Here is a 144,179-nt window from a genome sequence, read left to right on the forward strand (position 1 = left end):
CTGGGTAGCATGCCCTTGCAGTAGTGTGGTTCTCGCCTTCCATCTTGTTCGTCTCTGCAGTGAAGCAGCTGCTCCGAGCGGAGTACAAAAGACAAGGGAGCTGTGGGGGGGAATCTTGCTCGGAGCGTTCAGAGCTGCAGGAGAGTGCAGTTCAACGAGAGTGAAGATTTAGATATGTGTGGTGAAGAGTTCATTGAGAAAGAAGATTTAGATACGTGTGGTGAAGAGTTCATTGAGAAAGAAGATTTAGATACATGTGGTGAAGAGTTCATTGAGAAAGAAGAAAGATCAGAGGCTTGAAGATGAGGATGAATGAGACAAGTCTTTTAAACGCCAACGGTTGCTTTTTTAACATTTCAGTTGTAACTGATTTCTAACTTTGACGAAAGAAGACAAGTCCCTACCTTACATGTTGTATGCCAGCCTTTAATTGGCTTTTCTTGAGTGATTTACAGATGAACAAAAATACATTTGAACTTTAGGAGGACTTTTAAATGTTATTTTAAATAATATATATCCTTTTCATATTAGCGTTTGGTTCAGTTGACATGTAACATGTAAAATCAAAGAGCCATTCATAGTGATGAACTCATGAACAATTATGCCTCTATTCTTTTTGACGCTTATTAGCATCTCTAAGACATTTTTGTTGTTGTTGAAAATACATTTATTTAATGTTAAAGCTAATAAAATGAAAATAAAATATACAAAAAAAACATGCTTAACCACAAGATGCTACCTGCCTATCATCAACATGTAGTTAGCAACTAGCTCGTAGCAGAGCATTTAACAGCTCAAGAGACAAATATTCCTCTCAGAAGTTGATAAAAAAAAAAAAAAAATCAGAGGTTATCCAAATTAAACTCACCAGTTAGACTTAAACACAACGTTAAATGATTAATGATGCTGCTAGATGTCATGTTAGTATATTTTACTAGATGGCATCTTAAGTGTCTGTGACCATTAAGGGGGCTTCTTATGTTGGAAGCTCATTTTCAGAGTGCTTCTAACCAGCGCTTTTTGTTGCTAGTAAATGAAAGTTGACTTCCACTTCCCTTTGTAGTGACCGTTAGGTCTGTTTTCAATAGCTCTGTATGCTCAATATGTGTCTCACAGAGTAAAGATAGAAACACTGTAGAGGAATCCTGTACTTGCATTAGCAGCAGCTCTACACTTTGAAATTTTACTCTCTCTGCAATAGAAAGATTTATCAGATTTATTTCTCCTGTGCCATTGTCGTTGACAAAGTTGATTTTAAAAGTCCCACCCGTTCTTAATATTTAATTGGCCAGTGAGCGAGAATTGCTGTTGACAAGCGTAGCAGAGTTGCAAAAGTTGAAATATTTTGAACTGAGAGCACAGACATCAAATAGATAATGCCAAGGGCATCTTTGAGCTTAGGGCGCTATGCATTGAGAACTCACAACTGCATTGGCATTGGGTAGAAAATGAACGCTGTAACAAACTGTGTTAGTGCTATTGACACAGGAACTAAGTCAGGGTTGTGATGTTAGCTTGCAGTGTGGCTTCTAATGGCAAAAATCAAGGTGGATTAAAAGCATTGTCATAAGTGAACATTTGATGTGTGTTCATGTTACGGGTGACCAGTATTCTTTTCTTTAGTCCAACCTGCACAAGTGAACTCATCATAAACATTGTCCACCATTGTCAAGTAGTCTGTATATCAAAGAAAAAAGAAGGTAACAAACTCTAACATAGCCAATTTAGAGAGATCCACACATCGAGCAGGTGAGTATGAAACATCTATCCATCCATCCATTATCGATATCACTTACCCCATGTGGTGTGAAAGGGGGCTGAAGCCTCCAGGCTGTCATTGGGCCAGAGGCTGAGTATGAAGCACTAAAATACAAAAGATTCCTTTCAGAGGGATGACTAATAAACACTTCCTTTTATAGCTTTCTCTTATGTCCTTGTCCTGAGTAATCAATACTGTTTGTTATCTTTGACAATAATATCCAAATGATGTCTTTGCTTGCAGTAATGAGTGTGACAGAATCTGTTGCCCTCAACTAAAAAAGGATCAAAAGAAAGAATGCAATAATTGCATGTGCTCTGCTGGGGGTCAATTATCCTTAAAAAGTTAACACTAAAGAAGGCATTACAAAAGAAAGATTTTTAGGTGAGTCTAATGGTGTATTAACCTTTCACCTTCATGCAATTATGACTTCCCGGCCATGTTTAATCAATGTTATCGATCGCTGTCGTTAGGTCTGTATTAATTAGACTTGTCAAAAGGTATAATCCTGGCCACCGTCTGCCCAGGAGAGGTTATCAGCAGGCATCAGAGCTGAATGGTAATGAGGCTGCATGGGCACGAGAGATAATGCTAGACAAGTGTGTGTGTGCGCATGTGTGTGTGCGTGTGTGTGTGTGTGTGTGTGTGTGTGTGTGTGTGTGTATATGTGTGTGTGCGTGTGTGTATGTGGAATTCAAATGAAGTCACCACCGACGGCAGATTGCACTATTGTCCACAAACCCTACATTTCCTCTTCACAGTCTCTATTTACTCATCTTGAGTGTGGCACTTGTGTTAATCACTTTGGGACAGAAATGTGTTCATTCAGTCAAATTAAGAGGCCTTATCTTTTTTCTTTATTAAGCTTTTTTATAGGAGCCACTATTAACTCTAATTTAGAGGAAAGCTGGCCCCCTTAAGATGTAAGGGGTCAACATTTGGAGTTTAGTCGTAGCTGCTAAGATCAGTATTTTTATTAATACAGTGGAAAATCATTAAACCCACAGAGAGGAGCGTTTCTGCATCTTTCATTTCATTTATTAGATTTTGTGACATGGGGTATTTGTTCATTCTCACCATTCTTACCTGTGTCATCTTTAGCATCAAGGCAGCTTCTTTCAGAAAGAAAAAAAGCTGATATTAACCACTGTGTGTTTCCCCGCATCAATGACAGACAGATACAGTAGTAGTAAAGCAGCTAAAGAGCCAGATATTTTACTCAAGGTAAAAAAGAGGGAGACTGTCAAAGCTAAAGTAAAGTGTGTATTGGACTTTTATTCATGAGGTGGACACAAACACATATCCACTTGATGCTAATCTTGCTCCATGGCAGTTGCTCGCTGACAAGTTTGGCAAATCAACTTTAAAAGTCAGTGTTGTGTATACAGTTGATTTTTGCGTCCTCAAGCTTCACATCAGTTAAGTGGTAACTTCAGGGTGCAAATCAGGGTTGAAGTGTTCAGTCGGCGGATAAGTTTAACAGTTATGGTTAAGGGATTGTGTGTTTATTATAGTGTTTATCTCACGTATCTCTAAGTGTTCAGAACAAATGTATGTGTCTGTGTGAGTATCAGACAATGCTGTATAGTAGAACACAGCCATACATCTACTGAACAAGTGGATTCTTGACTGAGTGAGCCTGTGACATCAGCAGGGTTGCAATATTGACTCTGCATTCACAGACAATAAGGTATAAAAGGGGCAAAAGAGAGAAAACAAGCTCACACATTGATTTTCTTTTTCAGTTGTTTGTGTACATGGATTGATTTCACTTAATGAAAAAAGCCGCCTCTTGCTGTTATCTGCTATTCTCTGAAATTATTTAATTCTTTCCTTTGTGTCTAAGAATATTGCTGATATTTTGTAATTAAAGCTTTAAGATTATTCACAGGTTGAGACAAATATGATATTCATACTTTTCTGTCATTTTATTGAATAAACTGTCTTGGGTAAAATTTCACCTTCAGGCTTTACAGCTGCAAAAGTGTCTTTTTTCTTAGAACAGACTCATCTCTCTCCCTTTTTCTCTGTCTCTCTTTTTGCTGCTTTAGTTGACTCATACACACATGCACCGCTGCATATACATACACAAGAGCGCACAAAACAGGATTTCATGACTGAAATTTGATCAGGTGTCCTCAAACCCCAGCTGCAGCTGCGGAGCCCTAAAATCATCTCTAACCATCCATCATGCTTTATAGCACATCACACATTACAGCCTGACAACAGTCAGAGAGAAGGAAGGAAACTGAGGCAGCTACAGAAGGAGGGCGACTATTAAAAAGAGCAAAACAGCAAAGGAGAGGAGGAGGGATAGGGAAAAAAAAGAAATGTGGGAGAGGGGAAAAAAGCATCTACTTTTTCTAATCAATATCCATTTCCCAGGGCTGTCGTGTTGTTGCGAGAGTGGCTGTTGCATTACCAAACAGAGAGCGTCTGATCCTAAATAAAATATCACCTTCAGTCCAAACCATCCCATTCATCTTCATTTAACAAACGCTCAGCTTTTGGCAATACCTTTTATGCACCCTCTTTGCTGGAGTCAGGATGAATATGTCAGAATGACAGAGCTGGCACCTGCGTACAGGCACATTTCTTCCCAGAAGACACTTTATTGTTGCAGGCATTGTTACACTGCACGATTCAGAAGGGGAATGCCAACATTTTACAGTTCACGACTTGTTAGTTTGTGAAACATGCAGTAAAATGAAAAAAAGAACTAGACAAGAGATGGTTTGTAAAATGACTTTATGTTGAGCTTCATAGAGTGGGAGTATGGTGTCGACACTTTTATTGAAATGAAAAATGTGTGTAAGAAAAAATCAGCTTCAGAAATCAGTTTGTAGCGGTGGATGTGTCCGTTTGTGCATATAGCCACTCCTTAAAAGAAGCTGAGACTGACAGCTGACCTTATCAGCACAAAGCAGGACCTAATTTGCGTGATGATAAGTCTGAGAAAAACATGTGAACGCACAAATTGGCTCTCCTCTATCTCAGTCTGTTCAACCCTCCTTCCTTTTCCGCTGTGCTCTCTATTTCTCCTCCTCTTTGTCTGTCATGAGTCTGCGTATGGCATTAAGTAAATCATCTGACTGCGTATCAAATGATAGAAGAACAGTGTAATGTCATTACCGACGTAATGCTCGTTCCCCTGATTCTCACGGCTCTCTATCAATGGACTCTTAGTTCCTGAGTATGTGAGAGAGGCAAAGGACTGACTCTTCTACATTGCTTTGCTTTCTTGAACATTATGCCCACAGTTCAGAAAAATTTCGGCTTGTTTTGGTCTGGATTTGATGAATGATAAAATACCAGCCTTGCATTGTAGTGTAGTAGACGGGGAAAATTTGGCTTAAGGTAAACGATGAGCCTGTTTTTATTGTCTCCAATCCTTCCTCTGATCACTCATTCTAAGTGTCAGTTCAAAGCATAGAAGCCAGCTGTTGACATGTTCTGTAAGACCATATCTTAATGGAGACACAGTCGTCATTTAAATGTGCTCTTTAACATATTTTTCAGATTCTGTTGTCAATCCATTAAACAAGCATAACGAAATGATTGGATTTAGGCTCACAATTGCTAACCATTACACAGTGTTGTTATTTTATATGCTGAAGCAAAGAGATATGAATCACATCCCTGCCAAATCAGTATTCTATGCATGTTATGTTACCTGACAACAGAAACACTACAAAAGAACAAAAAGAACACTTGTATTGTTTAACCATAGAAGAGGTCAAAAAGCTCCAACAACACTTGTGGTACGAAGATCAACTTCATTAACAAATTAGACCGACGCGTTTCGGCTTGTGACCTTTATCAGGGTCGTCCACTGTATAAAACATGGACGTTGTGTCAGTGACATCACCCAATGGTTTCTGAGGAGGCGTTGAGCCGAACAATGGCAGTTGCCATTTGAAAAATTATATCTCCTCCTAACTTTCAATCTGACCAACAAGCACTTGTGGAGTTGAGGCCTTCTGGCAATCAGAAACAACAAGCAAACATGTTCGTCAAATTAGCCCTTTCCCTTTGTATTCAAATGTATGCAAAACTCTCACCCTAATTTTATAAAACACATGCATTGAAAAGATGTCCCATAGTTTCCAGCAGAGAAATGAGCTTTAGAGGAGACCAAAACCGTTTCTTCTACTATTGGTATTTTACGTGGGACAAAATGAGGATTTCTTGGCTACTGGAGCCAGTTTCAAGTGGACACTTCTGTATTGGCTTCATTTTCATCACTGTAGATCAGGGGTGCCCAAACAGTTGATCGCGATCGACAGGTAGATCGCTGACTGATTCTCAGTCGATCGCGAGATGTTTAGTCAATATAAAATACAACTGTAAAATAGAAAAGTGATTTCAATTTCATCTCATTGCACTGTTTCCCACACACGATACCTGTGTGGGGAGCCCAAGTATACTTCCGACCTGTGTGTATTTAATTTTTCATTTATTCATGAAATTGCTGCGTGCATGAGAGCAAGCGAGAGTGCAGACATGCGCAAGGACGTGCAGGTAAAACCGGGGGGGTAAATGTTTTACCAAAAAGTCATATATAGAAACTATGCTATGAGTATTAAACACATTTGATGAAGCTGCAGCTACTTTTCTCTGCTCCTCTCTGCTGTCATGACTGTGAGCATCGCGGGGCACGAGCCACACCAACATACAGCGCAAACGCGCACACATACACACACACACACACACACACACACACACACACACACACACACACACACACACACACACACACACACACACACACTTGCACTGGAGCGCCAGCCACCACGCAAACCTTTTTACTTTTTACTTTTAGTGCTACAGCACACAGTTGATCCCTGATCTTTACGGACCGAGGCGGGAACACACGTGACCCGGTCAAACGGTCGGTTGGACTTTACTCCGTTCACTCTCACTGTGTCTGCAGCTAATTTAACAAAAGCAACATCATCTCACAGCAGCCTGCTGTAGTCTGTGAACATCTCCACACAGATTAAAGTTGTTTGTTGTAAAATAAATTAAGGGAAAAACATATGTGATATAAATACAAACATAATATTAAAATGTAGCCTACCCTAAAATAAGAGTTTAAAAAAAAGTATGTCGATATTGCATTATAACTCTCATTTATTATATCTGAAATTATTTTCTGTTTGTTGTTTGAGTATTAAATGCGTTTGTAGGCTGTCGGTAAAGGCTATGGCTCACTATGTGGACTGGTAGATCTCGGCTGACTGGCAACTTTAAAAGTAGATCTTGGTTCAAAAAAGGTTGGGCACCCCTGATGTAGATTGTTTATTGTGTTAAACCTATCAGGGGTTCCTTAAGGAACAGAATGAAGTTTGAACCTGCTGAGATTTCCCAAAGTCAAAGGACTATGAGAAAGTGTTTGTCTTTTTTCACATTGTCTAATGTCTTCTTTCAATCTTAGCTCTGCTGTTTCTTTGTAGTCACTAATCACTTGCAAATAGACATGAAAACACTCAGATGGTTACGCAGTTTTTCACAAAAAGAAAGGCAAAAGAAAATCTTGTACGTGGAAAGGTCTCATGTCATCTCATTTGCCTGTCTTTACCCTCTCCTCCTCCTCGTCCATCCTCCTCCTCCTCCTCTCATGGCATCCTGTTGCTCTGTGCTCTGATCTGTGCAGCCGTGACAGTAGCCTGATCCTCAGAGCTGCTTCTTCACTTCAAACACCGAGGCAAATGACCCGCTGCTGCACGGGGTTGGTAGCACACAGGATTATATGCATGCAGAAACACACACACATCTACACACAGATATATATGAGTGCTTGGGATGTCTTAACTCGTCCTTTGGGGTCCGCCTGAGATGTCATCTCCTCCAGCTGCTGCTAACAGTCCATTTCAGCCTCTAACCCTGCCTGGGGCCACAGCCCTACAGCTGAGTACTAATGATCTCTCGCCTTCAGTCTGTCCCTCCTTCTCTATCTGTCCATCTCTTATATATTTCTCACGGTCTCCTCATTTTTACTTGTGCTCATCAGTACCTGCACTTATTTAGTATTCCTGCATGTGAGTATGCTCGTAATTGTACACAAGGCTTCGCTTCTGCAGCTGAGCACATCTTTGTAAACCCACTGCCCATTAACACAGTGTTTACTGTCTGTGTATCATTAAGAACCAGGGACGTGTGTCCTAGTAAAAGGCTAGGACATAAACTGAAGTGATGTAGTGTCGGTCAGACTCACATTATTCTCTGTTCTATTTCAATTGCTGCCTGCGAGCCTAAAAGCCTTCATAAATTACTCTGTTATTTGGGTCAAACCTCTGTTAGTGCGCACGTGGCTGATTTAAAGCCTCAACTGCCTCCCCCCTTAGCTCAGTGTTTGTGCGCACCCATACACGGACACACATATATTCGTTCACATCACACAGAGTTTGTGAAGGATATTGACGGAGAGAAGGGCTTGAACTTTATTTTGTTTTTTTTTCTGAACAGACCACAAGTAGAGTTTGAGTCAGCACATGCACACTGTTTTAGGAACACGTCTTGTGTGGTCAAACATCAACTATCACAGCATGTGCGCTTACTCCATGCGGTTATGGATTGTGTCAGTGCATGTGCGCTTAGGTTGGTGTGCCTCTCAAGTTGCTGTTAGGTTTCCATGACTTTCTCAAACCATGGGACTGTGGTTTTACACAACAAAAACCAACCAACTGGTTTTTCTCTTCTGCTTGTAATTTAGCTGTCCTGCTGGTTAGCTCTGTTTATTCTCTGCACAATGACACAGCAGTACTGTGTTATTGCGTTCAGTTTGTTGACAAGTTGAATCAGTTTCAATTCAATTCAATTAGCAAACAATTTACATACAGTTTAGAAAACTTTATCTCCTGTTAAACTCCTTATTTTATGTTCAACTTTAAGTTTTAATACTACTTTAGTTATTGGACAACATCATCTTTATAACTAGTGCATGCATTAGGACAGTGTGAAAATAAAACATGGGACATGCTTGCTCTCTTTGATGCCGTTGCTATAGTAACAGTGTGCCTCATGCAATAGTCAACCTGCTTTCCTAATCAAAATGAGAAAGCTACGATCCTGATATCTACCTACAATAGTTTTTAACTTTTTTATTGTGTTAGCAGCGTGCTAACATTAGCGGTAAGGAAAGGGAACAGTAACTAACATAAACCATATCAAAAACTGACTTTGGTTTAAAAAGACTCATTCGGTTAAACTTCAGTAAGAATTCATTAACATCTAATGATTCTGCTGCCCTTGAGTTCTTAAATCCAACAGCATACCCACAGGTGAAATGCAATGATGTGTGCTTGTTATGCATAAAAAAACATTTTTCTTTGACAGATTTTTTTCCAAAAGAAAATATAACTGCTGATCAAAGCATGACCAAAAACTGAAGCAATATGCAAATTGGCATCCTTTCTAAGATCCAAATGAATAATTACAAGATTAGATGGTGCAATATAAAAGCACATTAACAGCCAACAGCCTTGGTTTGGTTATTGACCCATGACCAACAAAATCTCTCTCATTAACTTCAACTCATCGACCAAACTGTCACGCCTGCTGGTCGATCCCTCAGTGTGAGAGGAGTCAGCTCTGGCGTATCTACACACGTGTCTGTTGTTACATCATTCATTGTCCTTTGGTAGTGTTCATTTTTTCCTCAATGGGAATCTTTTTTTCTGGCACCTTTAAATTTTCCAAACACATCATCACAGATTGAGCTCTGATAGTGCCTCTCAGACATGCTCTGTTTTCTCTTCTGTCACAAGTCAAATCCCCAACTGGACACCACTAATCAATGACAAGTAGACATGCCCACTTGTCAATAGTTACCACAACTTAAATCAGAGGTACCCAAACTAAGCTACCCAAATGAGAATTTTTCGCTCTCCTGCTAACCCAAAGTTACAGAAAAACATCATGTTTTGCCGTAACATCTATATACACACGCACACGCACACGAGCACACACACACACACACACACACACACACACACACGCCTACTTACCCACAGTCTCTTTGCTGTCCTCTCTCTCTGATACTTCTTCTGTCCAAACGATGTTTTTAATCAATCAGCTGCACACACACAGAATCAGACAGGTGTGAGCAGCAAACAGGGTTCAAACATTTCTTTCTGAATTACATTACATCTGTTTGTAAATTCCATCGAGGTGGACAGTAAAAACGTTAAAATAGTTAAACTTTTGACGGCCTTGCCATCCTTCTCTGATCCAGCCAAATGACTTAACGTTACTTTGAGCTACTTTCCCGCTGTTTCTTGAAAGCCTCTTCTTTCCACAATAAAAAATATTTTGACTTTCCTAGAAGCTGCAGATGCTACATTTGAGCGTCAGCTTTAATTTCTGAGCATCTCCCCACATAAAACACACTGAGGCATCTCCTCTCCTCTGCATTTTGAAAGGCATTGGTAAAGCTAATCTTTATGAACTCTTCTTTATATTTTTGCTTTGACATCATAAACACACTATACCACTTACTCACAGTCCAGCCAGAGGGAGCATGCAAAATCACTGACCAGGGTCACGTGAGGAGGGGGAAGGGAGGGGGGGAGATAACTCCTCACAGCATGTGTAGCAAAAAATAACACCAATTCTAATTTAATAAGGAAAATAATAGTTAATTTTACTTTGTCAATCGACAACCCAGTAAAACAGGCTTGGGTTGCTATCCTAGGTTTGGGGAAAGTTGACTAAAATGACAAAGAGGCTGAAGGAGAAAGGTGGTCTTCAAAAGATTTACGAAAGACCAGAATATAAGTGTATGTTGCAGTATTTTGTAGCAATCAACAGTATGTAAACAGCCAGAATAAAAATAATTTTAGCAGTTGGTTACATAGTTCTCCTAAACTTGTAATATTTGCTGGAGACATTTGTCTTCAAGCCATTTTTTTTTTTTTTTTTACAATTCTACAACCTATTTAACCGACGATTTTATCCAAAGCCTCGTACATCAGAGCGTAATCACAATACAAGCAAGGATCTAGAGACGCAACAACGTCAGTAAGTACAAACAAACAGCTTCAAATCTGACCGGACACACAGGTGCTGACAGACAGTGCACAGAGGCAGTTAATGTAGTTAACATATAGTTAAAAGTGAATGTATTTTTTTTACTACAGTTTATATTGATCTTTAAAGGGCAGTGCCTTAAAATGTGCACAAACACCGTGTTTTTCTTTTCCCCTCAGCAGGTAAAGAGGGTTGTACATTAAAAGGAAAGATGCTGGTAGGACTTAAATCTTCTCCTGGCCAAATGGTTCAGTGTCCTTGAGCAAGATCCTACACCCCATTTTCTTCTGATGGTTAGGCAAGGTCATTTCAAGGTATCTGTGTTACCAACAATATGTGGAGTGTGTGCGGGTGAATGAGTTTTCCCTTTTTTATAGCACTATACAAAAATGGTGCATTTAGCCTGAGACACTTTATCAACTTAACTACAAATATGTCTTCTAACCTCTATTGGTGCCAATATCCTACTATCTAACAAAATTTATATTTTATGTGATTAGTTATCTCTGCATCAGTGAGGTGAGGCGTATGCCTGTAAGCTATCTCATTGGTTAATGCTGACTCTCCTGATGAGAAAAAAAGACAAAAGTAGTTGATGATGAAGAGACAGAAAAAGATGATGAAAGGAGTAAGAATATGCAGGCCGATGCTCCGATTAGAACCACATTGTTTTAATGCTTTGATGTTACAGAAACCTTTCTCAATAGGGACTTATTGTTTCACCAGCCAAGACATAAAACAGAACGCTGAAGTAATACCTGCTGGGCTACATAAAGCAGAAGGTTAGCAGTAGACCCCTGAGCTTCTACACCTTAGAAAACATTTCCTATGCATCCACCAACACTACGCCAGCTTCCCCCCCCCCTCTGGCTCTGCCTCGGCTCATAGAGACGGGTGCTGTGGTTTCTGGGCTCTTCTTTGTAACATCAAAGCTTGATTGATGGCAATTGAAGAGCTGTGTTTGATTATAAAGGATAGGAAACACACGTAAACACATGGTGTGTACAGAGGAGCACTCTTGTCTTTCCTCGTCACATAGACATTTACACACACAGGCAACATTGTGTTGTGCAGGAAATCATGCAACATACTGCAATCATTTGTCACAAACAGGGTTCATAATGGGATCTTACAGAGAGGCAGAGCTAGGCTTTTACATTTTTGAGCAGGAAGACATTAGCATTGTGTTTACCCTTGAGTCATAGAGGCTTCGAATTCACACTGCCACCTTGTATGAGTTACTTCACTGAGATCATATACATGCTGTTTGTATGTGTTTGTGTAATGTGAAGACTATGAGATGTGGCCTTGTTACACTCACCCTTGATTTAGATTTTTTTTATCATCTTCCCCCCGTCAGAGCACAGTCTGAACAAAGAGTGAGAGAGTTTGTCTTTATTCAGAGTCCCTCTTGACTCATCCAAGAGCAGTTCAGCGTGTCAGGTCTTCCAGGCATTAAACAGTGACTTCCACATCTGTGAGGGATTATGTGGTCAATATTATCTCAGACTCCACAAACCGCTCCAAATTTTTCTTTACCTTTTTTTTTTTTTTTTCTCCGCTTAAACTCAAACACAGTTCATTCTCCTCTCCGTCCCCTGTTCATCCTCTTAATGCTTCTGCTCCAATTCAAAACCTGTAACAGTTCACAGGCCGTGGCAGCTGTTTAACACAGGCAGTATTGTTGCTGACTCTCTCTCTTTTTTAAGGGGGGGTTGGGGGGGGGCTTACTATTTTATTTGTCTCGTAAAATATTTGTGAATGAATGAATACAGTTTTCAACTTATGCCAACAACCTCAGGCAAACTATGTGACAATGGGCCCCTGTGCAAAGACTCTTTTGAGGGGTTTTGTTCCTTTATTTTCTTGCTAAGAATCATTTTGCAGCCAGTTTGTCCATCTACAGTCATTCTGCATCTGTTTGTATTTTGTACTGTTTGTCTTCTATCTGTGCACGTTTTGTTTGATCATGACCTCTTTGTAGCATTGCTTCTATGCTTCACTCTTCATCCCTTTGCAGTTGTTTGGTTTGGTTTTGTCGTTGATTTGCTCACCTTTGTAGTTGTTTTATGTGGGGTTTTTTTTACGCTTCCCTCTATCGTTTAGTGTCTCTGTCTTTGTTTTGCTTCTCTTTGTAGTTATATTTGTACAGTATCTTTGTGGTTGTATTCTTATCTTTGAACTTGTGTTTCGTCATCACAGGTACCTTTGTATCTTGTGACATAGTGCAGGTGCAGGTCCCAATCTTTTCAGGTGCTGCTGTCAGCTGCTCATGAGTAAAAAAGTTAACACTGAAGATGAAGAGCATCTGACAAATTGAATGGCCATAATGACTTTCTTCTGCATTGTTAAAATGCATGATATGTCCCCGGTCTAGGGGATCCTAGACACAACACGATCCTGACGGCCCACTCTATTCTGCTACCCAGAAAGACAGCAACACAAGTTAAATTCAGATTCAAGCAGCAGTATCATAATCTTCAGAGATGAGTAAAGGGCCAAAATAGCAAACAAAAGTGATCTAATCATATCAGGAGCACACAAGGGGTTTCTCACTCCTACACTTCTGCTGCTGAAGTGCTCAATGTGAAGAATGCTTTAGAATTTGTGTGTTTAAAAAGATATTTACAAGGTAACTGTTCTAAATCTATCAAAATCTAACAGAGATACCTACAGTACAGTACAGACAGAAACACACACACTGCAGGGGAGGAGTATGGCGTTATAATCCTGTCAATAAAATTGTGATGAGATCCGTGCGCGAATGTAAAGGAGCAGGCGTGCAACTCAAACAGCATATTATTTTTGCGAGCGCTTTCACAGCAGCCACGCACAGAAATGATATGCTTGCAGGAGCAATATTGTATCCTGCGAGGAGAAACCATCTTTTGAGCGTGAGCAGAATCTCACCCTGAGCGTGCAACAACAACACGCTCTCTCCTGTAACCTGCTCGCGAGTGAATAGGGGGGCGGACCCAGTCGCCATTGTAAGCTTACATATAATTGGTTGCAAATCTCCTCATTTATGATTGGCCGTTGTCATGGCACTGAAGTGAACATGAAAAGACGAATAAGAGCTGTTAAATGTCATTGTTAATTTTATTTGAGGAAAAAGTTGATGTGCACTATGTGAATTAATGAAACAAAAATTGTTTGCCTGTCCCCCATGTGATGTCGATTCTGACGTCAAGTCGGGAAGTCTAATTCTTTTCCGAGTTCCGAGTTGTTGTTCCGACTTGGAAACTTGTTTTTACGATGTGTCCAACACCACATGAATGCAACAAAACACCACAGAAGAAGTACCGGTAAGTATGTGACGTTATATGAAAACAAGCTATTCAGTAAGCCAATCATAAATGAGGAGATTTGTAACCAATTATAGGAGACACAATAAACATGATCAATAAAACTAATATCACCCAGGTCCGTAACATACATAAAAGATCATATTTTTGTTATAATATAAGATAAGCTAAAACTTTATTAATCCCCAAGGAAATGATTAAGCCAGGTTGCTCCAAATGTCTTTTTCTATTTGCCAATGTGTTGGAAGAAATGGAGCCCCCGCTGGCTGCAGCCAGGACCAGGATCCGGCACCATGAGGTAACTTCAAGCACAAGAAAAACAGAAAAACACATTTGCAGGATCATACATCAGTTTATCTTAGTTAAGAAAAAACTGAGTAAGAAAAAGAAAGTTAGTCAGTGAGCAAACAACGCAATTTATCAAAGAAAGTAAAAAAGAAAAGACTAAGAATAACACGGAGCCTAAGAGAACAAATGGAGGTTGGAGAGAAACATAAAAATGTATTTGATTTGGTTGGGCCCCTTGAACACTTGGACTCCTGTGCTTATTCAGCAGTTTATTAATGTCAACACAAAAGCCATTTTCACTTACACTCACTCAACTGATTTTATAAGGATTAGAGCTGATGCAATGAAATCCACCTATCATCCAATTTTACACATAAACAAAAGTCAAGAATTGTTTCCACATGCAGTCAGACCCTGGTGTGTTATCTTTATTGTCCTTTCATCATTTTTATCTCCATTTTTTGTATTATCTGCTCCAGCAAAAAAAAAAAAAAAAAAAAATTGCAAGGATCAAATCTCAGCTCTATCAACATCCATTTTTCTGTTCCACTCTGTGCATGAGAACACACACATACACACAGGCCATGTAGCAGACGTGCACCCAGGGTGGCGTCTCATTCCTGTGGCTGATGAAAGCAGGCATGATGGGAGTGAGGCATGTAATGTGATTTATAGAGCCGGGCTCACTTTTCAAATTCAATCAGGAACTTTGATTACTGATGAAAATTTGAGACAGGAAATCGCTTTGATAGCAAACTAAAACCTCATGAGACAAGAAAAAGCACTGATGTGTGCATTTGTGTGTGCGTGTTTGTGGACACAAAAACCCTGAGCCTGTCTGAAGTTGGCCATGTTTGATTAGAGAGGATAAACACGATGCAATCAAGAGGGACAAAAAAACAGGAACATTAACCAACGACTGATAAAAATCTTTCCTCTGGTTTGGAGTTTATCTCTTCTCCATTTTTGATACCCGAACTACCTCCTTGCTCACAGACGAGGATCTGGCATGGGCTCACAATGCATTATGCAATGCACACACACACACACACACACACACATATGGCTGACCCTGCAGAGGTCACAGTGGATCTATGGCTGGTTTGGTCTCCTGTGTTATTTTAATGTCTGCTGTTGCACATAAGGGGACACTCAAACCATCACCTGACAGCATGACAGAGGGGCCCAATTACCATTCCCGTAGGACATTGTGTGTGTTTATGTGTGTGTGTGTGTGTGTCTCATAGAGACAATGTCCTGGGATAAGGAACATATAGAAAGGCAGACAAAAAGGATGCGATCAGAGTGCTTGTGCATGTATGTGATACAAACATGACAGCCTCATCAGTCACCAATGGCCTTTTAAAGTGTTTTCCATAGGGACACCTGACCTTTTCACATGATGCCAATAGCAGCTGCATGATGAATCAATTGCCTGAGCCTTTGACTCCAAGTAGCCTCCATGTTAGCCAAAGCAAATACGTGAGCTGACATTCTCCCCACGGTGACACCCGGAGACAAAAGCCTGAAGATATGGGTCGGCCTTTAATGGTGAAGAGAAACCAGTAAAGACAGAATAATGGGCCAAGAGAAGACAATGTCTGTGCAAAAAATCTTTTTGGAGGGAAGGATTTATTGACAGGAGGGAAGTCAGTAGATGAAGGTGTAGTTGAGGTTGAGGTTGAGGTTAAAAAAAAAAAAAAAAAAAAAACTAGCTACAACTATTCTGTCCGTCTTCAAAGGACGGATGGGTAACAGGATACATGCTCAAGACCAGCAGAAAGACTAAGAGGAGCACAGTAGAAGGAGATAGATACTGAGGAAATGGAGAACAGGGCTTGAATATTTTGTACGTCCCGGGTTGTGTATGTGTGTGTGTGGGAAAGAGAGACAAAGTGAGCAAGCGATGGGGGAATATGGACCCTAATATGATGGGCTAAATGAGGTGTAATGGCAGTAACATAGAGTGACAGCAACTGGGCCAGTGCATTAAGGGGTTAACCAAGGCCAGGAGTCGCTGACCTTCTCCCTCCCACGGGACAGAATTATCCCTCAGTGAGGAACACACACACACACACACACACACACACACACACACACACACACACACACACACACACACAAACTGATAATGAAGATGTGGTTGCAGGAATGGCCATTTTTTACCATTCAAGAATGTTATGATGGGAATTTCACCACCGCTATCACCATTAGAGCAGAGCTGGGGACAAATGAGACTCCTTGTATTTCCCAGTCATGCACTGATTTTCTGCAACAGTGGTCAGACTCTCTCACCAAAACAAAATTTGATACCTTCAGGCTTTGTTACACAGCAAAGAAAATAATTAAGCAAGAGGGCTTCATAACACTTTCATGGAAAGACTCTTTGAAATTTTATTCTGTCCTATTCTTCCTCTCCTAAAGTAATTTCACTGTGGAATTGAGCAAATGAATAATTTTTGTGTGCGTGTGTGTGTGTCTGTATGTTTGTGTGTGTACACGTGTAAAAGAAAAAGGCAGAGAATGTGTGAAAGAAAAATACACCGCAGGCTTCAGGTGAGAAATTAGAAATATTAGCATATTTATTACAGCAACATGAAAGACATTAGAATGCCTACACCCTTTACAACAAGCAACGCAGAGGAAACTGGCATGGGGACAAATAAGCATTGTACGGTGGCCAAAGAAAGAGGAGAGAGAGAAAGAGAGATCCTCCACGGAGAATCACTCGCACATTTACAACACAGATCTCTGGTGGGGAATGGAGGACAAACACTGGAATTTTGAATCAAGCAAACCAACCCACATAACTGACCTTTAAAGGGTGATTAGTGACACAAATCGTTGAAAGTGTGGGTATGATTTCTTCTTAAAATTTCTTAAGTGGGAGTGTTTCATAAGCTTTCGTTAGAAGAGGACATTGTCATTTTTCTAATCCAGACAGACCATGAGGAACCTTGCACGTGAAATTTGCCACCGCAAATCGTTTTAAAATCATAAGCTAACCACCACACCGTATTCCGCATATCATTCTGATCAACGAATATCTTCCAAGACAAATAAATAAGAACAATTCTGTTAATTTCTATAACCACTACTTCAAATCATGAGCTTCATCACACATTTTCAGAACAAAATGTCTCTTCAGTTCAGAGAAATCAAAGTGAAAGTGCTGTTGGATGGGGTCTCTAGGATGTAACAAAACCAGGGTGTCATTGTGAGATCATCTTAAGAACACAGATAAATACTACCTGTACATACACTTTACTCTTAATATCGCCTCTATAGGGCAACAGAAAATAACAATAGCTCAGTAAATAAGGCATCTAAAAGGCCAGCGGTCAAAGGTTGTCCGCTAGAGTGAAGACATAGAGTTAGCATGAGTAGAACGTACCGACAATACCAGACACTAAGGATCGCTTTTGTATTTTTATGTGTTGCATATCTAACAAAACAGCAGTGGTTTAGAAACTGTTTTTAATCTCTTGTTTTGTTGTTGTTGTACAAAGGTGTATTGCTGTTTAACATATCTTTATATTTGACGCCAGTATTTTACAAACTTTGAAACAATAGGACGGACAAACCATAAATTAAAAGCCTCGTTCTTCTTCCCCAAGTGACAGAACACTAAACCCAGCAGTGACTGATGCTATGCTTGTCGAGCTCTCTATCCCAGAGGTTCCTATAATATTCAATGAATGTCAATATTTGTGTACTAATCAAAACCCCTTGAGTCACATAAACCCTATTTAATGGTACGCCGCACATGGGGGCGAGTAGCATGAAAGGACAAGACGGCTTTTGTTTCAGCTACAGCAAAGGAAGGGTGTTAGCTGCTGACTCACTGTCAAGCATTAAGGCTTGACAGTCATTGATATGATTTTTAATTAATGTTAGCTTTATTTAAGAGAGGCTGTGATTCTATAATCACTGCCTGTGGTTTTAAAGCATTACTGCTGGGCAGTTGATGTTGATAATAAAGGGCTGAGGATTGTTGTAAAAGTAGTTCAATAGGCGGTGAGATGTTGTTGCTTGGGAGATGAGGTCGGTCACAAAATCAAGCAGCAACACAGTTCATAAAGCTAGCAAAGCAGAAACGTAAGATGTACGCTGAAGCGTTGAGTGTTTTCCTGTATGTCTTTCAACATTTCAGTCAATTTCACCAAGTGTTAAGGTTTAGTGTAAGGTCAACTTCTTCTTTCCAGTCCTTTATCCAGTTTTACAGTTTGTGTTGTAGCCTGACGCAGGATTAGAAAGTGCACGTAACCACTGGTCTGGAGAGGTTTGCAAATGACTCGAGAGTATCTGTAACAAAGGTCCATTCCACTCATTCTAACCCTATGGTTTAAACTGCAGTCACTGTCACCTGCCAATCAAAGCCAAAGCTTTGCACCATGCTACATTCCTTTGTTTAGACCAAATCACCTCTCTTCACTTTTCTCCTGTTCGACCCGCCCCTAAACGAGTACTTCAGAAATTACTTTCCACAAAAAAAGTACATCATAGTCATCATCGTTATCATTACAAACATTCTAACATTGGAAATCAACACTGTACATATTTTACACTATAATACAATCATATATACTGTACTATATGCCACGTTGGTCCTATAGAGTACCACATATATTAAAACTGAGTTTGAGAAAAACACTAAAGCAGGTTCAGTGCCATTGATGCAGTGCTTACAGAGAGGGTTTCATCATTTCGACCTCTGTAATTAATGTGAAAAGCAGCGAGTGAATACAAACAAACCAATGGATTTGCTTTTTGCTGTAAACATTTCTTCTAAATATCTCATGGGTACCTGTTTGAAAGTAAGGATGCTTGAAATAGGTTTGCATGACTGATAAAAAGAAGGTGAGACAGTACAATACACATAAGTTATCTTTTAAAAGTGAAATTTAACCATCTGAAAATCAACCCTGTATATTTCATCTTGGCAAAAAGGGTCCATTCCGATGCTCCTTTTCATGAAGCAGACTATTTGGGAAAAATACTGTGATCACTACAACTGGTCTTGTGTTACATCCAAGCCTTAGGAATGGATAAAAGGAAAGAGCATAGTAAGACTTTTAATACTGCCCAACATGTCAAGGTAATTGTACATGGCACAACACTGGAAAACCAATTTACATGTTCTTAATAGTACCTCTCTGGCACCGCCTTTGCTCTGCGCAAAACACCTGAACTTTCTTAACACACCTGAAACATAGGAAGGCAAACTCTAGGGTTTTAAAATCCCCAACAACATCATACTGCAACAGCTGATTTAGTAAATGCTGCTTTGTAAAGACAGTCAGTTATGGAAGATTAAAAGTCTATTGTGCTGTTTCTGTGCACTCTGTTAAAACTGAAGTGCAAGCAGACTAGCATAACGTGCACTAGGGTTGCTGTGGAAGTGTGTCTGACTGTAGTGGCTCAGGAAGCCCTTGTCCTGGTCAAATATAGCAAGCAAAGCTAGCAAAATCTACATCCCTGTCTATCTCTAAAGGTCCATTTTCCTGTTCCCCTCACCCCACACATTCATGTCAACCAGACTCTGGCTCGTTCATTGGCTCTCTGTATCTAGAGAGCATCTAAAGGGGCCACATGTACTGGGTAATGACTCCTTTTTAGGTTGAGCGTTAAACAAACCTCACCAACAATACAAACGTTAGGTCCATCTCTACGGTTGTGGGACACACAGCCCATATAAACATATATCTACACATATACATATCCTCTGACCCTTTTTAAACTCTTCAAGGTGAAAATTAGAAATGGAAACAAAATGACAGTAAAAACCAACTGTACACTTCACAGACAGTGATGATAATTATATTCTTATTACTTTTTTGTCATTTCATTAGTTAAAAATCTTCTTTTTTTTTTCTTGAGCTCATATGATGTGAAATGGTCGGGGCTTTGTTGCGTCGTAATGGTGGCTGTGTTGCTGGGATTCTGAGTGCTGAAGCCGGTAGTGCCCATCGAATCAAGGATGGGAAGAATGGTGAAACTGCGAGAAAGTAGTGAAGGAGTCAAGCGTCTGTGTTGTCTCCATCTGAGTGTGTGTCAAAATCAAAGTCAGGCCAGAGTACAGAGTATCCATTAAAACTCCATTTCAGAGCGGAAACTCTTCACAGGAGCATCCATTTTGGCTCTGTCCCACTGTGTGTTTATGTGGAAACTGTTATACTTGGATGTGCGTCCCCTGGGTCTGCAGGCTCTGCACACTGGACAAAATCTTCTTCTGATGGCCGGCCAGATTTACACCCATTTTAGCCAATTCACTGCAAGAAAAAAAAGAGAAAGATAATTTTCAATGACACTTTTAGAAAGAGAAAATCTTCTTTGTCCTTTAAATGCCAAGCAGCTGCTGAGTTCTCTGGTCTAAGATACTTTAAATCCCCTTCTTTAATTTCAAATGACACTCAAGCGGAGGAAAATTCTCCTCTACTGACTGTGTTGACCTTTTGAGTGTTTGATTTAGCCGGGATGAGTCACCAGCATTTTGTACCTGACACTGATGTAGAGGATTGAGTCCAAGCTGACATATCCAGCACTGGCAAAATTCTCCTTATACTGGCCCATCTTGATGGCCTCCAACCACTCGTCCACTGTGCTCACACTGAACTCTGGGGTGGACGGGTCCTCCCTGCTGAGATATAAAGCACACTCACAACTCAGTGAAAGGTTGTCCTGCTGAGTGGCTAAAAAAACTATCCCTGAAGGTCAGTTATTTTAACTTGGGAAAACATTTCTAAGTCTCACTCTTGTTAAGGCATTCGAATTAATTAAAACTGTTAGCAGCACACTTAAAGAGCTACTTGATACTCTTTCATGGTGATGCTTCTGCATTCAGTCGGAAATAAATTGTTCAGCAAAAACCCCGACCTGACATCTCAAATCCACTGTGAACTTAAACTCTCAGCTTGAAAACTAGCCATTAGTGGATAAGTATGATTAATGACTGCTCCTCTCACTGCACCCTTGTACACAGACTCACAGCTTTACTTATGAAACCCTTTTGACTTGTTTTCTTGCTTCCTAACATAATAAACAGCTTTGTGTTTATTAATTTGCATGCTCAGACTCACTAAAACCCTGCATGCAGCAGGATTAATTAAATCTGCACTTGCATACAATTTACACAAATTGTACAGTCATGTGCTGTTTCTGCATCCATTCAAGCCTTCGTCAATAATGCATAATGTTTAACACTCTTCTTTTGGTATACAATGTGTAGGCACTCATTAGTGGCTCTTTTTAAGCTTCTGCTTCTTTTTTTTTTCTCTGGTAAGAATGTTTTCTGTCAGCTTAAAGAGGGGCAACAAATTAATCGGTTCCACACACGTTCACAATGTGTATCTATACTAGTCTCCCTGTAAACATCAGCTAGCTGCTTCAAAATGAAATAGTACATGTAAAAATGAGGATATTTCAAGGACAATACAATGAAAGTGAATGGGGGACAACAGATAAGCCAGCTCACAACCTTACATTCATATCTGTTCAGTGACAAATATTACTTTGCTGAAAAAAAGATAAGAAATGATGTGACTGCTGGGGAAAAAAACCTTTCCAACTTTTCTTTTTCAAACTTGCAAAGTTTTGGAAAATGGAGATCTTAAGCAGTGATTATGTCTTCGATGCATGCAACTTCCTATAATCTACTCCAGGTATCTTTAGACTTTCGGATGTGAAAAGTGTTGAAATCACAGCTTTGTTTTCTAACTTTCTCTCACTGACCATGCTGAGCTGTTAGCCAGCTCTCTGAGGCTGGCTGGGTTTCTGATGAGCTTGTCCAGGATTCCGACAATCTGTCCAAACTTTGGCCTCTCGCTGCGTCCCTTTTCCCAGCAGTCCAGCATGAGCTGATGCAACACCACGGGACAGTCCATCGGCGCGGGCAGACGGTAGCCCTCATCTATTGCTTTGATGACCTGCAGTGAGAGAGGGCCAAATATCAAGTTCTGAAATTGATACAAGAAGGAAACATTTCATTTTGTAACTAAAAAAATTGAAAAAAATTACACCCTTGGCCTTTTTTGCAGTAAATGAATCATAATGTTCTTGTGACTCACATCCTGGTTGGACATCTCCCAGTAAGGTCTCTCTCCGTATGAAATCACCTCCCACATGACGATACCGTAGCTCCACACATCGCTGGCTGAGGTGAACTTCCTGTAGGCTATTGCCTCTGGAGCTGTCCATCTGATGGGGATCTTTCCTCCCTAGAGATGGTTCAGAACACAGTCAACACATTTTAGATGTACTAAACATATATCAGCCTGAACTACATGTTTACCCCGTCAAATGATGTAAATATTTAAGGATTTTATAATATGTTTGCAGCTATGCGCTGTATAAATTTAGGCTGAAAAAAAGAAATTAGAAGCTGGCAGCTGCAGACAACTCAGCCTCTGAGAACAGCAGTTGAGATTATACAACTTCTCACAACAGCACTCCTCTCTAATGTGCTCACAACATACTTTGGCACCAGTGTTTGTTCTTACATTGACTTTCTTTTGCCTTCAATTTCATCTTCCATGCTGCTCCTGCCTTTGTTGTGATGCACAGATCAAAAGGATTCAATAAAGCTCACTGTATGGGTGCAAAAGGATGTAAGACACCCCGCCCCTACTCTCTCTCTCTCTCTCTCTCTTTGTCTTCCACACACACTGTACCTCTATAGGGCTTGCTTGAGCTTTTTAACATGCGGGAGCCGCCTCTGCACCACCTAGCATTCCCCATCTCTGCTTGGTCAAAGTCAAATAAAAGACAAAGCTGCCAAGTGACTCTGTACTTTTGTTCCTGCAGCCCCCTGTCCACCCCATCCCTCCTTTTTTTTCTCTTAACTGCTCTCACTGGATCCTCCCCCTGCCTTCCCTTATTCTCTCTCCCCCGTCTCCCTGCCTCCCTCGATCAGACGTATTTGATACCCACTCTTCTTTGCTATCTCCGCCTCGCCCTCCTGCACCCCCCCTTCCTCCATGCCTGCAGCTCTCCATCTACGTCTCCTGACATCAGTGGAAGTGTGTGTGTGATTGCAATAGAGCAGTCAGCGGCTGATACACTCCTCCCAGGGCAATGCTAATGCCATATTAAAAATAACATCCCCAACACTTCCTATGAATATGAATAATGCCGTCTCCTTGTGGGCATTTCAGTCGAGTTACTCGGCAGTGGTTTAACTCACTGATGTTTGAGTTTCTTCATTCTCTCTGAGCTCTGTGGGGGAATGGTTTGCGAGTAAAACGAAGATTAGAATTTATATAGTCAAAAATATAAAGACGAGGGAGTTTGTATGCATTAATACCATGTGCACATCTCACTTTGTGAATTTTATGGCCATTTTATGACACCGTTCTGCAACTTTATACAAAACTTTAAAAGCAGACAAAACTAAAAGTTGATGTAATTCAGTTTTAGAATCTTGTCTTTGTCATTAGAGAGTCAATTTAAAGATATTGAGAGGAGGTAATTACTGGCCTATTCAGTGTCTGTAGCAGCAAATAAGACTAGATGCTCCATCAGGCAACTGATAAAAGCATAGGTTTTACATTTCTGTTTGTTCTTTTCATGAGCAAGGTGTTTTATACATTCATTTTGATTCTAGGTGTTTTTTTAAAGGTCGAATATTATGCAAAATACACTTTCCCATGTTTTACGCACACTTAAACGATATGTATCCCTAGCCTGTCTGCACCCCACAATAATGAGTAGAGTTCATCCACCCTCTCTTGCCTGCTCCACTTTTCAGAAAATGTGTGCTCAAACAGGCGGTTTGGAGATTTTCCCTTTGTGACATCAGTGGAGTGTATTTTAAGCAAGAAATGTTTTAGGAGCTATTAGACTTTTTTAAACTGGTTGAAAAGGAGTATAATAAGCAACCTTGTAGGTTGGATTTTACAACATTCATTGTAATGCTATTTTAATTCTCGCACTTCTCACTCATTGCAGATGTCATGACTTTACAGAGGATGTTTTTAATTGACGATGATTGCTATATGTGTCAAATGTCGCACATAGTTCCTTTAACTGATCAATGTTGCACCGCTTTCTTTGTGTCAGTATTTAGGTCTTGAATTGAAGATTTTTAGGCTATTTGAGTGTTTTGGTTTTGTGTGAATGGTTGTAAAATCTTAAACAAAAACAAATTGACTCAAGTATTGGGGAGTTAGGATAAAAACATGTTTTTAAAGGGGTAAAATAACTTGTTTACCAATCTTCAGCTGCTACTTAGCTTTCTGTGCAGAGGGTCTGTCTGTCTGTCAGATCAGGTCCACATTTAGGATGTGCTCTTTTTATGCTCAAGTTGATTTGGAACTTGTTTCCAATTGCCTTAACAGCCTTTTCAAATCAATACTGTTTTTTTGAAAGTTATTTAATGTACGTTGGTTTCACTGTTGGACTGAGTTTATAATGTAGAGAAGTCAGTGATTGAATGAACTGTAGCATCAGTAACATTTATTTTACACAGCTGCATCCTGGGAGAGTTTGTCTTACCCTCGTAGTGTACGCAGCCTCTGGGTCGTCTTCCAGAACACGACTCAGGCCAAAGTCCGACACCTTACACACCAGGTTGCTGTTGACCAGGATGTTTCGAGCTGCCAGGTCTCTGTGAACGTAGCTCATGTCCGACAAGTACTTCATCCCTGAGGCGATGCCACGCAGCATGCCGACCAGCTGGATCACTGTGAACTGGCCGTCATGTTTCTGGAGAAGAGAGACAAGGAGAAAGATGAATTAATACACGGAAGAGAGTGTAAAAGCTGCAGCAGGGAGGTAGAGTGATTACAGCAGGTTCATTCAACGACCTCAGCTGGAAGCAACGGTTCAATCCAGGATTCAAGAAGCTGTAATGTCAGCGTTCTGCACATATGAAGTCCCTGATCAAGCCTGAACCCCTTCCGGCTTGTGCTAACCCTGCGTATTGACCTCTCTCTGGAGGGCCGGCAAGCTAAAAGATGAATTTCTTCACCCCTGGATCAATAGAGGCTCAGAAAAAAAAAACTATTTGCAGAGGATTGGATCTGACAGAGAAGACAAAACTTTACTCTCTAACACTGACCGTGTGCCCGAGCAGAGCTCACTGGATTTCAGATTTGAGCTGCGTTTGGCACAGACAAAGCCTGTTGATCGATGACAGTCCAGCTCACCTTACTTTGCCAATTATTTCTGCCCTGGGCCAATGGTCCCCGTTAAAAAGCCATCCATGTTATCAGTCAACCTCTCCCCTTTATATCATCTCTCCTTCCCTCTGTCTCTTTGTTCTGTCCATCTATCTCAGTCTCTGTCTCAGGGAGAGAGAGAGAGAGAGAGAGAGAGAGAGAGAGAGAGAGAGAGAGAGAGAACTGTGTGTGTTACTTTGTTCCAGTCTCTATCTATCCATCTTCCTTCATCTTTCTGCGTCTGTGAGCCGTTTCTCGTTCGTCCCTTCTCTCCCTCTCTCTCTCTCTCTCTCTCTCTCTCTCCCTCGGCAGCTGTGGAGTAAGTTAATTAGCCGGTGGTTTTGTGAGATGCTGATTGATTGGACTGTCTAACAAACCTACAGACTTCCTCTATCAATCTGCCCACCACACCGCATTGCCAGGAAGAAGGGAGGAAGGCTGGGCAGGGCAGGGAAAGAGAGAGAGGAGACCACTGCAGGGCAGAGGTTCGACAAGGAGATGAAGGAGACGGATGAGGAAGGTGAAGATGGAAAACTAGACTATTTTGCAAAACCAAGATGTATTTAAGGTTTTCTCTTGAAAACTGAAAGGAGAAATGGAATCTAGGGAAAGAAGAGCGTCTCCAACTGAGCAGTGGTTTTGTCATTTCTGAGGGACGGTTGCTTAATAAATGGTCGGCATAATTAAAGACACATGGATGCCAGGAGCACGGCGAGCTGTAAAAACCCATAAAAGAGATCCTGTAATTATATTGGGCTGGGGTTTACGAGCCTCATTGCAATACATACTGTAACACACAGAAGTGTGGCTTTTTATATTTGTGTTCCGGGACTTTATGCCATTTTTTTTATGTCGGATTTCATTTCAGTTTGCGTCAGTGTTGCTGATGGGATTGGTGTCTGTTTAGTGACGGGCCTATCATCACAGGCTTAATGGCTTAGGAGCAGTGCAGTGATTTTACTGGCTGACAAACAACTCTGAATATGAATCAGGGGGACTTTAAAATGAGAGGCTCACCACAGCTGCAACAAGCTATTCATCTGGCTCTATGCATGAATCCTAATCTCACATGTTCGCGACTTCTGGCATGCAGTTTGAATGAAGAGAAATTAATCAAATTGTACAGCATTGTCAGCTTTTCTTCAATCATACTTCTGATTGAAATTACTTTCAAACCTTCTGTCAGTTTTGAACAAAAAGATTCAGTTTTCCTTAATAAGCTTGATGTTTCTGTTTGGTTCTGATATGTTGCAGAAGATGTCACAAAGGACTCTTTAAATAACATGAATTTGTGAAATGACAAACTGAGTGACCCTTCAATAACAAAAGCAAATCCTCCACAGGCTTGAATCAATTTTTAAAACCTGTTCACTGATAAGATATTTTTTCTTGAGTAATATCTGCTTTTCAGGACTTATTTTAGTAGTTCTCTGTCATCGGCCTAAACTCTTAGTTCCATCAACGCTTTACAAACAGTAATTTGTTCAACCATTCCCTCGCCACAATAAAGGTTTCTTTGAACAACCTTACTACATTTGTCTCTGTTAGTCTAGGTAAAGCTTATTTCCTTTGAATCCCTTTGGCATTTTGGAGGGGATTTTCTATGTTTGTCTTTGTCGCAGTCTTGACATTTAAATGGTAAATGGATTTGAGCTTCTAAAGTGCTTTTCTAGTTATTGCAGATTTTCTAGACTACTCACAGCACTGTTACACCGCAGGTCACACCTACCCATTCACACCCTGATGGCAGAGGCTACTATGTAAAGTGTCCATCAGTATTAACTTATCCTATTTATACAAATTAATACGCCGCAGCTGAAGTAGCGGGAGCAACTTGGGATTCAGCGTCTTGCCCAAGGACACATCGGACATGTGGCTGCAGGAGCTAGGGCTCGAAACCCTGACCTTCCGGTTGGGACACATCCGACTTTACCACTGAGCCACCGCTGCCCACAATCGTTTTTTTCTTTTAGCGATCATAAACCTTTCATATATTTTTACATTACATTTAAAGTGAAGCACTTATTTTTAACCCCAGACAGAACAAATGTTGCACTGAAGCAATACACTTTCTTTGTTTTATTGTCCATTTGTCAGCAGTCTTTACTGATCCAGCTCTGGGTTATGGACACTAAGTGCATTTCATAAAGCCAGTATCAAAAGATCATGTTAAAAAGTGTGTTTGTAAGTGTGTGTCCATATTTGGTCCATTACAAGGACTGTTTGGGGCTCAAAAATGTCATCCTGCTGTCTTGTTACAGTCATATATATTACTCTCTGTGAATCCTGGAAATGGAAACAAAGACTGCGTGTGTGCCAACTATCCTGCTTCAGTGTTTTCAAGCATTTAAGACTACTATAAAAAGAATCGATTGTGCTGCTGAGAGTCGATCTTATCAGTATGAATTTCAGTCTGTTTAATAACCAGCTAAAACGGTTGTGTCGTTTTATCTATTTCCTTTTTTTTGCCAATTTTTAAAGGATGCAAACAATGTGTCTGCTACTGATGAAAACACTTTGACTACTTTCATTGTGTTTCAAATCGTGTTACTATATATTGTGCTATATAATTTCACCAGATGAAGGGGTTTTTGTTAGATAATGAATTATAGTTAACTGCAGCAAAGTTCCTAGCTCCGAAAAGCTACGCCAGATTAAACAGACAGTTTTTTATTATAAAATTTGTCAATGTTTCTTGGATTGATTGTATTTAAGATAATAAAATAGCCTCTGATAAAAAAACATTCTTGAAAGATAAACACTGAAGAAATCTTCAAAAAAGAAGAAACTAGTGGCAGCTCAGCTGGCAGCCCCTCCTGACACTTACAGTAGGCTTCTAGGAGAACATATATTTGAATGTAAAAACAATGTAAAATTGACAGCTTGGCATGTGTTGCTCTTGACTTGATCCAGGCACAACAAAGAACCTACAGCACAAATATTCCACTGACAGAATTTGCACCGACTTAGGGTTCTCTAAACCCTAACTCTAACCCTCTTGAGTGGGGGGCTGCCCCTGTGCTAACTAAGGGAAAGTTACATTTGATTGCCGGATGCAGCTGAGCAAGTTTCTTTTCTTTCTTTTTTGTCTTTGTTCATCACTTACACTCAATAGTTTGGGGCACCAGTTTAATTAATTTGATTAAAGGGGCTGTATGTACATTTTTACATGTATAAATCGTTTTTTATCTCCCATTAATGTTCACTGTCTGTCTGTGTTGCCTGTATAAAAAGTTTCCCCGGGTCGTATTTTCTGAGAAAGCTCCAGGAAGTGACATCTTATGCACGTTCTCAATGTCCTCCTCACTCCGCTCCACTTACAGAGATCAACAGTACACATTTATCTGTTCTATTCTCCTTTAGATCGTGTAACGCTGTATCTGTTTCATTCTTAATGTGGTGATTGGGTTTAAAAATGTGGCTCAGAACGGGTTCCTGAAGTCTAACCAGCTGTTTTTGAAGGATACTTTTAATCAAAGTCAGCGATTGGATCCTTTTGTCCACTTTGTTAAACTTGAAAAACAAAAATCACATTTTACAGTTTTGAAGGCTGCGAGATCATTTCTGGGACTTGGCTTCTATATATTTTATTTTAAGATTGTTTCTTACAAGAACAGCAATTTTGGGGAATGAAGTCCTCAATTTCAAACACTTTAAAGCTGGAACATCATTTCCCACACGGCCTTCTCGTAGCCCTGACCTTGGAAGTTAATTGTGAGCGCTGTATTCCTTCAAACTGTGACTCACCTTGAGGAAAGTGTCCAGAGATCCGTTTTCCATGAACTCGGTTATGATCATCACCGGCTTACCTACGGAGGCACATAACAAGGCAGCTGTTAGTGGGTCAGAATGACAAGGAAGAAAGACACCAACTATAAAAAAAGCGGAGGACAGAAGAGAGACGGAGTCCACAGCTGTGACCAGCCTTCCTCTCTGTCTCTCCGCCTCTCTCTGGGGGATAACATGGCATGTCGTCATCAGTCACACTGACAGCCTCTAATCAGCCCTCTCCATAAACGCCAGGAGATAATTAGAATGGACCAATCCACCACAATGTGTGTGTGTGCGTGTGTTTAAGGGGGCCTCCTGAGATCTCATGAATACTAATCAGCCTCAGGAGGGACGGAGGGGGGGAGGGGGGACGGAGGGGGTTGTGGTTTGGTCGCTGTGCACCTGCACCTGCATGAGTGTGTGTTTGTGTGCACGCTTGTGGGATGAGCGGTTGGTTGACTGACAAGCCCTTGCTCTCTGGTCCCCTGCATGGCATCTGGTCGGGCTTACAAATGATTAACAAAGTACCTGCAACCCCACAAAAAACACAAACATGTACACACACTCAGTAGCAGCAGTGGTGTACTGTTATACAGGGGTCCCTTTCCGCAGAGACCCCCACAGCCAGGCATTTCCAATCACAAACAAACATGAATGTGTGTGTGTGTGGGTGTGTGAGTGTGTATGTGCATGGCTTGTAAATACAGCCTTATGTCATCTGTGATGAATAGGTCACATTTTCCCAATCAGACCTCAGGGAGGCTGGGAAAAAAACCCGGGGGAGAGATAAAAAGAAATCAAAAGAAACTGAAGGGGTGGAGACGAATAAAGTCTTCTTGTAGATTTGTTCTAGGGGAAAACAGCCAATATGAAAAACGCAAAGGATGTTGCTTTCTTTCGTTCTTTCACAGAATATCACTACCATGATGTCAATAAAGCTGTCTTAAATTAAGCATCAAATTAAAAGTGAAATAGGGAACAGAAAAGAGGAAATTAAAGATTAAGGGGTGTGGAGGAAAACATCAATTTAATTTTAAAAAAAGGCAAATGTTTGAAAGATAAAGAAGAAAAATGAAAAGTAGGAGGTGGAGAAGTCAATGTAAAGAAGACAGAAAGGAGGAAAAAAGAAAGACAGAAGTGAAAGAGAGGAGGAAAGGAGGAGGAGGAGGGTTCAGAAGCTTGTCAAGGAAAGGCAGGAACAACACCACAGAGGCCTACAGTGAGATTGTAGGTAAAGACAGCAATACATCACCTTAAATGAATTCACTATCTAGCTGCAGCAAACGCACGCACACACACACACACACGCACACACACGCACACACACGCACACACATGCACACACACACACACACACACACACACACACACACACACACACACACACACACACACACACACTCACACACACACAAAAACGGAGTGGCCTGGTCTCTGGCGGTGGTGTCTTCTTTGACAGTAACATTAGTCTCAGGGATAAAAGTGAAAGAGAATTGGATTTTCTTCTGCTGGGGGTGAGGACTGCTGGTCACATTTATCTCCACACGGGGCCTGGGTTGGATGCACTGTGGTGCTGTGTGTGTGTGTGTGTGTGTGTGTGTGTGTGTGTGTGTGTGTGGGTGTGGAAGACAGAGAGCAAGCGAGCTTGTTTCAGGGCACAGCAAGTTGAAGTGACGGCACGATGATGACCTCCTGATTTAAGCTCAGATTAGAGGAGAGGACGCGTGTGTTTGCTCTTGTGTGTTGTTCACAAAGACAGATAGACCACTTGCTGCGATTGATGCAGTCTAACGGGAGGTCCGACTTTCTAGGGCTATAAACAAATCTATGAAAACCAATTATATGTTTGAGTGACATGTGTGTGTTTGTGTGGTGGTAAAGCCAATATATGTTACCAGTGAAGGAGAATATTACCTACAGCCTCACAGTGTAAGACACGGTCAAGAGAAATACACAATGAAACACCTTCATCCTGTTGTGTCGGCTTAGACGAGCATGTGAGCCTGGCATGAGCTCACACACACACACACACACACACACACACACAAACAAACAAACACACACACACACACACACTCTGATATCACTAGCCATCATCTGGACACCTGCCATACAGAATTATCCCTGCGACTCTAAAAGATAACAGAGGTTACCAATAAACCCGACTACATGCGCTCAGACTGTACATTACCTCATTTCATCTCTTTTTGCCAGGTTCTGGTGCAAACACACACACACACACACACACACACACACACACACACACACACACACACACACACACACACACACACACACACACACACACACACACACACACACACACACACACACACACACACACTCAACGTATAATTGAATCCTTTTCACTCCTTGTTGCGACATCACCTCCGAGTACAGAACACACACACACACACACAAAGCAGGACGGAGCCTCTCCAACTCATCATGAAGCGCCTCTTTGCCAAACATTCACGAGCGCTCCTCAATTTCCCCCTGAAAGCACATAATTAACTAATCACGGTCATATTCAGTCGGATTTATTTCCTTTCATCGCCTTCGGAAAATAACACAGCCTCTTGCAGAGTGTATGGATTAGTGTGTGTGTGTGCAGATTGGGTATTGATGTTCTGCCAGGTGGAGTGTGTTTTGGAATGGATCAGAGAGGATTCTGCTCTTTTTTTTGCAGCTCTTCATTAAGTAAAAAGAGAAAATGTTGTTTCAGATCTCCTCAGCATAAAGCGTGGTTCTTTCTGCCCTTTATTGTGTGTGTGTGTGTGTGTGTGTGTGTGTGTGTGTGTAGGAAAGTGAAAGAGATGTCTGTATGTCTGGTAGATTACATTATGAGGGACTGTTTCTGTGTGTGTAGGTAAGTGTAAAACGTACATGATAAGAGTCTGTATACATCCACACAATTGCATTATGAGCCGCTATCGGTGTGCCTGCGCGAGAAGGCCGCATTACCGCCTTATTGAATGAGACGACCCAAAGTACAAACGAGAAAATGAAATAACTGCTGTATTGATTAATGTTAAAGCTTCGAACTAAGTGATACAATCCTTTTAACACACTGGACGGATCTGTGTTCTGGGAAGCTCCGTGATGCAGAGGGGGTGGAGCCACAAACTCAATAACCTTATCTCCACTCTTCTCTTCTCTTCACCTCTACACCCCTCTCCTTGCTTTCTCATCTCCTCTCATTTCCTCACGTTTGTCTCCCCTCCATCTCTCCTCTCCTCTCCACACATCCATCCGGCCATCTTTCCTCAAATCTCCTCACACGTCTCCACCCCCCTTCAGCTGCCCTCATTTGTTTTCAAGCCTCATCTTCTCTCATTTCCCAGCTCTTGTTTCCTATCTGATCCGTCCTTCCCTCCGTCCTGTGCCCATCATCACCTTTTTCTTTGCATTCCCCTCTGGTTTCATTTGTCTATTGGGTCCAATCTTCCAAATCTGCATACATATTCAAAACCCTGAATAATTTCAAACAGTCTGACAGGAAACATTGAAATACTTATTGTGCAGCGCACAAAGACGCACAGTTTAAACTAATCACCAGTTTCTTTAAAAAGAAGACAGCAGGGGAAGATGTGTGGCTTTTCCAGTTTCAACAGCACCTTTGTACAGCTGCCTTTATAAGTGTGTGTGTGTGTGTGTGTGTGTGTGTGTGTGTGTGTGTGTGTGTGTGTGTGTGTGTGTGTGTGTGTGTGTGTGTGTGTGTGTGTGTGTGTGTGTGTGTGTGTGTGTGTGTGCGCAATGTGGGCAGATGAGATGGAGCTCGGTAATTGAGGGTTTTCCAAATGAGCCGATTGTTGCAGCGATTGTAAAACACATAAAAGACGGATGGATAAAATGAGGGACGGGGGAGATGAATGGGAGATAAGGAGATGGAGGGGGGGGGGAAGGGGGGGAGACGGTGGTGCAGACAGATTGCTGCACTTTTCTGATGTGTAGGGAGACAGAGGGAAGAAAAACAATTTTTCCTGCTTTTCTGCATGTAGCTCTCTAATTAGCATGACAATAGCAACAATAAGGTGACAGGCAGCAGAGTAGGTTATTAGAGTGGCACACAGCAGGGACAGGGGGGCTTATGAGGTTTTAAGCGACGTGAACACACACACACACACACACACACACACACACACACACACACACTCACCCATTTAAAAGTGAATGAAAAAGGAAAATGCAGACAGAGCACAAAATAGGCGCTTGTGCACAGACATTGCAAAAATAAAATGGATTTCAATACAGCCATTAGTACTCAAACAACCATCGCTGCCCCCACTACTTAAACTGCTAGGTTGCTTTAGATCAATACTATGGCTACTAGAAAGGCTATGAATATTATGCTGACCATATACCTACAAATATGTCAATGATTCAAACAACTAATACAAAGTCTAATCTTACATTTTCTTCTACATATATAAGGACACCATCAAGTTAGCCTTGTATTGAGAATTTTGAAAGTCTTATAGTCTCGAAAAGAGTCAAATTTGAACCATGAGGGCCACCAACGTAAAATGTACTTGTAGACAAGCATCCAAGCATCTTTTTTTTGTTGTTATGAAAACCTTTAGGCAAATGTGAAAGGTACTTAAAATATCCTGCCCCCCCAACGCTCCCTTCCTGTTTCACTAGAACGTTTCTGTGAGGCAGAGACGGCAGCAGATGAGTGCAAATATACTTATAGATAGATATAGATATATAGATTCTGCATCAATTTCAAGGTTGGTTCTTTTGGTTCTTGTTTGTCTTTTAAGGCCAAAGAAAATCTTTAATCCAGTTTGTAAAGTCTGCTGATTCTGCTTCAGTTGTTCTCTTGCGACCACACCAAGTTATTGTGTCCCCCGGGCAGAGCCTCCCTGAGTGGGCGACGATGATTCACATAGTTTGTCAATTTGGACACGCGTACATTTTTGCAGTTGGATGTCCCAGAATCTTGAGAAGAAATCCAATACGCACATTAGAAGCCAACAGATTCTTGTCTTTTTCTGTCACACTAACTTTGGGTATTGATAAAGTATTATTATATTGCTAACTGTTGTTGATATTGTTGCTACTAGAACTGTTGTTTTGTACCATCCAATCTTTTTTAACCACTACTGACATTTCTCCACGTCAGATCTGTGACGACAGCAATTACTTCTCGTGCTCCAACTAATCGCACTGCTCCAGCTGCCAATTCTACTTGTGCCTACACCTACACAAACCAATCCAACACACCTGAGCCCTGAGCAGTCAGGGTCAGCCAGCCTGATTAGACTGAGGTTGGTGTGAAGGGACCAGCTGGTGTTTGAGAAAATGGCCTGGAGGAATTATTGACCCATCTCAACTCTCACCCCCTCGCTCGCACATACACACACGCACTCACACACACACACACACGCCACCCTGGGCTGTGACCTGTGAAATTACTGCTTCACTGGTGTGATTTGTTTCTGAGGGGCTCTATCAACTCCTCAATGTGCCGTGAAGGCAGGTGAGAAGAGAGACACAAAGACACGCATGTAAAAGTACACAGTCATTACAGGCATGCAACACAAACATCATTTCATATTCATGGAGCACAGAAAAGTTTTACACCTACTTATTATGTTTAAGTAAGTTGCTTGTCGAGCCAATTTTCTGCTTTTTAGCTATTTCACTGTCAGCTCTTTTGTCCTCTGAAACTAAATTTCAAGGATTTGGCAGTAATTCTTGAATTTATTACGGTACTTTAAACCAGAAAAAATTTGCCTGCCACCAAAAAGAAAGTGCCATAATTACACGTCTGCCTGTCACAGTGAAAAAACAAAAACAAAAAAAAATAATAATTTACTGTGTTGCTTTAGCACTTCTACAAACTGCCTCAATCCTGCTAACTAAAGGTCACAGCTAACATCCAGCATTTAAAGACAATGAGAGAGAGAGAGAGAGAGAGAGAGAGGGAGTCGTCACAATGAATAAGAAATGCACTGCGGTTTAATTCTTAATATGCACGCCACTGAATATTCATGAAGCTAAAAACATCCAATTAACTTTATGAATTATTAATATTCATGATAAAAGCCTATGCATATGCATTTGCTCTTTTATTGTTGGCCTAAGTGCCACCAAACACCAGTGTGTGATGGATTTAAGATCTGTGTGTGTGTGTGTGTGTGTGTGTGTGAGAGACAGGAGGATGGGGAGGGGGTGAGATCTGGGGGGGGGAATGGAGATCTATTTGTCCGCCTGCATGTTTACAATTTAGTTTCTTTGTTGCGACTCTCTCCACTTCCTCCTCCTTGTCAGTAGATTGCTAACAAACGTCTGCATAACAAGGTGTCAGGCCAGCAGAGGAACAGTTACCTCAGAGGGAAAAGAAAGAAACAAATGGTTTCATGGCTTTTCATGGTGATTAAACACCACATGCTTTGTTGTATAAAAAAGGATGTGAGTTCAAGCCGTGTTTCTATTTGGCAAAGATTTCCTCATTTAAACTCCTAAACAAAAGATAAAAGTTTGTATCTGTAACTTTCTTAGACCAATACAAAAGTAAGCTTTATAACAGCTTTAGTAAGAATTTAGAAGCCATAAATGATTTTCATTTTTATTTTTTAAAGTTCCTGTTGTTCGCCACTCTGCACCAGTGTTTAGTCGTAGGTGATAGAGAGTTGTAAACTTTATTAGTGCACAGCTCAGTCAGTCATACATTATGTTTCTTTTCAAAGCCCTTCAATATCATTCAACAAAACCTAAAAGCCTTATTTTCTGAGTATTAATAAAGCCCGCTTCAGTACATGCCCAACATCAGCAGTTGGATTAGCCGAGATCAAAGACCATTTATTCCAGAGGAGGCTGAATGAAACCTGCACCATCAGTCCACACACAAAAAAGTAGGAAAAGGACAACGTCACAAATAGAGTCCTTTTCTTTAGTATGGCAAAAGACACCACTTAACCACTTTTCTGCATTTCAAAGTTGAATTGTGGTTTACTCTTGTGTAACTTATACAATTGCCGAATGTAAAATCTCATATCTGTTAGCACTGATACTTTTGACCACTTAGATGGCTACACACAGACACAGACATGTAGAAAAATAATATCTTGTTATAAACATCTTGTTGAAGAAAAAAAAGCTTGGCATTTAAGTCATGAGAACTGTCGGATCAAAAAGGCTACAGTTTCCAGATATATCGAGGACTAATATAGCAAGGACTCGTCTTTCCTCCATGTTTCTTTTCAAATCTATCAAACAAAAAGCTCCAGTGGATTGCATCAACAGAAATTGTCCTCCGAAATTGCAGAGCTACTTCAGTCTGCTATTTTAGCGCGGTGTTGGGACCAAAACTGAGAAAGAAAGAGAAAATGTTTTATCCGGCTGACTGAGGGATGTAAAGAAAGAGAAAGTACTTGAGGGACAGAAGAAGGGAGACTGTGTTTGACTGAGCGCATGTAGAAAAGAGAGAGAAAGGTGGAGTGATTGAATGAGAAGATAAGAGGAGACCCTGACAGAGAGAGAAAGCAGGAGCGTGAGATAAGCACATGAGACGAGAGATGGACACAGAGAGAGTGCGCGATGGAGAGAGCGAGGCTCTGCGATAACAAATCAGCCATCTTGTTGAACCAGACCTTTGTCCATGAACACACACACACACTCACACACTCGCTCTAATTGCCTCACACAATCACATGAAGTAAACAAGTGGCCGTTCGAGAGGCAGACAGCTGAGCACTGCTCACATGCAGGCCGCCATCAGTGTGTTGTCATGGTAATGGAGCTTTAATCTGACCCAGGATCAACTCCTCTCTACCAACAAGCCTACTGTGTACGTGACACACACAAACACATCCACACAGACACACAGTAGGAGGAAAGGTTTTTGTTCAACACTCACATCTTGTGACAACTCCCTCCAACCGGATGATGTTGGGGTGATCAAACTGTCCCATGATGGAGGCCTCAGACAGGAAGTCCCGCCTTTGCTTGTCCGAGTATCCCGCCTTCAGACTTTTGATGGCCACGTATATCTCCCTCTTTCCCTGAACACGCAGTCGACCACTGCACACCTCCCCAAACTCTCCTACACACAAGCAAACAGACAAAATAAGACTGATTACAACTTAATAAAACATTGTACAATAAATACATGTCTGCCCTTTCTATCTGTTTATTTAAATACAGATTTTCTTTATGCCATGGGGAAAAAAATCAGTTTAACACGTGCTTCAGTGTCAGTGATGAAGAACATGGCTGGACACTGAACTCAAAGAAATCAATACAACTCCAACAAATGTTTTATGTACTTTTCATTTCATCAAGTTTTACAGTTTTTGATTTATTAATAAAATAGTCCACTGCTGCTTTTACTGCCAACTCACCAGCTCCGATGACTCTCTCTATGCGAATATTGGAAGCATCGATCTCTTTGGCAAAGTCCCTGACAGCCTGGTTGGGGTCTTCGTAGGTGTGAGGATGGATGTAGGTCCTGCTGCCTGGAAGCTTCACTGGAGGAGAGGAAAAGTGGAGACATAGGGCGCAATAAATAAAGGAGATAAATGTTCAAAGTCACATGTTGAAATATAGTCAGCTTTTTCCGAGTGAATGCTTTTCCATTTCTTAAAAAAAAAAAAAAAAAGTTCTCGTGTTGATAGCTTATTGATGCCTCTAATAGAACTGTTGCTGATTTCTACCTGGACATTTAAAGCTTGAGCGTGGGTGCCATGTTTGAGTGACATTACCAATAATTACATAATTGCACACATATCTACTTCTTAAGATGGGGTGTTAAAATGAGTCATTATTTTCACAGGAACCCATAAGGAGCTTTACTCTGCCAGCAAACATTCATGCAAGAAAGTGTGAAATAATGGGCTTTGATGCAGTTTTTTATGGAGATAGCTACGAGGTTTGAGACGTATATATAATGGACACATACTGTTCTTTAGTTCAAGCTGTTTCTGTTACATGGATTATTTCAAGATGTGAGGTGTGAGAATGAATATTGTTTATGAACAAATAGAAATCTTCAGGCACTGGAGTTATTTTTGAAAACCATAGAATTTTATGCCTTCTGTTTGTTTGTTTTGTGGGTGTAACGTTTAGTTTGAAGACAAGTTATATGTGTGTGTGTGTGGGTGCATGAGATGAACATAAACCTTAGATTTACACAACACATCATTCAGTTTGACATATGTGTGTTCTTACCTCGTCCATGTTGGAACTGCATCTTCTCTTCATCAGGGTCCTGCTTGGCTTTAATGTATCCACAGTGCCTGAAAAAGAAATACACAATTGGATCATGGAGCTGTATAAAGTTATATATTTTCCACCACACCTCAACAATGTAGCTTCATAGCACATCTGAGATGTGAGAGCACACATCCTAAATTTCTCGAGTGTGTTCGTGAAATTGCACTCAGGTGTTTTTGTGTTATATTCAATCTGAGTATTTCCAGGAAATGCTGTGCTGCACTGATCACAGCCCTCAGCTGTGTGTATGAACAACGACATATTTCCTTTTTTTCACCCCTACACATCCTCTCCTCTGTATTAGACAAGCCTGGAGGAAGGAAATACTTCTATTCTTCTTCTTTTTCTCAGATTCTATTTGCCAATTCAACGCTTTCCTCCAAGCTTTAATGCCTGAGGTGTAGCGAGTGTGCGTTTGTGTCACAGATGTTCCTATACAGGCAGATCAATGCACAAAAACACCCCTTTCTTTACGCATGTATGGCCCCTCTGGCTGTCAACTGCTACCTTCAATATCATCATGAGTCCAACACACAAACACACACATGCCCTTTTCCCCAACCCCCTGCCTATACACACCCTGGGGCGTGGGTCAGACCCACGATCGAGACACAATATTGACAAATTGATCAACCTGATCCTGCCGTCCAGCTGTGAGGAAGTGTTAAACTTATTCTGTCTTACAGGCCTCCCAGGGGACGGAGCTAGGGTGTGTGTGTCCGTGTGTGTCAGTGTTTGTGTGTATGCGTTATTGTGTTTCACATAGTTGTGCTTTGGCATCATACAATGTTTAACAGCTGTAATCAGCCGTAACTCAGTCCATGAGATTTATTGCACAAACATTTTGGGACAAAAACATAAAATATAAAAGCTGTTTGGTTTAGTGAGCTACTGAGCATGACATAAATAATACACAGCCTTCAATTTTTCGCCTTTTATCCCATCCCCAGCCAGTTTTTAACAGGTAAAACAGTTACCTGTCAGTTTGTCCATCCATCATGAGGATACACTGATTTGGGCATGAACCCAGGCGTTACGCGGATAGACTGTATGTAGGTTTAAAAACTGGAGTGAGACCAATCAAGCTTTATTGATGTAACCCCAAATCACTGCTAAAGTTATCTCATGACACTTAATATGTAGAGCATGTCTAGACCATACTCTGTGTAATATTAGTTGAGACCTGCCTTATTCAACCATGAGTAAGCTGTGTCAAGGAAAAACTTCCCTTTTAAAAGAGAGAAACCTCAAGCAGACTCATTGGTGAACAGCCCTCTGCCAAAACCAGCCAGGAACTCAAAGAAAGAGATGGACATTCAGAGAGGGAGACACACACACACTAACATATAATACAGACTTACAGTATATGCTCAGAATAATAGTAGAAATATAACTAATAGGAGTAACAAAAACTATGAAAATGATAAAAAGTATGGCTGATGATAAATATTTTACAGGAATAAAGAAAAGACAAAGGAAAAATTTGAAAAAAGACAGAGCAGACTAAATAATGACAGAAGAATAAAGAGTGAAAAAGAAACTCAGTAAATGAGCTTGATGAATAAGAGAGAAAGATTGGGTCCCGGCAGGCTCAGTAAATCTAAGTCATTTGGTGTTTAATCCTTGTGTTGATTTTACACAGCTGAATGCATGGCAAAACCCAGACATCAATAGGCTGTCTTGGGAACACACACACACACACACACACACACACACACACACACACACACACACACACACTCACACACAAGGGTAGAGACTGGTTGCTGGTATTTGTGGATAAAGAGGAGGGGGGCTTAATGTTCCTATAAAGGGGAAGTTAGGCCCCACCTGGTTATCAGCTGGGCTCAAGCCAGTCAAACACCAAGGGACTATCATTACCCCCTTGATACACACACACACACACACACACACACACACACACACACACACACACACACACACACACACACACACACACACACACACACACACACACACACACACACACACACACACACACACACACACACACACACACAGACAGTGCTCTGGGGCATGTGTTTAGAACATATGGGGAATGGGGACATGGGTCACACCTCTGCTCCAACTGTGATAATCCCATGGGAGTGCGCGCACACACACACACACACACACACACACACACACACACACACACACACACACATACACACACACACACACACACACACACACAACCACCCACAAACACATGTTATGCAAAACACTATGTTTGAAACCCTTTCCCCCTCACTGCTGGGTGTGTATCTGCCTTATAGTGTGTGTGTGTGTGTGTGTGTATGTGTGTGTCTCCATGGGTGCATGGCAGCATATGCGGGAGTGTGTCTGATGGGAAATGAACACATTTCCATAGTAATTACAGAGCGACTCATTTCTCCTCTCCAGTTAGAAGTGTCATGAATCATTAGCGCTGCAGTCTTAAACATGGTACCAAACCTGACATGGCTATGGCTTTTGTTTCCCCCTGACAGCTGTGTCTGTGTCTGTGTGTGAGTTTGAAACAGATATAGTATATAATATCTTCAACTTAATGCAGCTGACCTGTAATCCATCTAGTAAGGACTCTGGGGCTGGAGTCAGGGGGACAAAATGTTAGCCTTTTTCTGAACACATCTGTTCTGTTTTCAAAACTTTAAAATGTGTATATTTCCCACATCTAAAAGCAGTAACATGTTGGTATTGGTGCAAAAGCAACAGATCGCCATAAATAGTCATGGGGAAATCATGCATTAACATGTGTTTTTCTAATTTGCAGTTATTCCATGTTTAATGATTCAGCTGCTGTTTTCAAAAATCATTACAGAACACATGCTGAGAGTCAACCTTGTTTTCCAAAGAAAATGTTAATTAAGAACTAATGTGCATTCGCAAGTATGTGTTTGCAAATTATGCTGCTTTGATTAACACACAATCACTTATTGTTCCTAACATATCCACTAATGTCATCTAAAGCATTTGTTACATTTTAAGAGTTCTGTTTAGGCACTCAAAGCTGAGCATTATGACTAGAGAATGATAGATGATGGTAGTGTTATGTAAATCATATTTAAGAACATGAATGTTCTTTAACCGTGACCAGATATGTTCTCTAAAGTGCGACTCCCTGTCCGCTGCCTGCTGCTAGTGTATGCGTGTGTGGTTTGGCAACTTGATTCTGAAGCCAACAAACAGAATAGGACTTTGAAACTCCTGAGTACCTCAGTGGCTTCACACTTGCACAATTCTTGTTCCCACTTTGTCTCCAAAAGTTTGGTTTAAGTTTAATTCAAAATCTGTACTCACTTCCATTTTTCATCACTTACTTTCTGTTGGTTTATTAGGCCTTCATCCAAGCCCCCCAAAACAATTATTTCACGATGTAACAAACATCACCTGTTTTGTTGCCAGCAGAGAGTGTAATGTAAGTCAGAGCTAATAAATAAGTTTGTCAGCAGTATCAGCGGAGTACTTGGTAGCTCAAGTCAGAAACTGTCTTGGGGAGGAAAACTGAGCAGAACATTCACTCGTTTTTTGCAACTAGTCACATCCAGTCTTGTTGAGTTGTTAGTTGCGATCGATTCGGTTGCCACATGAGCATTCACAGGCTGTTTTGCTGGAGCAGACTTCATAATGAGATACAGTTGTACTCCTGCATTGCCACTGGCTGCTTCTTTCTGCAGCTGTACTGCAGTGTGAAGTTAGCACTATCTGTCACAGAGGGAGGAATCATTGTTCCATTTAGCTGCCATCAAATCGCACTACACTCTGCAGTTTCATCCCCCCCCCACACACACACACACACACACACACACACACACACACACACACACACACACACACACAGCTATAGAGTCATGCAGATTTTAAGCACACACACCTGGAACAATCACGCAAAAACACACGCTTTAATGGAGTACGATATCACTATCAGGCCGGGGCTCTCACCTTTCTCTCTACCTCTCTCTGTTCCACTTCAGTGAGGACAACAGGCTATCCCTGTCCTCCAAAGCCACACATTCCACATTTGCATATCAATTTACTTTTTAATATAATACTCTGTCACTTGAGACCCATTTTTCATTCTGCTAGCGAGCTTCCACCTTCACACAACTCCATCCATATATTACCATCGCTGTAGCCCCTCCTCCACACTTTCCTCTCTCTTGCTGCCCTTTATCTCTCCAAGGTGTTATATTCTTTCTTAATGCCTCCTTTAAGTAAAAACATTCCCTTGTCCAATAACCCATATCCCCTTTTTCTGTTCCTCATGTTTCCATCCATTTTATCCTCGTTCCCAAAAGGCCCCGTGCTCTGCTTGCTTTTTTCTTTGCACTGTTTTTTGTACAGAAAAGGATGGATACTTAGAGGTGGAAAGAGGGGGAAAAAAAGAAGAGAGGTGGAGAGGGAGATGGCTGAAGAGAGTGCTGACAGGCAAGAACACACAATGGGGGTCCAAGCCTGCATACCAACTAACAAGCAATCAGATGGAGGGGGAGAGCACGGGGAGAAGGGGGAGGCACTCATGGGGAGAGTAACTCGAAGGTTAACATAGAGAAAGCAAAGAGGAATAAAAGGAAGTCGTACTACGTGGAAAAAGAGCTTAAAAGAAAGGGAGTAACGAATGGAAAGAAAGAGATTTAAAATCTGAACAATATGAACGCTGGCTTGCGAAAAGAAACACGGAGGAATGGAGATATTGAATATTGGCTGCATAGATCAAGGATTAAATACGATGGTGGAACAACAAAGTGTTCCCAACAATTGGCTCATTGCTCCACCCTGAAGGGGAGTTCGAGAAAAGGAAAAGAGAGTTGATGGACAGATTAAGAGCAGATGACAAAGAGGAAAGTGTCAGTCAGCGGTATGGCTGCAGGACTTGTCCTGATTAATCGTGAAGAGAGACAAAAGGAACAGCCTGTCAGTGCTTCAGTTAAAGTGGTCTGAGTGAGGCAGTATACTTGAAATAAACCGTTTAGAAACTTTAAGTCTTAATACCCTTTAGTCTCTTAGTTATTCAGACGAAATCAAGCAAGCTGGATTCTTTCCCAGTTTGCATTTCAAAGGAAAACAACTCAGGGGCAGGTCGCCAAGGCATCACAAGGCGAACTCAAGACAAGTAAAACCACAACACAAGACAAACACTCAGATTTAGATAGTTTGCTGATGGCTGCAGAGCACATGGAAGTCAACTCACATGAACAGGATGAAAACTGAACTTTAGACTGCATTCCTGTCAGGTGAGAGCTAGATGTGCAATGACTAGAGTCCAACATTACACAACAGTAGATAAAGAAGACGTGTCATTCACTAAAACCTCGTCCTTGTTTTTTTAGGGAGAAATTTCGCAAAACATATTTCCTTCAGGTCATCAGGATGATTTACTCTGTCCTCTGTATTACCTCAGCCTTGACTTCCACATTACACATCCTTTGCACTCCCTACATATTTCTCATCACATTAACACAATCATCACTCACTTGTATACACCATGTTACTGGTTACCGGTTTGAATTTGCATATAAGCAGGAACAGAAGCCCTACAACGACACTTACACGGTCTTTAAACACATGCAGCCTCAAGAGAATGGCATCCTGTATTTTAAAGCACATGTTGTGTAGCAATGTGGCAAATTGAGCTTTGAACACAGATTACCGGTATAATCTTAAAGGTTTTACAAAATTGTAGACAAGGAAGTTTACCACGTTTTTCTAAAATTGTCTCCATTATGCCTAAAGTTTTTGATGGTCTATTAGCCTCGAGCTCTGTTTCTGCTTTATTTTCCACCTCACCCTAACTTTAGGCTTTAAAGACTGTGAGACAACTTGCTCTGTGCGGAGTCTCATTTGCTTTGATTATTGAAGCAATACTCAGTGAATCTGATGTTGCTTTACAGTGCTGCGTGGAATCCAGAAAATGGTTCTGCACTCGCTAATTCAAGCATTGACTGTATTAGAATAGCAACTCTGATGTCGCCCTTTTGTATCAGTACTATATATTTATCTGTAAATGATGATGATTTTAATTGCTCTGTTATCAAACATTTAACATTAAAAATTAATTTGAATAAAGACATTATAGACATTTTTTTTCCCCTTTGCAACATGCTGCCAACACATCTGTTTATACAGTAAGTTGGGCATTTCAGTATGGGGGATTCTTGAGTCTTGCAGTAAGCCTCAAGTGACCATTCTTGGAACTGCAGTTTGTGGCACTTCAGTGGTGGCTTCTTTTTTTCTGCCCTGGAGGATGTTACTTAATAAAGTGCCATTAAAACCTACAGTTCCCAAAAAGTTATTCTATAAACAGTGACTGCTGGGCCACTGGAGACAAGAAGGGAAGAATTGAGGGGGTGTAGCTTACTTAAGCCAAGAAAAAAGAGGGGGGAATGAAAACAAAAAGATTAGCTTGATTATGCACTACAGGAGAGGAGAGAGAAGTAAATATTGATGGTGCAATAACCTTGAAACAAAGTGGGAATAGGAAAGTGACCAAACAAAGCTGTTTGTGGACGATGATGTGCTGGTGACAAGAGGAGATATAATGAAGCGATGGAGTGAATAACCTTGGATTAATGTTTACCTGAGATGTGAAGAAAGCTAATAAAGTGTGCGGAGCTCTCTTAGCTCCGTGGTTGTTTTATATGACCAGCCACCTTTTATTGGATTAGAGGCCGGCTGCCGGCTGAGAGACGAGAGCAGAAATTGATACACTTAGAGACATGGAAAAGTCAGCGCGGTTCATTCATACATTAACATACCATGTTTACTCTCCTTTTACTCCATTCTTTCCTTTCACGTTCACTTCCTTTCTTTCCTCTGCTCTTTCATTTCCTACCGCTCCACCTCATTTTCCCTCTGCTAATCAGAACTACTGAAAATGAAATCAGTAAATCATTAGTCACCCCTCCGGCATGACACAATGAAATGACATCTATCTTTTTTCTCCTCTGCAACCCCACCTCGCTCTCTCTCTCTCTCTCTCTCTCTCTCTCTCTCTCTCTCTCTCTCTCTCAGACACAACACACACACCCTGCTGTGGGTATCTGCTCCCATCATTACTCATGATAATGGTGATTCCATTTAATATCAAGCTATTAAATGCAAATAATTACTTTGGAAAAGAAATCAATGGATTAAATTCACTCATTATTTCACAGCAACATTAGGCCTCGTTCACCAACCTGGAGAGCAAAACACATTCACTCATAAACTATGAGGTTCATCAAATCTGGATAATTAATTAAGAGTCAAAACAGCATGACAAAACAACAAACTGGCAAACAGAATTGTCTGGGTGATGTAATGGAGAGCGTTCAGGAACAGAAGTGAGTAAAAGCTCTCATTCTTGGCCCCTCTCTCTCTCTCTCTCTCTCTCTCTCTCTCTCTCTCTCCCGTCTTGGCCGAGTCTGGCACCGGCTCAGCACTCTCTGACCACACTGCAAAAAGATTTACTCAGCTCGGGCTAATTATTAGGAAGGGGAAATGATTAGCCGAAGAGTTATGACTAATAAATCTGTCCATGTTTCATTAACACCCCTGTTTGGAAACATTTCATTTAGCTCCTGCTCATTAAAGAGAGTGGTAATGAAAGGAAAGGAGAGAAGAGCAGAGGAAAGGACAGGAAGGAAAGGAAATGAAGACGCTTGTCTGTGGTAATTGGTATAATGTAGCAATTTTTTTAAACAGCCTGGTAAAAAGGTCAAATAGGAGAAGATTGAAAAGCGGAAAAGAAGACGCAAAGGAGCGTGTCATGTGTTTCGTTATGTAAAGTGTATCTTTATATTTGCAAACAGATCAGTGTGAAGCTCATTCCCTTAATGATGCTACATTACTGACACGACCTGATTAGGTCAGGATCGTAAATGGTTGCACCTGAGTGTGTGTATCCTACAAATCTGTTCTAATGTGCTAAAAACTTGAATTAGTCTAATGTTTTCGGGACATTTCTGCAACATCTGCTCATCTGCATAAAGCCTGTGTGCGATATAGCTTTGCACCTGCGGCAACAAGCTCTTATTATTGCACTTGTTTGCAGGCTTCTTTCTAGGTTTTTTTTGCAGACGAAGCTGTATTTTAGCAACATCCTTCAGCTCTGCCGCATTAATTGAATGCACAGGCATCCGAGGAACACATACAAATCTGTCTAATGATATTAAACACACATCATTTCGTCGAATGCGTGCACACACACACCTTCTCAATCTGGCAGATTGGTGTACACAGAATCTCCTTGCAGCCAAATCATTATTAGCACTATCATCAAGTAAAACAGACCAACACCACCCACAGGGAATGGGCTAGATCGGATTATTTTTACCCCCACCAAATTCACCATGAGAAGCATTTGGCAAACATTGCTCTATCATTTGTGTCTAAGTTAGTGAATTTTCCCTATTTCTGTTATTTTGCTGTGCATAACGAAGCTAAAAAGCCCTTACTGTTAGTCTTTGGTTTTTTTTAAATTTCAACTTCTTACAGCTTCTTTGAAATCCAAACAAGCACGCACACACACAAATATTCTCCCGCTTTTTTACCCTCAATTAGTGCTCTACAATTTCTTCGCAAGCCTCTTTTCCTCGCTAGCTCTTAACTCCACTCCAGCATGTTTTCATGAGCACATGCTTCCCTCCCACCCTCCCTCCCCCCCCCTTTTTTTTTTTCATCCTTCCTCTCCTCATTTGTGTCATTAAGTTTTTAAGAATAACCCTGGGCTGCATAACAGATGCTGCGGAGGTAAAAGAGCTTACGTGCACAAACACACACACATCAACAGGACATGCTATTGTGTTAGAAAGGCAGAGCTGTTACCGCTAGCTATTAGCGACACCGAGGCGTCTTTCTGCTAGAATTAGCCATGTTAATGACATCTCACTCTCCTGCATTGCGTTTTCTTTCTGCCTTTAACTCTTTATAGTTAAAAATTCCCTTCAGAAAAAAAGGTTGTTTTTATCCTTTAGAAAAGTAGGAACGTCTCTTGAAAGTTTAGAGAAAGTGAACCATCAAAGGTTTCTGTTGCTGTTAATATTAACCTTGTTCAAAGACAAACTGAAAAGCCGTACATCTTATTTTGCAATAAGCATCAAATGAATCACTTATTATTTTCAGGTTTTCAAACATTTTCCTTAACAGATTGCGGCTCTTGACTCCCTGCTGAATATCTCCAGCTCTGACAACAGATATGAAGTCAGACTTTGAGATACATAACAGATGAGACGGCTAAAAAAAACAACAACAACAAAAACAGGCCTCACATGGATTAAACAACTTCCCGCTGACTTCTCAACAAAACTCCCACATTAAAAACATAGAAAGACACACGGGATCTGGCACATAACCAAAGCCTGCAGCTACAGGGAGAAGAAGATAGTTGTAAGACTGGAGAATCATTAGACTGCAGACAAAAGAGAGAGACACACACACACACACAGAGGCTGGGAGGCAGAAGCTGTTTAACAAGGAGTGAGAGAACTCAAGGACCAAAAGGGGAGGACGCATTTTTGAGTGAAAGGCCATCTGCTGAATCCACGGCTATGCCAGTCGCTCGCTAGCTTCCCATTGCTCGCACCTGCCAGCCTGCCAAAGCACCCTCATGAGAACAAAAGCACCAACTTCACACACACTCTCGCACACATGCACTTGCGGAGCAAGTATTGCAGTAATGGCACGCACACAGCAATAACTGGTGTGATTTGTCAGCGGCGTTCTGCGTCTGAGGACATTTTTTCATGTTTTCCCTCCTGCGGTAACAATAGCATAACAGCACTTTGTTAAACGAGAACAGGACAGAACAGAATGGCCTGCAAATCAGCCCGTTTATGAGGCGTAGCTGCTCAGCATCCTGCCAGCAAAGGCTGCTGGGAGAGTGTGTGTGCCACTGTTATAGTGTGTGTGATTGAGGAGGAGGGAGACTGTATGGGCATGCAGTTATTTCATATTTCGGTGATAAAAGAAAATCTCAAAATATGGTCATGATTGTAGATTCGGGAGGTTGAGCTTGGTTGTAAGACACGTATAAATTCCCAGCAGCACTTCACTCCTGTGATTATTGGGGGAAATGATTTAAACAGCTGGCATTTAGGGAGAAAAAAAAAGAACCTCACATCCATCTGGTGGGAAGCCATCGAACCAGGGCATACTCTCAGGTTCACTCTCAATCCCAATTTAATCTCTGTCCACTGAACTGGTCGCTTTCAGCAACGACATCTGATTCTCGATACAATTTAGGCTTTCATACGAATGTAAAGAACAGGACAGGAAATTAAAGCAGGAGAGGCAAAAACAGGAAAAAAGAGGAGAATGCAGAAGCCGAGAGGAAGCTGAAAAGAATGAATGATTGACAGATGAGATGGATGAAAAGAAGTAGGAGGTATGGACCAATCTTTTTTTTCTTTAGATTTCCCCAGTTCCTCCAAAACCTGAAGTATGACTCTCCTATTGCACCTTACAGTGCAATCGCCCACACATCATCTTTCCTTGTAATCTACCTTTTCATCTTTTTGTACCCTGCACCGCTCCCTTTTTCTCTCTTCTCCTCCTCCTCTCTTTCAATCTTCCTTTATCTTCACCTCTTCCAAGCCCTCCTCTTCCTCTTCCTCCTCCTCCTCTTCTCTATCACTTCCTCTTTCACACCATCCTGAAGTGTAGCTCTCTAGTGGCACTAGCATATTTCAGATGAAACCCCCCCCCACCACAAATACCTTTTCACTTCAGTCTATCATTCTCGCTGCCTATTTAATGTGATCTCATTTTATCCTCCACTCGTGTCTCTCTTATACCTCGCGTCTGTCCATCTTTCTCCCCCCTGAGCGCCCTCTTTCTCTCTCCTTCTCCTCCTCCTTTATCTCCTGTGATGCAGCTTTGATCCTTGCCTCGTTCCCCAGTTACAAGCACTCTCCACCTTTGTGCACACATGCACACATTTGACAGATGCACAGATGCTGTTTAATAGAAAGCAGCAATCAGTGCTGCTTCCTCCCGAGTGTCCCCAACTCTAAAGGTAAGAGAGATAGATAGAGACACACTGAGAGGAAGAGGAAGAGAGAGACGTGGAATTGATGGCGGCACATCGACCCCTCTGTAGAACCTAGTTAACACCTCTCCAGCCTGTGAAACTTGATTAGTTGAGTGTGTTTCATGTGTTCATCACGCGCCACACTTAACAAGTTGTTTTGTTTTGCCTCTTACACTCACAACCTCATAATTCCCCTCTGATCCAAATAAGGTTGATGTGTTCCTGTGTGTGTGTGTGTGTGTGTGTGTGTGTGCATGCGTGGGTGTGTGTGTGTGTAACAAAGGACCGTCTCTGCTGATTACATCTCCTAGTCAATAGTGAATAGAGCACTCAGCCTGATAAGCAATCACCTGAATCAATACTAATGTTTTCAGTGTGTGTACATCAGTGTGTGTATGTTAGCATGCATGTGGGTGTGTAGTTTTTTTTTAAACATGTGCCTAATCTACTCTGAGCTTATAGAGTACAAACATATAGTCACAGGCACGCTAAATCACAGATACCTGTCATCCCCTTCTCTCCTCTGTACTCTCATTTCCTTTCCTTTCTTCTAATCTTGCGATCACTCCTTTCCTCCTTCCTCTCTTTTCCTCTCCTCTCGTCTCCTCTTATTTCCTTTGCTCTCCTCTTTTCCCCATTGTTGTCTCTCTTTCTTCTTCGTCCGGAGAGCCCTCTCCTAACTTCTATCCTTTCATCTTCTCACCCTCTCACAAATCCGCAATCTTTTATTTTCCTTCCTCCCTCTCATCTTCTTCCTCTCTTCTTCTGGCCTTCTTTGAGACGAAGCATTAACAGCAGCCTAACCTTCAAAGCAAGTGATCATAGGGAGTCTGTGCTCTTCACACACAGAATAACACAGCCTTTAGTTCAACTCTGGCTGTAGTAGAAATGTCAGAGTCGCAGGGCCCTGTGTGTGGCACGCTAACGCACACGTATCCTTCAGAGAGACATGAAGTGGGAGGTTCGGCTCTGTGTTCTTATGCATGTTTACCCTTGTGTTTATGCAGAGTTGCACATGTACGGCATATTTAACACACCCTCCAAGAAGTGGGGATTGTGACACACACACACACACACACACACACACACACACACAAATTCAACCAATGCAAATGCATTCCTTGCAAAATGGCAATTTAGTCAAATCAGAGTAACCTTTCGGGATATTTAACCCATCACCCTTTTCCCTGCTAGCATCTTCATACAAGAAACCGAACGTTCCTCCGTGTTATCAAAACTTAAACGCCCGTAGTTTGACAAAGTTGTATGAACATCTGACGTTCTGATTCTATCCTTTACTCTAAGATTGAAAAGTTAATGCTGTAGACATCATTTGTTTTGGCTGTGATGCAGACAGTTGTGTCATTCTGCTGAGACTTGTCAGAGTATTTTCAGATCCTCTTTACAGTGAGTTTATAGTAATACATCCAATACTTGATCTCTTCTTGTTTATATTAATCCACTTTTCCATGGTGAAAACAATAGGCAATCAATTTAACAACTTTGTGTGGCCTCAGGTTGAGTCTTTTGACCAATCAGAGGCTGTGTTTGTCAGCACCGATCTCAAAAAGGAGAAAGTACACCAAGGTATGGAATCAACTAAATGTAATGTAACTTGTAGATTCTCCTTTTATATGGAAAGCATTGTGATGCACAGTATTCTATGGCTTTTTACTGTAGCTGTATGCACCTTTTCTTTTTTTTTTTACTAATGTTTTGGCCTTCTGTTTGGTGTCATGACAATAAGACACCCACCCTAGTATTATCAGGAGACCACCCACTGGCTCAGTAAAAAGATAGCTTTATCGGAGCTGTGTATATGGAAATTGTTAAAGGGGAAAAAGCCTCATAAAATCACAGCATGCGTTTACATCTTTATAAAAAAAAATAGCTACCCCAAAATCAGGCATTTTAGTCAGCAACAATCACAAAGAAACCCCTGTGGGGACTGATTAACCTGAGTGAAACTTCACCTGTGCTCTGCCTCATACTGTGGTGCATACAGCTTCTACTGATTATGTAAACAAGAAGTTTGTGTGTCTTTACCTTCCGCTGACAACGAAGCAAGTCACAAGGAAGACTAGGAGAACGATTCCCCCAGCGATGGACACAGCCAGAATGGTGGACTGGTTTGGGTCCCCGATAGCAAAAACATCTATAGAGAGAAAAAAAAGGGGAAAAGATTAATTTACAAACACAAAGGAGGACAGAAAGAAGCCAAGTGGGCTTTCTGCAGTAGAGGAAAGAAGAGTAAATGAGGAAAGGAGTAAAAAAGACAGCAAGGTGAATGTGGCGGGGGGAAGAGGGAGAGAGAATGAAATATGATGGCGATAGAAAAGAAGATAAAAGACAGAGGTTGAAGGAGAGGGAAAAAGAGCGGGCAGCAAATGAGTAAAAGAGAGAGAGGGAGGTGGATTGAATAGTAAGTGAGGTCTTTGATGAAAAGCGCTCTCCCTCTCTGCATCGTCTATGAGGCTATGAGAGTGGACGTGAAAGCAATTCCCATTCGGCCACGCTGTCCAAATGGATATGTTAACATTGCATATAACAAGGCTGCCGCCGAGAACTTTCTGCAAAGATGCATCGATTTTTACGCCACACCAATCAAGCCATTACTCAAAACAAATGCCCCATTTATCTGGCTTAGTTAAGCACGAGTGGACGCGTGTGTCTGAGCTTGTGTATGCGTATATGTGTGGGTCGAGGAGGCAAACGAATGCCCCCAGGCGGGCTCAGATACACATTGATCTCTTATTACATTTACAGGCACACACGTAGCCACCCTTCTTTCACGATCAATATGATTGATCTGATTGGATAACCTTGATATGATGGCTACCGGATCCTGTATTTTACAGCATTGAACTTGAATTTGAAACTGCTGTTTGAAGACTTGGAAAAAAGCTCTATATACACAAGTCATAGTCAACATGGGTCCATAAGTTGCAAGCAGATATCTAAAGGTTTTCAACAGATATGATACATTAAAAGGAAACCCATCTGTCTAATAAGGGCTCGACATTATAACTGGCCCGCCGGCCCGGAGGAATGATTGACAGAGTCCGGGCTAGTTGATTGCACGTTCAGCTGGCCCCCTCGGGCCAGTTAAAATTCTGCCTGAAAAAACATAAACTGTAACATGTTCTCATTTTCACAGCGCTTTCCTGTCATACCAGTGTTTTGTCAGTAAATATTTTTAAACGTTGCGCTAATAACTGCTACAGCATCAATGTATCATAAGCGCTCGTGCGTGCGCTTGTGTGTCACAGTTGAAAGGCAGCCGACTGCTTCACTGCTGTCCCGCCCTCGAGCGTTCATCACTATTCTCGAATTGTGCACTCGCACACAGATTTTAGAACAGGTTTTCTCTAATAAAAAACATGTTTGGTAAAACGGTTTTAAAACCATCAGATCCCGACAAAAGCCGAGCTTGAATCAGCATTCAAAGGAAAAAAAATCACCGGAAGAGTCGAGAGTGACAGCAGGGCATGACGTAAACAGAAGGGAGAAAAGTTTCAGCCACAGTGACAGACAGCTGAAGCTGGAACACGCTGCAGCTAAATTTCCCCTTAAAGTTAAAGACTAGATCCTGTTAAAGGTAAAAGTTATTCACAAAGCATCTTAGCCCTTAAGAGAGCTCCTAAAGTAAAGATCTAAGGATGAAGAGTTTCTCACAGAGAAGAAAGAAGGAGAGAAAGGTGATCATAACAATACCAGCTCTATCACATCCTCATATTAATATCAATCAGATTAAGTAGACTCTTACAGTTACCAGCATGGTGAATAAACAAGAGCACATGAATATAATAATTTTACAATTAGAGCTCAACTAATTAAATCAAAGTTATAATTTACTTATGCATCAGAATGGTTCAAGAGTAAATTAGTGACTGTTATTTTTAGAATCAAAAGTAATGTTCCTGGGCCAGCGGTTACAATGGTTGGGCCAGCGATCCTTGCGCCACTGGCAAACTTTAAATAATTTCAACCCCTGCTAATACTTTTGATTACTGAATGATTAGAAGGCTGATGTGTTCCTGTTGTATGCTGCACAGATAATCTATAACGCAGTGCTTTACATTTACTGATTTATCCCCCTCCGCCTGCCTGTCTGGGAATCAATGTTCTCTTTGAAGAGCACATTACGGGGCCTCTAAAGCAGAAAGTCCCCGAGCACATAATGAAGTGATAATGAAAGTGGGTGACAGCAAACTTAAGGAAGGGGACGCGTAACAGGGAGTTTAAAAAACATCATGACAGTGATACAGAACAGTCTGAAAACATGAAATGAGATATTGGAGATATCTTTGTTTTAATGATGCTTTGTGGAAGGTTTCGTGAGGTTCAAACCATGCAGATATTCACTAGTGATATACCCAGTCGGAACATCAGTCCCCGAAGTGCAGTTCTGTATCTTGTTATAGTTCCTTCATTAGGCGCAGAGAGTGTAGGTGGGGTGAGTGAAGCAGTAAACAGTATTCTCTCTCTCATTTGATGCGTGCTTCTGTATTATGTAACTACTCAGGAATACAATGACTGTGTAAAGTGGCAGCTTGGGTCTTACTAATGTTTGAACTTCATACAGAAAGATTCATATTTTTTATTTAAACTGATACATTATCTCACCTTGTGTTTTCCTTTACACAAATAAAGACATTTCTACCACAAATTGGTGCATAAAAATACTCAAAAATACAGGAAATACAGGTTTTGATATGTCCCGACTAATGATGGATGAAACAAATGCACCCCCTGATTTTGGCAGTGGGATTGCTGTTCGAAAAAACGAAGAAAAGAAGAATCCAGATAGTCAATCTGTGTTTTTTCATTCTACTCATGGGTGTGTTTCATTATTTTGCCAGGTACATATTTCTTGTACTCTGCAGATTTTGCTCCGCTCATTTGTGTAAATCAAAAACGGCACAATCCAGGAATGCTAATCTTGTTTTGTCATTGTGGAATTGGGGTGTCTCCTCTGGCAGTCAATGACAATTTCAAATCTCTGATTCAGATACGTTCATGACAACTCGTGAGGCTGTGAGCTTTTTTCTGTCTGACAACAGAACTGATGTGAGCTATTTTATAAGCAATGCCGTGGATTGATTGAACCCACAGGAGGGATGAATCAGGCTCTCACTTATCTATGTTATGATATCCTTCTCCTTCTTTCTCTGCAGTCTTTTTTTCGCTTCTTGTTAGCGTTCACCTCTAATTAAGATAAGTAGTGGCAACACGGGGGGGGATTGCTTTTAAAGAACTAGCTTGTCACCATTTCTGTACAGCTACTGCCAACTATTCTAATTTTGTGCTGAAAACAAAACAGATGGAACAGAAAATAGCAATCCAATTACACAGAATGAAGAGAAAAGACTGAAAAGAAAGCAGCTCATTGGGACATTATTTTTAATTCTTGCCCTAACCTTCGTGGCTGGTTTCCAGTTCGATCTCTCCTCCGTAGCTCCCGTAGCCCCCATCTGTTCGAGCCCTGACCCGGAACACGTAGGTGGTCCCCGGCTTCAGCCCGTCCACTGTCATCATGTTGGAGCGAGTCTTCAACACGGTGTAGTTCTGCTCCCGCTGATTCTGAACGGAAGGAGAAAATGAGAGAACTCAATTCTGAGTTCGCTGGATAAGAGTAAAAGTCAGAGGGATAAAGTGGTTGAGGATAAGAAGGCTGAAGTAATAGATTTATTCTAAAGGCTATATAAGGAGCAATGAACTTTGGTATTGAAAGCAACAGGAAATAAAAAAAAAAGGAAGTCTGAGAATAATAGAAAGCTCAAACGGTTTAATTTAAATGTCTCCAGGGGCCGTGTCTGCCTCGCTACATTTTCATTTGTTCATTGCTGGAACATTTGGTCGCATTTATACATGAGCATCTGTCAAGAACCAAATCTTATCCTCTTTACACTTGGGGGCAATATGTGGTTACTCCAGTCCCACTTTGCCTCTTTGCTTGACTACCTTGTAGGTGTGTGCGCTAACAAATAAGTAGGAGGATGAATAAAGAATAAGTGTTTCTGTCAGTGAGCTGATTCCCAGCAGAGAGAGGCTGAGACCCTACCTAATAGAAGACACTCTACAACGTGGATTAACACTATTTTACTGCTAATTCCCACCATCATGCACACACACGCACGGAGGCTTAATTTCATCACCTTGTTTTACAAGGTTTGTTCAACAGATGTGTGCTTAATTGGCTTGGTGTGAGCAGTAGGGGAGAGGTTTGGGATGATGGAGAGGCAGGCAGATTGGAAGACAGAGAGAGAGAGAGAGAGAGATGTTTGTGATGAGCAAGTCATTACAGACGTGCCCTAAGGCTAAACTCACATCCTACAGTCCCAGACAACACGTAGAGTAAGAGAGAGGAGAGAGACATGTTGCATTTAGAGCGATGCCCCAGAAATAAAAAGAAATTGTGGTTAAAAGAATAGTGCGCTTTTGAAGGAAATTCTGTATACTTTTCAATCCTTGGAAAGACGTGGACAGGAAGGCTGGATTCAGATGGAAACAACTAGCATGGCTTCTCTAAAGGTCAGAAGTCCCTCCTACCAGCGCCTCCACTGCTCACTTAACATTTTTGTTTTGCTCTTTTACGAGTTAAAAAGTTACAATTTCATTTTGTCCAAAGCAACGTACATCTAAGAGTAAGTTCAACCCAAGTGAGGATCTAAAGAGGGGGAAACAACGTTAGTCAGCGCTAACAAACAGCTTTGAGTTTAATGGTGCTGACAGGCTTTGTCACTAATTTTTACATTGAGAAACATTGATAGGATACAAAGGGTGTTTATTAATCTGAGATTCATTTTAAACACACTAATGTAGAAACTGTATCTATTCATGATTACTATTTTAAATGTGTAGCTCTCTCTTTTGTCTCAACCGTTGTTTTCATGCGATGGTATCATCAATACAGCAATTATTGAAACAATGATTTGAGATCATTTTTAACCTTTGCACAAGCAAATTGATAATTTTATCAACTGGCTTAGTGGCTACTATACATGTGCTTAAACTGATGTTACTGTACATTTTTACTTCATTTTAGCTTGCAAAAACACAATCTTCATAGGTTATAAGTCTGGATATAAGTCTAAATCAGGTTTCTGTATCCCCTGTGTGACCTTTTTGATATCCTGGCAAATCCGTCCCATCAGCCCATGTGTTGATTTGAAGGAAAATGCTGCAGCTAAAGTAAGCTTTCTTGTCCGTCTAAAAATGTTCACACGTTCTTCCCAAGACACTGCTCAGAACTTCCCGACTGTGACGTCACCTTAATGTGAAACTATTCCTCTGAAAGTTGTACCACGGTGTCACTTTTTTTCTTAATAGTTAGACTTGACAGCTGAACTGATCTTTAAGCACAACAATTGTTGGACAGGCCCTTTAAACATGACTGTGCGTCTTTGTCACCTTCTCGTAGTAGATGACCTCATACTCCACGATCACTCCGTTGGGTCTCTCTGGACCCTGCCAGGCCAAGGTCACGCTGTCCTTGCTCCGCCTCTCCTTCAACACCACGCTCACTGTAGCACACAAAGAAAAGGACGGGGAAATGATGAGAAACAAAGACACAGTCAAGTTCAACCACATGAAAAAAAGTCACAAAGAGAGAAGGCTGTGAGGGCAGAAAGAAAGAGTGTGGATAGATCCCCTCTGTGCTATAATGAGAACACTTGTGACAACTTGCTAATTAGAGAGCTTACGAGGTGATTTATACATGTGTGGTCACAGCGTTCGATGTGTGACCTGTGTGTACGATCTGTGTGATCTGATTAGGATTCAAATGTTAAAACTTCCGAACCCTGCAACTGATCCCCAGCTCCCTGCACACTGGAGCACATAATTGTGTCGTACTGCTTCTGCATGTAAAAATGTGTGACATGTGACGCTAGTTAAGTGTAGCACATGTCACATCTTAATGAGATGAACAGCCTTCTGCACCCTCCTCTGTCACACACACACACACACACACACACACACATAGAACAAGAAGTGTTAGTCACCACCCTGTCATATGCACTTGTTCTGCACAGATTTCCCCCAAATCGCACACCATGAGAGAGGCACACATGATCATGTGTGTAGGCAGACGTGCCGGGGCGTCGTCAGAGTGATGCAGTCCAGGCGTGATTCTGCAGTGATATTATGATTTACAGTGATACAGATTTGTTTTCCTCCACAGAGGATTTTGTTTTCTTATTAGTATTTAAATGTTGATACAAGTAAAATCCTGTAGAATCATTTTGATGGCCACAATTCAAATCCTTAAACACCGTGCCTCACATAAAAATAATACTCTACAAGAAGCTTTTGAGTCTAGATGTCAGATACCTTTTTTTTTTCATTCCCATACTGAATATGGTTACCTGAATATGCTTAACAGCCAATACCAAGAAACAGATATCAGCGTAAGAGTTTAAAAGAGGTGGATCATACTGGCGATATGTGATATGACTGATATCTTTGTTGTATGTTGGCTCAGAGAATGCATGACAGACGACTTTTTATTTGATGGTTTTACGGTCATTCAAAGCAAAGAAAGGAATAATTACACTTTAAATATGGTGTTTATTGTTAAACTACTTTACGTCGTGAAATTTGCACGAACGTAACGTTCTCCACGAGTGCTGCACTGTTGTTGTTTGCTTTCGTCACAAGATAAATTACCAGTCAGTTTTTTTTCATGGTTTAGCAATAAGTGGCAGCAACAATACATCAGCTGTGGAAGCTACTGTTTGAGTCTTAAAGAAAGAAGTCTTTCCAGTGGAACAAGTTGATTTTCTTCAGGGCTAAGAAGTTAGTGTCAGATCGTTGCACAATTCCACATCTTGTGTTTTAAGCTTTATTGTTAGCTTTTTAGATACTGGTATTTAAGTTTGCACAACTATATCTGTGTCTACAAATGCTAAACTTGTAAATGAAGACTGTTCTTCAAGCGCTGACTTTACCTACTGTAAGTGTGTACGCTCTCACCTGTCTGTGATGTCGTGATATTGATGACGACAGTTCCTCTTGGTGTGGGACTTAGGTCCGACACGCCGTTTTGGCTCTCGACAGTGAAGCTGTAGTTTGAATCCGGCTGCAGGTCGGTGACCAGCACCGAGGCCGACATGAGACCAAATTGTCTGGGAACAAAATGAACGCTGCTGCCACAGGGCGTGCACTTCCTGCCGTCTCCGGAGCACTTCCTGCAGTGGAGGCTGTAGGTGATGTCTCCTCGGCCTCCTGTGTCTCTGGGTGGGGACCACTCCAACATGACGCAGGTCTCGTTCACAGTGGAGATCGGGTTCTCTGGAGCAGACGGAGGACCTAAAGGAAGATAGATTTATTTATTTCACTTTGTTATACGTATTGAAAAAAATTGATTTTTGGATGGTCCCTTCCTGAGATTGGAATGTGGAAACACAGTCATCAACTATCAGTTACAGCCTTATACCATATGGCATACCATACATCCTAAATGAGTTTGTGTTTTGTCAATTAATAAAGACAATGAATCTTACATTTACTCCAATCTGCTATTTTCATTTTTTTTTTTTAAAGATTTATTTTTGGGCTTTTTGGGCCTTTATTGTTAGAGATAGGACAGTGGATATAGTTGGAAATCAGGGAGAGAGAGAGGGGATTGACATGCAGGAAAAGGAGCCACAGGTTAGATTCGAACCTGGGCCGACCGCGTTGAGGACTATAGCCTCCATATATCGGACGCGCGCACTAACCACTGTGCCACCAGCGCCCCAAGTCTGCTATTTTCTGAGTGATACGTCAGCTCAGCAAGTCATGGACCAAAATATCGACGACTTTCTAAGTAGCTTAACTTGAGGGAGTCGTAGTGTGAATCTTCCCAGGAGGTTACCTCTGTTCAGACTATTCCAACATCAAACAAATGTAGTGTGAGAGTCTTAACCAACCTCCTGGGAGAAGACTGGAATTGAACAAGACTTGTTTTCAGGTTTTTATTTCTAAGAAATTTGAAACCTACATTGTGAATAAAAACTTTGCCATCTACAGTGCTTCTTCCTTTCTGTTATTTTTCTTTTGTTGCTACATTTCTTGCTGTATTCCTTCAGCTGATTGTTGATCATTGTGATGGAATAAAACCATCCGTAGGAAGATAGGAGGGCACAAGATTTTTGAAAAAGGCTAACCTACTTCTGAAAGCATTGCTCCATAGCAGCTCTAGAGCTCAATGACTCTACAGAGCATATTCAATGATGGGAAGCAAAACAAAATCTTTGCTCTTTTGAAATGAAATATTACACTATATTTTGCACCGTACTCACTAAAACATGCTTTCTCAGCATGCACTGGGTGAGCTGTAAATCCAGCCACAGCTTAGCTTTTGCACCAACTCAAACCAGTATCAACTAATTAAAAACACTGAATGATAATATTGTTTATCTTCCCAGTCATACTTTCTCTCAATGTCCATTGACTTCATGTTCAATAAAAAACTGATTGCAGTTTCTATTGGAGAGAATTCAAATTGATTAAATTAAATTAAAAATGAATTTACAGAGTCCATCCATTAATTAATAGCTAGAATAGTAATAGCTGAATGAAATGGACAGTGATTAAAAGAGTTGGCTGGTTGTAAATGTGATGAGTACACGTCCAAGGTTTAGATCCATCTTTTAAGAGAAATCACACCATGTTAAATATTTGCAGCTCGTCTGTAGGGAGGTTATTTACCATGTGAATTTAACTAATACTCGCTCTACTGTGGATAATAAATTGTAAGTGGACAATGATCTATAAAAAGTGCCAGGAGTCATTTTCTCATGAGTCAGGTAGACTTTATGATTTAGATGATCAGTTAATATTACTCTGAGCTTCAGCTGGAATGATTAGTGTTTCACTGAGACCAAAAGTGTCACTAATCATTTTAGAGGAAGGAGAGACACACAAACGGCCATTATTATACCTTTAGTTGAAGATTTATGTATTCATTCATTCATTTTATGCATACACTTCTCATCGCCACATAGTCAACATAATATATTGAAGCCGGACAAAATAAAATTCCACATTCCCTCCCTGTCTGCATGCACGGGTGAACATGCATCAAGGAGCAGAGTCAAACTAGGCCGAACAGAACTAATGAGCAGCTTAGGGGCATGAAAATGAACATTTCCTCTGCACAAATATCAGCTAAATTCTTTGAAAACTTGTTGACGGCCCCAGAAATGTTGACGTTGGTCAGTGTATTTCTGACTTGATGTGCTCCTAAAATCATTGTTTTCCTCTCGCCTCTCTGTATAACATACTCTGTACAGCATGGATGGCCTATATAAAATAAAAACCTGACTGATTAATTTTGCCAACCATAATGTCGACCGATATTAGCATATCCAGTGACTATCGGTATCGGCTAATTTTATTGCAGAAAAATGCAGCTATCACAAGATTCATTTACCAGTCAAACAGCATTTCATTTGAGTTTCATTTTATAACACTTGTCAAGCAGTGATCTACGTGTGCAGTTACTTTCCAGTTGTGTGACCGTCTTCGTTATACTGTTTATCTTTTCCAAAAGTGTTTGATAACCGCATTTGAGGGATCAACGCAATAAATGTGCATACCTATATCTATTTATCTCTACAGATTAAAGAAAGATATCGGCCGATATATCGGTATCCCATTTCTTTCTTATTGGCATCTGCCCACCAAAAAAATCCAGCCACATTTCTGGGTTTTCTGTACTTTTTTGACATATAATATTTAAACATAATCAGGAAAGTCAATGTGATGAATAAAGATCAAACGTCTAACACGTCATCAATGTAGGCCTTGATAACTGTTGCCTGTATGAGACCCACTCTAATGGAAACCGCTGATTATGGCTGCGTACAGCATCATGCAGGTATCTCAGCCATACGTAGATTTGTCAGTGGATGCCCATTAAGCCTGACATCTCATCAGGACCTGGCTGAGCAGTGAGCCCCAGGGGGCCGCCTGCAGAGCCTGGGACTTTCCTGATTAGCCCCCCCAGTGGTGAGCCTCTCTGAAGAGCTGGAAGGATGAGGGTAAAGCTAGGTGCAGGGGGGTTGGAGGCCATGCTGGGGATAATTGCGGCTGTCTGTCATAGATCTCCTGAAAGGGTGTGCTGTCTGATCTTTCTAATTCAGTCTTTGTCTTTTACCCGCCCCCCTGCTCCTCACGGGCCACACTCCACTGTCCATCATCATGGCTGCTGATCAGCCTTTTATGACATTTAGATTATATGCCTCTGATGGTCCACAATTTCCTCCCGCTGTTCTATTCTTTGCCTGTGTCTTTAAGCATCATTCTCCATCCCTCTCCATATCTAATCCTTTCACCTTTTCACCTTATTTCCTCACTTTAGCCCCCTTCATCCTCCTCCATGCTCTTCACCAGCATGTGTGTGTGCGCATACAAATTAGAACCAACCGTTACTCATTTCCCGCTGATAACACCAACCGTTACACATCTCACCTGCTCCAACGATTAATGAGCGTAATCTACCATAACCTGATAATGGGTTTTGGTATGTCCATGTGTGTGTATGGGTGTGTATTTGGCCCATTTTTCTCTTGTTCATAATCCCTCTCCCGCCGTGTCACTGTCCTTTCCCACCCCCACATCCTTGCGTCTATCACGATCCATCTTTCTGTCCCCTTCTTTCTCTCAATCCTCTCTCCTTATCTTTTTCTATTCTCCTCCATCTCTGTTCATGAGGATGTGGTCTGACACTGCTCGATCTGGGTGTGTGTTTGTGTGTCTGAGAAGCACACAAAGAATAAGAAACATCATCAAATTTCCACCAGAGTATCCCCAGTATCGGTGTTCTCATCGGTGATATCTGTGGATCATAACACAGCTTCACATATTACTGTGTGTGTCTGTTTTTGTGTATGTATCGAGTGTTGTTGTGTAAACCAACAGCAGAGGAGGACAAGGAAAATGCATTGGGGGATTATAGATATAAAAATGAATAAAATGGAAAGCAGCCATGCAAGATAAATTGTTACAGGAATAGACTGGCAACAAGTTAAATACCATGTAATCCAATCATTGTTACCTAATACCATTTTATGACATAACCAGAACAGCTAAATGCTAATATCTGACTACAGTAAATGCACTGATTACACAATATGGTATGAAAGGAGCATCCAATTGTCTGACTGTGTTTGCAGCTGAAGAGAAGAGCATGTGTTGAATTTTCTTGACTCACGTGTGCAGGCCATGGAGCGTGGGTCGGTCTCAGCTCGGTAGAAAGCTTTCTCACAGACACATTCGACGGCTTGTTCCTGCGAGGACGAGCTGTGAGGAGGACATTTGGTGCAGTACGCATCTGTGGCCGAAGCTTTGTAGGTACCCGGTCTGCAGGCTGGAGTGAGGAGACAGAGGAACAGGGTTAGAGACTAGGCCAATTCAACCACACATGAGAGGGATCATTTCAATGTTCTTTCAGAAGTTGGTTATTTTTTACATTTTTTCGTTGGCTCCTTTTAATGGTTTGAAGAGTCCAAGATCCCTTTCAAAATGTCTTTAAAGTGTGGTGTGATTAAAAAAACAACTTATTAAGTGTTCTTTGTTTCTTTGTATTATGACAATGCTGAAGGCAAACAGCCAGACTAGTTGGGGTTCAAAATAAGTTATGACCCTTCTCAGACTGTTTCCCTTGACTTTATGCCACAGATCTTTGGTCTCCAGAAATGTTTTCACAAGATAATTTATAGTTAAATGGGACTTGGGTCTTTTTTTTCAGAGATAATTTCAGTCAGTAACCATAATATTAGACTATCAACAGTAACTGTAGAGCTTTGGGAACATGGTGACATTGCTTCAAGTAGACAAAAGGCAACACGATGACCAGACAGGTATTTAAAAACAGCTTAAGGTCCCAAACCTTGTACAAGGTAAAATGCTTCCAACATCCACACTAGGAAACTGACCAAGAATGTTTTATTTATTTATTGTTGGTTTCTCTTTTAATGCCCTCTTAGTAATGGAAAACATATCAACATATCCAAAACTGTGAGAAGAAAACTGAGGTTGTTTACAATGAAACCTAATCTACAGTTTAAGCTCTTAAGTAAACCGGTATCCCAAAAGGTAAAAAAATGCTTCACAGAACTCAAAATGACAAGAGAAGGCGACTACAACAGAGCTACTACAGATCCTGATCGGTCATATGATGTTCCGTGCAGCACCCATGGCAAAGAAGAAGAAAACAAAGTCTGAGTTAATATATTGTGACATTAGGTCTACGTGAGATCCTTTTACATCAGGCTGAGGGCCCGCATGACCACAGGGCCTTACAGTACAATAACACAATGCAACAACAGATCCACCGTCAGTCCTGTTATATAAGCTTTAGATCTCAGGCAACCAGGGGAACGAACAATACACAGGCACAGTCACAGCAATAATCACAATAACATAATATGACTATTGCTACTGCTGTTTCAGTGGCTGCATATTAGTCATTATGTGAAGTCATAAAACTGGGGAATGGAGAACCGTGCTACCGCTCAACAGGAGCAGCTCGCTGAAATAGATTGGGGATTTGAATTATTTCCCTTTTGCATCCAAGGCGGTAAAATGGAATTCCTGATTTACCCTTTGGTAATCTGAATATAGATCACGCATGTATTTATTTATACATTCATAGGCCTGGTATTCCCATCCTCGCACGCCTTTCCTGCCTCTGTGGTAAACAGCATTACAGAGTACAAAACCTCATGCAAGGAAATTGAAGGTGCCTCAAATACAAATGGTAAATTCTTTGTGTGTATGCACATATATGTGTGTGTGTGTGTGTGTGTGTGTGTGTGTATAGGTTGGATCAATGATGCGATAGAACTCGCCAGGTGCTGATTGCATGTTGGTGTGCCTCGGGCCTGTGTGGGAGAAGGTGTTAAGTATGCGGCGAGTGTGTGTGAGCGCCTGTGTTCACGTGCTGATTGCTTGTGCTGGTGGTGAAGGTCACGGATTTAATCAAGCTACACGTCACTCGCCCCAGAAAGGCTGTAAATTACCACGCTAACACACACCGTTCACAGGCAAACACACACACACACACACGTATGTTCAGCACCATAGTTAACCTGCAGATAGAGGAATGGAAAAGTGGCCTAAAAGGAGTGCGATTTCTCACTGTGGAGGTAAGTTCTTCCACCTGGACGCTGTGCTTGCTCGCATACAGACAGTATTTTTAGGCAAATCATTCATCATAGGGGAGCAAAGTCCACTAGCACAATCCCCAAAAGACCTGAAAGAACACTGGAAAAGAGATGTGTGTGTGTGTGTGTGTGTGTGTGTGTGTGTGTATAGCGAGAAAAGAAAATAGAGAACGAAAGAAAGTAGAGGGAGTGATAATTCTCAAAGGATTTCTGCTCTCTTTCCCCCTACTTGTCAGCTTCCTAGGTAATGGGTGCCTATGTGCTGTGATGGAGAATGTGTGTGTTTGTGTGTGTGTGTGTTCCCGTTGGCTGGGCTGGAGGAGCAGGGTGGAAAAGCAGCTTTTCTCTGGGGACGTTTCATCCGGAGAGTCTTGGCTCCGGCCACAGAGGCACAAAGGACCCCGCTGCTAGAGGACAGACAGGGCGACCCATGCCAGGCCTGCTGGCGTCCCAACAACTGCCTAATCAAAAAAACGTTCTGCAAGAATGGCGGCTTAAAGTGGCGCTTCCTTCTCCTGATCTGCTGTTTTCTACTCTGCTTTTCCACCTCGCTCTCGCTCTCACTCTTTTTTTTTTTTTCTTTCTCTCTTTTTCTCAGAGTCCCTCTTTTTTTCTTTTCTTCATCCTACTCCTAGTGTCAGCCCCATGGGAAATGTGTGACTTGACTTGGTTCCCTTATGATAAATGATTTGCCATGAATATGAAAAAGGGACAAGAAGGCTGGAGCAGTAAGACGATGCTCGCATAAACATACACACGCAGAAAAATAGTCAGAAAGGAGCACAAAAGTTAAGTCATAAAAACTACGCTGTACAACTCTAAACAAACTACATCATTTGCAGCATCTTTAAAGAAACAGAGGACATTGCTGATCAGTACACAGGGTAATGTGTGTGAGAGTGTGTGTTGTGTGTGTTTCTTCAAAAGACAAAGAGTGGCCTCAGATCATGTGTCTCATTAAAAATTCATCCGGTCACCAGAGAGACTTAGTGTATTTATGCCAATCGATAGCTCTTAGATATGATATAGTACTGCTACTCAAGACACACCCTCAGTCACCACGCACTGATTGAGATAGGAACAGCTCAACTGTTTTCTCTGTGACAACAACAAGTAAGAGCTGGTTTAGTTTAGCTTCATGCTAATTAGACACTATTTTAAGGGCTTAACATTCAACTACTTTTTAAATCAAAATAATAGAACATCAAACATTTCATAAATGAGCTTGTCACAGGATGTTTCTGCAGGAGGAAATCTTTCTTTTTTCCAAGGGTGAAATGATAAGTGGTCTCTTAAATGGTGCCACTCAAAGTGATACATTCAGAAAGACGTGCATCTTAAGTTCCCACTAAACACAGGAAGATTTTTGTGTCTCTTAATGCATTTAATTGGTTTAACTTCTAAACATGTCGGGTTCGTTCCGACCACATATCCATCCTGAGTCTGGCCACAGCAGCAGACAGCTGTTTTCAGCGGCTTTGTAGAAAAAGTAAGTTCGCTTAACATGTAAACTATACAAACTATAAGAGACAGATGGGTCAAACAAGTCTTCACATTTTAGAAAGCTGTTACCTGTCACTGTTAAACATTAAAGAAAAAATGATATTGATGATCTGAAAAAACATCCAGTGGACTTTTGTTGTCTTTTCCCCTACTTTCAAAAGTTTAAATTTACTCTGTAGCTTCAGTAAATTTGATCTAAACAAAGGAGGCTAGATGAACTGCATGGGGAACAGGTTTAAAGTACTTTTTTCACATGCAGACTTTACAGTTAAATAAAGTTATACTGTTAATGGGTCATGTAAGTAAGAAGCTGAGGCAGAGCTGGAAAGCTACTTAAAGCTTGAAAACATAAACCTGAGTGAAGGTAGTCTTTGCTTCTCATGGTATGACACATGACATTCAGAAAGACTTCAGCTTTGGACCTTCCCTGCATGTGTGAATGATTATATATTACTTAAATGAGTTTGAGGGGCTGAATGTTTGAAACGCAGACGCTTTTGACTGTGCCTGAGAGTTTTCAAAAGTTGAGAAGTGTCTGTACTGATTCAACAGACATGAAAAACCTGAAATCTGTAAGTCTAAATCATTACATGCAAATTGCGTGTCACTCGGCCTATTTGTACATTTTCAAAATCCCATCAGCTGCACTTTTCTGAAACAAACACTTCCTCTGCATGACTGGGGGCCTTCTCCTCTCCCCCTCTTTTGCTTTTTGTTGCTCTTGCTAGTTTAACTGTTAATTGCTCTCTTCTTTTGCTTTCTCGTGCACTCGCTTCAAGTCAAACATTGGCTCCCCGCCGGCGTCACAATAAAGGGCCGAAAGACGAGAGAACTCTGTGTGTGTTTGTTGACGGGTTGGGGGGTATAGTGAGTGTGTGTGAGTGTGTTCTTTTCAGAGGGGAAGTTGTGTAAAGCTTGCTGGCCCACAGGAGATGAGCTCCATAATAGTCACCATGGCAACAGGCTTTCAAGATAGAAACCTTCTAGTACCCCTCGAGTGCCACAGATCCTGGCGCACAGCGCAGCCTGTGTGTGTGTGTGTGTGTGTGTGTGTGTGTGTGGTGTGTGTGTGTGTGTGTGTGTGTGTGTGTGTTAGTGTGGTGTGTGGAGGCTGCCCCGGCGTTAGTTGAGGTGAGCTACTTAAAAATTGATACATCAAGCATCAGTGGAGAAATCTGATGAGATTGAATCTGACGTCCTTTACGGCCGCCAGGGTCGTGTCTGTACGTGTGTTTGTTTGTGTGTGTTTGTGCTAATGTGTACACTCCCGTGAAACATGTTGTCGCTTGACTTGACATGTTTTCATGCTTAGCTAACTTAGTGAAAATATACAAAAAAAATACACTATTGTACTATATAAAAGTACAGAGTTTGTTTGGCTGACATGTTAAGTGTCATCTCGTTAGTAACTTCAGTTTGAGGTGTAGGGATTGTGGAGCCAATTTATCAAAACAAATGACGATTGATATTTTGACTGTAAAGATTTACCTGTTAAAAATCATTATATGCCCATGGATATTTCAGTATATGAATTATTTTTAAATGAGAACACAAACTTTAATCAATTGATCTTCTGTGTAAGCATCTTTTAAATGTTTGACACTTGGGGCTTTATTTGATTAGTCTGTGATTTCAACAATTTCAGCCTGTTGATAAGTGTCAGTAATGTGTGTGTGTGTGTGTGTGTGTGTGTGTGTGTGTGTGTGTGTGTGTTTGTGTGTGTGTGTTTGTGTGCTTTCATGACGAGATTTGGTTCAAATAGAGATGTCAGCATCAGAGTCCGCCCCCCTGCTGAGAACCTCTAATCCCTAATCGGAGTTCATACAACCTTTAACACCGTAATGTTCCCCATTACTACTAATCCTGTGAAACACACACACACAGACACACACACACACACACACACACACACACACACACACACATAGACATGAGTATTCACATTTCAGTCAGAGATTGTTTAACTGTTTAATCAAACATCTGCTCTTCCTTTTTCTGATATGAGGATTTGTTTAATTCATATTAAACTCATATTTTTCACTCAGAAGGAACAACAACCCTGCACTGCAATGATTATTCCCACAACACTACATATAAATACTAAAGCCATCAGTCTGTAACTGCAAAATATAGCCATCATTTACTTACTCACTATCTACACACAATACACATGTAACCCTTACAGAAGGGATTTATTGGAGAAGCCTCATTTGCTGTAATAACACCAACTAAAGTATCATCAAGCTTTCTCTGTTAAATCATTAACTTCACTGCTCATGGATTATTTTGAGAAACTTAAAAAAACATCATTAATTACTCAGCTGGCAGAGAATGAGCTCTTTAAAGATTATAAAGTTATCTGTGCTGGCCAAACTCTGGAAGTTATTCTTTGTAATGGAATCATAAAAAACAGTTCAGAAAAGTTATTTTCAAAACCATAAAACACTTTATGTATGGACTTATGAACATAACAGGGTCCCATAAGAAATACTAATTAGTGCTTTTAAATTGAAACACTTAAATTATCTCCAAAACGGTCTGCAGCATACTTCATTTTTACTACAGTTCTACTTAGCGTAGCTGTGCGGATTTATGCAGGTTTGTCATTTAAATAAGACATTTAGAATAAAAGGACATGGTGTGTTTTTTAAAGAGCTGGTTAAGGTCATGTTGATATTTTTCTACCCTCAAACAGACGGCAATGGAAGGCAAGCCGACCTGAACTAGCTTTGTGATGCTAGTATTTAAGACTCATGGTATTATCGGTATGCTTCATCCTTTTCTAGTCCACAAATCAAAAGATTGAATATTTCCCTTCTTGAATTCTACAACTGGCAGGAAGAAAAAGGCTCTAAAACTGTTTTCAACACATTTTAAACTAATTGGTTTTCCTGATCCCCAGCAAAAGAAATGCTTTTATAAGGAGAACTTTAATATTTTCAGTAAATTTACAAGACACTAGCGAACATAATCAACATTTCTCTTCTTTTGTCAAAAAAAACAGCAGGTCAGACTTATTAAAGGTGATTTTCTAAAATGTCAATCCATTTCAGATCCTATTGTTTGCCCAGGAAGGTAACCAGTCAGGGGAAAGAAAAGAGCCCCCGAATGATGCATAACCTGAAGATTTTTAATAGTCATGCTTTATTTCTTACATAGTTTTGTGTTTAAACTATGATGTATGGCTCTATATACAGCAGAAGCAATTATTTTCGTCTGTAAGACTTTTGTTAGAGGAAGAGGAGGTGGAATCCCATGGATGCAGCGCTGATGTGAGAGATATGAGGCATGTCCGGGCAAACTGAGGACACAGGCCTCCATGACTGACACCTCAGGACAGACCCTTACTGTGTTTACAGCATCTTATTACTTCTCTGACCCATACAAACACAATCACACGCACACACACACACACACACACACAGAGCGGATATGAAATGGTTTGTGATGTTCAGTACATGAAGCACATGAGTACACTCAGGCTTCCTGATCTACTCTCTGTCCTCTGGATACCAGCCAATTACAGTGAGCGGCCAAGAGGAACTCCAGGATGAAGCTCGTCCTTCTCCTCATTCTGTCCATCTCTGTCTTTTCTCCGTTTGTCTCTATCTCTCTCCGTCTGTCTGTCTCTATATAACTCTCTGTTTATCATCATGTCTCTCTATTTCCACATATCTGTCTCTGTCCTATCTGTATTTTCTGGCTTCCATTCTGGCCATCTCTTGTTTGTGTTCACAACTACTTTGTGTGTGCGTGTGTGTATGCGCGCGTGTGTGTGTGTGTGTCTGCCTTTTGTATGTGTGTCTTATTTCCCAGTGGGCTGTCTGTCATACGTTGACCCTGACCTTCTCTAAAGCTCCTGCAAAAATATTTACTCTCTGGCTGACAGACACATACACACATACACACACAAATCCTTAAAAAAAATCAGAGTGAAGGAGGGAGAGCGAGAGAGCTCAATTTCAGTACAATTAAAGCAAACACACATCCACACACACACTTTTTCTGGTGGTAACCCAAGTTGATAGCTCACTAATTTTGAACCGGGATGATTATCCTTCAAGTCTAAAAACAGATTAAATAGATACCAGGTGCATGTGTGTTTCTGAGGGACATGGACAAGGAACAGAGCAAGGAGGGGGGGGGGGGGGGGAGACACAGAGAGAGAGAGAGAGAGAGAGAGAGAGAGAGATAGAGAGAGAGAGAGAGAGAGGGGCATGACAGGCCTATAGAACATGTCTGTTGGGAGTTTGGCTCGCAGTCTGAATAACTTATTCTGTGTCTGCCTGTTTTGTTATCAGGATAAAAAGCCAGAGAGACACATCGATTCACTTTCTGCTTTTACACAAATTCACACAAATTCAAAGCCCCACACACATATATACACACACACACACACACACACACACACACACACACACACACGTGCACACAAGCTCAGATCAGTCTACATACACAGCTTTAAGCCTTTCTTATAACCACACACATGACCTCCCCTGACACACAGGTAACTTTAAACATACATACTTACATAAAACCAACAACACACTTTACACAAACACACACATCTTATTTCCCAGGATACACACACACACACACACACACACACACTTACACTCACGTATATGCTACAGCAATAAACGTGCTGGCATGGTCCGGCCCCGTGACGGGCAGAGTGTGTGTGGGAGGAGTGTTCCTCCTTTCCTCACCAACGTTATTTTCAGTTCATCACTCTCAATAATTCATTCTCAGGCTGAGGAGAGAAGGAGAGCCCCGTGCCTTTTACTCTGTGTCACTCACTCATACAAACACACACACACACACACACACACACACACACACACACACACATTTACATACTCGTACCCATAGACTGTAAATAGTGAATACTGTAAATAAACTGGATGAAGTCTGAGTGGCATCACCCATCTGTTACTGCAGAGGGCTTTGGAAGGCAGTCGCCATGCTGGAAATGCTGTCTCAGCCTAACTTTCAGTCAACCTAACCACAGGCTGAGAGCTGTAGCTGAGGCGGGTCTTACGCCCCCTAAGAAACAACTACACTGCGCCCGGCTGTCAGTCAGGTCAGCTACACACCTTATTGTAAATAACTCTTATCCTTCATAAAGTCAAAACACATGGGTGTGTAAGTGACTTCCAGGGTTTCTGCAGCCAGCCTCTAGGGGACACTTGATGAACTGCAGGATTTTGCACTTCCCAGAACAGCTTCATTTTGTATCTCCAGAGGTTGCAGCTGGATGTACTCCACAAATGTTTCTCTTATCTTTAAACTTTAGACAGGCAGAGTTGGACTTTGTCGTACTGATGATAGCAGGAAACATCTGCGTTTCTATGATTCTGATTCACAGGAGATGATACGCACTTCAGACAAACACAAAAGCAGATGAGATGCCAAGAAAAAGAACATCTGATTGTTGTCTATAGATGGTGTGTGTATATGTGTGTGTGTGTGTGTGTGTGTGTGTGTATGCTTTGATGAGAGCTAATGTATATCTGTACATCAAAATTGTGTGTGTGTGTCATTAAGTGCCATCTTCCACCTTACAGAGACAGTATATGAATAAAGTTGTGCTCTTCTTACACACTTCCTTGACACCACGGCATCCATTCAGGAAGTCAAGGGTGTCACACACAAAAGCGTCCACTTTGGGAATATTGCTTCTCTGTGTACCTTTTGTGCTGTCACGCAGTAATAAAAAAAACCTGCACCATTCAGGACTGCAGGAGCTTTATATGACAATTAAATATTGACAGCAGCATCAGATCTATGAGCATATCTGCTTTGGAAGCAGCCTTGAAAGGTAATGACACTCACAGACATCAGGGATGATGACAGCATTCTGATGAATGAAACCAGCTGGTTAATCACGCTGCAGAGAGAGAGAGGGTCATGAATGTATGATATCTGACACTTTTTTTTGGGGTGGGCTCATGTTTGTTCAGCTTCTCTTAAAATGATGAACGCTTCTACTTTTTATGGTCAAATAAATGTGTAAAATACAGCTTCAATCACCCATCGATAGGTAGGATTTACAATTTACATCTTCTGGTTTCACAACGGTCATGTTTTTGAGTTTTTTTTTAAAAGTAAATCCTTTTTTTTTCCAGGCACAAAAATAACATTTAAAGTCATTGGTAATACAATAAAATGTTCATGCAATAACAGTCTGATACACAAGACATAAATGAGTGCATCGTACTATCTATCTATAAATGTAATCTATAATTTGTGTGTATCTTTATATACACATTTGTTATAGTTAAATAATATTAATTACTATTATTTTGTAGCCATGTATAGACTGATGGTGAATAAATAATGTGGAATTTTGCTAAATTATGGATATAAAGGAGCGTGATTTTGTACAAGAAGTGAGCAAATAAAAGTTGTATGCTTAAATGGCTTGTAAACTGTTGGTTTAATTAATATGTGTGACAATATTAATAGAAGCAATGTGAGCTATGCAGGTATAATACACAGAAATTTGTATGTCAACAGAAAGTAAGAAACCAGTGCGAGTAAACGTGGGAAAAAGTTTGCATTAGGTTGCCCCTCGGACGAAATGAAGACAACAACTTGTGGTCAACTTGACATCATTTCAAGCATGCTGAATAAGTTATGAGCTTTCTCTTCTGTACAGCTGCAGCTCCTTTAACAAAGACGACGGTCAAAGGATAATATTGAAGAAAACGTGACACTTCCCTTGTAAGTTCTTTGGGAGGTTATTGGGAGCATTTTGTTTCTCTGATTTCTAGGCAATTTTTTCTCACAGACATCGGTTAATGATTTATACAGTACAGGAAATGCAAGTCATACTGAAGGTAAACTTCTGTGCATTTAGTCAGTTGGATATTACTGAGTTATAATAAATCAGTTACAGAGTAGGATTTTCAATACAAGTGTCAGTCAAACACCAAGGGTTTTAAATTCTCTTAATAGCCTCCATGAGCTGAGACGGCCTCTGCTGCAGCTCCGGCTGCTGACAGCCGGCAAAAAAAATGCAATAACTAACTTCCTGTTGTTTTCAGGACACTGGCACCTGTCCCTTCTTACTCATGCATTCTCTTCTGCACATGTACAAATCACTTTAATTACAAGAAGATATCTTCTTGCAGGTGTGTTAAGCTTCATATCCAAAGTGTTTCCATCTACAACTTCATCACGGCTGTATAGTCGCTTGTCTAATTGGCTGTAATCTGTCATATCTTTCATCCCAGTCTCTGTAGTCATCCTTCGTTCTGGCCGACTGGAGCTCAGACGTCCATTTGAATTTTCTGAATGTTTTTTTTTTTTTGGGGAGGATGTATAACAATAGTGCAGCTGTACTGCAAACAAAAGCAGCAATAAATTGGACAAATTTGAGTGCTGCTACATCTGCACATAGTGTTTTCGGGGCTGTGCAATAATGCCTGTGCATCGGTGGGCCCAATCAGTGTGACAGGGTGATCGTACATCTGGAAGCTATCCATAAAGTAGAAAGAAAGGGGGTGGGGGGGGGGGGGCGGATGAGGAGGGAAGGGGTCAACGGCTGCCTTCCTGTTCCTGTGTTTCCTGTTCTGCGGAGCCGCTGGCTGCCTGCACGCCTCTCAAACACATGCACCTTTCTCAGAAGCGTCAGATCTTAAGTGGAGCAAACTCAACACTCATTCAACACTATGGCATTATGAAAATGATGAACTTTCCCATGAGTGCACATGTGTTTATCCCTGAGCATATGGAACACAGCCAATTAATAGCAACTGTACCCAAAGGAGACAAACTCTCCCTCCTACACCTCTTTTCTCTCTCTCTTTCTGCGCTGCCTGTGGGGAATCGTGCTATATAAGGACATGAGGAGCTGAAACATGCATTAACTGTTTCTCAGTCCTTGGCCTGCTTTTTGCTGCTTTTCTCTGAGGGTTTGTTCTCACAGCTCAACCCACTGCACTAGACTCTGCTGAGCCATACGAGGTCCTACTCCAAGTCCCCGAGTTTTTCGCTGTGGCTAATACTTACTGGGGCTAAGGTGGCTTTTGGCTACAGCGTACGTCTGGCGAGCAATCGGCCATGGCGAGAGAGCTGAGCTGAGCTGGGAGGCTCCGTGTGAAAAGACATTATCTGGGTCAGCGCTGTGTGGGTATGTAAATGGGGACTATGGTGTGTAGAAGGTATAAGCTTTTTGTGATTGTGTGTGTCATTTATTCGAACACAAAAGCGAGGAGATGAGAGAGAGGGAAAGGGAATAGGGATGGAGTTTAGGAGGGACATGTGAGGGGGAAGTGATAGAGGTTAGAAATGGAATAAAAACATGGCGACCATTAACCACTAAATGAGAAGACGACAAAGCGTGTGGCAGCAGGACAGGTAAGAGGCAGAGATGACCGGCCTTTACTGAGCCCATATATCTATTGGTCCTTTAAGAACATCTGGTTAGTAATGACACCCCACTGCCTGACACTTCAACAGCTTAACGTTCTAATGCCTGACCTGAACAGTGTACGTACACACACATGCATGGACTGTACACACACTAAAATCTCTTGACATGTTGTCCAAATCCGTCTGTTAGCCACCCACTCCGTTCCTACTTGCACTTTCACACACTCGAGCTCCCTGAGCTGCCACTAAGAGAAGAGCAAAGAAATTAAAATGTGTGTGTGTGTGCGTATGTGTGAACATACCCCATGCAGGAGGGAGCTCTTGACCTTCAAAAGTCTGTGTGTGATCAACATTAAAATGCTCACTTTACAGACTAGACACACACACACACACACACACACACACACACACACACACACACACACACACACACACACACACACCACGCACGCACACACACACACACACACGAGAACACACCTCTGCTGCAAGGCTAGAGGCAGAGATCGACCTCTGTGTTGGAGATGCAATAAAGAAAAGCAGATTCCCAACTGAGCTTTCAACACACACGCGCACACGCACTATACTCACACACGCACACTCACTCACACACACACACACACACACACACACACACACACACACATGCAGAACCCTCTGTAAGTGAGCTCAATCTCTTTCACAGGTGTGAAGATTAGCATTTCCCTACATCTGTTCACTGCTCAAACCTTTCATTATGAACACAGGCTGCAATCCTCTTATGAGATATAAAAGTCTATTGTGTGTGTCTCTGTGTGTTTTAGAGAGTGTTTCTGTCGTACTTTTACACATGAGTGGTCATAGACTTGAGTTCATCCTGATTGAGCCCCTACCGGAGGATATGCATGGCATAACTTTCATTTTTCTGCACAAAGTGTAAGTTTTCTAGCAGAGAACAAACACAACCTATAAAAATAAATGGTCTCCTGCTGTGCGGTGGTCACAGTCGGGTCTGATCGTCTGAATGGCTGAGCACAAGCCTTTGATCGCGTCGCTGGGCAGACAGAAAGCCAAATTCCCCTTCATCAGTTCAGCACCATTTCCAAAAAAAAACTCCTTTTTTTTTTCCCGCTCCTGAAAATGACATTGAACAGCACTCTGTTATCCCGCCCAAAAGTTATGATCTCATAGTTGTGGTCAAATGGGGTTTGGAGTGAGTAAGGAGCTAAAGCTGTGTGATGTTTTCCTGGCTTTAAGGGTTACATGGCTATGCCTTAAAGGAATAACTCAACATTCATCATCTGGCCCATAGTTCACTCCTTTGCACTGAAGTTGCCAGATACAGTCAGTGAGCACAGATTTTGGGTTTTGATCTCTGTACAGGTACAGTGCTGCAAAATCTGGCAACCCAACTGTAAAAACATGACTTCAGTATACGACTGCACATGGCCAAGAAATGTTCCAAAAGAATTGGTAACATTGAAACAGGTTGTTTTACACTGAATTATTGCAAGTGTAATGGAATATATGGTTTTATTTAGTCAGCTTTGGAGGGGCATCAAGGTTCATTTTCTTTACTGTGAATAGAGCCAGGCTGACAGTTTCTTCCACTTTTGAGTGTCAGCAATCTAGTCGTCAAAGTCTTAACTAAATTAACAAATAAGCACATGGTGATCTGTCCTTTAAAGGCTTTGCTTTCTTACTCACCCTTGAAACCGTCCTAACCGCAATGAAAAACATTTGCATACTTTCATTTGAATCGCTTTCAAGCTTATTTAAGACAAACCTGGCAGCGGTCCAAAATTCACAAATGTGTACACAACGACTGCAACAATCTCTTCATGCACACACATTTTCTATATTCGATGGCTGCTTTAAAGTTGAGCATTTTCATTTAACGAGCAATGATACATACAAATGGAAATGACCCATAATAAAACAGATTTTTTTTTATGAGCTTAAAGGAAACTGTTATTCATTCAATTATGCACAAAACTGTAAAAATGGGCTTTACTATAACAGTGTCTATGTAATTGTGGAACTATTCCTGTAATGCAGTCATCTCACTGTCATACCAAGCAAGTAAGAACATAATCTGAATTAACGTGATGTACTATTCCCAATTTGTAGCTGTCCAAAATTCTATTGTCTCTGTCTTTACACGTTCCAAACAAAACACATAGTTGACGAGACAATTCATAGTGGATGGGATGCAGGTTGGACTCGTTCCTCAGTGATTCACACTCTGGTTTCTGTCCAATTTGAGAAGTGAAAAGAACAGCAGGAGAGCTAAGTGGAGTCAGTATGAGGAGCCGGGTGTGACTGAAAAGTCCCTCTTGTAAGCTAAGATCTTTTTATTGTCTGTATCAAACAGACAAATGAATGCGAAGAAACGGCCGACTGTTAGACAGGTATAGACGGACATGCGATGCTGACCTATATTCCTTCAGCCTGCTGTGAAAGAGAGAGAGATGAGACAAGGGCGAGAGAAGTTGTGTTGAGGTGACAGGTGTCTGTCCTGCTCCACTCTTTCTCCTCCATCTCCCCGGCATCTGAGGCATCTGAGGCAGTAATTGGTGCTGTCAGACACACACATAGAAGGACAGGACACACACACTCCTGCCCTTCAGCATGTACCCCTTGGGCTTAAAGCAGGAGAGGTTTTGAGAGGAGAATTCACTACATCCCCTACCAGCTGTGAGACAGACAGACAGCAGGGGCGGGCGAGGGTGTGTGAGGTGGAAATGGACGGGTTAGATTGAACAGAAGTATAGAGAGAAAGAGAGAGAGCAAGTAGGGAGTGGACAGGGCGAGTTTGGGAGGGGGAGGGGGGGAGGGGGTGTTGGCTTTACAGACAGAGGCCTCTGCATGGGGTGGAGAGAGACGAGGCTGTGCAAATGTAAGTGACAGAGAGAGAGAGTTTGAGTTTGAATAGGAGAGAGAGAGATTATGTAACTCTACTAGTGACGGAGCAGATGAGGATGCAGAGCGATCAGAGCTGCAGTAGACACACTAGATTTCACAGAAATTGAAAACAGTAGGTATATTAAAAAAAGACATTGAATAAATATGTATATGTATGCTGGATATTTGGAAATTGAAGGACTTTTATAAGTTATCGCTATTTGTTTTTTGTCAACAATGAAAAGACAACACCACACTGCTGCTCTGGTTGCCATGTCTCCTCAATGACATGGAATATGGGCACAGTTTAAAGTTAACCCCACATTTGCTCTCCTGCTGTGTAGATACTAAATAGAGCACCAATATTGTATTAATCTGCCGCTAAAAATAGTCCCAACAACACACTCCCTGTCTGAATGAAGCCTGCAGCTACAAATCATGGTGACCTGCCCAGGGTGTACCCCATCACCCGTCCTCCATGACCCCTAACAGGATCAGTGGTATGGATACCAATTATAGACAAATTCAAGACTGCACAGTTTATTTCAAGGAATATCACATATTTAAGATACATAACTTTAAAATCAACAAAAAAAACTATTTGTATGTGACCTGTTCTTCTAGTAATGGGTTTTGGAGCCAGATGCGACTTAGGGAATTTAGACATTTTTGAGGAATTATCTGAGAGTGATAGCTGTGTTATCTTTTTCACAATATGAATATGTCTTATTGATAACTGGTTTATGATGTCTTGGTATTGTATCTCTGTCACACCATCACTGTCAGGATGAAAGGTACTATACTCAAAAACTGTCTTTTCAGTGTCTCAAAACAAAGACTACATTTCCCATGAATGACATAATTCCCTCTTTAATAGTTAGTAACTTACCACTGAACATCCCGCTTTCTATGTGTGCAACAACCCTTTGTGTCATAAAACAATTCCCCTGATTAATTCTAATCAATTGTCTAACGTTTACAACATTAAAACATATACACGTTTAACACACTAAGTGGGAATAGGAGCTAAGCACAGGGTGGGAAAATAGAAAAGGGAAAGATGAACCGTGATCTATAAATGTTTAACGAGTGCAGACAGAGGAGATGAGGGCCTGAAAGGAAGACGAGGAGGAGAGAGGGAAGAGGACAGAAGGAAAAATGGTGAGGTGAAAAAGGAAGACAGCATTAGAAAGGGTGGGTGATGAGCGAAAATGGGGGGCTTGTAGTGGGGGGGGGGGGGGGACAGTTCCATTATAGAAGCAGAAACCAGAGCAAGGTTAGAAAATAACAGAGAGGACGGGAGAAAGAGGCAGAGATTGTGGGAAAAAGGGCTGTAATTGGAGGTGTCTGGTGTTTGTCTAACACACGGGTGCTAGTAATGATTCCATTAGCGCTTCACACCGTGTGAGAAAGAGAGAGAGAGTCATGGACACAGAGAGGGGGGAGAGAGATGGGGGGGGGGGGCAAATAGAGGATGCTAAAGAGGCCGAAACACTACGAGAAGATTCACACACAACAAGAACACAATGAGCTTCAGAGCAGCTAAATGGAAAAGAAAGACGAAAACACCCGCACACAAAAAGAACAACGCACAATGTCCATTAAAAGGCTCGTTCACCTGCATGATGATGATTACACACCCCCCCCCCCCCCCCCCCCCCCCCCCCCCCCCCCCCCCCCCCCCCCCCCCACTAGCTCTCTCTCCTACCTCACCTCTTCATCTCTTTGTGCAACAGCAAAGGACAGAGAGAGAGAGAGAGAGAGAGGGTGATTCAAATGCATTAGCCGCGTGTGTTTTTCCCTATGGAGAACCTTCAGAATGTGTCAGGGCAGGAACCTTTTGTTTGGTGCTGACGCCGAGCGCTGAGAGGACTCTTTAAAAGCCTGGCCCTTGTTCTCTCAGGGACACGTAATTGTGTGACGCCAAGGGTTGTTGTACTTCTCCGTGTCCTCTCATGCCTCTGTAAAAGCAGGCTGATTAGAGATGCAGAAAAGGGAACAATACGAGGGGGCACGTGCAGGCTGGAGAAGTGCAGGCGTCACGTTCATTTGCGACAATAGGAAGCTGGTTTCCACTGTGAGAATTTGACAGTGTTTCACAAATATGTTAGGCTGACACACGCGGGGGACAGCGATTTTCTCCGTTGTATGTCATTGCAATGCAAATCCTTCCTAAGATCCCTAAGAAGAATGTTTTTCTAATACCGAGTAGGTGGGTGCAGACAACCCTGCAGGCGGAGAAGCTTCAATTTAGCACGAAGGAATTAAAGGTTGTTGGAAAATGTTCGTTGATTGTTTCCAGAAAAATTGCCCTGCCAGAAAATAAGCCTTCAAATAAAATATAACCAAAGACTTTTGAGGTCCTTTTTTTCTCTACACACACTTGACACACGTTTAGCCTACACACACACACACACACACACACACACACACACACACACACACACACACACACACACACACACACACACACACACACACACACACACACACACACACACACACACACACACAATCATATACAGGCACATCTGGAGTGACAATAGATTCAGGAGACGCATATATTTCCTGGCCTCTGACCTACAATAATTACCTTGAGATACGACTGCAACACACACACACACACACACACACACACACACACACACAAACGCGCACACTAAAGCGAGCTTGTTAAAGGTGCTTACATCTCTTTATTTATTCTCTGTGGAGTGATGAGACTCATCGAGCAGAGTGATGAGGTCATGGAGATCACTGAGGTCAAGCTGTTCTGCTGCTTCAGACTGACTTTCGATAGAGTTTGAATGCAGATGATGTGACATTTTAATGCACAATGAAATATAAGTTGTTACAGAAAAAGGCATTGAGTTTGTCTGTAAAATAACGGCAGTTTCATTTTGACATGACAGACGAGCAGCTCAGCAGCCGGCGTTTCTTGATTGAGATGCACTCTGAGTTCTGCCACAATCTGTGCACATTACCATCCTGCAGGCTGCAGAGTACAGCTTCTGTTCGCCCGTCTCTAAGGACCAACAGCCATGTTTTTCTGTGTGTCTAGGCAGCTGCATCTCCAAAACAACTGAGATTGCATTATGTGCACCGATTTCCAAGTTTGCAGTGATGAATATCTAAGAATCCATTTTCTTTTTTCGGAGGGGAGTAAGCCTGTGGGGACAAGTGACGGCGTGAATCCAATACAACTTGTGCACTCATTTCTACACACACACAAACACACACACACACACACACACACACACACACACACACACACACACACACACACAGCACAAACCATCTGCAGTTTTTACAATTCAATAATCTGCTTCCTAAGGCATACCTTTTCCTCTCCCCTGTACGACAGAAACACACATCAATCAGCATTTTCTCACACAGACACACACACACACACACACCTCAGCAGCAAAAATTAGATATTCAACTCTGACAAACACAAAAAAAAAGAGAGAAGACGCCTCAAAGCAACTCCTTCCCTTTTTTTTTGCAAGAATTCTCCTCGCAGAGCTTTTTAAAAGTCACACCTACTCATACACACAACATTACCGGTAACCTACATTGTAAATGCGCAGTATCATTGTCATTACATCCACAGCTTCATGGCAGAATTCACAGTGACAAAAAAACGTCTCCAGATGCACTCAGCAGACACATCACCTACATGTCCATATAAACACGCATATATCTCTAAATCACACTTTCAGGCCGTAGAGAGCAGAATGGATCTTATTGCTGTGTTTTGTTTATAAGAGCACTTTTGGAGCCATGCAGGAATGTCACATGTCGCACTGTGGCACTCGAGCTTCTTTTATTTCACAAGGCCAATCTTAATGAGACACGTGCATACAGTGAAACACACTGCAAAACATCCAATCAGGTAATAATGTGCAACAATGAAGTCACTTTTAAATACACACACAAGCTTTAGAGAAAAACATGACAGCACTATGCATGTTTCTTTTTCTCGCTCTCTGCTTTTGTCCTTGTCTGACTCTATTTCTCTCACTTAAAAATAAATCTCACACATGCCCCCACGGACCCCCGGCCCACTCACGTTGGCAGACGTCCTTGTTCTCCTCAAAGCCAGGTTTGCACACACACCTCCCGATGGGAACCAGCCAGCCTCCGTCTGCACTGCAGTACATCTTTGGAGCCTCAAACTCCTCCGAGGCGTTAACACACGCACCGTGGACCTCCACCAGTGCCGTGTCTCCGCCTGTGATCGTATCAGGGAACTGGGCCAAGTTAAGCACAGTGAGGGGACACTTCTTGTAGAAGACCCTGACAGAGACCAGGGCGATACAGGCACCAAGGTCCTGGAAGGCCAGGTAGAAACCTTTTTTACTCAGGTTGCTGATGTCCCGCACCTCTGTGTTCAGCTTCATCACACGGTCGCCAACATCCACCTGTGGGAAAAGGACATCGACGTACACAGTTCAGTTCATTTCATTTGGAGCTTTCAGGTCAAATCAAAGCATCTTTTTCAGTCCAAACTCTAACCCTTCTTGATAATGTTGCTGCCTGAAAGTGCATTTCTAAGGGAGAACTAAATTTGTATTTTTTTGCAAGCAAAAGAATAGGTTATCTACGTTCAAACAATTCTTATTTAGATTTTCTTTTCCGGGAGTAGGTGGCAGAGGACGATAAGTTAATTTTAGAATCTTCTCCTGAGAGAGTCAGATGGTTACCTAATATGATCAAAGGGGGCTTAATGCTTACATGGACTTAAATTCAGTTAAAAAGTTTAACAGTATAAGAAACTGCCTCTTTATGTCCTTCCAAAGAATGGGCTCAGTGTGCGCAATCCTCAATATAAAACGTTTCACTAAACCTATCAAAAAATATTGACATTCACCGTAATGATAATTACTGGTACTCATTTGTTGAAATCCTATATTTGTGATTTACAATTTTTAGTTGCCCATGATAACCTGAGTCGTATACCTCACCAGATTTTGTTTGGCCGATTTGTTTTGTTGATTTTACAGTATGTGTTTCCCTAAATCAGCCAATATGAACAATTTTCTTGCAGTACAAATATTGAAATAATTCATGCTCGGGAGGGATTTAGAATTGGTTTGATCACATTGTCTGTCCAAGTAAGTTAGTCTTTGATTACTCATTTGTTTAAAAAAGAAACATATTTCTGAGTACCTTTTGAAGGGTCCTAACAGTGATAAAATTGGTGCACAATATCTGTGTTAGAGGTCTACATCTTTCATCATAAATTTTCTTTATCAGCCACCATATCAGGTTTCAGTGATTTTTTCTAATGGCATTGGTATCACCCCCAAAAAATCCTTTATTATGCAGACATATGTTTTTATTTTATGTTTAAACTTTATATTTACAGTACATGTAAGTGACACTGTGTGATTATGCTATAGTGTGTTTACATACCTGTGTAAAACTCTCATCTGCAGCGATAGTATCAATCTTGACGTACTGGCTCTCCTTGATGAACCACAGGTTTGCATTGTTGGACTCATAGTAGTACATGTTGAATGTCTGCAAAACATACAATGACCATCACGTTCCAACTCTACAAACGTAACTGATCAGATACATAAGAATCATACAGAGTAAAGCAGGCAGATAAATACAAAGTCCATCCACAGCTCTCCGATTATTCTGCTGCCCCCCCCTCCAATCACAGTCCATCTGTCTGGACAGCCAGTCAGAAAAACTGTCTGCAGCTCTATACTGTCTCATACACTATAATCTCCACTGCTCTGTCCTGGAGATGTAATGAGAATGAAAAGAGAGCAGAGGCCAGACACAGTGGAGAGGATTGAATACAGAGGAGCAGTGGTATCGGGTGATAAGAGAGAATGGGGGACAGTAGGAAAAAAAATTATATTAGAAGTTAAAATATACGAGGAGCCACAAAAGAAGCCTCCAGAGCGTCATCTGTTTCATTGTGCAGCTATTCTCTTATGCCTTTCTCTTCCCGCCTCGTGTCTATTTATCTATTCATGGGCCATCAAAGGGAACTTCCATCTGTGTGTTTGTGTTGAATGGAAAAGACGGAATTATGAAAATTAAAAAAAAGATGTAAAATGTCCCTTTGCCACTCTGCATTCTAATACAGAACAAAGACCACACTGAGGATTGATTGAAGCAAGTATAACAGGAGGAACAAACCCTTTTTTTACATCATGCATGACATTGATGTATTTGTTAACATACATGACATGAGGCAGCATGCTGCTGAATTGTTTAATAATCTGTGAAACATGAAGATGTAAAACCTTCCCTTTCATGATTTGTTGTTCATTTCATTAGCACGCGTGTGATCTGGCTTCTTCTATTTCACGACCTCGTCTGTGAAACAAACATTTCATTTGAAGTGTTCTGCTGCACTGCTACTCCCGCTTCTTTTCTTTCTTTATTTTCTTGCTGCAAGTTTTCTCAGGCAGTCAGAGCAAAAACAAATACAAGGCGTATTTGCATCACATCAAATCAGGGATCAGGCAGGTTCAATTGAAAATGCAGAGCCGGGTTGTTAAACGTTAATTTGTTGATTTAGTGCAGCTAGGAACAAGAAACAAACGGGCATTTATGTTTCCTCTAGAGGGAATTTGATCCAATTTGTAAATTCCTTATGTGTTTTTCGAATCAGTCTATTAATGTATGACAAGAAGTGAAAGATGCAATGTACACTGACTACATTAAGTTACTTCAGTTTGATCCGAATGGCTGAGAGTGCTGCATTGTCCGAGAACACTTTGTAGCATTGCAGAGTGATTTTTACCCAGACAAATCCAAGTCTTCAGACAATGTCTGCATCCACCACATACAAGTAAAACTGACTCCTGTGCTATTGATCTTCAAAAAGGAATTGTGTCTTTTTTTTTCTCACTTTTCTCCTGAAGAAATTCCCACAAAGCAGACGACTACAAAAGAGCACCCATGGAGCTGGTCAAAAGTCAATGTCATGCTCACCAAGAGAGAACATAACAAGCCGGAGATGCAACAGAAGGGGGGTAGGTTGCAAGGACTTTGTGTTCTAAAGCTTTCATGTTGTGTATAGTCCTCTTTGTGTTTATGTGATGTGGTGCATACCTCTTTGCAGGTTCCTGGGACCCCTGGAAGGCTGTTGCAGTCCCTAAGGGTGAACTTGATCTCGATGTAGACTCTCTGGGCTCCTTCTCGGCTGATGTGGCGCGTCCTCAGCCAGTTGTTCTGGTTGGCCTCCATGACGTTACACACCTGGTAGGTCCTCATCGGGGTGTTCCTCTCATCCATTACGCTGATCTCCTCCCACTACAGATAAGACAGAGGAGGGATAGAAGGAACAGATTGTTACATTTCTGTTTGGGCTCAGGGTCTTCCACTGTCTTTAGAGATAGGATGCAAATCTAAATTATCGTTTTAGCTTTTGTATGTCTTGGACAAATGTTCAAGTTGCAGTTTCCATTAGTGTTCTTTCCAGGATGAGAGTGTTGTGGCTTGGTGATACATTTTGTATAGAAAATGTTTGGAAGAATACATTACTCTAAAACAATTTGAAAATGGCTTCATAGGTCTAAAACAAGAGGATGGCCCTAATATTATTTACAGGGGAGACATAATAACATATAGCATCACTCCTTCTCCTTTTCTGTTTATCTGCAGAGCTTGTGAGTGTCAGCAGGTCCTCCTTATGGCAGTAAAGCGAGGTGTAGAGTGTGCTGAGATAGTCAACAGATATAATGGGAATGGCGTTCTCTTGAAAGGATAAGAGAAACAAAAACAATCCGGATATAAAATTCCCTACAGGTGTTGCAGAGATATCAAGTTCAGAAGAGTGTGACAGTGTGTGAGTTCATGTTGACCTTGAAGTGGAAATTTGAATATATTCCCTGCACATGTTTCTTTGAAATATCTTATCCATTAGAATAGAACTGGTTGGGAGTATTGAACAGGAGAATGTTTTTCAAGGATATTATTATGTAAAAGTGAGGTTCAACTTTGCCCTTATAATTAAAAGTAGTGTCATGTATGGGAAACTGTGCCATTATCAGCAAATGCTTTCATTAGGTTGTGGCCCAGAACATTCTTTAATAGGTTACAGGGGACATTGATTTGTTTTACCTTTGACCAACAAATTCTTATCAGGTCATTTCTGAATTGTAGTGGACATTTTTTTCCAAATTTGAAAATCTGCGCTATTACGGTTCCTGAAATATCTCTTTCACAAAATGGGATGGCATAATAATGGAAATAGAAAACAAGGTTGAGTAGGTGAGGGAAGAAAGTTAAAGTTAAATATTAAGCAGGAGGCTGCTGAGGATCACTGACCAGGAAAAGCAACTAATACATACATCGCAGATCTAACATTAAGTGGTCGTGCAACCAGAGCAGAGTGACGATCAGGAGCCCAATGGCACGTTGACAACAGCACCACTCTGCTATAGTCAATGGACAAAGGGGAACTGAGTCCAAATATTGCTTATGGGAAACTGGGCCCAGGTTCAATGAGCTGCGGTTTTTTTGTGCAAACCAACATTAAACCAGCATGTTCTGTTTTCATGTCTGGCTGAGTATGAGTGATGATCTGTGTCAAGATGACTGAAGGGCCGTCTTTGTCTATGCTGCACGTGTGCACAGAGTAAGCATGTTTTCTCTAAAGTTAAAGCGTATTTCAGCACTCAAGGTAGGAGTGTGTGTGTGTGTGAGAGAGAGAGAGAGAGAGACAGAGAGAGAGAGAAGGAGTAGGAGTAGGAGTAGGTAGGACAGAGCTACTTTGTCTCCCGTCATCTGCTACCATCTGTTTCCACTTCTGACTAAGGCAGTAATTGAGAACACTTCTCGCATGAGCAGAAAAACATTTCTATCTGCATATACACTCACACTCAAAGAAAAAGAACATTTCTATTCCTTAAAGAGAAGGAAAATAAACCAATGTGGTTTCAGTGTCTCAAGATATCTGATCCATTTAAGGAGAAGCTCACTAGATGTTCTTAGACACACATATGCAAACACACATACACACACACACACACACACACACACACACACACACACACACACACACACACAAACACACACACAGGCTGGATGAGTTCTGGTTTGTGGGGACGGATGAGAGGACCACCATCTTTGTTCTGAGCTCCTGTCATCATCCTTTAGACCGACGCTGTAAGCGCCAGAGTGATGTGCATGTATCACCTTACAATCCAGACCAACACACACTTCATACATACAGGTGTGAGGACATACTACGTAGAGGTTTTCCAATACCAATTGTTCCTTTCTGAAAAGATTATAATACCTATACATTAACAAATCAGCCAATAATTCTCCCACTCTCCCTCAATTTTAATTTTGTTCTCTCCTGGTTGATTTTAAACTAATTTCCCTTCATTGTATTGAACTGCCTCTCCATACCTGCCTGTTGAATCTATCTTATTCCTGTTATTTGCATTTATACAATTTTTCCCTCTCTGTTTGGCCCCTCTGTTGATCTCTGTTCTGTTGTCGTGTTGCTGTATTTGCTTTGTCTGTCACAGCACTTTGCAAACATTTGTTTTTAAATTTGCTATACAAATAAAGCTATTATTATTATCATTATTATTATTATTATAATGAAGAGTACTAATCCCAAACCAGTATGATACTTGAAAAAATAACAACTGTATACTATTAACCCCGTGTGGATGGGAGATTATTGTCAGTGTTTTTGCGTTGCCAGACTCGAAGAATAAATGACAGAATTTTTGGTGGTTTGACGACGTTTAGTCATAATTGACAAAGAACATAATCAGGGAATAAAAAACATATTATGGAGATTTGTTTGACACACCTGTCTCACTTGTGTCTGCTTGATCATTGGAGAAATACAGGTTTTAATGTTAAGCGGATTGATTCACATTTCTTCTGGTTATTTAACCTGGTTTATTTGTTTTGGAGAGGGGAAGACCTCTATGTAATTGTATAACATGTAGGGGAATACTAACCTAACATACAGAGGCGCTATAGTCAGTTTTAGCTATGTTAGCCTTTGATTTTCTCCAGGGTTTATAAATTACCATTTTGATCTGCGGTCTCCTATACTTGTTGCTGCATTTGAGGCAGTATCAGAGACATTTCTACAACTCTACTGTTGACACACAGCCTGAATCAAGAGTAAAGTACCTTTCATCCCTAACATGTCCTGAATTTCAAATGAAAGTCAAACACTGGATGACCTGAGAGGTGGAGAGAAATAAAAGAAAGAAGTCAGGCCAAAAAAAAAAAGCCCCCCCCCAAAAAAGCAGCAAAAAAGGCAAAGAGAAACTTTTAAACAAGTGGAGTCCAGCCTTTGGTTGGATTTCTGAGGTAAATCTGATGTGACTGCCCAACAACCCGGCAAAAGCTTGACGCATTTCACCTCCGAGTCCTGAGCACTAAAACAGACCCACATAAAAACAACCCACATTCTCACATAGACCCACACTCTCTCTCTCTCTCTCTCTCTCTCTCTCTCTCTCTCTCTCTCTCTCTCTCTCTCTCTCTCTCACATCTCCCCTGCTGAAACATCTACTGTGTATGAATGGAACTCGAACCAAAAAATGTGGAAGAAAAGGGAAAAGAAAGAAAGAAAGAAAGAAAGAAAGAAAGAAAGCAGAAGATTGTTCGAGCTATTGCAGGCAGCTGACACAAACTGACAGCCAGCTCAGAGTTCCACTCATAAAGGAGGTATCGCTGGAGTCTTGCTCAACATTGTGCACTCACAACCAGCGAGTCATCGTGATCGCACTCACACTTTTCAATTAAAGAAAGAAAGCACGAGAGAGAGAGAGAGAGAGAGAGAGAGAGAGAGAGAGAGAGAGAGAGAGAGAGGAAAGGAAAGAAAAGAGGAGGGAGAGGAATGACTGTTGGTGAATTACAGGCGCGCCTGGCAGCTAAATAGATCCATCTGTGCTGAGCTGAGACTAGTCGGACATCACAGGATGGTCGCACACACTCCCTCACACACACATAAACACACAAATCTGCATCCCCAGGGAGCAGTGATTAAAGCATTTATGGGAATAGTCATTGAGGGCTAAACAGAGCTTTATGATGTCTTTGTTTATTTCTTTGTCGGCAGAGTTTGGAGTGGCTGGATTACTGCCACTTTCTGTTGTGCAATTTAGTTCCCTCGTTGGCGAGTCTGTTCATCGTCACGTTTGCCTTGTGTAAAAGCACAGGTGTGATTTCAAGCATGGACGCAACCTGCTGTTCTCCATGTGTACTAATGATACGCCGGCCACTTGAGAGAAAGTCGAACAGAAACACAACTGGGACAATGTTTGGATTGGCTGAAGAGTTTAAGCTCTGACTCTCTAAACACACACACACACACACACACACACAAACACACACACAAAGTGAAATGTGTTTTGTGTGTTTGTTCAGTTTGAAGACTAATTAGCATTCAGAATGAAACCCGCCTCCTCCCTGAACCCTCAATCACCTCGGCCAATCAGCACGGAGAAGCTTGATTGCTTTGAAGTGAAGCAGAGACGCCAGATCAAGGTTTAAGTTCAACCATTCGCCAGCTTAACATAATATCTCTGCCTCTGCAATCATCTGATGGGTACACCTATGAACGACGTAATTGGCCTCCAAACTCTGGTTTGTGGAGGGGAGGGGCAAACAGACGTGGAAGATGAAGAGAGATGAGGAGGAGTTGTGGGGGTGGGTAATGGGGACTGAGGAGCCTCTGGTGGGAGCGGAGATGTTTAAGTTGGGGGGGGGGGGGGGGCGGGGGGCTCCCATTTTCAAACATCATTAAGACGTATCTGTTTTGTGTCCCTCACAAGGAACACCCCCTCCCTGCTGGTGACAGAAGTGGGTCACTCCACTCAGTCTCAGGCACATCCGGCCCTGCACGGCTCAGATTAAGTTTGACCTGCTGGGGTCAAGTGTGGTTTTGGACTAATTCAGGTAGACAGTGGGCTCAGATTGGTGGGAATTGCCTTTCGCTGAGATCAATCCTGAGGTTTAGAGGTCTGAGGTCAACTAGATAATCCCCATGATATGAAACATTGGATCTTCTCTTAGCTTTGGCACCTTTATCCCACAGTATGAAACTCTCTTATCCCTCTTAAAAAACACAAATGCTATTTGTGTTTTTGTGGTTTATACTTCTTTTTGTGGATATTCCTTCCAAAAGAACCTGAGAAGGTAACAGTGATGTTAAAAAAAAAAAAGGCTACACCCAACAGATTCCTCTTTCCTGTCTTTGTTGTCACTTTTTTTAATAAGCTTTAGCTTTTTCTTTCTCCACGTTAAACCTGCTTGCTATGAAAGTTTTTAAGATTGTTTTTGTATTATTATTTGGTGGTAAAGTTATAGCTACCAGGAGAAAACTGTGTCTATTTTAAGAAGCACTTCTGCATCTGTCTTCTTAACTGACAATGACTTGACTGAAACAGAGCAATAAGGATCATGTTTATCTAGGAGGAAGATATAATCGCCTCTTTGTACCACAAGACAAAATAATTACTTGGCAGCGAAGACTGGGCCATCTTTAAACACTTTAATAATTTTCTGCGGTCAGATAGAGCGGCTGATAAAGCTTGAGCCTGACCTCAAAGTGAAGAAACCCAGAGAAAACACTTTTGTTTCGACAATTCCTCAGTCAACACTGTGTTATCAGGGATCTGTTTGTCTTATTTATTTGACTGAGGAGTTGTGTGCATGTCTGCAGAGCTGGTTTCCCATCAATGTCTGTGCACATTCATGGAGGAGATGCCAGATCCCTACTTTGTTGACAGCTCATGAAAAAAGATATTGCAGAGGATGGAGTTTATTATATATGTTTGACCTTGAGCCAACAATTTTCTTTGAGCGTAAACTAACAACACATGTGCCTTTGCAGACCCATTCTCCATAAAAGTAACTTGTGTACTCTGCACTGTTCAAAATGAGATTCAACCTTTTTGTTCGGCCACACATGGAACACATTCTGTTTTTCTATAAGGGCCTCGTAAAAAAAAACAAAAAAAAAAAAAAACATAAACAAACATCCACAGTATGGCTGCACAATCACAGAATTTCAATAAGGTGAACTTGATACCCTCGCCTGCCTGAGAAAACAACCGGGTAGCTCTGCTTACTTCTCTGCTGCACACAACCATGAAACCGCGTGTGGCATCCTGCAATTTAACACACTGACGCTGAATAGCAGAGAGGAAGTGTGACTCAAGGGGAAATAGAATTCATTCAGTGCCATTCAACGACATACACAACCCGCTCTTATTTCTTTATTGAATGCACTTTTTCGTTCTTCCTCTCTGCGCTCTCGCCCTCTTCTCCTCTCACGTCTCTGTTGTCATTTTCTGATGCACTCTGGCTGCACGCCACACTCGGTCCGTATACCTGCAAAAGAGCCAGCTACGCAAGCCCACACTTACATGAAAAACACACCTTCAATTGACACCAACATGTACAAAGAGCATCTCCTCTTATGTAAGAATATTTGCCCCTCCACCCCCGTCCCTTCGCTTCACTAAAAAAAAATTGTAACCCGTAATAAATGGAGGCTCCTCTGCTACGGCTTTTTCAGCACAGCGGAAATAATTTGTAAATTCCCCCTGCAGACTCCCGATTTAGCACAAAGCGCTGAAGAACCCAGTGCTCTCTAAAAAACACACACTCCAGTGCTGCAGCTAGATCTCAGCTCCTGCTCCATCCCTGAAAATACGACATGTCAACACTACCTACTAGTTGTGATCAGATTTTTACTTTTGGTGCCAGCCTGGGCATAAAGAGAAGGTGATTTTTTGTTTTGTTTTAGTGTACACAGAATGTGTTTGTGTGTGTTTGTTGTGCTGTATACACTTACCCCTTCATTCGGGTAAGCCTCCCATCCCAGGTCGGCCAAGGCTGACATGGAGTCCAGCAGTGTGACTGCAGAAAAAACAGAAAAAAAGAACAACTATATTAACAAAAAACATCAGTTTCTCTCATTTTCTAAATCCTTCAACGTTTTCCTTCTTTCTCATGGATGCACTTCTGCCTTCAAAGGGCATCCCATCCCATCATTTTGACCCTAAGTCAAAAAACTACAAGATTTATTCATCCTTTATACAAGGGTGTCTTTTGTTGTGTTGCAGTACAACAGCAGTGGAATCACAAACAGCTGTAAACCCATAATTTCAGCTATAAGAGCGACTGTGGTTGCGCTGCAGCTGTTACAGTTCAAGGGGACACGAGTCAGTCCATGAAACAGCATTGGAAAAGAAGAAGCAAGAGTTTATTTTACAGTAACATTTAAATTTTTAGACATTAAAGTGACAGTCCACCTAAATCCTCTTTTTGTGTATCAACCAAACACCCTTTAGTCTGGAAGATCTTTAAAACATCTGAAGCTTCTTTGTGGGGAAAAGAGACAGCGGTCAGGTTGTATTCATTGTGGTAAAAGTGAAGTTTTCATGCCACATAAAGAAGTATCAAAATGTTTCCAAATCTCCTCCAACCACACATGCAGCATAATCATCCACTTTGCTTTTCATCTATCTGTATGATCGGTAGTGTACAAAAAGTCAATTTTTTTACATAGAAATTGCCAAATAGCCCACTTAGAAGAGCACCAATTTTTTCGCTTTATCCGAGCCAATCATTGGCTGTGTTTACACCAGGAGAAATCTGAGAAGTTTCCATCAACATTTCACTTTTTTTTCTAAAAGTTGTCATTTGAAAACAAACCTAAATGCTTTGAATCCAAGATCATCACAGTGGCTGTTTTCCTTTTCAGCTCCATTTATCTAAATAACAGAAAGACAAAAAAACCCTGTGCAAATAAATTATATGTTTTTAGGTATACAGCGCCATGATTTAAGCCACTGGACACAAATGGAGGTGAATGTAACTTGGTTTCAAGGGTAGCCTTGTCTTCAAAGACAAAAAGAAAAAACCCTGCAATAAAACACAGTCAGAAAAAACTTTTAATACACACTGGTTAGTCTGGAAAGTCTATCAACCCTTCTCTGAACACTTTTCATCCAACTCAACCAGAGAAATAGTCCTTAGAGAGACTGCTGAAAACATGGTCTGTGGATTATCCAGATGTTGTTTCTGGAGATTGTAGCTGAAAGCCTTGCGACATGTTAACTCTCTCCGTTGCTTGCTAACACAGCAGGTCATTGAGAAAATGTGCCGTTTTTTGTCTATTCGGTGACAAAACCTTTTCTAGACTCTAATAGGGTTTTATAAAAGAACAAAGATTCAGTTAGTGTGTCAAATGAAAAAAAAAATGTTATCAAGGACAAGGACATACTGTGTGTGATGAATCAACACTTGACTCTGACTTGAATGTGCTACACCCTGTGAGTGATCTCTGTGTGACAGGAGGAAGTGAGGGGAGGAAGCAGGAAGGTGAGAATGAAATGTAAAGAGAGGAAGGTGACCAGCGGGGCGGCATAATGAGAACCTGCTCAGATCCTGAAGTAAGGACCTCAACCTTGTGTGTGTGTGTGTGTGTGTGTGTGTGTGTGTGTGTGTGTGTGTGTGTGTGTGTGTGTGTGTGTGTGTGTGTGTGTGTGTGTGTGTGTGTGTGTGTGTGAGTGTGTGTGTTTTTGTGTATGTGTGTATTTGTTGAGGCCTTGGCTCAGTCAGGTCGTAATCAAGCCTTCAACACCGCTGACCATCAATATTTAATCAGCATCCATCTGCAGAGGCTGCTGCTTCGGTCTTTCTTCTCCTTGCTCTAACCTAGCTCTCTACAGTTACCTTCCCTCCATTTAAATCTTTGAACGTACACATTCAACCCACAGATCCGAGATCAGATGAGTGAGTCGCTGACCTGAAACAATTTAAACTGACTACATCCCTTTAAAGCAGGACACTTTCATATACCCGGCAATTTTCACAAGCAGTGACCTGAAAAAACTATTCAAGAGTAAAAAGGAAACAGTTTTCTCTCCTGAATGCAAACGAGACTGATCACTCGATGAAGTATCTGTTTAAAAGCCCCTCAGTGTGTCATATGCAACACATACTCTGTAAAAATGGGTAGGACCTCTTCTGTTCTTATCTTTCCATCCCTTCTTTTCCTCTCACACTCATAATGTTCACCAGCTCTCAATGAACCCTGGCCATTCAGCTCAGCTCTGCACAGCGTGGAAGCAGGAAAGCATGGTTTGCGTTTAGCGTACACGCGTATAGGCACAGCTAGGCGCACATATGTGTGTGTCTGCAGCCTGCATGAGAAAATGGGTATGGAGAAAATAGAGAGGTGGATTACTGTAAATGAGAGGGATGAATGAGAAACAGCAGAGAAGAGGTGCTGAGCAGTAAAGGTCAGCGACAGGTGTGTATTCACACACACGCACGCACACACACACACACACACACACACACACACACACACACACACACACACACACACACACACACACACACACACACACACACACACACACACACACACACACACACACACACACACACACACACACACACACAGTAAAGACAATTTACACCACTTTCCTCTGTTCACAGGCATTTGAGTAGCATACAGAAATAGGACATAATGATATAATATGTGAATTAAGGACCACACAGAGAGGCGCACACACATCAACTACAAGCTTGTTATAATTGAGCTTCTTGATAGAGCAAAACTGTTTCATGTACAGAAAGGATAATTCTTCTCTGTCTGACTCACTTACATTAATACGACGTTCAATTGTCCCACAAAAAAGGATGGCTGAGTAAAACTGGGATAAATTAAAGGGTAGGTTCATCCAAACTACCAAAACAGAGACATTTCCCTGTATAACATTGACTTGTGAGTTTAACAGAGAGTTCAGAGGTTTTTCCTACCTTCAATGCAATACAATAGAGTGGAATGAAGTTTTCTGCTGTATCGGTATGTCTTTCCAGGAACAATGTCCTAGTTCATCTGTCTAGATAATACACAAACCTTAATGTGATCATTTCCCTTTAAAAGAGCTTACTACAAATGAAATGTTCCCTGTTAAAGCGGATGAACACAGATGAAATACTTTGATGTCCCTGTTGGTACATTTTGTCCAGATTAAGTAGGTAATTTTAGTTCCATAGAAGACAAAATCATAGATTAAAGACAAAATCCAAACATTTTGATAAAAGAAAATCATCTCATTGTTCTGTGGAATATCAACTTTAGTGAAGAATTGAAACAGACTGCTGAGCTATCTGCTTTAATTCACTCCATAAAGCCTACAGATGTTTACTGTTAGCCAGCTAGCTAGCAGCGTATACACAGACCATTGTGTGTGTGTGTGTGAGTTCTGATTACAAACCTCACCAAGGTCTCTCTGTGATTTTTCTTTAAGTGTCCCCTCATTCTCTTATTCTTTCTATCTTTATGAAGTAGGAGATATTTAACCAGCGAAGTTATTTGCAACCGGATTAGTAGTTAAACTAGCCTCGCATAAACACCAAAAGCAGGGCTAAACAGCAAGCTGTGCTCTAAAGTATGCTCTTAAGTGTCATTTCTTGTTAAGCAAGTATGTACACACAGGAAAGAAAACACAGTATGACTAAAGGGGTAGTTCATTTTTATCATTTAATTTGTCTTTATCATTCTGAGAATGTGAAGACCAAGACATTCCATCACTGTTTCTAATACTAGAAAAATAAGACAAAAATGATCTGCACGCCTAAATGTGCAACCTGATCCTTAAAAATAAAAACTTTATTGAGTCTGGAGTCACTCTAGCCTACAAATTCTGCTACGTAAGCTAATGTTCAAGAGACTATTACATATTCAGTAACCATTTTGCATCCCACTGGGAATACACACACATACATAAACCTACAGATCAACACTTTTGGTATCCTCCTAACACCTCCTGTCAATACCACTTATCACCTGTAATCAATGACTGGACTCATAAATTATGTATTAGCTTCCTGTCTGCTGACACAGCCAGTATGCATATACAGTATGTATGTTTGTGTGTGTGAGTGAAAACAAGAAGAAAACAGAGAAATTGTGAAAATATATCTTCCCCAAAGAAAAACAAAGCCACACCTCTATCTTCTATCTATTTGTCCATTAGTGATTTAATGCTATGCTGTGTTTTTCCTCTCACTCTTTCTTTGCTTTCACCAGGGATTTGGCTAAATTGTGTGAGTGAGTGTTCAGCTTGTGTTTTTGTGTGTGTGTGTGTGTGTGTGTGTGTGTGTGTGTGTGTGTGTGTGTGTGTGTGTGTGTGTGTGTGTGTGTGTGTGTGTGTGTGTGTGTGTGTGTGTGTGTGTGTGTGTGTGTGTGTGAAATCTAAGCCAGGGGCAGGCCAGCTTTGGTCCTTGATAAAAAAAACACCAGCCTCATCACTCAGTCACTCAGATCAGGCTCATGTTCGATCTAATGACCAGTCTGTCTCTCACTCTCTCTCCATCTCTTTTCCACACAAACAAACACATTTTAAATCACATCTCTCGTTTATGATTAACTTTATTTCTCACAAAGTGAGAAATTTGTCTTGGGCTCTTCACCCATGCTGCAGCCATAAAAAGAAATTACCATCTAAAAATGACATATTAGAAAGAATGCAGGAGCATCTTCCAAATGTAGGCGCTACTGCTACATGACAACAATAAATCAAAAGTCTATCTACGATCAAACCTTCCCCCAGACTTTCTTCAATCCCTTCAAACAAATTCTCTCTCACACAGCTACAGTATATCTCATTTTGCCTGAGTTTTCATTCACAGGGAATAAATAAACGAATCCATACACACATGTGGCCTGCTTACTGTGAGAGTTGTTCGCTTACAGGGAGACATGCTGTTTTATTGATTTTCAGCATCAAACTATGAGGTTTACATTGTGAGAGTGAAAGATGAGGAAGAAGGGGAAGTGCAAGGATGGCAACACAATAAAACGCTGAAACCACAGCTAGAGTACGTATAGAGCCATGTGCTGAAAATATTTCCATTCTCTTTGCCTCTTCATCTCCTGCTGTCTTTCTTCTCACTCCTGTTTCCTCCCTCTGGGATGTCTACTCTAGCTTTGTCTTTCTTCCCTTCTTTTTCTTCCTCCTTTTTCTGTTTGTTTATGTCTCTTTACCATCTCTCTCTCTCTCTCTCTCTCTCTCTCTCTCTCGCTCTCTCTCTCTCTCTCTCTCTCTCTGGTTTGGTATCCACTTCTTCAGCATGGGCTTCGAGAAGCTGTGATCCACCTGCCAAGAATCAAACAGCGCTGCCAACAGCCAGACTGGCACATAAAGACACCAGGATGCTTACACACACTCACTCACTCCAACACAAAACGGACTCACACACTCTCAGATGGTGCCAGTGCCACAGACAGAAAGACTGCTCAATAAGACCACCAAACAGACCCAATATAGAGAACAATATGTGACTGCAAAATGAGCTCTTTTCAGCTCAGAGGCAAATACTACATTGGAGCTGTAAAGTTGTTATATATAAAGAACTAGACTCTCTGTCACATTCAACATGCTGATATACATGTACAAGCCTCACATGTTGTTGTTTTTTTTTTTTGCTATTTCCCAGTTTGAACTAAAAACAACAAAAATAATTTAAAAAAAGACAACATCAGCTAAACAGATTTTCACCCAGGTTTTTATGTCCCCACACACCCTAAAGTTGTTAAAGCCTTTATTCGCCTTGCAAGAAAACGCTGACATGCACAGTTTACAGTCATCAAGGTAATAGAGAGTGAAGAGGGGAAAAAAGAAATGCAAATCAGATGCTGATCATCTCTTTTAGGTACATATTATATAAAAACATATCACACTGTTTTGCAGTGGTTGAATTTATGATGTTATTAGTGGGACATATTTTAGCCTGCTTTTTGCTGAGATAGATGACTTAAAGGCTATTTAAATACAATTATAAATGCAATAAAGGGGGCGCTGGTAGCCTAGTGGTTAGTGCGTGCGCCTCATATACAGAGGCTGAAATCCTCTGGGGGGGTGGGGGGGGTACAGGTTAGAGTCCGACCTGTGGCTTCTTTCCCCCTCCATGTCATTCCCCACTTTCTCTCTCCTCAATTTCTGACAATATCTACTGTCCTATCTCTAAACAAAGGCATACAAAAATAAACCCTTAAACAAATGCAATAAAGAAAACAACTATAACTGTGCTACCACACACACACTCACACTCTCGGTATTAGTGCCACCACACACACACAGACCTCCCCCTGCTTCCACTCCACTGAGAGTGCAGTTGAGAGTTGTCAGGGCAACAAACAGGAGGACGGAGAGCAGGATGAAGGAGTGTTGAGAGTTGAGCTCTGAACTTTAGGACCAAACTGCCGTCACACTGAGTCTTTCCCTCTCACTGTCTGTTCATCAGTCGTCTCTCCACTCATCCACAAACCACCAGAGGCTCTCAATTTCTCTCCTCTCCTCTCCTCCAGTTTTCTCTCTCCGTCTGCGCTGTCATCTTCTGTTCGGACTATTTTTATCAAAGCTGTGCGTTAGTGTACGTCCTTCCTCTCCTTACCTCAAGTGACTTTAGCTTGTCATTATTATTTTATACTCAGGCTCTTTTTTTTTCTCTATAATGCTTTTATCCAGCTTCCTCCATTAAGACAAAATTCTGTAAAGAGGGAATATTGAACACTTGCATTAACCCCTTTTGTCAGGTGAACTATCAGACCTCCATCCTTTTACACCCTAAAATTGAAGCTTTATTTCCAAACCCTTTAAAGGTATTCTGGACATTTTTTTTTTGCCCACATGCATAAAGGTGGAGTTATGATAGAAATGTTTTCCCAACCAAACTGCACACATTTGTATTCACACCTCACACTTCCAGACTCTATTATGCTGTTTGTGTGCGTAGGAAGTGTTTTTGCCTCGAGGAGCCACATCCCCATTTGCAGTATTTTTAATTTCATGTTTCAATAACACTTTTAGGAGGGATGTGGGGGGATCTAGCAGGATTTCAGGGGGGGGGGAAATGTTATTCTCTTTAGAGTGTGATATCTGTCTGCAAACGTGTGTATGAATTATTCAGTGGGTTTAAATTAAATTCTAATCCTGATTCTTTGATTCAGCTCGATTACCCCGCCTTTCTAACTTCCCTTCTCTGTTCAGGGAAATGTTCCACACTTGGACAAACACAACATTACATTTCTTTGGGTCGTATTGAATTGTATAAATTAAAAACGGCAGGCATACATGGAGATCCAAATGAGCGATAGACAGGAGCAGATCACTGAACGTTGAAGCTGATTTTTAAGATACAATAAGATTCTAAAGCCTTTTTAATGCAAGGCAAAATGTTAGTTGTCTGTTTGAATTATGAATTGATAGAAAAGTGCATCAAAGCTCGTAATTACTTTCCCTTAAATATGACTTTGTTTAATATGTACGGTTTAATATGAATACGTTTCATTTCACTTTTCATAAATATGAATTATGTATGCAGGTTGCCCAGGATCTTAAACTACTTTTAATTCTGTCAAAATCTGTGGCTTTTAAGAATACTGTGAGCATCTGTATTGCAACAAATGTGTTGAGTTTCATTTGGCGGGTCCATCTGACACATTGGCCTTGCAATGCTGATTTTAAACGGAAAAATACTGACACCCTCACAATTTAAGTAATGACGTTAGTGTCCGAAACGTCAAACAGCAATCACAGGTTAACTCATGATATGACACTGTCGTCGAAACATAATGAATAATTATGTGACATACTCTACCAGTGAAACAAAGACAAGACCTTCTCAGACTAAAAGGACAAACTATAAGATATGATTTATCAAAAACGTTCCCCAATGACAACTGTAAAAGCCAGCAGAAATCTACATCCAACCTTAAGTCATATACAAATAAGTCAACACAATAGTCAGAAGCTTTTTACTCTCCTGTTACAAATTGGTAACAAAAAATGTGGCAATCCTTCAAATCTTTGCAATGTTCAGGGCAGCTGCTTCAGTGATGTGACTTTCAAAAAGGATGTCCATGGGTTATTCAAAACTGTGTCCTCTAAGCCTTGAAAACTAAACATCAAACCCAAAAGGCAGATGGTGCACAAACTTAAAGATAAAAATGAAAATATTCTTGTGTGTGATGAAGTGGACGTTGTCGAGCTAGCATTTTTAAACCACCACTCCCCCCCTCTCCCTTTGTGACAGGAAGTACATTAGCCTACTCTGCTGTTTCATATACACTGACAGCTTTAGCAGAACAGAAAAGATGCCAATCTGACAGACTGTGACAGGACCACTGCCCTAGTTTGTTGCATGAAAAGGCTTGTGTGTGTGTGTGTGTGTGTGTGTGTGTGTGTGTGTGTGTGTGTGTGTGTGTACAGTATGTGTGTTACAGGGGTTGAACTGTGACTCCCAGTCACATCCATACACTAGTTTTCTTTAATAAACTTCATCCACCAGCATACCAGCTGCTCATCAGGGGCAAAGAGCAACAAACACATCAACTATAACACACACACAAACCAGAGACCTTGAGGATTCAGAGAGCTACGCCTCCGCACTTGCTTCAACTGTGACGCATCACACCATTCATTCAAAGAAGTGATTTTAAAAAAAAAGCTTGTTAAGTGAAAAGAGTGAATGAGGAGTGAATGATAAAGCCTAAAGACATAGGAGGGCTTATTCTCAAGGAGTGTCAAAAACCTTTTTTGTGCTTAAACATCTCCCTGCGTGTGTGTGTGCTTCTTTTTTTTGTGCCTTTTTCTTAACCTTATTTGTGCATTGCTAGTTATTTGACATTTCTGCTGATGGCCAAAGCTCACACACACTCACAGATTCTCTCTCACACACACACACACACTCAGGCCTGTCACACAGTGGTTGGTCACACGAGGGTAAATTTGCTGGGGATCTCAGAAGTGAGCTGCAACAGTGGAGACGCTTAGCAAATCACATGTCAGATGAAAGTGTGCGCTGACATGTCTGGCACTGTGGGTAAACACTGATATAACATATACAAACACAACAACCATGGTTGCCTGGCTAGGTGTGTGTCTGTCCGCCCTGCTGCCCCCTGTCAATCAAAGTTAAACCAATTTTCCCTGAAATGGACACCATCAAACAGGGAAAGGAAAGAATCATTACTAGCTAGCTAAAAGGAAAAAGCTAAAAGGATAACGTACTGTGTTGGACAATTTGACTTTCAAATCTCTCCAAGTCAACATTGCAACATTTGTTAGGCCTGCTTTGTTTTCTGCATTATTTTTTAAGACGTTATATTTCATCTGCAACCTGACCGAGGGCTCTTGTCTCTCGCTGAATGAGCTCTCATCACTGACCGTAAACTAAACGTTCATGCTGATGCTGAAGTGAAGCTCAACAGATATGCATGAATCAGCACAGCACCTGATTCTGTTTTTCTGCCTCGTCATGTCGGAGTCTGTTGACATTTTCTTTTTCCATTCAGCAGTATTTAGACACCACCATATCTCATAGCCTCTTCTGCTATGTGTTCACTTCATCTTCAGTTCTGTAGATTTCTCAGTCAAAGCTCGAAGTTTTGTCATTTAACCTCTTTCCTCTTTACTTTCTCTTTTTCTCACAGCATGCAGACCAACGTCAAATGAACCGGACTGCAGCATCCCCTAGCAACCGTGTGCTTTCCTTAGCAACAGTTTGTTCTTCTTAACAACTGTGATATATCGAGGGATAGCAGACCGTTGGGCGTAACTGGCCAATCAGATTTGAGTATTTACCACAGCTGTGTAATACAGTCTTATAGTAATATACCTAGTTCACAGTCGTTCATTAGCAGAGAAAAGATGGCAGCACTGGTCAGCAAACATACTTTATCTGCCTCTGACCCAAATCCTCGGCTGTTTGTTTATAAAGCTGGTGAAATCAGCCTTTCACAGCCGCTGCATGAGCCAAGCCCGCAGAGCAAACAAGAAGAGAAAAACTGAAAGAGAGGGAGAGGTAGGGAAACAACCAAATTCAATTTAGCAATATTAAAGGTCAGGATGGAGGGATGCAGGGCTGGGAGTGAGGAGGAGGAGTGGGAGGAAGAGAAGAGGAATTGGAGCGTATGTGTGTGTTCGAGTGGCGGGTAGAAAACGGTCAAGGCCCAGTGATCAGTGATTTGACCAGCAGTTAAGGGCTTGTTCTGAGGGGGAAGGGGTCAACAGACATAGTGGGGGCCCTTTTATACTAAAACTCCACTACAGCCGTCATACCTCAGACACAGAGGGGCTTCTTTTGACATTAATGAACTCAGAAATCATTCAAGCCTAACGACTGCTCGAGTGTAGATTAAGCCGTTAAGGACACATGTTAACTTTAGCAGTGGGCTAGAAAATGAAATATTTTGATAAGGCGTAATACTTTGTACCAAATAAGGGAAGGTCGGTGTTTCTAAAGCAGGTTAATAAACATAGAGAGTAAGAACGAACTCAAAACAGGATTTTTTTCAGCTTTTTCATATAGAATTTTACACATAAATTGACTTTACCACATTCAGCCATAGCAGCCACAGCATTAAAAAAAAGCCTTGTCCTCTCCCAACAGGAAATATGAAAGGGGGATTGTTAGCTTAGCTGAGTTTAGCACAAAAGCCAGAAGAAGGAGTAAATAACCAGACTTGCATATCTAGCTCAGTAATTACCTTCTTCTAGTCGGTTTGTTGAGGTACAACAGGAAAAAAAAGTATATTTTTGGTTTCATCTGGGATTATTTATCAGGATATTTCTTGAAAACACACATTGACTTAATGGACATCTAAAAGATGACAAGACTGAGGGAAGTTGTCAGAAAACACAGTTAAGACTGAACAAAAAAGATATGTGTCACCTAAGTTAATCATTGAACTTTGAGTTTTGTATTCCTTGGATGGAACCGTCTTTTAGAGTACCTGCAGTAGATTAAAGTGCACTTATCCATAAGAAGACAGTGTAACCATGTTACACAAGCACACAAACTTTTAAGACGATCATTAAGACACTGAGGGTGCTGTTTTGGGTTCTCTACAGCACAGAGAAATGGGTGGGTGTTACTCTGTTTAGAACAACGTCTGTGTCTTTGTTCTTTTCCCCCCGCACTCTTTCTTTGTTTCACAGATTCTCTCTCTTGTGGATTTGTAATTCTGTCTTTTATCTGTAATTCCAGTCTCTCTCTTTGTCTCTCCCTCTCTGAGACACACACACACACACACACACACACACACACACACACACACACACACACACACACACACACACACACACACACACACACACACACACACACACACACACACACACACACACACACACACACACACACACACACACACACACACACACACACACACACAATGAATCCATGAGGTGAAGCCCTCACAGCAGAATCCTTCTCTGTCACTGAGCTGTATTTATAACCCCATCTATCAGCCAGCACAGGGAATACGTGACACTATTCTCTGGACCAAGACCACCAAACTGCCCCCCCAGCTGTACATTACGATAGCAAGGGCGTACATGTGTACGTGTGTGCATGCATGCGCACATACAGTACATCATGTGTGCACATGTATGACTTTGGTAAATCACAAGCTCCACCGTGGCTCGTGGTTCCTGTCCAACTGTTACACTGCCACTGGAGGTCAGGAATAGAAAAAAGAGAGAGAGAGAGAAAAAACAACCAGGGAAAGAGGGAGAGAGAGAGATGGAGGCCAGGAGGGAGGCTGATATAAAATAGAGAATAGGATTACAGTGAAAGAGGTAGAAAAGAAAAACAGGAGGGGTGCTCGCGCTTGCTGTCTCTCCCTGATGAGAGCCGAGATCTATATCCTCTTCAGTCCAAGGTCATGGTTGTTACATGAGAGCACGGCAATCTCCAAGCCTCACACACATACGCATGCTGACAACCACTTAATGAGGTATGGTTCTGCCGATAACTACAAGCAACCATTATAGATTAAAGCAATTAAACCAGAGGCCACCTTTGACCCAACATTATACCACAGTCAGGCTCTTGTGTGAATCATAAGAAAGAAGGGCACGCTTTACATATGCTTGCCTCTGCACTAACTGCTCACCCTCATGTTATCCTTACAGAGCAATAAGGTAGTAGTCACCCCCCCTCCCCCAAGCACCCGCGGGCCAATCCAACGAAAAGTGTACTGAAGGCCAATGACAGATTACAGTAAACCTCCAGACTTAAACATAAACCACATTATCCCAAAGTGTTGTTCTCTTTTTATAAAGATATAATGTATTTATTGGTGAAAATGTAAATATTTCAAACATGTTTTATGTCAACATAAAACAAGTATTATACATTAGACTATATATTAATGGATAAAGCCTGGGTGATGTTAGCCATCCGTTATGGCAGGGGGCTACAGAGGCTCATCGGCAGCAGCTGCCATGTTGGAAATGCTGTCTCAACCTCACTTTCAGTCAACCTAACGACAGGCTGAGAGCCGGAGCTGAGGCAGATATGGATAACACGTATCATTTTCAAAATCAATATGAAGCCATTTGAAAAAAAAAAAATCACCCCCCGTACAGTATGTGCCAGTGATGACAATAACTAATCAGACCTATTTTGTTTTTTGTACCAGGCTGTAAATATGTTAAGTTATGCTGTAAAAACTGCTTTTTTGCCTGTTGTGTGTTTGTGCCTTCCGGTGTTCCTGGAGCCGGCCTCATGCAGACGCTCGACAAACTGCAGGTTTTTGCTCTTGCTCTTCAAGACCAAGTGTTTTATTTTTGTGTCTAAGTTTGGATCTTTGCTCTTTGTTTTAGGTCAAACAATAAAGAAAAAGTATTAAAATAACTTTTCAAGTCTTTATGACGCAAGCTACTGTGAGGAACTTTCATTTTACGTTGATCTTCAGGACTCTTGTTGGTAAAACTGTACATCTGATCTTTGCTGATCTTGTCCTGTCTAAAGTGAAAGTACTCTTTGAGGCGAAACGTCTCATTCTGCTTTATTTGAAAGACCCGAGGTGCTGCTCATTATGAATCTTAGCCGTGGTAAATGTAAACAAAGTCTTTTAAGGCATTGTGTAGTTAATCTCCTCGCCTGACACTGAACATGTGGCTAACAAGCATTAAAAATTTACCTTATTCTTGGTGATCTTGTTTGCTTTTGTAGGTCATAAAGAAGCATCAGTATTCATATCAGTGTGTTTCATAACCTGCAAAAAACTCCTCACAGGAGATTTAATGTCCACATAGAAATAAAAACTCAGCCCGCTCTTGATCATTAATGAAATTATAAATCCATTAGCACACCGTTCACAGGCAGAATTTGGACTTAAATCATTAATTTACCTATAAAAGTGCACTCGAATAAACATACACTGGCAGAGGAAGAAAAGACTGTTTTCAGCTCTACTACTCCAGTGTGTGTCTAGGATTGAGGAGGTATATTTAGAGTCGGTGCGAAGACCCGAAAATAGAAAATACATGTAGTGATGCTCCTCTCCCAAACTTGGGTCTTCATGAGAAGGATGCAAATAAAAAGGTGGCGTAAAGGTGCAAAAAACAAGATCATGAAGAGGAGACCCTTGCTGGGTTTCTGTGTTAGAAGAGGGGATGAGGACAGCAGGACAAAAAGGGACCGTGGGAGCCCTGCGAGCACCCACCCTGCTGTTACATCAGCGTGCCCTCAGGGTGCAGACAGACGGGGTGTTGGGCTCCCTCTGCTGGTGCACAAAAACTCCTCAACTACTCTCCTTCCTCTTTAACAAAGACCTTCAGAGGAGGCTCTTCATCACAACAGCTTCTGAATGAACTCATTTCAATGTAATTTCATGTTCCCCGGTTTGCAGAGAGCAGCAGTTTCAAGCATTTCTATCAATTCTCCCAAAAGGTCCACTCTCGCACCTGTATTTATAGTGAGTGACTATTTGAGCGCACATCAATATCTCCGGGAGTAAACTGAGTGTGTTGACAGCTTAACAATGTTTCTCTGCAAATACTATCAGCTCCATCAAAGGGCCTGTGTTCTTAATTGAGCCTTGAGAGCTGTATCTCTCCTTTTTATGACAGCCTCGCTTCTTGCTACCAGACAGACTCAGAGGAAGGATTTCCTGGAATAACACGACTACAGAGATGCGTGGGTGGAGAATATGCACACTCATAGACACACACAAGGTACGCACACACACACACACACACATACGCATACATAGACACACACACACTGGTACAAAATAGAGCAATCCCTCTGCTAAGCAGGCAGTCACAGCAGGAAAACTGGCAGGCACGAAAGGTAAAAGGCCTTACATAGAGTGCGTGGCGGGCAAAAATGGCTTCATTGGATTACTGTCCCATTGGGGCATGCACACACACATACACACACATACACACACACACATACACAAGCTGAGCAATGGACTTAAGGGTGCCAATTAGGCCAATAGTCTGACACAGCAGGATAAAGAAATAACCCGAGGATATAAGAACAAATAAGTCACACGCATACACACCTGCCTGGAAGATAAAAGGTGTGTAGACGTGATGAAAAGCCCTCTAACCTAAAATGTCTTCGCTGAATATTGTAAACACACAAACAGACATAGAAGCCCACCGTCTGCCCGTTTATCTAAATCAACAGTTTCTTCAGCTTCCAGTCAGTTTCATCATTCCTGCTCATTTTAATAAATATTTCAGCAGGGTGTTAGTGTGTTGTCTCCCGCTGTTAAAGCTCTCCTCCACTCTCGCTCTGCCCTATCTATCCTCAGGAGCCTCCTTTGTTCTGTGTGAACTCCTCGGGGCTGTGACATACATTCAGCACACAGAAGATATCCCGTGGAAACCTTGTGTGGTCTGTCAATTGTGTGTGTCTAATGAGGACTGTTTGACTTTTAAGTGTATCATGCTAATGCTGAAGATGTTGTGTGTGTGTGTGTGTGTGTGTGTGTGTGTGTGTGTGTGTGAGGAACAGAAAGTGAGTGGGAAGAAGCAGAAAATGTCAATGACAGTGAAAAGAAAGGGATGGAGAGCTGCAGATCAGGCCTGAGTGGATCTTTGGGGAACACTGAATGAAACAAGTCACAGATCTAGTCACAGCTGTATCAACTCCAATCAGACAGTCTGGCAGGCAACCATGACCATACAGACTCTTCCTTTTTACTTACAAATACCCAACAAGTTGCTAAACAGAAACCAATAAAAGTGAATGTGACTTTCGCATGCTGCTCTCTTTAGTGCAACTTCCCGTTAAATTAAACAAACCAGCCCTCCAGTAGTGAGTGAGTGAATGCATTGGCTCATTTCAGGCCAGGCATCAATGTTAATACAATAAGTGAGAGAGGCTCAGCAGCAGCGTGTGACAAATTTCATGTAATTGCTGCTCCTCATTTTCAGACTGAGGCAGTCCTCAACATTTATCAGTGTGTTTAAATACAGATATATATAATTAAGAAAGATGTTGGCAGAGATGTCAATGTTGTGCGTGCGTAATTATTATTAGTTCGGCTAGTTTAAAGCAAGAAAAATAGTTGAGCCAATTAATAAAACGTCAGAAAGTCAAAATGTCCACATCAGTCTCCTCCATCTCCAGCATGGTAGAGCTGCCTTATGTGTATATGTCATACAAATTTAATGGAAGTGTCCTCGGAATAGAAAAAAAAAAAACGTCACCAACAATGTTTTCCCTCCCTTTTCTCTCCGCTTTTCTCGATGCATGATTCATAACCGAGCCGAGCACTTAACGGGAGTCTCCGCCGCCTCGCTGCGCTCCTACCCGGGCGAGAGGAACCGCGGGATTGCCCTGGCTCCCCATACATCCGCCAAACACGCAACATAGCAGGACAACAGACGCACGACCCCGTCAGGGCACCCACCTTCATTCTCCGGGTAATTCCGTAAAGCTCGACACGGCGACAAGGTCTGAAAAAGTAGAAGCAGGCAGGACAGGAGGGAAAAGGATGGATAGATCCACAGGACGCGTGGTGGTGCCATTTTTCAGGCTGCGCTGCGCCCTCGCTGCATCCCTGTCGGTGGTGTCGAGTCGGTGAGCGCAGCCCTGCGATTGAGGAGAGAGAGAGCAGAGGAGAGGAGAAGGGTGAGAGAGCGAGCGAGCGAGAGAGAGAGGAGGAGACGCTGGGAAGGAGGGTCCACAGTCAGCCAAATCCTGTCAATCAGCTGCATGACTCCCGGGGTGGTAAAGTGGCCTCTGAAGAGACTCCTCTTCTCCTCACACGCGGTTTCACTGTAAAAGTAATATGTATAGGACATCGTCTTATATGGAGTTTAAAAGTATATATTTTTTCTTTTTAATAGTGGCAATTTTTTTTTGCATAAAAAACCTGAATAACACTTCTAAAGCTTCAAGGACAAAATCAGCATTTTGTATTGCTTTTCTAAAAGCCCTTCAAAAGTGAGCTTCAAGAGTGAAGATAAGGAGTATATGTCGGAACATTTCTTTGGATTTGCTGATTTTAGGTACATTTTGGTAGTATTCACTTTTTTTATTCTATATAGCCTATTTGATGCCAAAAGTTTGGAGATGATAAATGTTGATACAATATTGATAGAATATATTGATATGAAAGTTCATATTCAACTAATTTCACAACAAACAGGGACATCTTTGAATACATTCAACAGAAAGGAGCATATTGAGACTGGTTTACACTTCTGATTCAAATCATATTCCGTACAGTAGTAGTCTATGCATCAGTGGCCTAAGCCACTGTGAGCAGGTTGGTGTGTCTGCTTAGCTCTGCAATACTCCAGATATACAGCCGCTAGCTGGCAGTGCGATTACGATGCTAGTTATATCGTCAGTTTCCAGTTCCGCCACATTTTCTGCTTGTTTGTGTACAGGAAACCGTGGCCACTGAAATCGAGCGTGTCATGTTGCCGTTTGAGCTGATAAATATTGAGCAGCAGTGGATTAAACTGGCTTGTAGTGTTTTTCCTTCGGCAAAAACAACGGTGATACTGGAAATGTTTTAAATGCAGGATATACGATGCTATCCAGTTGACCAATTACAGGGCTAGCAGTCTGCATTGTTTCTACGTGTAGTTACATTTTTGAGAAAGTGCACGTCAGGCTACGTACGTAGGCCGATACAGACTTGAAATGTATTACCATAGTTGGATAAAATACAATTAATGAAAATGTTCATGCAATAAACCGAGGGATTCACCCACTCTCTTGGTTAGAACAAACCACAACAAACCTATCCATCTCATTACTGATCCAGAGTTGTTGGGATCTACAGAACAGCCTCGTAACCCTGGGATAAACGGATCCTTCTCACTGCAGAAAATAAACTGTCAATTATTTTGATAGGCAACATGGGCACATGGCAATTACTGGATTAGTGTCAGCTCAGGCTCGCTTCCTTCTGGTTGTTGATTTGGTTCCTGCAGATTCTTTTAACAGCAACAGCTGACATGCACAACAGATCCCACTCAAACACTTTATGGAGATTTATTCAGCCTTTACATGTATTTGACTGCAGTTTGGACATCAGGAATAATGTGAGTATGTGTGTGAATCTCACTGTTGTGTGGCTGGAGCAGGCTGTGTTTAAATATGAATAAATAACGTGTGCAGACTGTCATGTGAAATGTGCGAGGAGGAGCTGAGCGTGTGCAAGGTCAACCTTTCAATCTTCTTCCTCTTCAATACAGCCTCCTGGCAGAGCTCATGTGGTGAAACCTCTGTCCCCTGCAGAGAGAAAATACCTTTAAGAGGGAAGTGTTATCTCTCGCTTAACCATTGGAGTGTGTTTATGTTCGTACAGTAGAGTAAGAGTAGTGTGCTTCTCGTCCCTCTAGTGCCTCTTCATCGGATTTAACCCATGTGATCATCCGCTGGTTGGGGTGACACAAATATGATATCCCATAGAAAACAGCAACTGTTAGTGGGGAAATATGATAACATTTTTAAAGGTTAAATAATAATTATAAAAAATTTCTGACAGGTTATTGGGAGGTGAGTAAAATCAAACCATTATATTTTAAAATCAGCTGTAAATAGAGGGTACCGTTTATTTTTTTATTTTTTGAGATTCAGATCCAGGGAAGGTGAAATCATTAATTCAAAATATTATCATCTCTCTTACACGAGAAGAATATCACTTTCATTTATGTGCTGCAAAAAGTTAATTAGCTAATCGGATGCTAGTATTAATACTAGCTTCCGATTAGCTGAGCTTGGCTTAAATTCTAGAAACAGGGAGAAATAACTCACCTAGCCATGTCTGAAAAAAACAAACTCAGCCTTCCAACACTTCACCCATTAACACGCCACATCTCTTTTCAGCAATTCATAGAAAACCAGAGAGTAGAAATAGCTTTGTTCTACTGTTGGCTATATGTCGACTATTTCTGTGTGCAGTTAATTTCCCGAATCCCTGCTTGGCGCTTGGCATATAATGTGTGAGGTAAAAAATATTAATAAATGAAGTCAAGGGGGAGATGTCAGCCAGATTTGATTGCCATTAAACATGCCAAGCTACCTTTTCCCACTGTTTTGCTGTCTTTGTGCTTAGCCAGCTACTAACACGGCCATCTAACTCTATGCCGACGACTATATGAACAATTTCCCAAAATAGTGAACTATACTTTCACTTTCAATATTTAGTATTCAGGTCAGTGTGCGGTTTTAAATATATATCAGGCAAAATCAGAATTAATTATCATTAATAATTTCCTCTTGCTGTCAATGCTCTTCACAGCTGATAGAATGGGTTAAAGAGATGCCATAGGTCCCTGATACACTAGGATTTTTTTCCCCTGCAGCTTACCGCTTTGTGATGTAACAACACTGTGATTTATGTCAGGATCATGACCACAATTATATTTACCAAGAGCAACGTTCTTCTATCACGCTTCTGTCCCAAATGAGGCTCCTGAAAGAGCTATAAAGCTGTCAAATATTCCCTGATTTATGCGGAAATTCTTTTTTACACGCTCTCGGCATTGTGTGTAGTTGCACACGTGTGTCGGCTTTTGTGTTTTTTTTCTCGCGTGTGTGTGTGAAGCAGCCACCTCCACAGATTTGTTAAGGCTCCAATTATAATGATGATTTGTTCCTTGCAATGGCTTTACTTGGATGACCTAATTTCCTCATTGAGTGTAGCAGGGAAGGAAAAAAAATACTAGTTCCTTTTTTCTTCCCCTCTCTCTCTCTCCTTCCTTCCTTTTTTTTCCTTCTTCTTCTTCTTCTTCTTCTTCTTCTTCTTCTTCTTCTTCTTCTGCTGCCATGACGCTGCATTCATCCATCCAATGACAAAACATTGCTGTCATGCATTCCAGCAGTGACAGCGTGACACGGCCCCTTAAACCCTTGTCACTCCCTCCACCACACACGCATGCATGCACCCAAACACCGACACGCACACACACACATACACACACACATCCGGCATGCCTTGTGGAAGAATGGTCTCGCCAGCGCTTGGCACTGCTTTTACATAATGACATTTTGAGGCTGCACACAAACACACACAGTGACAGATCCGAGTGACAGTAGCCTACAACAAGTATTTAAATTGTGTCTTTTGCTTTCTTTCCTCACATATTTCTGTCTTTTTTCCCTTGTGCTGTTTCCACTAGGAAGTGCTGATCTCTTCCTTGCTCTTTCACTTTAATTTCAAAAAGAATTCCTCTTTCATTCATTCTCCCTACTCTTTCGACCTCTAGACTGTCACCCCTTCACCCTGCTCGGCCTGGATGGGTCAGCTATTCTCTGGTCCAATCCCAATCTCCACCCTAAAGCCTGAGCACTGAAACCTCTCTGGACAATACTGATGTTTGTCTTATAGTGACTGACTTTGTCAATCAATGAGGGCTCAAAATGCTCAAAGAAATAAGAAACACATTCACAAAATCAAACGTTATTTGGTAACAAGCGGTGCCATTCAATAAAAGAAGAAAAAACGCAACATGTCAGTATGTTATTGTATTTGTGACATATAGATTTGATAATTAACAAAAGTCAGGAAGCCATGTGGGCTATGATATCATCTCAAACTTCTTCGTTGTTTTCTTTTTTCTCAATGTCAATGTCTGCTTTGAATACATTTTTCAGAGGCTGGACAAGCATGTTCCCCATCACCAATTTTGCAATAAACTCAGGACAAGTTCCACTGGATAGTCTACAGATTCAGGACTCACACAAACTGGACAAACTGGCAATGGATGTCTGCATCATGCACTTGATGATTTGACAAGCCTTGAGCCCTGTCTATAGCCCTTTTCACAAATGTACCCCTGATATTTTCTGATTTCAGGACATTCTGGTCCTGACACACACACACACACACACACACACACACACACACACACACACACACACACACACACACATATATATATATATATATATATATATATATTTTTTTTTTTTTTTTTTTTACTTTCATGCATTACCCAAGCCCTTTCGCATATGGGCCTGGGTAGTGCATGTAGAAGGAGTAGGTAGAGTCTTCCATAAAAGGCACTGTTCCCATGTTAATACCACTACTAAATGTTTTAGGTCTTTTTAGGCAATAGGAACCCAATAGTAGCAAACCATATACAGACATCTAGTGTGAGCATCAAAGTGTATAAAGCAGAAAAACTCAAGCTCAACGTGAACATCATTACCTCTCACTCTCTCACAACATTTTACCAGGGGCCTTGGAGGGGAAAGTTCGTATGAAGTCGGGGTAAACAGATTCTGATGTTTACATTCACACAGCCACTCAACCCAATATTTGGAAAGTTTCCGGAGCACAGAGTATGTATTAAAGAAGCTTCTGAGTGTGGAGATTGGGATTGGTTCCCTTTGATAACCACCGTCCTTCTCTCCCTTCCTGCCCATATTTGACTCAGAGCCGCTGTCTGGGAAAATAAAAGACTGTAACCAAGCAGAGATGAAACTCAGATGAGTGGTAGGAGTGTGTACCAATTGTGTGTGTGTTGCATGCTTGTGCCATTGATGGCGGGGGCTTGTTTGACAAGGGGCAGAGGTGATGACAGGGTCGTCTGCCTTGCCAGGAACTTCCCCCATAGCCACCACTCTCTATATACACACACACCCTCAGCCCCATTCAGAGCCACTCACTCATGTGGTAATGTCTCTATTGTGACAGCCTGAACGCTTTATGGGCAACAGCTTGGTGCTGGCATTTGGGCAGAGGCATTAGTGTGCATACGAGCATGTGCGTGATTATGTGTGAAAGTGTGTGAAAGTGTGTTTGTGTGTATATTTGTGTGTCTTGCTGTGCCTATGTAGAGCTTGAAACAGTTAGACCTTGACTCCTTCGTTCCAGAGTGGAGAGACGAGCTGAGAGTTGTAGAACAATTGGATCAGAGGCATTGGAAGTTCTAGGCATCGAGATAAAAGGACAAAACTTGCACAAACACAAAAAACTCATATGAAAACACACACGTCATTCTTCTTCTTTCCACTCTTACTTTCATACTTCCAGCATCTTAGTTAAGCAGCCGGAGCGATTCGTCATGTCAGAGAGCCTCGGTGCTGCCATACAACAAAAGGTGAAAGGGAGTGTGGGAAAGGGCTGGTGCACAAAGCCCTCCCTGCCCCTGTCTGTGTCCCTGTCTCAATTGCATACGCGGGCTGAGAACTCGCCCAGCAACCCCCCAATCCTGTAGTCTTCAAGGCCCCTGTTGGAAAAAACACAACCAATCTCCTCACATGTAAGTACATTAATATCTGTACTTAGGTTTTTAATTCTGTGGTGAGTATAGCACCATATTTTTAGGCTGTAAAAGCGCCAGAGTGAGGTCAACATTTGTACTGCATCCACTGATTCTAAAACGAATGTTTTCATAGATAGTGTCCACAAAGTATCTCAACATCAGGTCTCTGGAGGCCCCGGGAAAAAAAAACCTTGGCTCAGTCCAGACGGCCATTCATCCACATAGATAGAGGGAGGAAGAGACGGTGGGAGGGAAAACAAGATAAAAACAGCTATTTAGGGAGGAAATTCTGCCAGCTTAAGCCTCAAAAAAAGAGGGAGAGAGAGTGCAAGAGGGAGGAGGAGGATCTCCTTGAGAGTGACACCAGCGATGCAGACAGAGCAAAAAACAAACAAACAAACAGACAGACGGACTGCTTGAAAGGAGGATATTCACACTGTTCCAAGTCTATTCTCATCTAGCTTGTATTTTCTGCACCTGATTTCTCTGGGGTTGCTATAGAGGAAATATTGGGGGTAAACACAAGCAAAGCCATACGCACACATGCACGCTGCCACACACGCACACACACATACATCAAACACACACACACACACACAGACTAACTGCTGACTGGAAGGCAAAGTGAATGTTGTCTGCCTTCTAGCTGAGCGCACAGGAAAGATGTTTACCGTAAGTCTGAGGGGGGAAGAGCAGTCAGTGTTTTAACCGTCTCAATTGTGTCCTTCGCAAACAGAGGAATGATTTAACAATCAATGAAAACCGACCTTGCCTTCCTGTATCACATTCCTGTCAGAGCCGATCTATTAGCCAATGACGAGACAACATCCAGATTAATCAGGTGAGGTGAGGATAGAAACAATTTGAACAACATCTAAGGGGAAACAAGGTCATTTTTTGAGCAAACGTTCCCTTAAAAGAGAAAAATAAAAATATTTTTCCCCTCATAAATTTATCTTGAATGTGCTACTAAAAATGTGGGAGCACTTGAGGACGTTCATGTCATGTGCATCAGCCAGTGTCACATCATATCAAAGGCGTTAAAAGAGAGGGGGATGGAGGGATAAAAGGAAGTATGGACTCATCATGACGAATTGGAGTTCACCCAAACAGAGACAGTCTGTTGGCAGAGAGAGGAGGGAGACATGCCCGGCTCAGAGCTCAATCATTTCCATGCTTGCTTTAGTGCCTCACATCGATACACTGGCTGAGATCACGGAGAATATGAATAGGGATTTAGTCCTCACTGTCATACATATGGATCACACAGAACTGCTGTCATTAGGTCTCTGATCTTATTAGGATTTGTAGCTGCTGATGCCGTAGTGACAGTTAATCCTCAGTCCAGTGTAGTGCCAGGAACTATGCAGGAAATGGATAGAGGAATGAGACTGCTGCTGAGGGAAAAATCCACCTTAAATGGTCATTATTTCAGTGAATAGGAACATTTGGGATAATAACAAAAGGCCCTTTTTACTAATGACATTTTGATATGTAGCAAAAGGACAACCACAGGTATTACAGAGTCTCAGAATCCATCAATGTCAATACATGCCTCTAGGAGTGATGGGCAACTTTTTCAACGATTACCGCGGTTTGCAACAAGGTGCTCCCTTTCTGTGCGTTGGCTTTCTTGGAAGATCCTCCTCATCCTCCTTCTGCATGCGCTCACCAGCCGCGCCCCCCATACCTTAACCTATCAGAGTATTCAAAGTTGTGAGAGTGCATCGACACAGATAATATCTTGCTGTGAGGTGCAGATTCCTGAAAATGTCAGGATATGAATGTCCTGAAGTTATCCAGAAATGTCAACATTTAAAAAGTACGTATACAGTACATTCAAAAGTGCATATAAAGTATCTATATTATGCTGCTAAAAGAAGTAGTACTTATGGTTGGAAGTGCTTACAAGGCAACAGTAAACTAGAAGTCTCCTTAAATTCAGTAAACTAAAAAAACTCACATGAAATCAAACATTTCAGTTGATGTGTTAGTGAGACAACGAGGTGCAATTTATTTTCCATTCAACTGTCTTCAAACACTATTGAATGATATATTGTGTTTCTGTATTGTTTTCTGTACTTCATGCGCCTTTGTCCATTTTGAAGACGTCTCTGTCATAGCCTTTTTATGACTTTTAACCTCATTCACTCTTTAACAGCTCTTTGTCTTCTATTCTTTTCTTCCCAACAGTAAACAGACCAATGCCAACTGTACCAGACTTAGCAACCGTTTTTCTTCAAAGAAGCAGTCTCTTTCAGAGAAAAAGCAGACCTGGGAATGCTGTAATTGACCAATCACAATGGAGTATTTTACATAGCCAAGTAATGAATGTTGATCAAGAGAAATAAAGCTGAGTTCCATGCAGCTGCTTCAGTTTAGTTTCCTTCTTGCTGGGTCTTTGTTATACTTTAGACTTACAGGAATGCTTGAATACAACAAAGTCACTGTGAATGTGTTTAATAGCTTAATGCCCCTTTTCTTCTTTGACAAGTCAATGTTTTCCCCAAAAGACCCTTGGACAGTGTCCCACACCCCCTCTCTATTTATATGTCTATTCTGATAACTCTTATTGCTCCCTTCCTCGCGCCCCTTCTTTGTTTACCCTCTGCAATATTATAAAGTGTGTTTTGAGTGTTAAAATCCTTATAGAGAAATCCATGCCCTATAAGCCATGAAAAAAGATCAACAATCCCATAAAGGCAATGCTTCACAAATGTCCAGAATACTACATTTTTATGACTTATCGTTTATGAGTGTCCAATAACTCAGAATTCTGCACACCACCGAGTGTCTACAGGGAGTGAATGAGGCACTTTCTTTTGGACAAGAATTATGAAAGTTACTGATATAATTTTGATGTCTTCATTACAGAGATAAAGAGATGTCTGTTTTGAGTCTGTTTGGCTCTGGAGTGAAGTCCAGTACAGCTGCAAGGTCTACTGTTCTTCAGACACCAAGGCTTTAAGACCTGCAGGCTATTTCAGCCTGGATTTCTAGTGTCCATATTCACTCGACTTGGAAATTAGCTACAAAACTAGGCTACAAACAAAATCAAATGCCATCCCAAAATGTGACCCAGATAATCAGCTCTATTTATTCAATAAATTCAACAACAGATTTATTTTAAATAATGCTGTCGCTTGAGTCTTTCAAATGCAGTCTGGTTCTGCAGTCCCTGCCAACATGGCCCTGCAAACAGTGGAACTGAGCTTTTTTTTTTTTTTTTACTACATTTACCATCAACACTGGTCCCTGATTTACACAACACATTAAAATGTACCTTTTAGGTAAATCTGTGCTCAACTTACATACAGTGCAGCATATTCTCATTTCATCTCTCTCTTATAATACCTTTTCATAGAATAAGAAACTAAACTTTCCTAAATAAGATATCATTCTAAAAGTATGAATGAATTAAAAGAAATGCCGCAATGACGGAAAAAAGTCTGATGCTAGAGAAAATATGGGTTGCCGATGACTTATGGCCTGGTAAAAAACAGGCTAAAGGTTTTAAACAAAGAGACCGTAAATCTGATTGTTATTGGTTTATAAGTAACTCACAACATGGTGGTTTCGAGTGATTAGAGCTGCATTAAGTCACTTCTGTATACTGAAGGGCAGAAAGTTTTGTAAGTAGAAAATAAATGCATTTACAGGTACGGACATGGCGGCCAAGCTTTTTGCTGTGCTAGCATAATTCAATAAAATGAAGTGCAGGAGCAGTCTATTGGAAAATATTCACTTGGATCTGTAAGACCGAAACAACGAGTTCAAAGTGGCTAAAAGCTGCTTTTATTTTAGAAATATCTCTTAACTTAATGTAAAAATCCTAAGAAGTATGCCCCAGCTTTAAATAAACACTTTCCCTTCCCTTTCCACCTTTCCCTCTCTCACACACACCAAAAACAATTATGTACGCAGAACAGACACACACATTGGTGTGATTTGTCACCATCTCTCTCTGCATGGACAGGCCTGCGCTAATGGACAGACACTCTTTGTGTGCTAAACAAATTAGCTCCATTACTATGAGACAGGCAGCGAGGGTGAGAGGGACAGATAAAGAGAGAAAGAGAGAAGCAAAGGTCCAAAAAAAAAAGGGATACAGCGGAAGATAAATGCAGTGCGAGGTGAGTTTAAGGAGGAAGAGGAGCAGGGTAGAGATTTGTGTTCGCCACACATGAATAACAGAGCAAGTCGTCTTATCAAACATTTCTGTGCAAGTGTGTGTGTGTGAGCCAAGCTAGACATCTAAGCCCTGGTGAGAGCGGCTAAATGTGCATTATCGTCCATCCATCACTCACTCATTACTCATTCACTTACTTACACTCAGACACACACACACACACATTCAGAGCACATACATGAATGCTGATACTCCCTAATACGTGCACTTAACACCAGACTGGATACGAGCGAGACACATTTATCTCCATGCAACTGTGTGTAAACGATGCTGAGTGCCTCTCTCAACGTGTGTGTGTGTGTAGGTGTGTGTGTGTTTATGTGTGTAGGTGTGTGTGTGTGTGTGTGTGTTTATGTATGTGCATATGTGTGTGGTGGAAGGCGCAAACGTGATCTGCCAGGTTCCAGGTCAAAGCAATCCTCTGTCAAATGATTGGATCATAATCTGATTGACAGGTGGACTCCCTCCTCTTCACTGTCACCTCCTGGCTTTCTCATCGTTTGTCATCCATTTTTATTTTCTCTCATTATCCCCTCTCCTCCTCCTCTTCCTCCTGCTGTATACATTCCTCTGTTCCTTCCTTCTCCTTCCCCCTCTTAGCGTCATGTTTGTCCTCCCCCTCCCCTTTATGATACTTCCCTTCCTGTCTTGCTCTTTATCACATAAACACATCATTCTGTCTGCGCCGTGATCGCATTACCTGTGGTGCTCACCACCACAGCCCCTCTGCCATCTGCAAGTGTGTGTTTGTGTGTGTGTGTGTGTGTGTGTGTGTGTGTGTGTGTGTGTGTGTGTGTGTGTTCTTCTGTGTGTGTGTTTGTGTGTGTGCATAAGTCTTTCTATAGAACATATACAGAAACATGCCCTGTATGGTCAGTGTGAATGGAAGCAGAAGCACAAAGTCTCTCTCCTCTCCGTGTTGGTGGACTGTAGTGGCCTTGAATGTTTCCTCTGGTGTTACTACGAGTGTGTGAAGAGGAAGGTTGATGCTTTTCAGCACTGACATGCTGTGTGAATACAGAGATATTATCAAGACCACCCAGTGAAAATCCAATTTTAAGCACGGCTCACAGTGTTCATATAAATGTTGACCTGGAGACATCTCTTGCTTTTTGGAAGATTGCTGTTGATGTGATAGAAACCAGAAAGAAGCCATTATTCACAGAGCTTTATATCTTTGTGAAAAACGGTACATTTCAGGGTGTGTAAATATGATCCACCCTGGAGTCTGATGGTAGGAATGTCCAGTTCTAAATGCATTAGCTGCATAGCATCCTACCTTTCCTTCTTCTACTCATTTTCATTTAGATCTCTACTTTCCTTTGGTCGATAAAGACAAAACCTAATATATATGAAGGGAGAGTGAAAACAGACAGATGAAGGTATATTTACAACTTAAATGTGTCCATCTCAGTGTCAGTCTCCTTTCCTGTCTGAATGGCCAGCATGAATATACTTTTGTTATTTATAACTACTTGATTGGCGAAACAAATAAACCCAATAAACTTAACAAAATGATTAACAGGCCTTAAATCTTAGCTCTAACTTCTACAGTCGTCCGGACGTGTTGTTGAGAGTAAGGATCCCGTAGTTTGCCCATTTTTATGCCCTGAGGTTTGATTTTTGGTTAGGCAGCTTGTAAAACGGAGTTCCTCCCTTCAGTTTGAAATCGATTGCGTTCCCCTTCTCTGGCTCTGATGGCCTGACTATGCTCAAGTCTAAAATATCATAACAATCACTAAATGATTTGTTATGACTTTTTGTGAAACATATTCATGTTCCCTAGAACATAATTCATTAGACATCATTGATTTCCCCTTCTGTGAGGTGCCATCATCAGGGTCTAATTTTAATTTTCAATCAGGTTTAATTTGATTTATAATCATCAAAAACACATCAGCCTCAAATGATGAGATGAGGTCTAACATGGAGGTCATTAGTCCACATTATACCTGCTCAAAACCAGCATTATAGAATTTGCAAATGATAAAAGGTTAGCACGTATCACAGCTCTGCAAGCGTCCCACAGATGGCAGTATTATTTCAATTTTACATCGGGGGGGATGCACGCTTCAAATCAACAAAAGCTTCTTACTATGTGAATGATCATCTCTAAAAGTATAAGAGGTTACCTTCAAACCGTTTTTTAAATGTTGTAATTAAAGTTTCTGAACATTTTCGGAGTGTTAAGGGGTCGGTGATAGATCAGAGACTTAATGCGCAGTACTTTCAAACCAATGATAACAACATACAAGTATGTCCTTCCCAATCAAGTGCAACAAAACTACTCTGCTTGTGTTCAGCCTTCGTGCTCGTCCAGTGAGGATGACAGCATGTCTCGTGGTAGATTTGGAGAAAGAGTGGGTTGTGTTTTGGTGAGATGTGCCTGAGTCGTGGAAAAGCACTCACTTGTTATTTATCACTCACTTATTGGGAAAGTGTCCTGCTTCCCTGCACATCAGCCTGTGATCAGCCTGTACAGTTCAGCTCTGTGCCTGCCCTCTGAAAGCCAACAGCTCGGCTAGACTCTTGCTGTCCACCTCCGCTGCACTGTGTTGAATTAAGTTTCTTTTCAATCAAACCAACATTCCACAAAGTAGATTTTTCAAACAGAATATCGCTGTTTACTTTATGTGGATGATTTTGACATAACAAGGGAGAAAAGATGTTTAAAAGTGATGCCGCTAGCTCCATTAGCATGGCTAGATATCCCAGGATGCTATGAGCAGCGAGTCGGGCGGTTGCAATACACAATGAATGGGAGAACATTTTGATTGACATATAGGATCTGCCACGCCCACATACTCCTGAGAAATTACCTGCAAAATAAGCTGTATTTATACAAGGTTTTCTGGTAGTTATGAATGTTTATTTTCACCCGGATTTTTATGGATACTTAATGATACATTACATTTTTAATACCACATGTGAACCAAGGCTACCAGGGGCTTTAAAATTCAATGAACAGTCTTTCTTTCTCACAAGCTGAATATCTCCACCACATTGGGATAAAGATTGCTATTATCACAAAAATAGTTCATGATTTCAATTGCACTTGTCCCCCTGGCTTTTACTTCCAATAATAAGTCAAGCTCCAAGTACTCCATCAGGCCACACTCTGCCCAGCCTTCAACTCAAACTGGTGGACTAACCATTTCAGAGAAAACGTCACAGAGCACCCTGATAGAAATTGCTTTTATAATTAGTAAACCGCCTTTCAAATTATGTTATGGTGACAAAGTATTATCTATCTCTATTATGTTAATGGACATTATTTCTTAGAGTGTATTAAAAGCTATGATTTTATACCACACTGAGTGGCTGTTGCAGGAAGTGCCAAGCAAACTTTCACCTAAAGTGCTGGGGTTAAGGTGAGGGGATGAGCTTGATTTAGTTCAATGTTGATATTAAATTGTATGTGCCAACAAGTCAACTTTAACTTTTGAAACACAGCTAGAATAATTTGGATAATGCTGCACAATTTTACTTTCTGTACTTGTTCAATATCGACCTTATAACAACTTTTCAAGTATATTAACATTTCCCTGTAGTTTAATCAGAGAATGCCGGACAAGAATGAAGTTGAGTATATTGATATGAGATGCAATGAACGATCCTCTGCACCAACATGGAGCCTGTATTGGCATAGTTGAATGATTTTGACTTTTCCCTTGTTCATTGGTGGATTAAATGTAGGAAACTGAGAACCAAGGGAACTGATTTGAAGTTTAAAGGAAGCTAGGCCTTTAAACCCAAAAGGTCGAGGCCACTGTACCCAAAACAAGGTGAGGAGGTTTCCTTACCTCTGACCTAAAAACATCTAACCTTGAATGTATTTACAGTGTGAGAACCTTTAAAAGGGGGTAATACAAACACACACTCAGAGGACTAAAAAGGGAAACACTTTACCAGAGTTTCCTTTGATGTTATCGCAGAGATTTAATATTTTGTTCTAGGCCTCATTCAAACTCTTAGCAGCTGCTTGGAATCTATACTGCCATGTCACTCAATAATCAATATGTCTTACACACTCACACTAGTTCACACAAACACTTGCACACGCCCTAGGAGGAATCTCTCTTATCGGGAAACATCAGATCAACTAGATACACTTGAATGCCTATTGGGGCCAGATTGACTCACAGTGAGGGGACGCAGGATCAATGTTTTTGCTTGCAAGCCAAACTCCTTCTGTTGCTTGTGTGTGATGTGTTTCAGTGTGTGTGTGTTTTTTTCTTTTTTTTTTTGCCTGCCCAGCCAGCTGTCTGCTTATTCACGGCATATTAACGTAAAGATGGTGCTGTAGGAGGGACCAGCAGTGGCAGGATGGGCCGAGTGCATCCATGGACTTGCCTGACAAGAGAGGCCCCTGGTGTAGCTCCCCCACTGGGCTTAGGAGACAAAGACAAGTGGCTGTTTCCAAACACGGGCCCCTCTCACCACCCAGAGGTCAGGAACTTAGAATAATCTAGCCAGTGCAGGAGGGACCATGCTTTCTCCTCCACGCACACACAAGAACACAGACTCATTTAGGCATTAAGGCTTTTGATATGACCCTGCTTAACCCAACAGAGGAGTGAATGGTGGGGTGTCAGGGGGTGGGAAGAGAGGGCTTTAGGATGAAGGTTTCTAAGGTTGGGGGGTCTACATATGGACAGAAAGACAAAAAAGCAGTTGTGGCGGGGATAAAAAGGGGCAATCATTGGACATGTGCTCGACAGACAGGGAGCAGACAGAGTTAGTTTGTGCAGGGACGTTTAAAGACAGAAACATGAAGCAAGAGGTTGCGTTATGGACTGTAAGATCAAAGCAGACAAATAAATAGAGAGATGAAGAGCAAGGGAGACCTTGCCGCAGTGAGTGATGAATGAAATAAGCGGTCTAAAAGGGACACAAGCTCTTTGATCCCTCCTCTAATATTATTCCTGGAGCACGGCGTCTTTTGAAATGCCATTGCCAAAGGGAGACAAATGAGTGACGAGCAGACACAAAAATCAATTCATACGTTCATCAGCTGCCTGTGAAAAGACATGTCTGGTTCTGAACACTTTTGTAAGCACAATGTCAAACAAGTAGCCTTTGCTAAAGACTGTAGAGTCTATATTATTCAAGGCTGTCTGGCAGTACATCTTTTAACCTCACAGTTTACCGTACTGTCATGGAGAGCAGAATAATGTCGCCTCAGGGTTGTAGTTGTTGTATGTTTTTTGCCACTGTAGACCACAGGGCTACATTTGGATGACTCTCTCAGAAACTGTCAAGCTCAGACTGTCTGCTCACTCACTGCAGGGGAAGTACGCCATCTAGTGGGCTGGTATGAAGGTTCGCAAAGACAATGAAAACACAGAGGAGAGCATTGTTTACGTCATCTAGGGGAAAGAAGAAATGATTTATTCAAACTAAAAAGATCCTATCTGGTACATGTTTTATGTCTCTAAAGATTGAACAGAGAAGCTTTTTTAAGTCTCTGATAACGATTCATGAGGATTTGTCAAAGGGGAGGGAGAATTTAAAAATGACTACTCTTTTTCCACTGCATATTAGAATCTGTCTTGATCAGAATGGCATTGGACAAGAAGTAACCATTATTTAAGTGCATTTCTTCTCAAAGGCAGCAAAATAAAACAGGCAATCACAAGATCATAAATAAAGCAAAGGATTAAAAAAAAGGACAAATATTAAAGACATAATATTCATTCTTCTTTTGTTCTTGACAAGAGAGCGATAATCGGATTAAAATCACTAATCTCTGTCAGTTAAATACAATGTGAGACCAGGTTTAATCCTCTGTGGAAGTAAAGATTGTCATTTTTACCATCTCTGTTTGTGTACAGAATGATCAAAAGAGATATACTGTGTTTATTAGTTATATTTTGTGATGTAAAACCACAAAACCAAACAGGCTGTTTATTTATCTTGAAACTTAATGCTAAGCTAATTTCACTCTTGCTTTACCCTGAGTAGGCCTACATACATGAAACAGAGAGTGAATAAAAAGAAAACACACAAATAGAGCTTGGTTAGTAACTTCTATGAACTTCAGTAATACAGTTTTCAGTCGTATAAGATCAATCAAACTTTGCTTTAATAGGAAATTGTAGACAACCATAATCTCCTCTTAAACACCTTATAAAGTGTAAACTTTGCGTCAAAAGAATTGCAAAACGAGTGCTGTAGTACTTTTAACAAAAGAAAGAATCAGCTCTTTCAACGCTGACAGCACAAAGCAGCTACACAAAAGAAAGAAGTGTCCACCACCGCCTCACTAATCGACCTATTTTACCAAATCTAAGGAGAGGGCTGGACAATTTGCTGTCTATAATAGCACTGGCCTTAGGAGACAGGTTACTGAGGCGGTGAAACCCCTCTCCTTCTGAATTGATCGTGCTGGATCAGCTGTGGTATTGCACGTCTTCCATCCGTGAAGAACTGCGGGCCCAAGCGTCGCCATAATTAAAGCACTTATTGATTAGACCTTACGCGCTCCTGCGTCCTCTGGACCGTGAGCCAGAGGCACGGGGCGGGTCACTCCATCTCACTATGCTAATGTCTATGGTAATTCAGCCCCCCGGTTTAAGTCGATTATTGACGGCTTGCCTAAATGGACGGTTGATCCACGATTGAAGCTTTGTGCTGAGGGTCAATAGAAAGGAGATTGATACCGGGGCAGGAGGTCAGTTTCATTTCTACTCCACCGCTTTTTGGGAATGAATTGGAAATGACTTTGTTAATTGAAATATTAATTGGAAAGTAAACGACATTTCACAACCCCAAGTGGGATTTCTGCTCATCCCCTGGTATCGAGTAGAAATGTACAAGATCCATCTATGGGGGCCCTGGGGAACCGGCTAGAGACCCTCATTTGTTGGAGATCAACTTCTCACTGGTTTCAGTTAGGCATATATATATAGATATATCTTTCTGTTTGCACAGGTATCATTTTTGTGTATACCAAGTGGCAACCACCAGGGAGATGTTAGAGAAAGGAAGCCAAAATCTGCAATTCTTCAAGTGGCCACTTGAGGCTGCCTCAAAAAATGAGTCAATCCTCAATAGGCTGCATATTCAAATGCAAGACTTTACAGCAGAATCAAACGTGTTTAGAGGCTGCAGCCATAATCTTGGCTTCTATGGCTGATTTCTGTTTTCATTACAACTATACTGGGGTGATTTTTATGTAACTTACGTGTTGGAATTTTGTTTGTCATTAAAGTTATGTCTAATTATGGGCATGGCTACTTTGAGTGTAATCTGCAAGACATCAACGCAGCTTATTCAGAGGCGGCTGTTGCATAATTCTACAGGAAGAGGGACACGCTTTCTCACAGATGGACGGGGATGTAAATCTTAGCTTTTTAGCTGGATGCTAACACATGATGGAAATTGTCCTCAACAACCTAACAGGTTTAGCATCACGGTCGTGGTCATTTTAACTTAAGAAATGTTCTTTTCTACTAAGCAATGTGAAGTATAATAGATCCTTTCTTAAATTAAGGTACGCTGAGTTGATTTTATAGCATCTACAGTCTGTAACAGTACAGTTGTGTAATTGGTCAAATGTCTGCATGCTGAATGAATTTAGCTTATAATATCAGCAAATCAAGGGGTCATGCCATGACATCTGTCAGTCATTTACAGGATGGAAGTGAATGGAAGAGGATGCTACAGTGCTTGAGATGTAAAGAAAATAAGCCCATTTAGAGGTATTGCATGTTTTTTCTTGAAACTATTTGGTTTATTTTCGGGTTTTTCTAGTTTCTAGTTTTTGGTACTCTAGTTTCACAACCACAGCTGCCAGAATAATAGGTCTCCCCACACCAAACCTAACAGAACTCAACAACAGGGCCATCACACACATTACAAGCTCAATAGAACAGGACATCACACATCCACTGAACACCCACCTCACCCCACTTCCCTCAGAACAGAGGTACAGAGCAATGAGGTGCAGAAAGGCTTGCCTTGGGAACAGCCTGATCCCTGCTGTTATAGTGGCCCTGAACAAAAGGACTGGCTGAACAGGTCAGAGTGGGTACTCTTGACTGTTTGATGAGCTCTAACTCTGTTTGTGTTATACTCTGTGTTTTGTGTAAAGCCGTTTCATGAACACCAACGCACTTAATGATACTGATGATGATGATGGTTTTATTTGATAACCTTCGACAGCAGCCATTGATGTCGTGCTTAGCCTCTGTACACTACCTGTCAGCACCTGTGTGTCTGATCAGACTTAAAGCTGTTCGTTTGCACTATACTAACATCGTTTCTTCCTTTCTAGATCCTTGTCATATTCACTCTCTGATTTATGTCACTTTGGATAAAAGTGTCTGCTAAATGAAGTGTAGAAATTGTAAAATGTTTCCATAAAGTATTCTTTGAGTTCATGGGTGTATGTGTGAAGAAAGAAAGGCACAGAGATAGGAGCATACAAAAATAAAATCCTGAGGTAAAAGAAAAGAGCAAGGCACAAAAGGAAAAATGGTTCTACCTTTCCTGCTGAAACATGGAACAACAATGTTTGATGTTTGATGGACCTCTGGTGGGCACTGGTGCTGGGGGCAAAGCAGAACATCATGCAATCACTCCAAAAAAGGTCGGCGTATTGATCGGTGCATATGTCTCCACTGTTACATATCAGAAACATCTCTGCTCTTTCCAACACATCTCCAGCTCTTAAAATGACCTGAAGTGCACTGCTCTTTTCCCCAGACAAACGTTTGGCTGGTCACGTGGCGGCTCCAACCGCTCACAGACTCAAACACACAGCTCTTTGTTACAGCATACCTGGCCTTTGTAGAAGTTTCCTGTCTTTTTTTCTTACTCTAGATGAACTTTTCAGTGTGTGTACACAGACAGAAATGAGAGAGTGGGAGTTAATCGGGTTGTCAGATCGTATAACTCTCAGAAAGAAAGGGACAGAATCATATCTTTATCTTTCAAAATGAATCAATACAACTTTTCATTGTTGGATTAAGGATAAAGCCAAACCTTGATCTGTCTGGAGCTGGTTCTTTATTAAACAGCGGGAGCAGACAAAGTCAAATATAACCATCTGATGAGACACTGCTTTAATTAGTGGGCGCCTTCTAGACATGCCACTCACATTGTGTCTGTGCCTGTAGGAGTGTGTTTGCTTTGCACCGTGTATCATCCAGTGAAGTATTTCATACCAGGAAGCACTCCTCTCTGCCTCAGCCTGATCCTAAAAGCAGCTATTGTTAAAGACTGGCATGAAAGATTCATAGAGGATACAACCACGATTTTGTGTGCGTGAATCATACATGAGTTGGTGCAAATGGAGTGTGATCAGAAAGTTGTGGTTTAAAAAGAGAAGTTTGTTTTCATTATCACTTTTCTCACTTGTGCTGTTCGCTTGGTAAGGAGGTCTCTGTAAAACAATTACCACATTGATCGCAGCCTTAAAATGTACATCCATATACCGTATAAATATGTTCTTTAGCATACCCTGGTGTGCACGTAAAGGGCCTCAACAATGTGCTTCTCATTCCCATCTAGGGTCAATATCGGATGAGGATATGAGAGTCAGTATTGATTGTAATTTCCTGTGCTGCTACGTTCCACTCTCTGGCTTTATCAGGAGACTAATTTCTATCAGTTAAGCTGTCAGCCAACCAAGAGCGCGGGCTGCTGCCCAGGACAACAACTAATGAATAAGAGAGGAACGAATAATCCAGCCAGGCATTTCTGCTCTGACAAACAGGTTGCCAAAGGAATGGTAATGATGAGGCTGGAATATAGAGTGTGGAGGTGTGTGTGTGAGTGTGTGTATGTATTTGTGTGTCTGCTTACCTTTGTGGGTTTGTGTATGTCCTATGTTTTATAAAATGTGTGTATTTTGTGTGTTTGTATGCTTCTTGCAGGTTTTCAGCTGTTTTAATGACCGGACATTTGGGACGTCAAGCGTTTGTGTGTCTTGGGATTTGTCGTTGTTGACAGAAGGACTCAGGAGCGAGCTAACGTTTGTTTTCAATCCTGACAGCAGGTGGACAGCCAATCAGTTGTTTATCTTTTTGCTGTCAATGTTGAGTAGTTATAATGATGTAGCACAAGGCCCAAATGCAGACTTTTGGCTTAAAGTTCTCCTCTGTTTCATTCATTTTTTATCTAGTGTCCGAGTTTCTTTTCAACACTTTTTTAATATATTCCAAAGGATCTTCTTGCATTTCTTTTTATCTTCTTCTTTTTATACTTCCCCCTACCCCACACTTTCACATCCTCCTTGTTGTCATCTTACTGTCACTCCACTCTTTCTTTCTTATTCAAGGCTTTAAATTGAGTCAATGATATGGTCAGTATGTTTGGCTAAATGGTTTGGTAAATATAGTGTAAAAAATTCCGAGTTCCCTTTTCTAAATACATCATTTATTTTCTCTCTCCTCATCGTTCTCCCTTTAACTACAATAAGAATACCCTTTTCAGTACTATATCCACCAGTATGCCCATAAATTGTATTTAACTTTTCAATCCCCTGGTAGTTAAAGTTCAAGAGTTGTGTCTCTCCAATAATACAATCTGGCTTCTTAAAGGTTCGTAGGTTAACATAAAACTGAGTTAACTATACAATCATGTTTCTGGACTCCATGGCGTAATTAGGTCAAGACATGGTATTGATATGTGATGAAAAACGGAAGAACAGCTCATGTTTACGTCCTGTTAAATAAATGTATCAGAAAACCAAACCATTTGGATGATTGGGAATTAAATAACATACAAGGCCACACATTACAGTTTAAAAAATGAACTTGTCATCACTCTGGAAATTGAATAACTTCCTGTCCTGCCAATCGTATTCTTTTGCCAACAGTGGTAATTAAAAAAACAAAACATAAAGGTAAGTGGAGTTGTTTTAGTCCTATAGTCCTGCTATATTCAAAGACAAAGTCTTTGTGCTGTAAATTATTTTCTTGGAATCAAATATAATTGCAGCGGTGACAGTTATTCAAAATACATATAAGTTGTCAAACTTAATGCTAATATTCTGTTTTTTAATCATAAAAGGCATTGATAGCCTATAAGACCACATGGGAGCATTTTGGTTATTAGAGACTGAATTTAGTATTGATGACTCTTTATAACCTAAAAAAGGCAAATGAGAGTATTAGGAGGAAGATTGATCCTTTCAGTTGATTATTGTGTCTGTTTTGGCTGCTAGGGTGGGTGTCAGATAATACTATTGACAGGATGCTGAAGAAGCAGCCTGTTTTACATTTAAAAAATGTTTTACATACCTAAAATATTCACATCATATGATAGACCTTTAAAGGATTATTTTTTCACTTGTGTATACATACAAGAAAGAATCAGCAAAGAGATAAGTCGTACAGCTTAGTCCACAGGGGGCGCCAAAATCAACACAAACCATAAGGTCTTCACAAGAGCTTTGGATTTAGACTGTTAATCAGTTCAAAAGTCTCCACAGTTGGTTTTATGACCAATTGATGTGCTCTGTCATGGCAGGGTTACATAAAACTGGATGGTGCAGGTTACCTGATGCAGTACTTCTTTAGTATTTTTCTCCTATCTTCAAAGGTTAGTGCTGTCAAAAGGCTTCACATTTGTCAAACTGTCTGAATTTGCATATCAAAGTTCAACAAAGTTCCCTAACACATTTATTTGTTTCCATGAAGACCGTCTAAAGGTCAGGCTTATTGCACTCAACAGATACTTTTTTTAGATGGTTATATGAAGTAATATGACACAAGCACTCCTAATATAGTTTATCATATTTAACCCACTACAAGAAATTCCCAGAGACCTGGTCAACCATTTCATTTAAATTCAAACCTCCTTTCGGCTGATACTTTTAGTGGCTCTAAAAGTAGAGGCACATTGTGGCTTTTAGAGTGAGTGTAAGGGAAAGTGACGCTATCTGTCTTTGTATGTACACACCTCTATGAGCATTTCTACTTACGAGTGACACTTTAGTTGTAATGGTTAAGTTGTGGCCTGGTTTGTGGTGGAGGGTCCATTCTTCACTCTAGCATATGAAAGTTGAACTCATTGTTTCCTTTCCGATTGTCCTCCGGCTGGGAGGGTGGGGGGTGGGGGTTTTGTTGTATAAGACACAAGATCTTGACTTGAATGATCAGAACGACAGAGAGAACTTTGATGAATGGCAAAGCGATGAACTGACACTCCACACCCGCTGTATGAGTAAGACTAAGTGATCCAGATTGGGTCAATTTGTACTCAGAGATACAACAACCAGCAACTGACGAAAAAAAAACAACTCGTTGAGAAAGATGAGATCCAGCCTGCTGTCAGTCGCTTTTCTCTTCTTCACCACATGGTCCAGCCTGGCCAGTGCAAGTGAGTATACCGTCAAAAACATATAAAAAACTTTTGATTGTAAGTTTGGCAGGATAAATGAAGAGTACTTAATCTTTCTTTTTTTTATGTCTGCCTTATTCAGCCCATGGACCGTTGACAAACTGCTGCGACCGACACTCCAACACCAAAATCAAATTAGACAAAATCATGAATTACATCATCCAGTCTGGCGGTGCCTGTCCAATCGAAGCCGTAATGTAAGTGGTCCTATACATTCACAGGGTTAAAAGTTAGGTACATATTTTGAAAGAATTGGTGCACCTGACCTGAATCACAAAACCAACGGCACAATTCCTAACAGCTCTCTACATGCAGACAGCTCCTGTTTGTGTGTGAGATTTCTGCCGTCACAACAATCCACTATTTGCGAATGGAATTTATTTTTTTAATGCTCTGGTTATTTGAGAATTATATTTACAAAAAGGACATATAACAGCAATCATCTTTTTTAGAAAGTGTCGACAGTTTTCATTGGAACAGCTTTCAGTTTTCAAGGAAAATAGTAACTTTGAAAATAGATTGCAATGAGACCACCAGTTGCATTTACCTTGGCTATAATAACACAATGTGCATGGATTGATAGCGTTAAAAGATTGTAACTCATCATTTATGAAACTAGTATTTATTAAATAAGAAAATGTAAGATGATACATCAGCATAAATATTTCATTAACAAGTCCAAAATCATTTGCAGCTTCCGGACGAAGTCAGGGGCAAGACTCTGCTCCAATCCTGAAAATAGCTGGGCTAAGAGAGCAATGCTGAAGGTCGACAGGGAGACAAAAGAATTGTTACAGCAGAGCCAGAGTGAAGAAGGCGGATCAGCAACTATCATCACCCCAGCAGTGGCCAACACATCCAACAGGGCCAAACCAGGGAAAGGCAGGAATGGGAGGAAAAGACCGGGGAAAAAGTCCAAAGGAAGGAGGAGGGGTCAAAGGAAATTTGTGTAACGCAACTGAAAGTTACCACAGACAACAAACATTACTCTCTCTGACTGGACTTGTCTTGATATATTGCATCAACCGTCAAGACACTTCAAACAAATAAAACAATAGACTTTATACGGTTTTATATTAATCATTAAATATTTTTGTTTATATTGAAATATATGTTGACCCATGCTAATTGTCGTAAATGTGTTTGTTTGTCTCCATGACATTTCATAATAAAGTATTTTTGACTAATTAAAAAGTGTCCATGTCATGTATAAATGAAACCTTATCAGAGTTTAATACATTTGACGGGTGTTGGGGGCTCGCATTGTGTTGTTACACTCAAATAAAAGACCGAGAAGGAAACCAACATAGACCAACAGTAAAGCTAACGAAGCTAGTCAAAGACAAACATGCCAGAGACAGAAATATTATCTATACTGCTTAAAGGTACAACAAGTTACCCAGACATGGCTTGTGACATATGACTAGATGTCATCATAATAATTTGGATCATTATCATCAGTTAAACTTCGAAAGCTGAAATGAAGAAAACTTTTGCTTTTGTTTTAAAAAATAGGGATTGTGTTGGGAACTCACGAAGGCAGCTCACAATGTTTATAACTGTTTAGGCATGTGTTGAAAAACTGGTTTCTGGTTTTAGGGGTTTGCAATGATTTCCCCGGTCATAACTTGGGACATGCACAGATCCAAGATGATCCTAAATGTCCAGTGTGTGGACTAAGACTCACATATTCTCAAAATTACACATGGCTGTCTATTCAGCATTATCAAATTCAGAGTCTCTTTGTAGTGTTCACAGTCTACCACAACAACTTTTAAGACTACTATGAGGCACAAGCACGGAAACCCCCCCCACTAAACAACAAAACACACTGAAGGAGGTTAGGACAAGTTGTGCTGATATAATGTAATTACTGCAAGATGTATTGTTTTATATATTCTGTATAACTTTCTTCTCTACTAGATATTTGAGTATGATTGCTATGGGCACTTACAGGTAAAAGTCAAATTTTTTCTGTTTTTATGGAATAATAAATGAAAAAAGCAAAACAACATTTTGTAACATGATGTAGTATCTTAGTTGTGATACTATTGCCTTTCTGCTTGGTTTCAGATGAAACCATTAGTTGCCATGCAGTCCAAACCACTTCCTTCCTGCTGAGCTGTGACTATGGGTGTATGCTTGTTTGTGGCCACCTATTCACAGAAGAATATTTGAGGTGACTGTGCTCCTAATTCTAAGAATATGAAATATAACATGGTACAACAATTGTTGATATGTAATTCAAGAACTTTCAAACACATATGTATTACATTCTACTGTGGGTAAAAGCTTAAAAGTAAAGACTTTTTTACAAGACTACTTATTAAACACTTAACAACATTAACAGTGATATACTACTTTATAATGTAACATAATTATTACCTGACTCTGCAGCTCAGCTCAGAGGAGCATTTTAGCCTCTTTCAGCTCACAGTTTTGGATTTACAGCTCATGTTCAACATGCCCACAAAGTTTAAACTGCCCCCAAGACCGCTACATAATAAATAATTCAAGTTGAAAGACTGACCTATATGAGTCAAGGACATCAAAGTCAAGAAAAACAGACTCCTTTAAATACTCAAATCAAAGTTGTTAATATTTCACATTTTAAACAACCACAGTTGACCAAAGTGCTGTACAGGCTTAAAATAAAATGAAAATACTCTAAAAGAACAATTAAAAGAATCAAATGACACAGTAAAACATAATAAATTAGAGTAAATATGTTTTGGTAAGAGGCTGCACTAAAGCATGTTTAAAAACAGTTTGAACACAACCTGAGGTAAAAGAGGTATCTATCAAACTTAGAATGCATGAACCAACAGTGTTAAAAAAATATCTTTGAGTAGTCTTAGATGATTATAAACAAGTGACACAAGCTCCAACTGCTCAAAGACAGCTGGGTACACAGGAGGCACAGCTACAGCCCAAGGAGAGGGTGAAGACTTAATTTCGGAAATTGTATAAAAACAAAAATGCGAGACATTTTTCATGAAGATAGGATGATTGAACAACACAAGAAGAACTACAGGGATTTACAGGACAGCTAAAAGTGTTAAAATGGACCTGCAGTGCCTATGACTGTGGATACAAGGTTGGAAATGCATCTGTCCCTACAGATGTAATGGCTCTCTGGTATTCAGATAAGTAGTCTCTTGAAACCCCCAGGACTACTTGATATTTATCCATTTTCGACTTAAACCCAACGTGTGTGCATGTTTGTCCAAGATCAGGGAAATGTCATTCAGCCACTGCTCAGGTTTAGGTTTAGGGCAGCTTGCCATGAGAGGAGCGACCAAGGATATCATTGCAAGAGTAGTTAAAAACACTGGCTATCTCCACAGCACTTAAATGAAAAGAGGCACATAGTGTGGAACGCACAGAGTCAAGGGAGTCAGGGATGTGTATACATCTGTGACATTACTCTGTGTGTGTGTGTGTGTGTGTGTGTGTGTGTGTGTGTGTGTGTGTGTGTGTGTGTGTGTGTGTGTGTGTGTGTGTGTGTGTGTGTGCGCGCGCATTGGAGAGATCCTTTGCGGTTAACCCAAGAAGAGGGTGTGTGGGAAATTTCACTTGCTCTTTTCTGCGCGCGCCCCATGTATGGAGGCTGTCGTCTCAAGCGGGCGGCCCAGATTCACATCCCACCTGTGGCTTCTTTCCCCGCATGTTATTCCCCACTCTCTCTCCCTGATTTCCGACTCTATCCGCTGTCCTATCTCTACAATAAAGGCACAAAAAAGCCCAAAAATAAATCTAACATTAATTATTAATAAATAAAACAAAGAAAAAAAAGAAATTGATTGAGTACTTACTTCGGCAAGCAATCGTAACAAAGATGTTGCTTATCTTGAAATATGGGCTGGTGTTCCTTCACATTTTCACGTCATTGTCTCTTTAGTTTCCCTTTAACTGGGAAGTTTAAAGAATAAAACGTTTATTTTTTATTTTTTATTGTCCAACCTGGAACACATGCAGCACAACATTATAGTAGTTTTTGCCTCAAGGGAAAATAGCTGCTGTGTAAATATGTTACACTTATTTTATTTTGCACTTAAGCTACTTTCATGATAAGTTGTAACTGTTGCATTAGTGTGATAAATAGCATAGTCATACAAGTGGTAACAATGGTTGACCACCAGTTTAGGTGAGGGGTGGGGAAAAACCATTGCCCCCCCCCCACACACACACACACACACACACACACACACTGAAGCTGAGCTGTTCATTCCACAGGAAGCAACCGTTTGTCACATACAGTTTTAAGTCACCCATTGTGTTGTTAGCAACACCAGGTGATGGAAACATGTTAACTGGAGACCCCCAAAGCTTCCACCTTGGTCAGCCTGAATCCCCCCCTGTCACATCATAACGATGAGGGGAGGTGGAACATGGTGGCTAATAGAGAAGTAAGACTGAGAACATTAGAAGTGACTCAACCATGAAAGCCACACTTAGTGTACACATTTGATTTCAGATTGTTGAGGTTCACATTTAATTAAGTTGTTTTAATTACAGTTCATCTTTGCCCTTTAAAGGTCGTGTGTGGTAAGAGATAGTTCTGTGAACAGAGCAGCATATATTGGTTTAACATACAGCATACTGGTATAAAGTCTATAACAGTACATTATGTTATGTATGTATACTGCACATAGTGTATCAGCTCTCTGAACTGGGGTTGACAAAGCAGCATTTTCACATTTTAATAAACGATGCACTTCTAAACATTAACATAGATTTCAAGACACTAACGCTGCTTTAACATTGAAATACTTCACACGTTGTTTTGAAGAGATCCCAAGATTTAGGATCAAGGGCTATGTTATTTGACCACTTTAAAAAAAGGTGACGGAGATATTTTAGTGTTTTGAAATAATGAGACATAACTATTAATTGGTACATTAAAGATGTACAACAAAGAGGGACAATCCAATTAAGTCCAGCAAACAGCCTCTTATCCTCCTGCTGCTGTTAACCTAACACAACGTAAAATAATGCTGCTCAATTCACTGGTGGAATAGTCCATTAAGAAAGAATAACTATGATACATCAAGAACTGTACCTAAAACCCAAGCAGCTTTATACTTTCCCCTCACTATTTCAGAGGGAAATATTGGAGTTTTCGTTCTACTACATTTGACAGCTGAAGTTTGTAGATAATTCTTGTACATCAAATTTCCTATGAGCACATGTGACAGTTAAAATTAGGCCGGTAGTTCAGTTGGAAGAACCTTAAGGTTGATCTGTTTTTTTAAATAAAGGCAAATGGCCTAAAAAAAAGAACGACAATCAGCTCCACCATGATAAGAGTCAATGTGTTGAACACAGATAAGTGCATCAGTGTTAATGGTCTGATCATGTAAGAATGGAATAGTTTGTAAATTACAGAGGGCAGTGTTTTTTTCATGGGCCCTTTTGATACTTTACAAAGTACATGTGCATCTCACATGTTTTAATTTAATAAAGGCTCTAAATGGGTCCTCCACTAGCTATGTGCTCACTGTTATCATAAGAAATTGTTTTGGTTGCTCTCTGACTCAAGAATTTCTCCTAACTTTTCTTTATTAAGAGCGTTTACTCTCTGACTCAAATATGTTGGCAGGGTGATTCCAATATTAGTAATCTTTTGTAGATTGGAAACACAAAAAGGTGAGAAAAGTGGATCTAAAGGAGACGATGCTTCCACATGTTAAATTACAGATCTCACCTTTCCCGGTACACGCACTTTGACAGAAATCTGTTTTCCCCAACTGACAATGAACAGGACGCAGCAATTACATTATGACCATTTTATTAGAAGGCTAAACAACACTGACCGTCATTATACAATGAAAGAAAAGTTTTTTTTTAAATACTGACATTAAATATATACAATATGATCGATATTAAAAATGTAAAAACAATATGTATCTTGAATAGAATGAGGTAAGACATTTTTGGAAAAAGGAAAACATTCAAAGTCTGTTGAAATCAAACAGCACACATGCTTTTAGTTTTAAAGTGGCTTTTAGGTTTAATTCAATTGTGCAGTCTTTCTGAGTAAGGAAGGATGTTGTGTCAGTGTCTAACAGTTTGTTGGTGCTGCCAGTTCTTTCCGTCCAGGTAGGCCATGCTGGTCTTTGTCCACACTCTGCTGGGGCTAGAGCAGATTCTCTTCCCGAACACAGTGGTAAATCTATAACAAATCACAACACACAAAGAACACATTCAGTAACAAGTTGAAACATTGTTGAAGATGAGTTCAAAACTAATCACATATTGTTATGAAATGTAGACTTACACCACTGCATGAATAGGGCACGATGTCTTAAACTGTTTGTAGTAGCTTTTCAGTCGATCTCGATGGACTTGAGTGGATGTAACTATTCGACAACAACTGCTTATTCCCCCTTTGAAAAGAGAAAAAAAAAGAGATGTTTGTTATCATAAACACCTTGTCCATGTCTTAAAAAAATAATACATCATATCATGACAAAACATTACACAAGAAAGTAACACATACACATATTAAATCTTCATATTGCTCTTACCTTGACCTGAGGCTGTGGACAGCATGATAGTTAGAAGAAACAGCGAGACGATTAGCTTGAGACTTGTCATCGTGTCTTTGGCTTAAACAGATATGAAAGTTAGTCTACACTGCAGGCCCCTTTTTAAGCTCACTGACACAGACGACACATTCATTTATGCAGGTTGCAGGTTGAGCATTATGCACCCACAGATATGCAATGGTGGAAAGTAGCGTACATATTTCCTCGTAGTGTGGTCCTCACCCCTCTACTCACTCATTTCCGGTGGTCTGAAGGTGTGTAGCTTTCCACTGCAGAGCGATGTCGTCTTTGCATAATGAAGGCCTATTATTTTTTAACAATTTAAATTATTGCATGGAAAAATACCTGTTCCAACTATATTGATACTAGTATTTTGTATGGATCAAAAGGGTGCATTGGCCCTTTTCTACACAGATCAGTTTAACAGACATCTATCAATGTTCCTTCATATAAAACAAAACACACAGGGTAAATCTTTGTCTATAACTGTCATGTTTCAAAATAATTCTGTCAGTTCAAGTCTATTCAAAGTTTCACTTTCTAACAGAAGCTTTCTACTATAAGGTTTTTGAGGTTTCTTTCTGCCTCTGATGCTAGCATACTCATTTCCTCAACCACAGTGCAAGCAGGGCTAGAAAGATCCCCTTGTCTTACATTTGGAGGCACATGCAAGTTTACACGTGAATAAAACAACAAATACACATACAAAACGTACATTTATACAAAATAAATAGCACTATGAAAGATATTTTTACCACCAGAATGTGAATTGTGGTATGAATATCAGGCTGTAGGGCGACTCTTTTTCTACAGGGCAGCCAGTAGATACCATGCAGGGATGAGCCTCGTTGACTTTGGTACATTAGATATAAAACATTTTAATGGTAATGATTTAACTGGAAATTATTTGTCAAATAATGTATACATAGCTAGCTTACCACTAGGCTAAGCCAATATTGGAAATATAAGGTCACTATCAGCATTGTTGACTTTTCTTCCCACACAGTTAGAGCTGTAATTGACTTTATTTGATTGATATACAATCTTGATGTAAAAAAAAAAGCTTATGAATGAGATGTGTATAAAGGCAGGGAGAACCTTCTTTCTAACTTAAGATTGAGAAACTGCCTCTCAAGCCTCTACATTTTGTAATTATAGTTTTGATTTTAATGGAAGCAATCACATTGTTCATGCTTCCTTCCTCATTTTTAGTAATCACTTCTGTTTCACACAGAAAACCAATCCAGTAAAGTCATGCTCCTTTAGTTCAACATCAGCTGACACTGCAACTGTCAACGCAGGCTCTCTATGTTTTTATGATGCACTGAAAGAGATCTTTCAATCGTTTATTTCACATGCAGTTTATTCACAGTAGAGAACCCATACATTTTAAGTCCCTCTTCTTTTAGAGGGGGCAGAAGAATGTGTAAATCTAAATAGCTACAAACATTACCATTTTTTACCCTTTTATTTGAGTCCAGTGTGAGATTGAACATTTTTCATGTGTCAGTTACTTGTTGTAAAGTCATGAATAGACTTTGCCAAAGGTCACAGATGACTATTTATATGGATGTAATGAATCATATAAAGCTTAGATGTAAAACATTTAAGCTTTATACGATTTATTACACAGCACACACTTTACAGGGGTGAAATTTTTGCAACGGCTCAGTTTTGATTTTATGAATGACAGATGATATCCATAGTTATACGCGAGGCTGACCTGATTGACAGACGGGCACGATGTAACACTTTGTCAGAAGGTTAAAAACACGCCTCAGCTCCAGCTCTTAGCTGGTCGTTAGGTTCTTTGAAAGCTAGGCTTAAACAGGACTTCCAGCATGGTGACTCCTGTGAGCTCTCCAGAGCCCCTGCAGTAACAGATGTGTGACATCACTTATTCTCTGTCCATGAATATTTACCGTCTATGGGACTGACATGCAGGAAAGGAGCCACAGGTTCAATTTGAACCTGGGCAGCTCACACTTGAGGCCTTTCTTTTTTTTTTTTTTATAAAATCACATGAGGCTCCTTTCACAAGTTGAGACTTGTAACTGCAACAACGGATCATGCAAGGACAAATGTCCAAATCTGGGTGGTGGATGCTCGGAAATGTGTGGTTTGTGGTTGAAAGTCTAAGGATCTCCTTCCTTCCTCTTTTGTTGCCCTTGCACAGACCATAGCTGTCAGCTAGAAAGAAACAGAAATATGACACATAGGGCAGAGTGACCAGCACATGATGTTGCCTTTACATTCCTGCTGAAATCAGCAGGATTTATACCTGAATGTACTTACTGAAGACACCATCAGACAGAGGTTATAGTACACTTGACAAGTTAATAAATATTTTTTCTGTTAGAAAGGCACAATATAAATATTCATCCAAATGTTCAATGTGTTTAATATTCTACAAATCTAAACTTACAGTAGGGTTACAACAAAATAGCTGTAACCCTACCCAAGCTGTTTTCCCTAACTATAACCATGTAGTTTCTGCTTAAACATAACCAAACAGACTGTATGCAATGAACAGTTCACAGGAAGAAAACAGGCCAAACGCTTGTCACATAGTGATGGTAAGGTTAGTAGGCTGCCAAAAGAAAGCCTTAAAACGTGAATGAATATGGTAGAAAGATGCAAGCTCCTCACAAAATATTTCTTTATGTTTGAGCCTTTGAGGAGTTTTAAGCTCTTATGAAATTATTCTTTATGAGCCAAAAGAGTAAATGATATCATCAGCATAAAGATTTATGATTTCTATATAGTTCATTTTAATGCCGTGGGGAAGGTTTCAGATGAAGTGATTAATATCAAGCTGCAGATTTTTTGGGGCATTTTCCATCACAAAGATTGATGATGAGTGATACATTTGACTGTTTAAAGAGAGCCGAGGGAAACAACTCTACTTACACATGTACAGGACAAACTCATCAAGACATTAGAGGAAAGGTACTGCTTTGTTTGTTAAAATTGACACAAACTAAAAACTAAACTGACGAAAGGTCAGAGGAAGAAACAGAAGCAGGTTCCGCTGCTCTGTAGATTCCTAGTCACTGATTTTCTTAATGAGCTCAGTCATGATGCAATCAAAAAACGTAAATGTGTGACTTCCGTGTTTCCCAAGTGCGTCCTTTCCTGGTATCCGGAGTCACTCATGCGCACACATTTCCGTAGAAAGCCCTTGCAGACTGTCCGTTCAGTTTTCCCTGGTTCCTCTTTTCATTGTATAAAAACTAGATGTCTGGTCCGAGGAAATCATCAGTCGGCTTCATCTGCCAAATCAAACCCTTTTTTTCTGCAAAGAACCTCAGGAGCATCTCACTCTGTAACCATGCAGCTCTGCATCACAAGACTCGCAGGCCTTGCTCTCCTCGTGGGTGTTTTGGTCATGGCAGCAACAGCTGGTAAGTCACCTATGGGAGATCCTGTAAAATAAAATGCAGTATGAGCCAGCTAGAGTTCACAAAAGTTCTTTTAGATTGAAGATATTTACTTCTTAGGAAAATGAAGACCAACAATGTGTATTTATTCAGCAAATGCAAGAGATGTGTGTTCATAAAAACCAATCCTGGATTTTTTTCTGAAAATCAGAAATCAAGGTGAACGAGTGCTGCACAGAGGTCAGTGTCCAGAGCATCACTGCTCCCATCCTCGGCTACAGGATCCAAAGGAGGAGACCCCCATGTGTCCGTGCTGTCATGTAAGAATCACACATCTATTATATCAAACAGAGACATGTGCAGCTATCAATTAAAACTGGTTTGCGTGATTGATGTTCTTAATTTTGTCCACACAGATTTGAGACCTCAGAGGGAGAAGTGTGCAGCCACTTCCAACAGGACTGGGTGTTTGCCAAAATCAAAGAGATCGAGTGAGTCAACTTTTGTCCTCTTGGACAGAATTTCTCATGCTCAGAGGTAGCATGAACTAATGTTTACCCTGTTATTTCCTCTTTGTGGCTTTTACAGGCAGGCCCGCAGAGCAAAGAAGAACAGTACACCTGCCACATCTGCTACGTCCGCTACGTCTGCTACTGCTACAATAACCTCCAGCCCTCTGAAAGCACTCCTGAAGAAATAAGAAATATTCCAAGCCAATATTCAATATTTTATAATATTTAAAGGTTTTGTTATTCTTTGATATTTATTATTTATAACTAGCTCTATTTATTTGTCTTTCCATTTTGTGGTAAGATAGCCAAGATGACATTTGGCTTTACAGAGATAGAAGATACAAAGATGTTAATGATGCATACTAAATTATGAGAACTTAAAGTTTTTTGTTATTTGTTATAAACTAAATAAATGCATTTGTCCTCTCCACACATGTTTCTGTTCCTGGTTGATTATTGGTGGATTAGTTCGCTCTTCTTACCATTTAACTATCAAGACCTGATGGTGTGGCTGTCAGAGGTTGTTTTTTTTTATAGTTCTATTGTGCCACCTAGTGGGGACATGAGGTCATGTCTTGACATGAGAGCAGTGTGTCATTGAAGGAGTCACCTTGTCTGACTGGAGCAGTAAACCCCTTGGGGTGTTGATCTGAAATAGCGCAAGAGACAGCCTCCCTGTCAGTCATTCCGTGCATTTGCATGAGCTCGAGGGAGCGGGACAGCTCATCGAGAAGTTTTCAGACACCTTGGAGCAGATGTGCTGGCAGCATCCTTTTCTAAGTACACCATGCAAACAAGTCACGCCACCAAAACACAGCATGCAGAACAGCAGTCTGCTCATTTAGCACTATCTGAAGAAGATCTGTGAACAATACACTATTCACTGATGATATGCAGCTTTCCTTGTACATATTAGTATTACTTAAAAGAATATTTAAAAATGTAGGGAGCGCCGGATTGCCTAGCCTAGCCAATTCCTCATTGCAGGGGATGTGGGTTCATGTCCAACCTCGGCCCTTTGCTGCTCTTAACATTTCCTGTCTCTCTTCAGCCTCCTATCCAATAAATTGGCTCAAAAAAAAAAACTGTTTACTGTTTACAATGAATATTAAAAAGTGAGTCAGGGATGGCTTCTTTGAAAGTAACGCTCACTTCAGTGAGAAAAGTTCTAATTTAATTTTATAAAATAAGGACAACAATGTTGGAGGATTATGAATTCACTTTATTGTTAATGAGGATTATTTATTACATGTTTTGCATATTAATTTGATCAAGCAGCAGAATAAAAACATGAGTAATTAAAAACAACGATAAACAAAAATCAAAAAGGATCATGTTATTATTATGTCAAATGTTTATTGACACATCTGTGGCCTGTATACTGTTCTTCCAGGTCCCCCCTAAGTCATGATTATTTGTTTATAGGATACTTGTTATATACTTGAGTATTGGTCTGAAGCTGTGTATGTTTAGGCAAGTAATTAAAATAAGCATTTCTTTTTCAGAGATTACACCTGACTAAATCACAGCAGGTTTAATTCTTTGAATACTGTCCATGTCTATTGGACAAACAGCTTGTTTTTTTACTCATAGAAACCTTCAGTGCTGTCCGCGATGGTTTGAGTGGTGTTGAAGAAAGATCCACTTCCATGATTAAATGAAGGGGGGGCCTGTCTGAGTTTGGCCAACCTTTCCAGTTTCAAACTGTAAAGAGAGACGAGTTATTACAGACAAAGAAAACACAAGTCACCAAAAAAGCTACTCCTGAAATAAAAGTCTAACCTGAAACGTTTTGGTATTTAAAGTGAGCAGAAGTGTCATACCTGAGTAAAACCATAAGGTTCCTCACCCACTGGTCCCTCTGTGTTGTACATATCTCTTGTTTTCTTATGGTAGAGAAACTGTAGACATGAAACACACAGAGCATTATACTGTAGGACAGTGTAGGTTATTAGTATCTGTCAGTTTCAAATTTGTTATTTTACCTTTTATAACAACCTTTTTTTTTTTTTTTTTTTTTACAAAAAAATTTGTAGATTTGTGACATTGTTCACTGAAACAATTTTCTTCAAAAAGTATTGTGATTTAATATTCAGTTATTTAATTTTGTCTTCCCTAAAGGCTTGATGCGATTTATGGAGATTTGGCACCGACTGAATAACATCCTGTTTAGAGTTATGAAATTCAAACAGTCTTTATTGCAAACTGCTGTTGTTGACTTTATCAGATGGCTTACTTTTTTTGGCAAGAAATTCTACTGATACAGCAATAGAACTTCTTTCCATTCATCAATCACTAGTGTCTTTTCATTATTTTGGAATAAATCCAATCAACACAATCAGTCTTCAACACCTGTCTCCGGAAAAGTTTCACATTTTGGGACCATGGCATTCTAATTTCATAGTCAGCGAGTCCCACTGGTGCTGGCTGTGTCGCAGGTTGGACACAAAGTAGCAGAGACTCTTACATGATCGCCTCCTTGCGACAGATTTCCTTAGAAGTTATTTCTCTGTAGCCCGTAATACGCCGGAAAGGTATCGGCTTCCTGTTGAATGTTGTACAACACATCTTGGCCTTTTGAGAGTCTTCTGCGCAAAAACAAACAGACACTCCACATTACTAATCATCACATTGGCCCCTTTTGGCCTTAAATTATATCTTTTGTGTTAACAGTTAATGGTTAGCATTAAAATGTTATGAGATAAACTTACGGGCAGCTGGAGTCGGACTGACCAGACCCAGCATGATGCAGTAGAGAACGACAAAAATGGCAATCTGACATCTTGGAGACATGTTGATGGTGGGAAGAATCCGGCTGAACACTTGAAAACACAGCCTCGCACATATTTATACTTTTAGTGGTGCTCTTGTTTTTTATAACCTGTGGCTCCTAATTGAGGACAGGAAGCTCACTATTGCGTCATGGCAGGCGAAGATGCAAATGTTGCACTTTGATCATGAATTAAACCCTGACTGTGCCATTTAGCTACACCTTGATATCTGTGTTGATCTTTGAGAGTTTCACTGTGGAGCTGGCAGGCTGATGCTTTAAGTTCATGCAGTCTCCTTGGGCTGTCATCTATATTTATGCTTTCTGTTTGAATAATTGTGCTGTGAAGCTCTTCATATACAGTGCAGCTGACTCTAATCATCACCAATTCTCCGCTTCATCAGATTTCTCCTTTGCTACAGCACATTACTGCATCTTTAGCTCTTGGTGCACATGCATGCATAATTACACTTCTATGAAATTTGTTGAACAAAATATTGACCTTTCTTACTTCATCTATTTTCTATTAGACAAAATGGACTCATAACCATTGTCATAATTTGATGTTGTAGCCTAAAGCTAAAGAGTCAGGGTTTTTTACATAATCAGCAATCTGGAGGTTGTTTTGTGGTGAGGACTGATGGAGTATGAGTTGCTTGTCAAGCCCCCCTCCTCGTTAGCATGGCCTATTTAACGTGCAGAAAGCTGACAACTCCAAATCTAGCTCAGCTGACCCAGATAGACACAACATCTTCAAGTTGTAAACGCTTCATATCATCATGTAAATGTCAAAAACAAAGCATGTACCAGCTGTAAATGAGTCGTTGTAACAGTAAATAGTGTGTAAGCGACATTCATGAATGAATGCATGAATTCAATCTGTAAAGTCACAAAGGGTCTCCTTTCCTGTAAGTCCATTTACACCTCGTCATTGACTGAAGCAAGGGATTTTATTAGTACGCTACTCAGAGTGATACTCGGGAGAAATCTATACTCGCCACAAATCTTGTTGTGGCCCTTTGCACACAGAGATCCCAGAAGAGTGTGAAGGCCAGCAGTAGATAAGAGCCACTGTAGCTGATGGGGATTGTGTGTTTTGGCTCAAGGGCACTTCAGAAACATAGCTTGCTGCTTGCTGTCAAAGCATGAAGGCTGTGCTGCAGTTGAATGACTTGCCAAGGTCTCAGCAAATGAACAGTAGCTATGATTAATTTGTGGATTTTTATCTCCGGTTCCTCAAAGCTTGAACAGAAATGTCTTGGTTAGGTGTACGCTACATACAGTAAAGGGTACTTTACACTGAGCAGGGTTTTTATAGGGAAAACCAACTCCCAGAAGGTTGAGGACGGGTCTGTCAGTCTTATCCTGTTTACACCATGGTTACTTGCTAAAGATAGGACCACAGTGTTGTGTTTTCATGCATTATGCAGTATAATTTT

General features: G+C 40.9%; 2 protein-coding genes across 4 annotated transcripts; both read right to left on the minus strand.

The window, feature by feature from the left end:
- Nucleotides 1-16,939: 16,939 nt before the first annotated feature.
- Nucleotides 16,940-107,371, minus strand: epha4b (eph receptor A4b). Of its 3 annotated transcripts, none has more exons than XM_065953932.1 (19): nucleotides 107,167-107,371; nucleotides 91,276-91,340; nucleotides 84,543-84,743; nucleotides 82,878-82,985; nucleotides 81,532-81,883; nucleotides 62,744-62,899; nucleotides 58,519-58,854; nucleotides 56,956-57,068; nucleotides 54,963-55,125; nucleotides 51,589-51,697; nucleotides 38,487-38,554; nucleotides 37,661-37,786; nucleotides 37,177-37,362; nucleotides 29,286-29,347; nucleotides 24,874-25,083; nucleotides 22,449-22,598; nucleotides 22,114-22,307; nucleotides 20,882-21,019; nucleotides 16,940-20,654 (listed from the first exon to the last, which is right to left on the minus strand). In XM_065953932.1, exons 1-19 carry the CDS (start codon nucleotides 107,282-107,284, stop codon nucleotides 20,555-20,557), a joined length of 2,955 nt encoding a protein of 984 aa, XP_065810004.1. In that variant the 5' UTR covers nucleotides 107,285-107,371; the 3' UTR covers nucleotides 16,940-20,554. The 3 variants fall into 3 exon arrangements, with proteins under 3 accessions (XP_065810004.1, XP_020489662.1, XP_020489663.1); XM_020634006.2 differs by having other exon boundaries at nucleotides 20,882-21,022; XM_020634007.2 differs by lacking the exon at nucleotides 20,882-21,019.
- A 33,800-nt stretch (nucleotides 107,372-141,171) lies between these two features.
- Nucleotides 141,172-142,840, minus strand: LOC109984081 (eotaxin). The gene is made up of 4 exons (XM_020634095.3): nucleotides 142,682-142,840; nucleotides 142,438-142,558; nucleotides 141,794-141,871; nucleotides 141,172-141,674 (listed from the first exon to the last, which is right to left on the minus strand). The coding sequence occupies exons 1-4, from the start codon at nucleotides 142,761-142,763 to the stop codon at nucleotides 141,554-141,556; spliced, it is 402 nt and encodes a 133-aa protein (XP_020489751.2). The 5' UTR covers nucleotides 142,764-142,840; the 3' UTR covers nucleotides 141,172-141,553.
- Between the last annotated feature and the right edge of the window lie 1,339 nt (nucleotides 142,841-144,179).

The sequence above is a fragment of the Labrus bergylta genome, chromosome 4, assembly GCF_963930695.1.
Source record: "Labrus bergylta chromosome 4, fLabBer1.1, whole genome shotgun sequence".
In the NCBI taxonomy this organism is placed as follows: domain Eukaryota; kingdom Metazoa; phylum Chordata; class Actinopteri; order Labriformes; family Labridae; genus Labrus; species Labrus bergylta.

Coding starts and splice junctions, on each gene's coding strand:
- LOC109984081 (XM_020634095.3), bottom strand. CDS start 142,763: ATGTCTCCAAGATGTCAGATTGCCATTTTTGTCGTTCTCTACTGCATC. Junction 142,559..142,681: donor CAGTCCGACTCCAGCTGCCC/GTAAGTTTATCT, acceptor GTTTTTGCGCAG/AAGACTCTCAAAAGGCCAAG. Junction 141,675..141,793: donor AACCTTATGGTTTTACTCAG/GTATGACACTTC, acceptor CTCTCTTTACAG/TTTGAAACTGGAAAGGTTGG.
- epha4b (XM_020634006.2), bottom strand. CDS start 107,284: ATGGCACCACCACGCGTCCTGTGGATCTATCCATCCTTTTCCCTCCTG. Junction 82,986..84,542: donor TCCCAGGAACCTGCAAAGAG/GTATGCACCACA, acceptor TATGTTTTGCAG/ACATTCAACATGTACTACTA. Junction 37,787..38,486: donor GCAGTTCCAACATGGACGAG/GTAAGAACACAC, acceptor CCTCTCCTCCAG/TGAAGCTTCCAGGCAGCAGG.